Source organism: Molossus molossus, unplaced genomic scaffold (genome assembly GCF_014108415.1).
Source record: "Molossus molossus isolate mMolMol1 unplaced genomic scaffold, mMolMol1.p scaffold_m16_p_15, whole genome shotgun sequence".
NCBI classification, from domain to species: domain Eukaryota; kingdom Metazoa; phylum Chordata; class Mammalia; order Chiroptera; family Molossidae; genus Molossus; species Molossus molossus.
This window is the reverse complement of record NW_023425350.1, coordinates 75,195,811-75,316,630: the sequence shown is the minus strand read 5'-3', so window position 1 is coordinate 75,316,630 and position 120,820 is coordinate 75,195,811. Positions and strand designations below refer to the sequence as shown.

At 49.3% G+C, this 120,820-nt stretch overlaps 5 protein-coding genes, 1 non-coding gene and 1 pseudogene across 8 annotated transcripts; 2 read left to right on the top strand and 5 right to left on the bottom strand.

Annotated features, from left to right (window-relative positions):
* Positions 1-12,601: 12,601 nt before the first annotated feature.
* On the bottom strand, positions 12,602-40,668 carry LOC118630599 (ral guanine nucleotide dissociation stimulator-like). The gene is made up of 8 exons (XM_036262454.1): positions 40,617-40,668; positions 38,581-38,666; positions 32,975-33,085; positions 32,245-32,355; positions 30,299-30,492; positions 29,602-29,709; positions 13,167-13,357; positions 12,602-13,032 (listed from the first exon to the last, which is right to left on the bottom strand). Exons 1-8 carry the CDS (start codon positions 40,666-40,668, stop codon positions 12,602-12,604), a joined length of 1,284 nt encoding a protein of 427 aa, XP_036118347.1.
* Positions 17,802-18,153, bottom strand: LOC118630961 (annotated as a pseudogene).
* On the bottom strand, positions 27,096-27,200 carry LOC118631275. The gene has a single exon (XR_004959765.1). It is a non-coding gene; the product is annotated as a U6 spliceosomal RNA (small nuclear RNA).
* Positions 40,669-42,906: 2,238 nt separating the features above from the next.
* Positions 42,907-54,422, bottom strand: TMEM127 (transmembrane protein 127). 3 transcript variants are annotated; one of them, XR_004959699.1, is made up of 5 exons: positions 54,305-54,422; positions 53,603-53,920; positions 46,061-46,225; positions 43,983-45,355; positions 42,907-43,686 (listed from the first exon to the last, which is right to left on the bottom strand). XR_004959699.1 is itself a non-coding variant. In XM_036263076.1 (4 exons), the coding sequence occupies exons 2-4, from the start codon at positions 53,844-53,846 to the stop codon at positions 45,048-45,050; spliced, it is 717 nt and encodes a 238-aa protein (XP_036118969.1). In that variant the 5' UTR covers positions 53,847-53,920; positions 54,305-54,422; the 3' UTR covers positions 42,907-45,047. The 3 variants fall into 3 exon arrangements, 1 of the variants encoding a protein (XP_036118969.1); XR_004959700.1 differs by having other exon boundaries at positions 44,962-45,355; XM_036263076.1 differs by having other exon boundaries at positions 42,907-45,355.
* A 248-nt stretch (positions 54,423-54,670) lies between these two features.
* CIAO1 (cytosolic iron-sulfur assembly component 1) lies at positions 54,671-58,857 on the top strand. Its single transcript, XM_036263256.1, has 7 exons — positions 54,671-54,912; positions 55,631-55,779; positions 55,920-56,031; positions 56,139-56,227; positions 56,461-56,662; positions 57,485-57,572; positions 58,423-58,857. Exons 1-7 carry the CDS (start codon positions 54,774-54,776, stop codon positions 58,661-58,663), a joined length of 1,020 nt encoding a protein of 339 aa, XP_036119149.1. The 5' UTR covers positions 54,671-54,773; the 3' UTR covers positions 58,664-58,857.
* Positions 58,858-61,601: 2,744 nt separating this feature from the next.
* On the bottom strand, positions 61,602-89,478 carry SNRNP200 (small nuclear ribonucleoprotein U5 subunit 200). Its single transcript, XM_036262326.1, has 45 exons — positions 89,359-89,478; positions 88,779-88,942; positions 87,345-87,516; positions 86,140-86,332; positions 85,641-85,696; positions 84,032-84,130; positions 83,554-83,706; positions 83,351-83,450; positions 82,722-82,858; positions 82,133-82,216; positions 81,866-82,039; positions 81,446-81,583; positions 81,063-81,218; positions 80,332-80,502; positions 78,420-78,613; positions 78,079-78,202; positions 76,155-76,304; positions 75,802-75,912; positions 74,801-74,932; positions 74,445-74,633; positions 73,915-74,112; positions 73,267-73,419; positions 73,083-73,163; positions 72,723-72,806; positions 72,012-72,118; positions 71,554-71,672; positions 71,115-71,269; positions 70,833-71,022; positions 70,491-70,664; positions 69,459-69,619; positions 68,928-69,155; positions 68,155-68,346; positions 67,892-68,070; positions 67,550-67,701; positions 66,469-66,577; positions 65,553-65,661; positions 64,904-65,093; positions 64,650-64,814; positions 64,326-64,447; positions 63,963-64,106; positions 63,689-63,865; positions 63,268-63,428; positions 63,106-63,187; positions 62,113-62,205; positions 61,602-62,027 (listed from the first exon to the last, which is right to left on the bottom strand). The coding sequence occupies exons 1-45, from the start codon at positions 89,401-89,403 to the stop codon at positions 61,884-61,886; spliced, it is 6,411 nt and encodes a 2,136-aa protein (XP_036118219.1). The 5' UTR covers positions 89,404-89,478; the 3' UTR covers positions 61,602-61,883.
* Positions 89,479-111,491: 22,013 nt separating this feature from the next.
* ITPRIPL1 (ITPRIP like 1) lies at positions 111,492-114,526 on the top strand. Its single transcript, XM_036263071.1, has 3 exons — positions 111,492-111,726; positions 111,880-111,970; positions 112,805-114,526. Exon 3 carries the CDS (start codon positions 112,819-112,821, stop codon positions 114,475-114,477), a length of 1,659 nt encoding a protein of 552 aa, XP_036118964.1. The 5' UTR covers positions 111,492-111,726; positions 111,880-111,970; positions 112,805-112,818; the 3' UTR covers positions 114,478-114,526.
* Positions 114,527-120,820: the final 6,294 nt, after the last annotated feature.

The following is a 120,820-nucleotide window of genomic DNA, read 5'->3' as shown; positions in this document are numbered from 1 at the left end:
ATCAGAAGTTGGACCATGCATTGCCTCTGCGCAACCCTGCAGTGCCCGACGCCCCCACGGTGGCCCACAGGGATCTCTGCATGATCAGTCCCTCCACTCCTACTCACTGGTCTGCTCACTCACTCCTTTGTTTTGCTGCTCACTGATTCCTGAGCTCACCAGGAATGGTGCTGAGAACATTTGCACGTGCAGTCCCCTGCCTGGCATGCTCTTCCCCCAAGTACCTGCAGGACTATCTTCCTCGCCTCCTTTAGGTTTTCATCTGTTGTCACATTCTCCAGGAGGCCTACCTGACTATTTCAAAATGACAAAGCCAACCAACCCTGCTCTCTAGCACCCCTGAGCTCTGTTTTCCTTCTCTATCGACCTCTTCATAATACTTACTGCCTTTCATGTGCTGTAGAAGTTACTGACTCATTTATATACAGTTTCTTGACTGTTCCCACTATCACATAAGCTACTCGAGGCAGGGAATTGAGTCTCGGTTGTATACTGGTGAGTCCTAAGTGCCTGGAACAGGGGATGGTTCAGTAAATGTTTGGAGCTGGGTGGGTGGCTGAACTGACTCTTGAAAGGTAAGTAGGATAACCGGAAGAAGACCACATTTCCCTGGATCTGTTTTCTCATTTGTAAAATAAGAGGTTTGCTGTGATCTCATCCCTCTAAGACATTTTGAAAAGCCAGTCTTGGCAGCCTGAGGTTGTATACAGTAAGTCCTGAGTGTCGTCAATAGGTTCTGCGACTTTAAACAAAACAACCTATAATGTAACCAAGTTTACCACGGGGTAATTTATATAAACAAGAGTTAAGTTCCTGCGGCATCTCCTCAATGTTATGACTAAACGATGTTATTTGAGAACCTGCTGTACTTGGGCCACTGATGTGATTACAAATTTGAATCTTGCCTGAAATTCTTGCTTCATCTCTAAATGGCCCTCAGGCTAAAAATAAGCCAGATCATGTACACTGGAGCCTTGAGTGTGGGAATACCTTGCATGCATAAAGTTGGCAGAGACCATAGAAATGCCCTTATTTTAGCAGGAGGAAACTCTGGCCAGAGGGAAGAACAGAGCTGCTGGGGGAGGAGGCAGGAGTGTAAGATTTAAAATCCTTCTTAAAGAGTCCGTGTACCCAGCTTGAGACTTTGGATTTTTCCCCAGATTTTGTATTGTTTCAGTGGAACATTTTAGTAGACTTGATGGTCAACCAATTTTTGAGGTGATGTTTAAATTCGGATTATCAGGCTGAATTACAAGAGTGTCTTTTGAGTGATACATTAGTTAACTGCCACTGTTGAGTTTGCTGTTTGAGCGAATGTTACCATTTACAACATTAGACTTTTACTGGGTGTAAATTTATTCCAAGTATGTAAATGGGATTGGTTTCTTCTTCAACCCCAGGATCGTAAGCAACAGAGCGGTCATTTTACACCCTACTACCCCGTAAAAAGTGTCGCTTTGCCATGATTCAAATGGAGCGTTCAACTCAGTAGTCCTTGAATTTTGGCTTGGAGGAACCCTAGCTGGGCTTGTGCCCACCCTGTGTCTGGGAGCCTATTTGCCCGAGGCTTTGTTTCCCGGCCCCTTCCCCTGCCCTTCCCCTGCCCTGTGGGATGTGGGCAGAGAAGGCCCGGTGCAGTTGAGTGTGTGCTGAACCCACTTGCCTGCCCCATGGTACACTCAGAGCCTGGCATTAGGGAAGTGTGCAGTAGAGGAAATGTGTCTGCTTGTGTGATCCAAGTGCCAATCACTTTCTCCCAGTGTGTGGGCAAGAATGCGGGGGATGCCGTGGGGAAAGCTGAGCCTTGATCCTTCTCTTAGACAGGCTCCAGAACACACGTCTTCAAGTCTCCTCTCCAGTCCGTAATTCTGGGGACACGCAGAGCAGAATGGCCCCTTCGGGCCCCTCAGGAAAACCCTCCGGGTCAGACAGCAGCCAGGCTCCTGTTCTATAATTCACTCGTTATTTCAACAAGTACAGGGTTCCCCCTCTATCCAAAAGTAGAGGTTCCTGTGGAACCTTTTGTAAGCTGACATAGGAAAAGTAAAGAAGCAATTACCACTGATGTCTGTGGAAAATTTTTTGCGCATTCCCAGACCCCAAATTCAACACAAGCACAATGTCTTTACTTTGTTCATCAAAACTTTAGTTACGTCGAGTTGTATGTAAAGTGTAACCCTACGAGCTCTCTCGGGCGTCTCTGATACCCCACGACACAGCTTGTTAACCGATGCACGGAACCGATGAGGCCAGGCCCACCCCAGACGCGGCTCGGAGCTCTGGGCTGGATGTGAGGTGCTGAGTGGCTCGGGGGAAGGAGCTCGGGGCCACCCTCACTGCTGGGTGCCCGTCTCTTTCGGGGCTGAACGCTATTTTTGTCTTTTTTGGTAAAAATGAAAATCTTCCTGAGATTCTTTTCACTTAGCAAAAGTAAATACCAATGTAGCCCTTTCATCAACTTTCATCGTTCTAATTATCTTACAGGAACTATCTGTTATTCAGTTAGACCCCGGCAACGGATGCAGTGTCGCCGTCCCTCCCACGGCGTCCTGTTAGCTGCCACCTGTGGGCGCGCGAGTCCTGTCCACCATCATGGTGTTCCGCTCAGCCCGGGCTCGTGTTTGCTGGTCTTCCCAGGTTCCCCACCGTCCTGAGGCGGCTGCCCTGGTAAAGCACGAGAAGGGCCTGTGAAGACTGAGCTGAAGTGCCACCTGGGTGGCCACACCTTGCAGTGTCGGGGCAGTGTCCCCAGGAGGCGGCGTGGGCTCTAAATCTGTGTCCATTAGATAGTGCTCCTTGCCCCATAACCAGGAGTCACGAGTCCATCAGTCAAGTGTGAACATGGGTGTGACCCCACCCACCACGACCACTGTCGCCTAGTGATTTACTAGCATAATTTATGCTTCGTGTTCATATGAACATGGTCGGTGGGTCTTCATTCCAAGGGGAGAAAAGCTTCCACCAGGAAACACATTGATTTCCCTGGACTGAAAATTAAGACAGCCACCCAGCTGCTCAGGCTCCGCGTAACTCTGAATCAACAAGCAGACAAGTTAGATTCTTCTGGCTGGGTGAGCGTGCTGATTACAGGGGGACCGGACCGCTGCTCCACAGTGACGATGCAGGAGATTCCTTAGGGCTTTCTCAGTATTGCCCTGCCCTGTGCTGAAAGTCATTTGAAAAGTATAAGAAACAAATCCAGCCCTGGCCAGTGTGGCCAGTGATTAGAGCATTGGCCCATAGGTCATGGGTTCGATTCCCAGTCAAGGGCATGTACGTGGGTTGCAGTTCTATCCCCGGCCCTGGTTGGGGTACATGCAGGGGGCAACCAGTTGATGTGTCTCTCTCACATCTCTGTTCCTCTCCCTCTCCCTCCCTCCCTCCCTCCCTCCCTCCCTCCACTTTCTCTAAAAATCAATGAAAAAAAATATCCTCAGGTGAAGATTTAAGGAAGGAAGGAAGGAAGGGAGGGAGGGAGGGAGGGAGGGAGGGAGGGAGGAAGGAAGGAAGGAAGGAAGGAAGGAAGGAAGGAAGGAAGGAAGGAAGGAAGGAAGGAAGGGGCCAATGCAGGCATGACTTCCGCTGGCCCTGACCCTTCAGGAACGAGGCCTGAGGATGGGACGCCCTGCCTGCCCTTAGTGCACTTGCAAATGGCCTTCCTGCGGCCTTGCCTTTCCACATCCACGGTTTGACCCCCTCTTTGCTTTCCCCCACTTAGTGCTGAGGCGATTCCTGACATTAAACTGGAAAACAACAAGTTCCAAATATTTAGTCTAAAGAAACCTCAACAAGAGGAACAGGAAATGTTCCTCTTTCTCCAAACTGTAGCAAGGCAGCCACTGTCCCGGGGGCAAGAAGTGTCCTTGCCAAGTGCTAGTTTTAGAGAGACCCAGCTTCAGTGGTGGCTATGCCTGGGAAAGACCTTCAACCTCTCAGTCCCAGTAATTCCGGGGGGCCATCTGTTCCTGGCCCGAGGTTCACAACGCAAATGAACCTGTCCTCTGAGGAAGGGGGTTTTGGGGTGTTCTTCGGTAGCCAGGGAGGGGGCCCGGTGCTTCTCCCGTCTCCCACACACAATAGGCTGATGACGCTGCAAGATTTCACAATTCAAAAAGGAATGTGAGTCTGTACCTCACTGAAAGGAGGGTGGGAAGTGAAAGAACCAAACCGCAAGGCCCAGGCTGTAATAAAATCAGGACTTTATAGAAATATTGAGCCCTGGATGGTTTTGCTCAGTGATTAGAGCATTAGTCCGCAGACCAAAGACTCCCGGGTTCGGTTCCCACTAAGGGCACGTACCTCGGTTGCAGGTTGCCCCGGCCCCAGTTGGGGTTGTGTGGGTGGCAGCCAGTAGATGTGTCTCTCTAGCCTCGATGTTTCTCTCTCTCTCTTCCTCCCTCTCTCTCTCCTGCTCTATCTGAGGATAAATGCAAGAAAGTCCTTGGGTGAGGATAAAAAAAAATATATATATATATAGAATCTGGATTTACTATTGTCAACCAATGATCAACTCAACACCAAAAGGAATCCTCAGTCTGGAGCATAATAAAAATTGAAACTTTATTCCATGCAAATAGTTCAATTATGAACAGCACAGCTGTGGAGCTGTGGAGCTGCCCAGTGGTGTTTCAACTTTATTATGAGGCAGCACCGTAGGTTGTGAGGCAGCCTTGGGGCAGGCCCCTCTCTGGCCAAACAGGTCTGCTCTGTTCTGCTCCACTTCGGCCTCAGCTAATCTGCCCCACTCTGCCCCAGTGAGACATCTTCTGTGTTTCAGCTCCAGCAGGACAATTACAACATCCAGTCTCAGGTGGAACGGGGACATGCACTCTCTGAGTGAGGACACCAGGTTTATATAAACAGAAATCCCCGCCCCTGGTCCCTGATTGGACTGTCCTTATGCAAATGAGGACTCCAAATTATTGATTGATTTAAAAAGCACTCCTCTGATTGGTCAGCGAAGATGCTGATGTGGGGGGGAATATGGCTGCACAGCTCTGATTGGGCAGGGAAACCCTCAGTTTTATGGTTGAAATACTATTTCAGGAACTCCTTTATAAGGACTGGCTCAGATGACAGACACAGTGCAGGGAAACAGTTCAGTTCATTGCAGGCTTCCCCCTGAATTGTGGTTTGCAAGAGAGACTCCACCTTAGAACTGGCTGCTAGGCTCTGCTTTTAAATTTCAGCCCAGTTAGCCACCAGGAGCACTTTTCTGTAGGTATCTTCTTTCTCAGGGTCCACACTGCATTCATTCAATCAGAACCTGTCAACAGACAGCACTGATGATCAATCAGGTCACTTTGTCCTGTGTGGGTGCCAGAGTCGCTTGATGGCAGGACAGTAACCAGTAGGGCAACCAGAGCCATTTGCTCACAAGGGCACCTGCCAAACTAAAAAAAAAAAAAATCAGTCTTTTATAAAAGCAGTGAAAACAACTTTAACCTTGGGGAAGGTTAAAGAACAACATAAGAGAAATTGGAAGTAATTGACAAAAGGTATTTGGCATCCGGAGTAAAGATTTTAATCATTAGAAATGACAAACATGAAGGGGACGCGGTGGTTTGATGGATCATTTCTATCTTTCATAACCATTACTCAAGTTATTGTAGGCGGTTGCAAACCCTTGCTTATACAGAACATTATAGCTTGACAATGAAATATATTGAACAAATTAGAAAAACAATAAGCAAAACAATTTGCAACTCAGAACTTAAAATAGCTCTGAGCCCATTTGGGAGACAATTGAAAATGTCAGAAAATGTACATCCTGACCAGCCGTTGACACTGGATACAATGCTGGAACGCCCCCTAAGGGATTTGGCAAAGTTAAGGAGTTTGGTTGTTTCTGATTTTACCTGGGAAGAAGTATTTATCCAGGCACAGCAGGAGGTACTGGCTTTGCACACACTCCTCCCCGGGCTGTGGCACAATCAAGGGTGACCGTTGTGGAGACGACTCGTGCTAAGGGGCCGAGCGAGGTGTGCTGGGCTCGAATGGCCCCGACGGTGACACGAGCAATTTGACGGGCAGTTCTAGTTGGGTTCCACATCACTGTGTCCGGCTGAGCAGCACCAAGGACACACCATGGAAACACAATTCTGAGACTGCAAGTACCCTCATCTGAAAAACCTGCTGGCAAGTCTCAGGCCGCGAGAGTTGTCTTCACAAACAGAGGGACCCTCCCCTTCAGGGTAGTACTCTCCTATTGACAGTGCCTTCCTTTGTCTCTGAGAACTTGGAGGGGTGGGTGTTATCATTTTGAGGTAAATATTAAAGAGGATGCAAGTGACCCAAAAGGCCTTGCCAGCCAGCCTCCAGCTATCTGGACAATCAAACACCCAAGGCTGATTTCCAGGTGCACAGGCAAAAATACAACCTGCCGGGCTGGGAAGAGCTTGTTCATCTGTGGACTCAACAAGAAGGGAGGTGCGCATGCTCCAGCCAGGCCTCGGTCTGTTTTGAACATCTCTCCGGTAGTCCTTCCTGGTACGTCTGAACATCGTGGGGAGAACATTTAGGTTCTCGACAGTGTGAGCGGTTTCCACTCACGATGGCCTTACGAAGGGGGTTCCCCAGCAGCCAGAGTTGAAATGGGTGCGACCAGATTTAAGGCGTTTGCTAATTCAGCTGTGGGAGATGGTTGGGTCCCAGCTGGGGAGATTGTGGCTGTGGCATAGGACGGGTTAGGTAGGCACAGGGGAAAGGGAAAACCGTTTTTTTTTGAAATTTAACTCAACTAGTTTCAGAAGGGGGAAGTTTGGTGCAATTAATAGTAAAGTTAGGGACCGTTGAGAAATTGCTAACAGAAAAACTATGGGATCATCAGTGTTACCAGAGGTAGAGGCAGGTATCAAATGGCAATCCAGCATTTAGACAGATTCCCTGAGGAGGCTAAGGTTTGAAAGCATTGTATCATCATACCATCATGCCAAGGTTTCCTGTTCATAGGGTTAAAAACATCAGGAATCAGGAAGTACTGAGTGGTAGAGGATTAATGATGTGGAATAACTAGAACATACAATCTAAGGTAGGGAAGGTGAATGGCTTGTTGCAAGAGAATTAAGATTACTAAGATACCCAAGAAAATGACAACTATGAAATAAATGTAACATTATGTATAGCAGGAGTTGACTTCCCTGGCTCAGTCCTGGATTCTGGGAAAAGCCATCTGCTTTGAGTGCCCTCTGCTTTTGGTCTAAGCTGTTCTCTGCTCTGGATAACTTTCATTTGAGGTCTCCCATAGGCTGGGGTGTTCAATACAGTGAATAAGGTGCAAGTGTGGAAGTTTTTTTAAATGAAAAGCAAATTCATGTACCAGTACCTGTTAACATTGTGACTCAGGGAGAAGTTAACAATACCCAGCATGGTCCCTTGTGGAGATATCCTTTGTGAACAGACAGTTCGTCTGGATCATGGGCCACGATGTTTGCTGTCTGTCTCCGGGGGACATGCTGTGGGAAGAGTTCTCTATGAGCTTGCGTTAATTTCAAGATCACTTCTAAGGTCTTTGCAATAAATTAGAAGGTCTCCTTAATAATGCAGGTTCAGACATTCTCTGATCTAGTCTCATAGGTCTTCCAGTAATAATTTTATGAGGGAAAATTGATGTTTACCAAAGGGAATAGATACTAGATTAAGCAATACCAAGGGAAGGGCTTCAGGCCAAGGCAGATGAAAAGATTCAAGAAGTTCTACCAGTTGAATTTTAACTACCTTGTCATTTTGTTCTTTAAAACCAGACAACTAGAAATGATAAATACAATGGAAATGCTGCAATATCAGCCAAGTTTTGCACACTCTGGGATTTTCCAAGCAGGAAAAACCCTTTCTAGAAGCAGTTTAGTAACTGTGGCACTGTAGCCCTTCGACATGAAATGCTTCCACCCAGTGAGAATGCATACAGAGAATACACACAGATTAATACATTTTTATCCTTGAGGGGACCAATTGTATTGAATCCTACTTTGCAAACCTCAATCAGGCCTAATTAGTGTCATCCTATCTTATTAGTTTCATTTCTCCCTTTTCTAAAGAGAGATTCCCTTATTTTAGTTATTTGTTTAATCATTCACTCAAAAACTTCACAAGCAAAGATAAAGAAGTAAATGGTTAGAAGCAAAATTTAGCTCTTTAAATATGATAGTTTGGTTCACCTAAGCAATAAAAACCTGATGATGGAGAGAGAACATGTAAAATCTTTATTTTCTGTTTATAATTTCCTATTAAGAACATATCAATAGCCCAGCCAGTGTGGCTCAGTGGTTGAATGTCGACCCCTGCAGCAAGAGGTCACCAGTTCAATTCCCAATCAGAGCACGTGCCCAGATTGTGGGCCCAGTCCCCAGTGGGGGGCATGCAGGAGGCAGCCAGTCAATGTTCTCTTTCATTGATGTTTCTATCTCCTTTTTCCTTTCTCTGTCCCTGAAATCAATAAAGAAAAAATATATTTAAAAAAAAAGAATATATCAATAGTATACACTTTTGTCCTTTTAACAGAGAGAAACCCAACTTCCAATACTATATCAGTGTACTTTTGAAATCAACTTCAATTCATTCTAACCGCAGTTTGACCATACATAAGATTTCCTTTTCAATATTCCTTTTCCATGAATCTTCTACAACATACAGACTTTCTGCAACTTCCATGAACTTTTCAGCATTTGCCCTTTTTCCTTTCTTATTCTAGATCAATCATTTACTGTAGGACAAAATTACTTCTTCCTTCAATAAAAATGTATTTCCATTCCTCATGCCTTCTTTTACCAAACACAATCTTACTCTCTATAATTCCAATCCCATAACATCCTAGTCAGGCTTTATCACAAGGCTCTGGATCTTAATCAGAGGCGTCTTGCACCTTCTAGCCTTGTACAATGACACACTAAGGTCTCCAAAGTTATTACCCGGTTTCCCTTCTGGTCTACTAGCTCCAAAGCTAGAGAGCAGTGGACAACTGCGTGTCCTTAATTAAACCAACATCCTTAAGCTAGTTTTTAGTTACTAAAGATTAATCCTAAATCATATGCACTTAAAATACAATTGTGGCCCTGGCCAGTTTGGCTCAACAGTTAGAGCGTCAGCCTGCAGTCCAGAGAGACCAGGGTTCGGTTCCCACTAAGGGCATGTACCTCGGTTGCAGTTTGTCCCGGCCCTGGTTGGGTTGTGCGGAAGGCAGCCATTCAATGTGTCCCTTCCACGTCGATGTTTCTCTCTCTCTCTTCCTCTCTCTCCCTCCCACTCTACCTGAACAAAAAATGGAAAAATGTCCTTGGGTGAGGATATAAAATAAAACACACAATATGTTAGATTCTGTTATTTCTCCAGTTTGTTCTACACCAAATGAATTTGGCCCTTTTACAATCTAAATTTGAATTTACAAATCAATTTTGGCAATACTATTGTGACAGACACCTCTCACAGACACCAGAGAGGTGTTACTGAACAGCCCCTGAGTCAGAGGGAGCAGCTTCCTCAACCGCGATCCTTGTCTTCTCATATAAAGGAATTTAAATGAGAGGCTATAGATTATATTTGCATTGTGTTCAGTGAATCTATTAAAACATTAAAGCAAGTGAATTTACTTTAAAAATTTAAGCATGCACATTTATTAACAAAGCAAGGCAAGCAAACCTATCCATCTGGTTTATGAAGCACAGATGGGCTCCCAGCTAGTCTGAAGAGCTAGAGGGGTGGGGGTTTCTGCCTTATATACCTGCTGTCTGTAAGTGTTTTTTTGTTTGTTTTTTTTCCCCTCTGCTAGATATCCTGGTACAGATTAACTCTAAAAGTCTCCCCTTATCTTTGTTATGACTTTCCCACACTTTATGGGAAGTACCTGGCAATTAGATCCCAACTGCTGGCTTTCTGTTTATACTCTTCTCTTCCCTCCTCCCTGCTGTTTTAACAACTCCCGGATGATTTGCACTAAGTAGTCTCTGATTCCTCCTCCCTTCCCCCTCTTCCCTTCACCCTCCTCTCCTGCATTATTCTGTGAGAAGAGGTTTTAAGCCTTTGTTCTCAAGACAAGGTCTTGCTACAAGCTGCCTGTAAGCTTTTTGGCTTTGTTTAATTTTCCTGCCTCAGTTTCCCTATTCCACTTGTCCCAGAATTTTCCTAGTTTTTCATTATCCTACAACACTATCTAGCAATAGAAATATACCATATGTATAACAGACAGACATAGACACACATAAACACACAGACAGCACAATTATACGAAATGCAAAAGAAAAATGATGGATCTGGCAGATGGACCAGGTTGAGGTTTTTCTCAGATGGTCCAAGATTTTGCATGCTGTATGAATTCTTTTAAAGATGTTTTTAAAATCTGCCCTGGCCAGTTTTACTCAGCGGTTAGAGCGTTGACCTGTGGCCCAGAGAGACCCAGGTTCCGTTCCTGCTAAGGGCACCTACCTCGGTTGCAGTTTGTCCCCGGCCCTAGTTGGGGTCGTGGCCATTCAACCTGTCCCTTTCACGTCGATGTCTCTCTCTCTCTCTCTCTCTCTCTCTCTCTCTCTCTCTCTCTCCCTCTCTCTCCCTCTCTCTCCCTCCCACTCTATCTGAACAAAAACTGGAAAAGTGTCCTTGGGTGAGGATAAAAAAAAGATGTTTTTAAAATCAAAGACTGCATTCTATTGTTGCTGAGAGGTTTGAGGTTCTCTCCTTTAAAGTTTCTCCTTAAGAAACTTTTTGTGTTTTTGTGTTTGTGCTTACCAACAAACACAGACATCAACTAGAAGGCAAGTTGGAAATCTCAGGAAGTAAAAGCCTGAGTTTTAAAAGGCGCAGATTTTCCTGGAGCAGAAGATTGAACGATGGCTCCAGCCAGAGGGGAAGCCAGAGCCTCGGGTCGCTGCTCCCATCTGGAGACAAAGAAGATGCAGACGAAAAGAAAGGTGCAGAGGGCGGGCAGCTGCAGCAGGCGAGGGGATGCTGGTCAGTGAGGGACCTTCCGAGGATTTTTTTTAATACCTGGTTTTAATGTTGCAAGGGCAAGGGTCAGAGGAAAAGTTTTCCAAGGATCCCTCTTTTGTTCCTGTTTCACTAGCACCAGTTTCCTCTTTAATTTATCAAGGCATTTACCCAATTTTAGAATTACTTTTTCTTAGGGAGGCAATAGTAGACCTTTGATTTTATTTAGAGCTCTCAAGTTACCACTTGAAAAATAAAAGGCTCCCATTGTTTCTGGGAGGTACACTATTTTTTTTTGTTCTGATTGAACATGCAAATAAACCAGCTTTGGGGTTTCAAAGGAGCCCCATCTTGGCCAACAAAGCTTGAGATCATCTCGTGTGACTTCTGTCCAGAGGCTTAACCAACTGCAATTGTCAGAACCATAATTATGGTTCATATAATCAACCAAAGCCTGTGACAGTGGCTGATTAGCATGTGAACTTTTAGGGCATGGCTTACCCATTTTGCACTCCTGAAATTGCCCTTTCCATACCTGTTAGAGGCGTGTCCTCACAAACTTTAAGGACAAGGCCCAGTCCCAACCTGCAGGATAGCTTTGTTCGTACCAAATCTAACTGGAGCACACGCTCCCTGGTCCCAAATGCAGCAGAGAAAAGCCCTCGCTGGGTGATGCCCTCCTGGTGCCGAACACAACCGAGGGGTATCCCTGCTCGGCAGCACATCCGCCCCACAGGGAGGGGCGCTCCTGGTCTAAACTTATGAACCCAGGTCACCCAATGAGGGGTCCTTCCTAGGCTGAATAAAGTCTCTGAGGCCTCAGCCACTGGTGAGGGAGGGCTTGGCTCTGCGGGCACTTACCTGAGACCCTCGGTGCCACGGGGCAGACAAGGCGCCAGGTGCATTGGCTTCAGGATGGTGTCAGGAGATCAGATCGTCACCTCAGAGCCGCACATTGGGTGCCCCGGACTGTCAACCATGATCACTGGTGCCAATTCAACGCCAACAGGAATCCCCAGGTGGGGTGCGGTGGAGGAAGACACTTTGTCCAGCACGCACAGCTCTGCCCGCGGTAGGCAGACATGTCCGGTCTTTCATCTTCGGTGTTTCAGCTCCACCGGGAAAACGCCATCGTCCGGGGAAAGGACAGTGCTCTCAGAGCCAGAGGGAGGCTGACTTATATAGACCAGGATAACTCCCTGGAGGAGGCGCTGTCAATGCCCGCCTTGTCCATAAAGCCTTGTCCTACCCCTGACATGTTTGCAACTGCAGACTCCAAATCCTACTTATGACAAGGAAACATTGCCCCTCCCGTGGACAAATCGGCCTTGGGAAGAGCTGGGGGGGGGTGTTTTCCCCTTGCTCCTGTCTTTCGGTGCACACCCAAAGACTCCCAATGTTCGCCTCCTTCTAGAGCAGAAGCAGCTGCCTCCTGCGCCTGATGGCGCCCCAGGGCCCTGGCTGCGCGCAGTGAGCTCCCCTCCCACCTACCGGGCCAGGACCCGCCCAGCTTTCTGTCTGATCTGCCTCCTGGAATCTGCAGCCACTCTGAGCAGCTGATGCTGCGCGTGTCCACCCCCACTGTCCACAGGTGGGCCGCGAGGCTTGGGGGTTGAGAAAGTTACCCAGGACCCACGGGAGGTCAGGGGGGGAGCTGCAATTTGGATCCAGATCACGGGAGTTCGGATCAGAAAAGGCAGGTCGGGGCAGCTGAGGGCAGAGGGAAGGCCTGCCCCCCACTCTCCCCGAGAGCCCCACTGCTCACCGCGTCCATCACTGTCAGCTGCTCGGCCACCAGTCTTGGAGGGAAGCTCAGGATGTTACGCTTCTCCTCCTTTATCAGGTGCTTAGTGGTCCCAGCCGGGGGGTGGTCCAGTGCTGGGCATGGAGCTGGCTCTGTTGTTGGCATTCGGATCAGAGCTGGTGGTGCAGGAGGCTCCTGCTGGAGAGCCGGCCCTGGGGTGGAGGTTGAGGCGGGTGCTGGCCCCAGGTCCCCAGGGGCTGAGGGAGGTGACACTGGCTCCATCACTGGCACAGCGGGACCGGGCACGGGCCCCTGGGCAGGCCCCTCCTCGGGCTCTGGAGCGCGCTGGGGCTCTGGGGGAGCCTCTGGAGCAGCTGAAGAGACAGTTCACACACAGGCCTGGCTTTCCCGTGCCCCCCCAGAGACGGAAAGATGCCACTGCCCCCAGGGGATCTGCGGCCCCTGAGCCACCCACCCCGCCCGTCTTCCCAGACTGCAGGCCCCTCACCTTCCAGCTCTGCCTCCGTGGGCTCCAGATGCTCCAGCTCCACCCAGAGGCTGAGCACGTGGCCCAGCGGGTGTGAGGCAGGGAGGTGGCCCTGCACGAGGGCCTGCTTCAGGGTGAACCAGGGGAGAAGCAGGGGCTGGCCGACATATTGTATCTGGTCCGGCCAGGCTCCCATCACAGAAGCTACGGCCCTGGGGGAGGCAGGAGGGCAGCGGGGTCAGAGTCCTGGTCTTTCCTCCCGCACGGCCCTCCCATGGCACCCTGCTTCAGACGGGGCCCATATGCCTGCCCGGCCCATCCAGGGGTCAGCCCCATGCCATCCCCTGCCCCTGGGGCTGTCCTGGGAGTCGCAGGCCTGGTGACCGAGCAGGCTAACACGGAGTCTGTGTGAGTCTCCTCTTCCCCCCAACAGCTGTCCTGGAGGCCTGTGCACTGCCCATCCAGCCCTCTGAGCACTGGGCACCTGGACTGAGGACTGAGACAGGGTGTGAGCAGCCTGCTCCCCACGTCCTGTTCTGGGCCTGGCGATGGTGGTCAGGGGAGTGGGTGCAGAGAAAGCAGGCAGAGCAGGATGGTCTGTGGTGGGGATGGGACTCCTGGGGACAGCTCACCCAGCCTCCCCTCTGGTTATAAGAGGCCAGGGAGCCCACCCACAGTGCTCTCTGACCCTGTCCTCCTGGAGTGGAAGCCACCAGACCTCAGCCCTCCCTTGGGAATCAGCAGACGTGTAAGATTAGGGTTCTGCCAGCCCCTGTCCACCCACAGCCCTCATCCTGTTGACACAGGAGACCCTCCTCCTTCTGGACCCAAAGACCACTCACTTTTTCAATTGGTCCTGGGGTGTGTCACCCTGGTCGTTATATGGCTGCATATTTCCAGATGTAGAGAACACTTGGATGGCATCAGATTTGATGGAAGGTGGGCAGCACCTGGGAATGACGTCTAGTGTGACAGTCTGACTCACTGACTAGAACTGAGGCCCAGGCACTGTGTCTGCTTCATTCCCTGAGTCAGACTAAGTGTCTCCAAAGTGCCTGCTGGCAGTAGGAGCTCAATGCACATTGTCCAGTCAATGAGCTCCAACCAGAACCATCCGGACGTCTGAGTGGGCCTGGGGCCCCTGCTGTCCCCAGACATCCCTAATCTGGCCACACCAAGGACCAGGACAAGGACCAGCCAGGTGGAATCTCAAACTGCTTGACAGACATTTTCCCATGTGCTTTTCCAAACTCAGATGCCGCAGGCTCCTCTAGGAATCCAGGCCTCCCATGACGGCTGCTCTCAGAAAGCCAGGCCCGGGGCAGAGGAGAGGCCACAGCCTGTGATGACAGAGAGACGTGGGGCACGTTGTTATTATAATCGATTCTCAATGTGGAAAGAACCTGGTGTTCCTGGAATGAATCTCACTTAGTTTTATGTAGAATTCTGTGTACTTATTCTGGATTTTATTGGCTGATATTTTTCATGGATTTTTCTCTGTGTTCACAAAGGATATTGGTTAATGATAGTCTCATGTGATGGCCTTTTCAGTCTATGATTTCAGATTCTATTTTTTAAAATATTTTGACCACTCTAAGTCCTCCAAATTTCCATATTTTAGGCTCAGCTTACAATTTAAAAAAATTTTTTTTCAGAAGGAAATCTCAGGCCCAGAAGGCTACTCTGATCCTTTCTACCCGATATTTGGGGGGGGGGGGGGGGGGGCGGGGATTACCAATTGCACATAAACTCTTTCAGAAAACAGAGTGGGGGGAAGTAATACTTTCTACCTCGTTCTTTGAGAACAATAACCTGAAATCACAGAAACAAACTGGAGGACTTACACTACCTGACTTCGAGGTTTCCAATAAAGCTAAAGTGCTGGAGAGTGTGGGGCCGGCATAAAGATCAATGGAACAGAATTGGAGCTGCAAAACCAAACCTTCACTCTTCTGGTCAATGGAGGTTAAATAAAGGTGCCAAGGTAACTCAACGGGAAGAAATTGTCAGGTTTTTTGTTGTTGTCATTAATCCTCACCTGAGGATATGCTTTTCTCATTGATTTTTAGAGAGAGTAGAAGAGATGGAGGGAGGAGGGGAGAGAGAAAGAGGGAAACATCAATGTGAGAGAAATACAAGCATTGGTTGCCTCCTGCACACACCCTAACCAGGGCCGGGGATGAAACCTGCAACCCAAGTATGTGCCCTAGACCGGAATCAAACCCAATACCCTTCTTGTGCTGACTAACACTCTGACCACTGAGAAACAGCTGCCAGGACATGTGCTCTTTTATCTTTTTCTTTTTAAAGTGAAATATAGCTGACACATAGCATTGTATAGGTTTAAGATGTACATTGTGGATTTGATACATTTATGTATTGTAGTACTGTTACCATTGTAGCATTAGCTAACTGCTCGACTGCTCACATGATCATTATTTCTTTTCTGAGTTGAGAACAGTGAAGGTCTAGTCTCAGCATCTTTGAAGTCCATAGCACAGTGTTGTTGCCTGTGATCTCTATGCTGTGCATTAGATCTTCAGGGCTTGTTTTCCTACCAGTTGCAAGTTTTTTGAGGTTACAGACTTGCAAGTAGTAGATAAGGCCTATGTGTCTTGTTCTTCATGAGTTTTGCTTATCAAATAATATTTCTAGCCCTGGACAGTTTGGCTCACTGTCAGCCTACAGTCACAGGTTTGATTCCAGTCAAGGGCATGTACCTCAGTTGCGGTTCATCCCCCACCCTGGTCAGGTCGTGCAGGAGGCAACAAATCGATGTGTGTCTCTCACAAAGATGTTTCTCTCTCTCTCCATTTCTCTCTCTCTCCCTCCCATTCTATCTGATGATAAATAGAAAAATATCCTCAGGTGAGGATTAAAAAATAAATAGCCCTGGCCGGTTTGGCTCAGCAGTTAGAGCACCAGCCCGCAGTCCAGAGAGACTGGGGTTTGGTTTCCGCTTAGGGCACATACCTCAGTTGCAGTTTGTCCCCAGCCCCGGTTGGGGTCATGTGGGTAGCAATCAGTCAATGTGTCTCTCTCACATCGATGTTTCTCTCTCTCTTCCTCCCCCTCTCCCTCCCGCTCTGTCTGAAGATAAATGCAAAAATATCCTCTGGTGAGGATAAAATAATAAAATTAAATTAATAAAATTATAATATTTCCAGCCCAGCCCGTGTGGCTCAGTGGTTGAGCATCAACCCATACACCAAGAGGTCACCAGTTCAATTCCCAGCCAGGGCACATGTCCAGGTTGTGGGCCTGGTCCCCAGTGGGGGGCATGCAGGAGGCAGCCAATCAGTGTTCTCTTTCATCAATGTTTCTATCTCTTTCTCCCTCTCCCCTCTCTCTCTAAAAATCAATAAAGAAAAAATATTTTTAAATAATATTTCTAATTTACTTCTACATTCTTTTCCTAAACATTCATATTTTGATGTTTTATTTGTGAGAAAGACACGTAAAAGAATAATTTAGTTGACTCTCAACACAGCATCTGCTTTCTGTTGACATAGAACTTTTCTTAATTTCTTTGGTATTTGATTCTCCTTCTTGCCCCAAGTGGCTTTGATGGTGTTAAAGCTTTAGTGGAAGAGTGTTCTTCCAGTACCAGATGCAGGCATGTGTGTGTGTGTGCATGTGTGTGTGTGCGCATGTGTACGTGTGTGTGCATGTGCATGTGTGCGTGCGTGCGTGTGTGTGTGTGTGTGTGTGTGTGTGTTAGGGTGTCTCTGACTGGGGATGGGAAACAGCTATTGAATGATGCACTTCAGGTTATGTCAATAGTGAAAGATTTCTTATCTGTTAAATTGTCGCCACATTTCTTTGCAACATATTAAATGTTTAACACATCTTGGGGCTGAACTGTTAAAGTATGGTGTGAGTTAAAAGCTAAAAAATTTATGTACTGTTATTTTTGGGTGGGGGGAGGAAAGTGCATATATTCAGGTCAAAAATAAAATATCTCCAGCCCCCACCCATCCACCCTCTACCATGTACTTGTTTTCAGTCACCACACCCACCAGGCCTTCTAGGGGTAACAACTATTCTGTTTTATGGCCATTTTTGTTTGCCTTTATTTATAACTCAACCAGCTGTGTGTGTGTGTGTGTGTGTGTGTGTGTGTGTGTATTTAAGTATAGTCAGTATACAATATTATATTAGTTCCAGGTGTACAACATAGTGATTGTACATTTGTATATATTACTATGTGGTCATCGCACTACCTGTCATTGGTCACCACCTGTCATTGTGCAACTTGTCACGCTGGTAGTGACTCTATTTCCCCTCACTTTTTTTTACCTATTTCTTCACCACCACCCGCGCTGGCAACCATCAGTTTGGTCTTTGTTTCTATGAGTAATTTTGTTTTGTTTCATTTATGCTGCAGTGAACACAGCATAAATGTTTTGAATTAGTGTTTTTGTTTTCTTTACATAAACACCCAGAAGTGTAATTGCTGGGTCCGATGGCGGTACTACTTTTAGCTTTTTGAGGACTCTCCTGCTGCTTTATATAGTGGCTGCACTAACTAGCAGTCCCACCAACAGTGCCTGAGGGTTCCCTTTCCCACATCCTTCTCAACACTTGTCATTTGTGGACTTTTTCTTTTTTTTTTTTTTTTACATAAAAAGGGTTTTATTTGTAGGCAATGAGACTCTAATCAAACAAGCCAAATCCCATGTTGTCTCCGACTGGTCGGACTCCTCCTTCTTCTCGTCTTTCTCCTCCTCTGCTGCAGCTGGGGCAGAACCAGCAGCAGGAGCTGCAGGCCCCGGGCGGCTGAGACGGCCGCAGCCCCGCCGGCCGGAACTCTGGCCAGCTCGCCCCTACGCTGAGCGATGACATCTTCGATGTTTTTCCCATTGAGCTCACTGATGACCTTGTTGAGCTGGTCGTGGTCCGCCTGGATGCCCACGCTGTCCAGGATCTTCTTGATGTCCTTGGCGCTGGGGGAGGCGTTGCCCCCGAGGGCGGCCAGCAGGTAGGAGGCAACGGAGCGCATCTCGCATCTCGGCGGCGGCAGAGACACCTGGCGCGTGCGACCTCGGCGGCGTCAGGCAGGGAAAGCTGTTGACTTTTTCATAAAACCATCCTGACAGATGTGAGGTGGTAACTCACTGTGGTTTCGATTTGCATTTTCCTGATGATGAGTGATGTTGGACATCTTTTCTATTGTGTGCTGTCCATCTGTCTGTCTTCTTTTTTAAAAAAAAATATGTTTTTAATGATTTTTTAGAGAGAGAGGAAGAGACACAGAGATAGAAACATCGATGTGAGGGAGAAACATCGATCAGCCGCCTCCTGCCCGGCCCCTACTGGGGATCGAGCCTGCAATCCAGCGTGTGCCTTGACCCGGAATGGAACTGGGACCTCTCAGTCCACTGAGCCACACCCGCCGGGCCATCTGTGTGTCTTCTTTAAAGAAATGTCTATGTCCTCTGCCCATTTTTTATCTGATTGTTTATTTCTTTTTGTTGTTGTTGTTATTGAATTGTATGAGTTTCTTATCTATTTTGGATATCTACCTCTTGTTGGATGTATCATTTGCAAATGTCTTCTCTCATGCAGTAGGTTGTCTTTTTGTTTCCTTGATGGTTTTCTTTGCTGTGCAGAAGCCTTTTAGTTTGATGAATGCACATCCATTTACTTTTGCTCCTGTTTTCCTCCCTCGAAGTGACGTCTCCAAAGATATTCCTCATTCTGATGTCAACTCGTCTGCTTCCTACCTTTTCTTCCAGTTGTAAGGTTTTGGGCCTTATTTAACTCTTTCATCCATTTTGAGTTTAATTTTGTATATGGTGGAAGAGTGTGGTCCTGTTTCTTTTTCTTTTCTTTGCATGTATCTGTCCAGTTTTACCATTACCACTAGTTGAAGGAACTATAATTTGTTTATTGTATATTCTTGCCTTAAATTAATTGGCCATATAAGCAAGGGTTTATTTCTGCACTCTCTATTCTGCTCCATTGGTCAAAGTGTCTGATAAATATTAGCTGCTGCTGTTGTTGTTGTTGTTGCAATCTAGCTACCATATGTGTAACAGGATGATAACAATACGACTTTTTCTATTGACTGTTAGAAGCAAGGCCTCAGAGCCCAGATCAAAGGATGTTAACTAATGACCTACCTACACGTCCTAAGCCAGGTGCCAGATCATAGAGAGAGATGTTGCTAAGGAACAGCTCCAATACTTCTCTCCTCAGGGGAATGTAAGGGTGTCTCATAAACTCTGATTATGGAGTGAAGATCTGTGAGATTGTTGTTAATACGCCATGAGCTGCTTTCCTCTCCCCTAAATCCACTGAGGCATTTTTGAAAAAAATATCACGGAGAGGGCTTGATATATGTCTACCGGATATTGGGGGATGATATCCCTGCCTCGTGTCCCCAAAATTTAAAAAAGAGAAGTTACACCCTGGCCGGTTTGGCTCAGCAGTTAGAGCGGCGGCCCACAGACCAAAGAGTCACGGGCTCGATTCTGGTCAAGGGCACGCACCTTGGTTGTGGTTCCTCCCAGGCCCGGTCAGGGTCGTGTGAGAGGCAGCCAGTCGGTGTGTCTCTCTCACATCGATGTTTCTCTCTCTCTCTCTCTCTCTCTCCCTCTCTCTCTCTCTATCTCCCCCTCCCTCCCTCCCACTCTGTCTGAAGACAAATAGAAAAATATCCTCGGGTGAGGATTTAAAAAAATAAAAAGAGCCCTGGCCAGTTTGGCTCAGCGGTTAGAGCGTCAGCCTGCGGTCCGGAGAGACCCGGGTTCGGTTCCCGCTAAGGGCACGTACTTCGGTTGCAGTTTGTCCCTGGCCCTGGTTGGTCGTGCGGGTGGCAGCCACTCGATGTGTCCCTTCACGTCGATGTTTCTCTCTCTCTCTCCCTCCCACTCTATCTGTACAAAAAATGGAAAAATATCCTCGGGTGAGGATAAAAATAAATAAATAAATAAAAAGAAGTCCGGAACCCAAAGGAGGTAAAGCTGCCAGAGCTGCTGCTGTCCGGGGAGATGAGCTGCTGCTGTCCGGGGAGATGAGCTGCAGGGGAGGAGCCTCTTGTCCCAGGACGGCAGGTCAAGGGCATGTCGCGTGGGCTGGGTGGGACCGGACAGAAGGTGCCAGGCTTGGGCTGTCTACATGTCACACAGTCCAAGAGGGGTGTGGACTGCCGGGCCACGGGGTGAGGAACGAAGCAGAGAGGTACTGTCTCCAAAGAGGGAAAAGCAGGAGTGTCTCCCTGCAGTGATTCCAGCAGGTGGGGCAGGGGGGTCTCTGAAGGACCCACCAAGTGCCACATAAAATAAATAAAATCTGTGTTTGGACGTGTGCCACACCCAGAAGGCACCAGTGCCATGTCACAACTGTCACAGTTCACGGGGGCCATTTCTGTCCCTCTTTTCCCCCAGTTTCTCTGCCTTAGAGGATGGGACACAGCACTGAGTCTGGGGAGGGGAGGGGGGAAGAGGGGAGGGGAACGGATGGGAAAGGAGGGAAGGGGAGGGGAGGGAAGGGAAGGGAGGGAGGGGAGGGGAGGGCAGGATGGTGAAAAGCCCCGGCCCCTCTGCGGCCTGAGCCAGCGCTGAGCGGGGACAGGGCTGAGCTCTGAATGGGTCGAGAGGCACAGCTTAGCATGGAACTGGTCTGGATTGCTCTGAATGCCTGGTCATCGTACCTGGGAATGAGCACAGAGCTGTGGGGCCCCCCAGGATAACCCAGGGTAGGGTGGGAGATTTGACGTGCATCACAGGAAAGAGTGCTGGTTAAAAGAGAAAATAGTTCTTTGCCTCCCCCTTGCAGAGTCCAATTCACTCACCAAATCAGTAACAGGCACAAACAAAAGTATTAAGACAAAGTGTCTGGGTCAGCAGGTTTCCCCGCTCAGGTAAAACAACCCATATTATGTGTATGTTTCATACAAAGTGCTTTCACGTGTATTACCTTTGCTTCCAAAGTTTCCACCTGACAAAGCACAGCACTTTCTGTCTATTTCTCATCCATGGATGTTGGTCTCTCAACTGTTTTCACACCCACACTGCTGCATTTAAAGCTCCAAAATGCCCTGGCCAGTGTGGCTTGGGTTGGGATGTTGTCCTGAGTACCGGAGGGTTGTGGGTTTGATTCTGATTCGGGGCACATACAGGAGGCAACTAAACAGTTGATGTTTCTCTCTCCCTTCCTCTCTCTGTCTCAAATCAATATCTCTCTGAAAACATATCCTCAGGTGAGGATTAAAAATAATAATGAAGGCTGTGGGGGGTGGGAATGGGGAGGAGGGGGTCAATGGGGGGAAGGGAGGACATCTGTAATACTTTAAACAATAAAGATAAATTAATAAAAAAATAATTAAAAGCTACAAAACCTGGGTACATGGACATGTAGTTCATCCTGAGATTGAGAAGAATAAGGATGCTCCTCAGAGTACGCGCTGCTAAACCGTCACTGTCCTAGGAAATGCAGTGCCCACGACAGCTGTGGAGTTACAGGACAGGTCCGACCCACTGAAACACGGTTTGGGTTTGCGGCCAGTCGGTCCATGGCTGCTCCCATGACTAAAGATTTGTCCTTAGGGAAAACACGTATTTGATTGGGTGGTCAGATGCTGTTGTTGACACCAACTAGTCCCTCAGAACCAAATCCCAAGAACCTTCATTTCTTGACTGTGGTTTTGCAAGGAACCATTGATTTGACTACCTATGTTTAGCATATAGAAAGTTTTAAAACTGCAAACACCCACATACTTACCACCACCCAGCTAAGAAATAGAGGCTGTCCTTCAAAAGCCCTGGCTGCCCCAGCACAGCCTCCTCTCCCCTGCCAGCCACTCTTTTCAGTACCACGCGTGACAGTCTTTCGCTGCTGCTGTTGCCGCGGCTGTGTGGCTTGGCCGCATGAGGAAGCTGTCGCGAGTGAGTGGGACGCCCTGCTGAGGAAGCACTGTCTCCCTGTCCCCCTTTCCCTTCCTCCCTCGTGTGTGCTTGCTCGGTGGGCTCAGAGCGTCAGTGTCGCTACACGATGCGTGCTCAGGATCCATGACATTGCAGAACCTGCCTGTCAGTAGTTTCCAAGCAACCGAACTGTCTCACGCTCCGGTTTCAGCAGACACGGGAGCCAGCCGGCCACTGCCGCACCCTGACCCCAGCCTCGGGCGGCACTGCCGCGCCCCGCCCCCAGCCCCGGGCGCCCACTGCCGCACCCCGCCCCCAGCCTCGGGCGGCCACTGCCGCGCCCCGCCCCCAGCCCCGGGCGCCCACTGCCGCGCCCCGCCCCCAGCCTCGGGCCTCACTCACCGTGGTCCTGCTTCCGCTGTCTTTTCCTACGTTTTATTTGTAAGGTGCTGTAGATAACCTGAATATATTATGCACATATCCTGCCCAATGGGTAGAACAAACATTGTTAATACTGTGATATAATGTATAGATACCAATTTTAAAAGAAAGGGCATAGAATTTGTGCCCTTTTGTAAATTCAACGACCAGAAATTTGCAAATGGATGCATCCAGATAAAAGTCTATGTAGTTTATTTTTCTATTAAATATCACTATTGCCCTGGCCGGTTTGGCTCAGCAGTTAGAGCATCAGCTTGCGGTCTGGAGAGACCCGGGTTCAGTTCCCACTAAGGGCACGTACCTCGGTTGCAGTTGTCCCCGGCCCTGGTTGGGTCATGCAGGTGGCAGCCACTCGATGTGTCCCTTTCACGTCAATGTTTCTCTCTCTCTCTCTTTCTCTCTCTCTCTCTCTCCTTCCCACTCTATCTGAACAACAACAAAAATGGAAAAATGTCCTCGGGTGAGGATAAAAAAAAGAAAAAAAAAAGAATTAAATATCAATTTTATAACACAAGGGAAAGGAGTGTGAACAAGCAAGCCACAGTTTGTCACCAGCATATGTATAGCAATTGAGAGTTGCATCTTTCCTGTGAAAACACTTTAAAAAAATAAGTTTAGCCCTGGCCGGTTTGGCTCAGCATCTGCCCATGGACCAAAGAGTTCCAGGTTTGATTCTGGCCGAGGACACCTACCTCAATTGTGGTTCGTCCCCAGCCCTGGTCGGGGTCGTGCAGGAGGCAGCCAGTCGATGTGTCTCTCTCACATCAATGTTTCTCTCTCTCTCTCCACCCCCAACCCTCTCCCTCCCTTCCACTCTATCTAAAGATAAATGGAAAAAATATCCTTGGATGGGGATTAAAACATAATATTAAGTTTTTAAAATTCCATAGCCACTACAAGCTCCCCCTCCCATTCTATCGGAACAAAAAATGGAAAAATGTCCTAGGGTGAGGATAAAAAAAAAAGTAATTTGCCCTGCAGCAGAGGACTGTTCAGTACAGAGGCTTTTATGACCATCTGTGTTCTGCGTCTCCCTCTACCTTTTTCTTTCACAAATTGAAGCTGTAGAGCTAATGAAATAACAGTAGACTTTGTAGGGAAAGAATACCTCAGGAAAACTGAATCCACTAATAAGTCCTCATTCTTCGAAAAAATGTCATTGTGGGTTATGGGTCATGATTATCATAGATTAGCTATCAGCCTGCTGAGTGAAGAATCTTATATCCATTCCTTTTGGTGTCTTATGGTGATCTTGACCCAAAAAACAAATTAGTCCAGCCACCGGCCAGGGATTACACTTGCAGTGCGTGCCATGTCACGGTCTCTTACACAGCGTCTGCTTCCAGATCAGTTTTTAGTGTCTGACTGTGACCTCTGCATGTATCCGCAAATATTCTCATATTACAAAAAGAAAAGCCCACAAGAACGTGTTTACTAAACCAATGTTGATCATGGGTGTGAGCATCATTTCCAGGGTAGCCTGTCACTAGAAAATATTAATTTCAATAAATTCCATGGTCACCTGGTCGGTGTTGCTCAGTGACTAGAGTGTTGGCCTGTGGTCCAGAGAGACCCGGGTTCAGTTCCCGCTAAGGGCATGTACCTCAGTTGCAGTTTGTCCCCGGCCCTGGTTCGGTTGTGCGGGTGGCAGTCACTCGATGTGTCCTTTTCACGTTGATGTTTCTCTCTCCCACTCTATCTGAACAAAAAATGAAAAAAATGTCCTCGGGTGAGAATAAAAAAGAAAATTCCATGGTCGTCTGGCCGGTGTGGCTCAGTGGTTGAGTGTCGACCCATGCACCAAGAGGTCACCGGTTCAATTCCCGGTCAGAGCACATGCCCAGGTTGTGGGCCAAATCCCCAGTGGGGGGCATGCAAGAAGCGGCCGATCAATGTTCTCTCTCATTGATGTTTCTATCTCTCTTTCTCCCTCTCCCCTCCCTCTCTCTAAAATAAATAAAGATTAAAAAAATAATAAAAAAATAAATTTCATGGTTTATATTTGCAAGAAAAAAAATATTATGTCTATCATGTCTTTGATTTCCCTCAGATGTGTGCATCTCTAAGCAATAAAGCACCGTTAAATTATGAACGTGTTCCAACTCCATATCAATGATGTCATACGCTGGCTTTCTCTCTGCATCTTGCGTTGTCTGCTCAACTTTGCTCTGACGTTCATCTCCAGTGTGCATGGCTGTATCTGACTCTTTCCCACTGAGATACATTCTTCTTTGCAGAATTACATTTTATGACGTTTTATTCTCCTGTGCAGAGGCATTTGGATTACTTGAAGTGTTTTGTTATTACAAAGAATTGTGCTGCGAGCATTTCTGTACATGAAATCTTTGGCAGCTACGTAGGGGTCGCTTGGGATATAACTAGGAGAAAAATTGCTTTGCAGGATGATGCTCTGTTTCAGGCATCAGCACAAGGGACCAGTTTCATTGCTCAATATCCTTGTGCATCTTGGTAGGGGGGAACTCTTTGTTGTCTTGGTTTTAGTTTTTCATTTCCTGATTATTAGTGATGTTAAGCATCTTTACATATGTTTTCAACCCCTTTTATGTGAAGTGCTTGTTGATAGGTCCATTTTTCTTCTGGATTTCTGCTTCTCTCCTGCTTGATTTTCAGGAGTGTTTTCTAAAGGCCGGACTACCGTCCTCTAGCTCTGTGCTCAGAAAGAGCTTCCCTCCCCGTCTCCAGTGCCCTTTCACAGGAAAGTTTTACATTTTAGTTGGGTGAGATTTATCAGTCGTTTGGGGTTTTGTTTAAATAATTCTTACATTATTATGAGAACATTATGCTATATTCTCTTCCAAATGTTTGATGTTTTAGCTTCAAACATGTAATCCTTGACACGCATGGCACCGATTTTCCCTGCAGTGAGACTCGGGTCCGATTTCACTCTCCCCTCGTGTCTTATGAACAGCACCCACGCTCATTGATGCGTACGCCTCTGCTCCAGTAATCTGCAATGCCACCGCTATTTTCTAAGTTTCTAGACATGAGTGAGTTTGTTTCTGGTGCCTGCTATGAGCCACTGATCTATTTTCTTACCTCTGAGCTGACCCCACACCCTTTTCCTCATCACTTTAGTGAATCTTTATATTTGGCAAGTTCTCTCACTTTGTTCTCTAGGGTCTCTTATTCTGAGAAAAGACACTGCACATTTTGCTACTTTATTATAACTGCTACAACTAACGTGGCAAGTTCCACGAAGAGTCCTGTGTCTCATGGATTTCAACATTGACGTTCCTGAGAAAATGATTCTAATTTGAAGTGATCAAGGTTAGCATTGCGAGTCCTAAGCCACATTGCCATTGTGGCCTCTTGGTAGGATGTGTTCTCTCCCATCTGTCAACCTCTAGTATTGCCTGTTCCAAACCACTCTCTACCTGCAGCCTGAAGAATCTCTGAAAATGTAAATATAATCATGTCTTTTGAAAACGTACAATGGTTTCCTGTGGCCTTCAGAAACAAGTCCAAAATCCTTAGCCCCTCCAGGCCCTCCATGATTGGACCTTAGCTTCCTTTTCAGACGTGTCTCTCCCTCACCCCTTTCCTCTGGTCACACTTTGCGATGTCATTAGCATCACACCCTCCCACCCCAGCTCACAGCTGTGTAGCCTTGTGTCCCAAAGTTCCCTTTGGAATAGCTGGAAGACTGTTGATGCTTCAAGCATCTCCCATCTTTCCTCTGTCCTCCTCTCTGCTCTCACACTTACACTTTTTTTTTTTTTTCAATATCATGAAATGATACCATCTTGCCCATCATGAGGAGTTTTGAGGAACTCATTCAGTGTGGAAGCTGAGGATTGTAAACAACAGAATACTGATGAAACATGGCTTTAACGATAGGTATTTGTTTTTCTCACAAAAGAACAAATTCACAGGAAGGTGGATCCAGGATTGAATTCAGCTGCTCAATGATGTCAGGGCAAGTTTCTTTCTTTTCACTATTCCCTCATGGTCACAAGGTGGCTGCCAGCAACAAGAAGGTGGCAACAGCTCCCAGCACGAGAAAGAGGAAAAAAGTCTTCTCTTCATTATTGTGCATTTTATCAGGGAGGAAAATATTGTCTCAGAAATCAACTATGAGACTATCTTTCATGAGCCCTTGGTCAGAACTGTCCCAACTGCAAGGGACATGGGGCAGTTGAGTGTCAAACTGCTACTATAGGAGGCTGCCTCTGCCCAGGAGGAGGAGCTGAGGGACTGGCCTTGAAAAGTGCTGATCATGACCTTCCTGCTTCTACTGTGAACACTAATGGTCCTGACCTTTCTTCTGTATGGATTTGTGGAGGCAAGGTACCCTAAATTCAAGGCTATTTCAAATCTATTTGCTAGTACCTAGAACTATTCTGTCCAATATGGTCACCAATGGCCACATACAACTTTTTAAAATTAAATTTACACTAATTAAAATTCAGTATAATTTAAAATTCACTTAGATGTTTAAGTGTCTCTTTTTTGAAACCCGGGGAGTGTTGGCTGGTTTATAGACCAGCTCACTTTCATTCAAGCAAATGTGGAATGAGAGAAAGGACATGTGTCCCCTCAGAGCAAGACTGTTAACCTGCGGGTGACCACCTCCGGCGGACTCGGCCGCATCTGCACGGGTCCTCATATTTATTTCATTTTAAATATGGAACCTTCACGAATTTGCATATCATCCTGGCACAAGGGCCATGCTGACCTTCTCTGTGCCGTTCCGATCCTAGTCCATGTGCTGCCAAGTGAGCACTGCCCAGGTTGGTTTGACTGCATGTGACATTCTGGGCCCAACGAGGAAGAAAAATGATTAAGTGTCTAGTAGAGGTTGTTCTTTTGAATCATTTTAGCTGCAACCAAAGCAATGCTCTTTCTACCCCTAGTGACTTTACATGTTGTTCGTAGCTGCTCTAGTGGTTATTGCTGCTCAAATAGCGAATCAAACTGAACACTGAGGGTAGTTTTTGGTTTTCATAAAACCATTTTAATGAGACCATTTCAAGATATAAAACAGCATTTAGAAAAGTTTAGAAAGATATTATTGAAAATGGTGAGATTATTAAACTTAAAAGACTTTATTTATTTATTTATTTATTTATTTATTTATTTAATCCTCACCCGAGGACACCTTTCCATTTTTCGTTCAGACAGAGTGGGAGAGACAGAGAGAACCATCAAAGTGAAAGGGACACATCGAGTGGCTGCCACCCGCACAACCCAACCAGGGCCGGGGACAAACTGCAACCGAGGTACATGCTCTTAGTGGGAACCGAACCCGGGTCTCTCTGGACCGCAGGCCGACACTCTAACTGCTCAGCCAAACCAGCCAGGGCTAAACTTAAAAGACTCTTAAAGTGTAATATATAAAAATTATTGCAATTTTTTGCCCTGGCTGGTGTGGCTCAGTTGGTTGAGTGTCGTCTTGAGTACCTAAAGGTCACCAGTTTGATTCCCAGGCAGGGCACATGCCCCGGTTGTGGGCTGGATCCCTGGCAGGGGAGGGCAGGAGGCAGCCAGTCCATGTTTTATTCTCTCTTTTCCTCTCTTTTCCTCTCTCTCTAAAATATATATACACAGTCTTAACATGTCTTATAATGAATATATGATTCTTTTACAAAAACCAGAAACTATACTAAGACAAAAGAGAAGAAACCATCACCTCTAGTAGCCCACTTGCTGGAGTTCACTAGTGTTAACATTTTGGTGTATATGTTTCCACATCTTACTTCTCCATTTATCCATTTACATTTGTTTAATTATCAGAGAAATTAAATCTGTTTTAGAAGTTGTTAAAAGTGTACTGCAGAGTGAGCACGCTTCTACATCTAGCGTGTACATGTGTACAATGGATTATGTGCATGTACTGAGTAGGTATTGTCCACACATATTTTTAATAAACTTTATTTCTATTTGTTACAGAGTATATAATTTAATGAAATATACTTATATAAACAGCCTGGTATTGTAGGAAATTACAGTTTGTTGCTATCATAAATATATTGCTGGGTGCAGTCCTCTTATTTATTTAGGATAATTGCTCAGGACTCTTAAGACAGCGAGACTCAGGGCTCGGGAAGCAGAGAGCAGCCGCCTCCACAGCGGCTCCAGGTACCGCCTCAGGCCAGGCCAGGCCGGGGCGGGGCCTCTCGCTGGATCCTGCGCGCTCCCCGGAGCAGGCCGCTCCTCGGGCTCTGGAGCAGGTGGAGAGACAGGGTCAGGCACATGCCTGGCTTCCCAGGGCCTTTCCAGAGACAGGAGAGATGCCACTGCCCTTAGGTGACCCCGCCCCTGAGCCTCCCCTTGCCCAGGTCATCTTCCCAGACTGCAGGCCCCTCACCTGCTGGCTTTGCCTCAGGGGGTTCTAGATGCTCCAGCTTGACACAGAGGACGTGGGCAGAGCCCACCTGGTGTGAGGCAAGAACGCTGACTTGCACCAAGGCCTGCTGCACCTCGCACCCGGGGAAGCGTAGTGGCGGGCCGATACCCTGCACCTGGTCCGGCCAGGCTCCCATCACAGAAGCTATGGCCCTGGGGGAGGCAGGAGGGCAGCAGAGTCAGAGTCCTGGTCTCTCCTCCCGCACGGCCCTCCCATGGCACCCTGGTTTGGGAGCGGGCCTCTGTGCCTGCCTGGCCCATCCAGGGGTCAGCCCCATCCCCGGCCCCTGGGGCTGTCCTGGGAGTCACAGGCCTGGTGACCGAGCAGGCTAACACAGAGTCTGTGTGAGTCTCCTCTTCCCCCCGAGAGCTGTCCTGGAGGCCTGTGCACTGCCCACCCAGCCCTCTGAGCACTGGGCACCTGGACTGAGGACTGAGACAGGGTGTGAGCAGCCTGCTCCCCACGTCCTGTTCTGGGCCTGGCGATGGTGGTCAGGGGAGTGGGTGCAGAGAAAGCAGGCAGCCCAGGACGGTCTGTGGTGGGGATGGGACTCCTGGGGACAGCTCACCCAGCCTCCCCTCTGGTTATAAGAGGCCAGGGAGCCCACCCACAGTGCTCTCTGACCCTGTCCTCCTGGAGTGGAAGCCACCAAACCTCAGCCCTCCCTTGGGAATCAGCAGACGTGTAAGATTAGGGTTCTGCCAGCCCCTGTCCACCCGCAGCCCTCATCCTGTTGTCACAGGAAACCCTCCTCCTTCTGGACCCAAAGACCACTCACTTTTTCAATTGGTCCTGGGGTGTGTCACCCTGGTCGTTATATGGCTGCATATTTCCAGATGTAGAGAACACCTGGATGGCATCAGATCTGATGGAAGGTGGGCAGCACCTGTAAATGACATCTAGTGTGACAGTCTGACTCGCTGACTAGAACTGAGGCCCAGGCTCTGTGTCTGCTTCGTTCCCTGAGTCAGGCTAAGTGTCTCCAAAGTGCCTGCTGTCAGTAGGAGCTCAATGCACATTGTCCAGTCAATGAGCTCCAACCAGAACCATCCGGACGTCTGAGTGGGCCTGGGGCCCCTGCTGTCCCCAGACATCCCTAATCTGGCCACACCAAGGACCAGGACAAGGACCAGCCAGGTGGAATCTCAAACTGCTTGACAGACATTTTCCCATGTGCTTTTCCAAACTCAGATGCCGCAGGCTGCCGATGGGGGAGTCAGGGCACTTCTCACGGGGAGAGAGAAATAAGTGCCAAGAACGGCCGCACATGCTCAGCAGCCCTCTCTGCAGAGCCAGGCAGAAGGTCAGACCTGCCATGGCTTGTCCCCACAGTAGTCCCTGCAAGAACCCTAGCAGGCTTATCCTCTATCCCCTGCTTTTCAGAGGAGCAAGCCGAGGCTCAGCGAGATGTGGTGCCATTTTCAGGACACAGGGCTAGCAGTGGACTGAGTCACCACCAGGGGGCGTGTGCTCACCTAGTTAACAGCTGGTCCAGGAACAGCTGGGCTCTGCAGAAGGCCGGGTGGATGGACATGAAGGTGGGGATGTGGGGAATTTTTCCACGTGGGAAAGCTGGTACCATGGACACCACCATCTTCTCCAGTGTGCCTTCCTGGAGGGCACACATCCTGCAGGCCTCACGGAGGTTAAGAGTTACCTGGGCAGCACACTGGGTGGGACAAGGAGGGACATCCAGTTGGCGACATCACCATGAACCCAGGAGGATGGAGGTCTGGAGGTCACCCTGGAACTGCCAGCCCGCAGGACATGTGCGAGAGGAGGGACAGGGGTGCCCATGCCCAGTGAGGTTCTAGGTTCTAAAAAAACATTGAAGTTTGGTGGATGGGGGATTGTTTATATAATTATGACCTAGGTGTGTTTTTAGCTGAGGAACATCAGACCTCCTGTATTAATAGTTTGTATGGAGGACATGGTCCCAATGAGTCCTCAGCACATCACCACTATAGAGATGTGAGCACAGAGGCTTAGGATGTCAGATGGCTGCTCAAGGTCATACAGGTCAGAACTGAGAACTGTCCTGCATGATGCTCCCTCTCAGCTACCTGAGACTCGTCTGTCCTGACATGGAGGGAGAGGGTCTGGGAACCTTGTCCCTCCCTGGTTTAGAGAGAGTATACAGAATTAACACACCTAGGAAAACCAATGACTTCAAAAAAGACACTTATTTCTCCTCCTTTTACATTAAAGTGAGTTTTGAGACTCTCATTATGGAGATCCCAGATTTTACGAAGGGGCCGATGCCTGGAGACTCCAGGCTGGAGAAAGCCGACCACGAGGCCGGGATCTGAGCAGGTGACACGGGAAGGAGCAAATCCACGTGGCTGGTGAAAAGCTGATAGTCAGTCCAGGTACCCCAGAGGCAATCGCCAATCAAGGAACACTGACTGCCTTGGGCAGCTTGACGTCAGATTGGTAAACATTTCAATGAGTGAGAAACCCCCAGGCCGGGGGGGAGCAAGGCAGCAGCCACCACCAGAAAGTGCTGTTGGCGACCTCACTGCCACAGCCTCTGGATGTGGATCCGCCTGCAGCTGTGAGGACAGCCATGTGCACGTCCTCCCCTGCACTGGGCGTCCATCTCTGAGGGACGGTATATACTGTGGTGTGGATTGTGTCACCCTATTTCCATGACTTTGGAACCCTGGAACTTCAGTGTGTGATTGAATTTGAGTGTTAGTCTTTAAGCAAGTAACTAAGGTCATGGAATTCAGTGGTGTGGGTGTTAATCCAATATAATCGGTGTCCTTTGAAGAGGAGGGGTGGACTCATGGAAGTGCAGAGGGGAGTCCCTGTGACACAGATAGAAGACGGCCGCCAGCCACGAGCCCAGGAGACAGCCCTCGGGAGGAACCAGCCCTGCTGACACCCTCCCCTCCCCCTTCTACCCTCTGTGTTCACACAGCCAGTGCGGGCCCACGTCACGGCAGCCCGAGCAAACTCCCACAGTCCCTTCGGACACACTCGGTGTTCCCGGCCGCCCTGCTGACATGGCACCTGGACTGCACCAGGGCCAAGGTCCGGCGGCACTGAGAGGGGCATCGCTGTGGCAGACGCCCTCCGTGTTGGAGGAGGTCTGCAAGGACAGGGGAGCTGCCTCCACAGGACCCCTGGGCCTGCAGTGCACCAACAAAACAGCAACATGCAAATGTGCTCCTGGTCTGCTGGGAAGGAAACAACTGTTTTCTCTATTGTTCCTGCAAGTACGTAAGGAGTGGCTTTCTACCCTCCTGTAGCCGGTGGGGGAATGGAGGTCCAGGTTCCTTGGTGCACGGGACTGTGGACACTCCAGTGGGAAGCCCTGGAGGTCCCCCGGGGAGTCCCCAGATTTGAGTCTGGGTTCTTGACCCTCTCTGGCATCTTGGGGGTTTGGGTGTGGAGACTGCCCTGGGCCAGCTCTCACCTCAGACTGGCACTGGCCGGCGTCGTTGGCCCGGTGCACCTGCACCCTGACCCGGTAGGTGGTGTAGTCGGGCCCGCGGGCCAGCACCTCAAGGATGTCCTCGCTGGAGCTCTGCAAAGACCAAGCCGGGTACTGAGGCAGGAGGATCGGGAAGCTTCCACCCCACCTGTGGTCCTGGGAAGTGGCAGACCTAGCAAACTGACACAGTCTGTGAGGACACAGTGAGGCTGATCCCAGCAGCACCCCTTGAACTAGCAGCAGAACCGAAATCATGTCAAGGTCAGCAGCACTGAAAGGCTGAGTCACTGAGGAAAACGACATCCTTCCTGGGCTGATATGGAGATGAACAAGGCCACACTCCAGACCTGGCCCGCCTCCTACTTGCTCTGTGAGATGACAAGTTGCAGAGACATGTATCCAATCCCTAATCCCTCCCATTTCCCTTTGCTACGAAACACCGTCAAGTGTGAGGGTGTGTAAGGCTTGGACACGGTCTGCAGGGACAGTCCAGCCGACTGCCCCACAGAATACCCGAGGCAGCTAGTTAAACAATGAAAACCAGCAAAACGCAAAGACAACATTTTTTTCTCTTCAATTCCAACAAATACGTAAAGACTGTATTTCTACCCTCCAGGAACCTGGTCAGGAGGATTGGAGGGACAGACTTCTTTGGGAGCGGGCCTGTGAAACCTTTAAGGCCCTTAGGGTCCTGGGTGTGGGCCAACCCTACCTCAGACCGGCTCTGGACGGGCTTCCTGGCCTGGTGCCCTCCTGTCTGGTACCGGTTGAAGGCGTAAGTGAACCCGTCAGCCAGCTCCTGCACGGTCTCTGGGGCGGGCCTCTGCAAAGACAGGCCCGGGAGGGTCAGGGGCCTGCATGGCCATTCCCCCGGGGGGAGATGCCCACTACAGATTCTTCCCCGAGGATCGGGCACAGAGGGGCTTCTGCAGACCTCCAGGTAGGAGGGAACAAGGTGACACCTTGACCCCAATTAACAAGTGGGCAGATGGACTGGGCCCCAGCACTCGCCTTCCCTTCCTGCCAGCCGGGACCTGGGCCATGAACATGACAGACCCGCCAGGCTTCCGACACCTAACAACCTGCTCCTGCCCAGGACGAGCGCCCCTCATCCCACGCTCTCCCGCACCACCCCCGACAACCATACATACCCAGGAGGAGGGGTAAGAGGGGTGGGGCTGCCGGGGTGGGACCCCAGTAGGGACCTGGCCTGGATGGGCCTGTCCTGGGCTGCCCTCGGGTAACTGAGGCTGCCTCGTGCCAGAGGACGAGGGCTGTCGGCGGTGGCGCCTGCGCCAGTTTCTACAGCAAGAGAAACATCCCTCACTCCGGGTTTTCTTTAGCCCAGAGCCTCGGGAGCTCGGGAAGCAACAGAGAAACATCCTAGTCTCCTGACTGTCTCCAGTCAACTGAACTGGATGGGAGGTTGTCTCTAGAATGAGGGTGCGTGGTTACCACTTCTAATTTCAGTTGGGGATCTGTCACCAAGGAAGTGAGGTCACTCCTTCAAGGTTCCGTGACCAGGGCCCCTTCCTCCAATCAGAGCCACTTAAAGCCCCCTCTGGGCTGTTGGCCACTCGGCCTTCTCCCCCAGGTCATCTCCACACCTGTACACCATAACCTACCTCAGCCTCCCCACAGCTCCTGGGACTGTCCCAGGTCCCCCGCGTGGAGAACGCTGAGTTCACACCTCCCTTTTCTTATCAGTTCTGTGCCCTGGGGAAGCCTTTGTTTCTCTAGGAGCCTCCCCAGTCTCCCCACCTGCACAGTGAGGATGATGCTAGACCCATTTCCTAAGGACATCATCAGGTGTGGAGGACATAAGCCTCTAACACCTGTGGGCAGGTGTCCCATGAATCTGATGCACAAACGTAGAGGTGGAAGGGTGACAAGAATGAGTGGACGCAGCACGAAACCCCAATCTAAACAGGCCTGGGGGCCAGCGTGGGGTCTTGGGGAAGTCACTGCCCACCTTGACCTCATTTTAGGTCTGCAACTCTAAGAGAATGAAAAATACAGGAAATTCAGATATTGTCATTCACTGGCCTAAAACCTTCCAGTGGTCTCTTGTTAAACCAGGAATCAGACCAAGTGCCTCATGCGGGCCATGTGGTGGGGCCTTCACAAAGGCTCTAGTGACCCGCCTCCTGGTGGGAACACCCTTGTGTGTCCGCCGAGTGCCTAGTAACTGCTTCTGAACAGCTGAGACTCAGCCCAGGTGAGGGCTGTCAGGGCTGTCACTTCTCTCGTCCTCTCATTCTTGAGTCCCCTCCTTTCTCAGCCTCTATTTCATTTTCTGTGCGCGTGTCTGACTCTGTCTCTGTCATATCTCTGGACCGGGCAGAGCTGCGCCCATGCTCTGCGCCGCCCTATGCAGATGCCCCACAGGAGAGCCGAGGGGGTGCCCAGCCAACAGGCAGGAACGCGGGCTCTCGGGCCCCACTGCGTCCTGACGGAAACCAGGCGAGTGACCTCGAGGGGAAACCTGTCCGTCGAGCCTCAGCTGAAACACATCTCCTGCTTCATGGAGACCTTGAGGCAGAGGCACCAGCCAAACCTGCCCGGATGCTGGTCCACAGAAATTCTATGGTGTTCATGTCTGTACTTACAGGTGCAAGGTTAGAGAGCAGTGTTGTTTGTGCCTCCGGTTCCCCATCGGACACTCGGCAATAATAAAAAATACCCTCCCTGAGGTTATGGAGAGTGTTGAAGAATTAATGTTTGACCCTAGCCGGTTTGGCTCAGTGGTTAGAGCGATGGCCTGCGGTCCAGAGAGGCCCGGGTTCAGTTCCCGCTAAGGGCATGTACCTCGGTTGCAGTTTGTCCCCGGCCCTGGTTGGGTCGTGTGGGTGGCGACCACTCGATGTGTCCCTTTCATGTCAGTGTTACTCTCTCTCTCTCTCTTCTTCCCACTCTATCTGAACAAAATATGGAAAAATGTCCTCGGGTGAGGATAAAAAAAAAAAAAAAAGAATTAATGTTTGAAAAATGGTGGGGACACCTGGCACATCACAAGGGCGGTGTGTACACATTTTAAATCAGTCTGAAGGTTCTCCCAGCGTCTGTAAGCGCCTGAGGGTGGGGACTAGCCCTGACCGAAGGTAGGAGGCCCTCCATACACACGATGAAGGAGGAGTGAGTGACACTTAGGAAGGCCTTGCAAACGTCCCCTCCTGCCCTGGCCTCACATCACCCATGTGAAGGGCTGGGGCAGCCCATAGGTCTGTGCGAGCCTGTCATGGTTTGAGGCCAGAACTTCTCAGGATCCTGGGGACTTCTAGAGAGTTGGGGCTTCCTGGGTGGGAGTGGAGGTGATGGTCAGGGTCAGCCAAGCCTTCACGGGGGGGGGGGGCAGGAGCACTGAGCTGAGGACAGAACCTGCCCCAGCCCCGGACCTGGGAGCCAAGAAGGGGAGCAGACCCTGCCCAGGAGGCTCGGAGGGAACAGCAGAGGCCAGGAGGAGACTCTCGGGTCCATTTCACCAGCTGTTCCTGCCGCGGAGAAGGCCCTGGGCTGAGATAGTTGAATGAGTCCTGTGAGTCTAGTAATCAACTTTTGTTTACAATTATACAAACAGGTGTCAAATATTTGAACCAGTGGACCTTGTTGCTGACTGAAGGCTGCAGGGCTGTCTGTGGGCCCGGATGAGGGCCTCACCTCCCAGGCGCAGCTGGAGGTCTGTTCCTGGTTCCCAGAGCAGGTGGTGATCTGCCCGGTGACATCTGCCTCCCTCGGGAGAAAACCTCAGCCTCCAAGGGCGGGGCCAATGGGGCGGTGGGGAGGCAGCTGCCAGCCCCTCCCCCCTCCCCAGCGTAAAACTACCTGCTCCCACAGTATCGTTCTGTCACCTGCTCCCACCAAATGCATGGACCCTGAGGAGAGACACTAAGCTAAGGAAAGGGAACCCATCACCAAAGGACAAATAGGGATGACCCCACTCACGTGCCGTCCCTGGTGTCGTCCTATTCAGAGATGGAAGCAGAAGGGTGGCTGCCAGGGGAAGGGAGGAGGGGATGGGAGTTCGTGTTCACCTTTGCAAGACGGAGAGTCCTGGAGGAGGGTGGGGACGGTGCACAGCGTGTGAGTACTCATACCAGTGAACTGGAGACCTAGAAATGGTTAAGGTGGTCTGTTTTGTGTTAAGTGTATTTTATCACAGTTATTTTCTTTAATTGAAACTAATGACCTGGGGCTGCCCAGAGTTGCAGTCACACTGACACCCATGTGGAAGGACATGTCCTGGGCAACCCTGGGGACAGGAGCTCGGGCAGCAAGGCCTCATCCACTGCCCTCCAAGGGCACAGAAACCTCCCTGGGGTGGCTTCAGGGGCCTGGGTGGGCTGCACTGAGCCTGGGTCTGCATCCGTGGACAGGGCAGGGGGAGGAAGTCCATGAAGGCCCGGCTCAGGGACAGTTCTCCTGGGTGTTAGAGTGTGACCTGGAGAAAGCCCCCAGGAATCAAAGATGCTGCCCTAGATCTCAGGAGAACACACCTCTCCTCCGTGGTTCAATGGAGTGTGACGCTGGGGTCCCCGCCGAAGACCTTTAGGGAAATGTCACAGTGAGTGCCTGCTGTCCTGGGACCCTGCTCCCCTTGCTGACTTCCGGGCATGGATCAGAAAATGGGAAGCTGTGGGACAGAGGCGACCCAGTCAGATTGTCCAAATGATCACCCAATGGCCACTTCTCTCGAGCTTCTAAGTCCACGAATACCTCGTGCCCACCTGCTCCTCACACCCCAAATGGTGGCTCCTGGTAAGATACCCTAAGACCCACCCTGGTCATCCTGACCCCATGGAGCCCCGTCCATGAACACCTCTGAGGACAGCGGGATAGCCATGTCCAAGGGATGGGCAGACATGGCCATATGCTTCCCTCACAGACTGCAGTGCCCATTTGCTGGGGCCTCTGGCCCTCTCCCTGTGGGCTAAGTAGTAAGTGGCCATGCTGGGGAGCCCCTCAGGGCAAGGAGCTACCTGTGGCCTCTCTGAGCTGACAGCGGCCTCCAACCCACAGCCAGCAAGAAACCCAGCCCTGTCCTGGCTGGTTTGGCTCAGCGGTTAGAGCATCGGCCTGTAGACCAGAGAGTTGTGGGTTCGGTTCCTGCTAGGGGCACATACCTCGGTTGCAGTTTGTCCCCGGCCCTGGCTGGGGTCATGTGGATGGCAGCCACTCGATGTGTCTCTCGCGCATCCATGTTTCTCTCTTTCTCTCTTCTCCCCTCTCTCCCTCCTGCTCTGATGCTAAATACAAAAATGTCCTCGGGTGAGGATAAAAAAAAAACAAACCCTCCCCCCCCCACCGCCCTCAGCCTACAATGGCAGGACCCGGATCCTGCCCACAACTGGAGTGAGATCGGAGTGTCTCCCTCCCTCCGGCACCCTCAGAGGAGGCCACAATCTCAGCCGAAGCCCAGGTTTGGTGAGGCCCGAATCAGGAACTGCGTACGCCGTGCCTGCTCCCGACTGTGAAGCTGTCAGATAGTCTCAAATGTGACTGTCACCAGGTCACTGGCACTATTGCTCCACAGCAAGAATTGACTAAGCCGCGTCTTTAGAAGTCAGGGCCCGTCTTCAGGTGACCGGCACAGAAGTAACTTCCTATCGGGGAGGATTGCCGGGTCACAGCACAGTGTCCTGGACGTGACAGTGACACGTTGCCATGTTGGGACACAGGAACCCTCATGGTGGGCTTGTCTGGCAAGGGGGCCCTGTCTGCCCTTGTTCCTGTGTGTAGGAAACGCGTTGGGAAGAGTGTCTGCCTCCGGAGCAGAGGGTGAGCTTGTTCTGGGCCCTGGAGGACGGAGATGCCGTCTCCCTGTGAGCCAAGGGCCGCGTCCTTACTGCCTTATTACAGAGGTGGGTCCCTAGCTCACTGCGCCTTCTCTGGGACGCCGCCGCCGGTGTGCACGCAGACGTCACCTGACCACTGCACGTCACCCTGTGGAACCGGGCTCAGGGATCTGGCACAGAAGTGGGGATCCTTCACTGCTGTGTGTAAGTAGATTCTCCTTTCTTGCTGACTGGAATGGGGCAGGAAGAAAGGGGCAAGCAAAGGAGGGGATGGAAAATCATGATTCCCCAGGCCAGGGCCAGTGTCGTCATGAGAGTGGGCAAACCTGACCTCAAGGCCCTGGTCAAATACGGGGCATGCAGAACTTCCACGGGAAGGCAGAGCTGGCTGGAGCCCACAGGCCTATCATCACAGCAAGGAGGGCCGAGGGAGAGGCTACAGGCGGCTCATCTGTTTCATAGGCTCATGCCAGCGAGAACCTCTATTTGATGTATTTTCATCCTTGGACTTACACATCCCTATCACCATTAGTGGCACCACCTCTGAATCCAATACTGCAAACGTGGCCATCCTCCTCCTGGCCACAGGACGAAGCTCCAAGTTCTGGGCCACTGTTCAGGGAAAGGGGCCTGACCTCAGTTGTGCAAAAGAGGCTCATCCAGCCCTTAAACAAGAGCTTAGTGTAAGCCTGGGGCTGCTGGTGACCATCTTCACCACGTCTGGGGAGGGACTCCTGAGCCCACAAGCAGAGGAGACAGAGAGATCACCTCTTTACATCCTTGTGTGAGTCCCTGGACCAAGCCAAGACACCTTCCCAGCTGTGGGAACCAGTAAATCCACTTAATTAAGGTACTTCTGTGTTAAGAGCTCTATATCTTGAGACTGATGGGCCCTCGCAGGCTGGGTGCATCCATGTCATCACCCCCCGGGCCCTCGCAGGCTGGGTGCATCCATGTCATCACCCCCCAGGCCCTCACAGGCTGGGTGCATCCATGTCATCACCCCCCAGGCCCTCGCAGGCTGGGTGCATCCATGTCATCACCCCCCGGCCCTCACAGGCTGGGTGCATCCATGTCATCACCCCCCGAATCCTCGCAGGCTGGGTGCATCCATGTCATCACCCCCCGGCCCTCACAGGCTGGGTGCATCCATGTCATCACCCCACGGGCCCTCACAGGCTGGGTGCATCCATGTCATCACCCCCCGGCCCTCACAGGCTGGGTGCACCCATGTCATCACCCCCCGGATCCTCGCAGGCTGGGTGCATGCATGTCATCACCCCCCGGCCCTCGCAGGCTGGGTGCACCCATGTCATCACCCCCCGGATCCTCGCAGGCTGGGTGCATGCATGTCATCACCCCCCGGCCCTCGCAGGCTGGGTGCATCCATGTCATCACCCCCCGGCCCTCACAGGCTGGGTGCATCCATGTCATCACCCCCCAGGCCCTCACAGGCTGGGTGCATCCATGTCATCACCCCCCGAATCCTCGCAGGCTGGGTGCATCCATGTCATCACCCCCCGGCCCTCACAGGCTGGGTGCATCCATGTCATCACCCCCCAGGCCCTCGCAGGCTGGGTGCATCCATGTCATCACCCCCCAGGCCCTCACAGGCTGGGTGCATCCATGTCATCACCCCCCCTGGACCCTCACAGGCTGGGGTGCCATCCATGTCATCACCCCCCGGGGCCCTCAGCAAGCGCGGGGCCTCCATGTCACTCACCCCCCGGGGTCCTCGGCAGGCTGGGTGCATCCATGTCATCACCCCCCGGGCCCTCACAGGCTGGGTGCATCCATGTCATCACCCCCCAGGCCCTCACAGGCTGGGTGCATCCATGTCATTACCCCCCAGGCCCTCACAGGCTGGGTGCATCCCATGTCATCACCCCCCCGGGCCCCTACAGGCCTGGGTGCATCCATGTCATTACCCCCCAGGCCCTCGTCAGGCTGGGTGCATCCATGTCATCACCCCCAGGAGGGCCCTCGCAGGCTGGGTGCATCCATGTCATCACCCCCCGGGCCCTCACAGGCTGGGTGCATCCATGTCATCACCCCCCAGGCCCTCGCAGGCTGGGTGCATCCATGTCATCACCCCCCAGGCCCTCGCAGGCTGGGTGCATCCATGTCATCACCCCCCCGGCCCTCACAGGCTGGGTGCATCCATGTCATCACCCCCCGGGACCTCACAGGCTGGGTGCATCCATGTCATCACCCCCCGGGACCTCGCAGGCTGGGTGCATCTATGTCATCACCCCCCGGGTCCTCACAGGCTGGGTGCATCCATGTCATCACCCCCCAGGCCCTCACTGGCTGGGTGCATGCATGTCATCACCCCCCGAATCCTCGCAGGCTGGGTGCATCCATGTCATCACCCCCCGGGCCCTCACTGGCTGGGTGCATCTATGTCATCACCCCCTGGGCCCTCACAGCCTGGGTGCATCCATGTCATCACCCTCCTCCAGGGGCTGTCACCATGGCTCAAAACAGCTCTCAGCATTCCCAAGCCAGCCCTCTTTCTGCGTTCACACCGATTACATCATTCTCTCATGAAAGTCTACCCACTCTTCAAGGCGATGCGACAGCTCTCCTCCTTCATGAAGCCTTCCAGGACCATCGTCCCAAGGCGCCTCAAGGGCCACGTGTCAGGTTTCTGCCTTGTCAAGGCTCCTCCCCCAACAGCTGGACTGGAAGGCCCCACAGGGCAAGGACTGCGTTAATATCTACCTCCTTCTGATGAGCGAACATTGCATGACTCAGTCCTAATGAACTTATAATGTAAAACACAAGAAAGTCAGCTGACAAGTGTGTGTGAGCACCAGTGAACATGTGCAAATGTCCCTCACCACTCTGCAAAGTGCAGAGGCAAACGGGTGGGAAGGAATGAATATGGAGCACCCTCCCCCTTAGCAAAACAAAACCTACCCCCCACCCCAAGGTTATTCCAGAAGGAAACTCCACCAACCGCAGTGGCACTAGAAATCTGGGTGAGAAAAGCATAGGTAAGGTCAAACCAAGGAGGTGGGGGCACTGGGCCACAGGGTGTAGCCAGACTTTGCCAAGAAGTGGTCCTTTGCAGGGCTAGCTGCCACTCCGCTAGAGCCAGCAGGGCGGGAGGCTGCCTGCCAGGCGTGCCCTCGGGCCCCATTCTGAGCCCTCCGGCCCCCAGCAAGGTGGGACAGATGTCTCTGAAAGTTCTTTCACCACCACTGTTGAGACACACAGTTGGGCTCAAGGGCCTCTATCTTTCCTGCGGCCCTTCACCTCTGCTGGGGTCTCCTCATGCTGAGCCTCACACAGCCTGCAGCTCTGCCCCCAGCCTCCATCTGTGACAGGTCGGCAGGAACTGGGACTCCTAGGTTCCCACTCCAACACCTGCTGAGACAACGGGCCCTGGGGCCCACTATGACTGAGCTCTTCACCTCGGGCCTGGTTCCAGGACTCCACACCACTTCCCATCCCTGCCCCTTTCCACACCCTCAGCCTCTTCCATTAACACAAGTCCCCTCCTCACAGTCACCTCATTAGAGAAAACCTTCCTCTGCTCTCACCGCATCTTGGCCACCAGCTGTGCCTCACTCCTGCTGGCCCCTCCCAGGAACTGCCCCACCCACTCGACTCTCACACTGAGCCCCGCTCCAACCGCCATCATGAAACCTTTGGTACCAGGTCGGAGCCCACGAGCACAGCCCCTCTTGGAATCCTTTCCCAGCTGCCCACTGGACCACTCACAGCCCTTCCGTGGACAAGTCCATCCCCAGGACTGAGACTATAAAGCCCTTGGAGACAGGGCCCTGAGGATCATGTTTCTCTCGTGGTGTCTCACACGCTTTGGACAAAGGACAAGTCACCTTTGATACATGTCTGAAATGAAATGAGAGAGAACACATTCCTAGCCCCAAGAAAGATATGTGCTCTTCCCAAGAATAAAAATAGAATAAAATAAAAATGTTGTCGCCCTGGTCGGTTTGGCTCAGTGGTTAGAGTTGGCCTGTGGTCCGGAGAGACCCGGGTTCAGTTCCCGCTAAGGGCATGTACCTCAGTTGCAATTTGTCCCTGGCCCTGGTTGGGTCGTGCGGGTAACAGCCACTCGATGAGTTCCTTTCACATCAATGTCTCTCTCTCCTTCCCTCCCTCCCACTCTGTTTGAACAAAATATGGAAAAATGTCCTCGGGTGAGGATAAAAAAAAAAAAAGTTAAAACCACCAAAACAGGCTTTCCTCAGCAGGAGCCCTAAGATCTCTTACTGCGATGCACATGTTGGCTGAATGAAGTATGTCAGCTGAACGAAGAAAGGGATGAATGGACAAATGACGGATGAAGGAATGGATGGATGAATGATGGATGAAGGGATGGACGGATGAATGGACGGATGAATGAATGGAACGAGGCAGCCACCAGAGGAACCAACACTGAAGGATCTCCTACAAGTTACAGCCTGGACCGCTGGCACTCACATCTCTCCCAGGAAGGAAGGAACCACTCCCTCTGGTTTCCAAAAGTCCAGTTTCTTTGGCAAGTCCTAGCTCTGGGGTCTATTTTCCCCACACAGGACAAGAGCGCTCCTCTGCAGCTCACCCAGAACGCAGACAGGAGGCTCTGCAGCCAAGCACCGGGGCTCCCAGGGGGCCTCACTGTGGGAGGTGTCAAATCGGTGGCTGTGCCCTGCAGAGGAGGCACTGCATTCCCTCTGACGTTTTATTTGTTCATCTGCACCCAAGGGTATTTTTCTGTTGATTTTGTTGTTGTTTAAGAGTGGAAGGGAGGAAAAGAGTGAAAGACACATTGATTGGTTGCCTCCCACACGACCCTGGGGATAGAACCTACAACCCAGGTACGTGCCCTTGACTGGAATCTAAACCCATGACCCTTAGTGCACAGGCAACAAACACTCTAACCACTGAGCCAAACCGCCCAGGGCTCCCTCTGACTTTTAAAATTACACTTGCTCAATTTCTCCTGCTTCTCCAAGAGAAAGGGAACAACCCAACTCAGGGAAATTGTGCTAGAAAAATGACAGGGAGCCAATGGCATTTTCATTCTTAGTTGTGGTTTCTGTTCATTTGTTTTGTTTTTGCTTTTTATTTTTTTCCTAGAAAAAAAGAAACCCACCAGGGAATTTATATGAGTGTCAGGATAGCAGGGGGAAGAGAAGGGCCAGGGCATGGACAACTGATAAAAAGTGGGTTCCGAATCACATGGAACAGTCCACAGGGTCATGTCTGGGGCCCAGGAGATGACCGGTCATTTTGGCATGCGTGTCTGGTGCCTGGTCTCCTGATCTGCCCCTCAGACACCCGTGGTCAGTGAGAGCTGGCCGCGCCCCAGACATCTGCCGAAGACAAATGCGGACTTGACAAAGACAAGACCACACAGCCCCTGGTTCGGGGCGCAGGTACCACACGGCAGTCTTGCTCGCCTCACAGGAAGTCTGGGCATGAGTCACTATGGGACACTTGGGCATCACAGTGAACGCCAGGCAGCCACTCATTCATGGGCAGACATGGTCTTCACTGCCCACACAGGGGTCTGTCCAGACATCCCCAGGTGGTCTGGCCAGAGGATGAGGCACATAACAGTTCCTTCCTACCACAGTTCAACAGTGGTGTCCATTCTCCAGTCTTGTTCTGTCACCTGTAGGAAGAGATTGGGATCCATCTGTTTTTCAGCTCTGCACTGGACACTGATTCCAAAGAAGGATGGCCATCTGGATCCACAACGAAGGTCTCTCAAGTTTCTCCCACTTTTATGCCAATCTCAGAAAATTCAGCCAGACCCAGAGACACGTGTGGCCAACAGGAAAGCCAGAGTAATGGCTGGGCAAGATAGAGCCCGTGGGTAGGACACTGCAAGACCAGAGGACATTCAAGAAGGGGAGAGGGCATGCAGCAAGATGTTGCCCCAAGTCACAGGTGAGGGGCAGCACTAACCCTGAAGGACACAGCCAGGTCTGCCATCTGACACCTCACGCAACGGGCTGTGGTTCCTGTGTGGAGCATGGTGGGTCTCCTGCCCTGCTGTGACCCGCTCCTGCACGGAGGCCAGGTTACATCTCAGCGCCAGTCCTGAGGAGCACCACGCTGGCCAGCCAGCCAGGCCACAGTCCTCCGCCCCTCTGCTGATGGGGCTCTGCATTCCACAGGAAGGCCACTGGGGGGTGGGGGGTGGGGGGGGGCTGCGTTCTACTGGGAGAGGTTCAAGGAGAAAAGACTATGAGCTGGAAGGAGCTGTGGCCCCAAACACTGCAGAGCCCAGAGAATAGAATAAAAATAGAAAAAATGACAACAGTCTTGTCGCTAGTTTAAAACAGATTATTGGTGCTGTTGCTTGGTTCCCCCTTCACCCTGATACTCTCTGGGCACCAGGAGGCCTCAGGCCCACACCCTGTGCTCTCTCCATGCCGGGGATCCAGCCACCAAGCCAGGGCAGGGCGGGGAGAAGCCTTGCTCTGCTTCCAATGGCAATGCCTTCTCCCCGTCAAACAGCACAGAGGACGGGAAGTCCAAAGACTAAAGTGCAGAGAATCCCGCAGAGCGGGCGGCCTGGCACTGTGCACTCTGAGAAGAAATGGGAGCAGCTGTGGAACAAAGCTGACCTAGGAAGGAAGCCTGCAGGGCACAGTCCCCTTTCCCTTGGGCCCTGGTGACACCTCTATCTGAGACTGTCCACTATCAGCAGCTTCCCCAGGAAAGTTCTGGTCTGAAAAATGTGGCCCATGAAGGGAGAAAACATGTATGACCGTCCCTGGTTGGTAATGACTAGCGATCTTAGGGACAGGAAGGTGGCGAGAGGGGAAACAGTGCATGATATAAAATCCGTGACCCAGGTTTCAAGAGCAGGGATACATGAACAACCCAAAAGGCAGAGTCTCTCCTGGGAAAGGTTTGGTGAAGACGCTCAGGATCCTACCAGTGAGGCCTGCTGAAGAAGGCGCTCCTCTGGGTGTGGGAGGAGCTTCAGATTGGGAGCAGGGAGGCGGAAAGCCACGGCCGGCATTAGGGTGTGTAGGCCGGGGGAGGCTGGAATTGATTGATGACCTCGTACTCCGAGGGGTAGGGCTCGGTCTCCTCCATCTCAGACAGCAGCTCCAGTGCCTGCTCTTCCTCCTCTGTGGGGTAGTGGCGCAGGAGGTTGGCTGCTGTGGCCAGGATTGAGGCTCCACCGGCTCCTGCCACCAGGTAGAAACTAACGGCAAAGGTGACATACACCTGAGAACCATGGTACTTCTTATGTTGCTGCTGCTGGGCCAGGATGAGTTCGGAAGCCCAGTAGGAAAAGCCGATGACGGTAGCACACTGCAGGACTAGGGGACATGGGGACAGCACAGAAAGGGGGTTAGCAGGAACCAAATGCAGCCTCGCTACCCAAACCCCAATATCAGAGAACCTGTGTGGCCCCAGATCCTGCAAGAGGGCGCTCTCTAGGCCATGGGGTTCTTAGGCTAAGCCTGGGGACAGATGCCTGACCCCAACTGGACCAGATCCTCTCCATCTTAAGAATCCAGAATTGGAATATGAGGGCTGCTGGAAGTCACTGAGTGCTTGAGAGGAACAGACAAGATCATGCAGTTTGGGAGCTGGAGTTGGCACCACCACAAATCAACACCCAGCCCAGTCATGGCAGAGGCTAGACTGTGGGGAAGTGAAAATGGGAGGAAAGAATCAAATGAGACCATGAACTCCAGGGGAGTCACAGTAAAATACTCTGCTCCCTTCCTTGCTTCTTCCAGGTCCTTCGAGCCCAGCTGAGCTTCAAACCCAGTTCCTGGAGAGCCATGAGATTTCCTGGGGAATTCTATCAACAGTCCCTCCCAACAGCTGGGCCAGGTGTACAAGCGAATAACAAAGCAAGCTCCTGGCACGCGTCAGTGCTCCAGGAAAGGCTAGAGTTGAAATGAGCATCTGGACTGCTGTCTGTTCAGAGAAACCCTGCCACCCCCACCTGCAACTCAACAGCGTGCCCCCACCCTGGGGCAGTTTCTCCCCCACTGGAGCAGACCTGGACTTACCCGTGAGAATGTGGGCAAAGGCATAGCGACGGGTGATCTTCAGGGCTGGATGCTTGGGTCCAAAGACATCCAGAAGGAACGCGGAGAGACTACAAAGGATGCCCAGGAAGCAGAAGGCGGCAATGACCCGCAGGAGCAGCACCGTCTGGGGGTTCATGCAGAAATCTGTAGGGAGAACCATGTCTTCAGGACCCAATCAGCACCCTAGAGGAGGAAGTCCCCACCTGGGAGGGTTTTGTCCCCCTCAGTCACAGTCCTGGAGTGCCAGGGGAGTCCTAGAGAAAGTGGTCCTAACTCTTGCTCCCAGCTGGCCCACAGAGGAGGTGGAACAGCACCCGCATTAGCAGACAACCCTGGTCACTGCTTCCATGCACTCAACTCCTTCCCTTCCAACAAAACCAGTCCAGGTGCAGGCCTCCACTTCGCTGTACTGGCCACAATCTTCTAACCATCTTTATGTATGTATGTATGTATGTATTTCCTCACCTGAGGACACTTTTGTACTTATCCTCAGATAGAGCGGAAGGGAGAGAGAGAAACATCGATGTGAGAGAGACACGTCGAGTGGCTGCCACCCTCACGACCCCAACTGGGACCAGGGACAAACTGCAACTAGGTACGTGCCCTTAGCAGGAACCGAACCCGGGCCTCTCCAGTCTGCCAGCCAATGCTCTAACCACTAAGCCAAACTGGCCAGGGCATTTTCTAATCATCTTTAAAGACCCCGACAATGAATCTGACATGTCAACCCAGTCTGCTAAAGCACGCTCTGGGCTGCAGGAAGAGCCCACTCACTACTGTGCTGAGATGGCCAGAGAGGCAAGGCCAGAGGCGATCAATGCCAATTCTCTATCCAGACACTTATTCATCATCTTTTGTGTTCAAAAAGAGTTTAAAGCCATTTAGAAAAATGTATCCTTACAAGAGAGTACTAACAGAGTTAGGAAAGATGGTAGATTGGACCTTCACATTTATTTTTGGTTGTTCCCTGAATCCTACTAAAATAAAACAAAACATTTTTTAATACACAAACCCACACCAAGGGGAGGGGGGCAAAACTCAATTCTGGAAACTGGAAAGTAAAGGGACTTGGAACTGCCTTAGCAGACTGGGTGAGCTGAAGTGTCAGCCAGAAGTGGGAAAACAAAGACACAACTAGTTTACAACTAGATTACACCACAAAAGGCTGAGAAACCGACAGCACCAAACACTGTAAAATGAGTGCAAAGCCATTAAGGGTACACACTCCCCCACGGTGAGGAGTGAACCAAGGACAAGGAAGATGCTGAAAAGGAGACCTGACATTCAGAGTCCCCAGGGTCATGGTGAAGGGAGAGCCCAGGACAACTGCACACCAGACACATAGAGCAACCGAGATGTCCTAGGACTGCCACACCATTCTTACTGCTTTTACATTTCGTCTAGACAACACCGTCAGATCCTTCGATATCTATGCAAAGTGCCACAGCTCCCAGAAACACAGAGACAGAATAAAGGCCGATCTAAAAAGAAGCCATTTCAAGTTTCAATAAGAAGTAGGAAATGTGCCTTAACTTCCCTCCCACCTCTATACCAGCCACTGGCAAGCTCTTTTTCACTCGGGTCCTGGACCATCCAGTGATTGAGGAAAATATGTAAAGGGGGCAGGACTTAGACTATAGGTTCCTTTCCTGAGTCTAGACCGCAGGCTAAGAGGTTGGGAGACAGTGGTCGTCACTCTTCGGTGTACACCAGTCACCACGGCACTGGCTGAAAGCATGTTCCCAGATCCCAGAAAGTCTGAGCTCTAAGTCTGCAGTAGGGCCTAGGAATCTGGATCTTAACAAGCAGCCCAGGTAATTCCTGCAGGTGACCCAAGCCTTACACTCCAAAAAACACAAATCCTGGGCCTAGAAGGGGGACTGAGAAGAAAAGTCCAAGAACCTTGGGAGGGGACCTGAACCCAACAAAGCAGACTCAAACCAACAGACACTGGCAACATGGGGTCTTGGGTAGAGGGTCCGGCATCCAGACCACAGAACCAGATCAGGTACCAGGAGACCCTGGGCCTTTGTGACAGCACGCATTCCCTGCCTCAGGCTCAGAATTCTCCAGACAGATGGTGGCTGAGCCCACACCAGACTCATGCGGGACCTGGCTCTAGGTCATCCACTAAGCTGCCCTCAGAGCTTCTGTCACTCTCATCAGCTGACCATCTGTTTGGGGCCCAATCTTGCAGCCTAGTGTCCACTTGCCACCAGGAGGCTCGCCTGTGTGATGCCTCTGCCAGCAACCAGGCCCAACCTCCATTTTGTCCAGTCCTACGTAGCCTGAGACCGTACTGTGGGCCTGCAGGAGGCTCTGCTGAAGGAAGAGCTCTGGTCTCCTGGTTTTGCTCTGAATATTGTTAAAAGTTCTCTGAGATGGTTCTTCTTGGCCCACATGGCATGAGGCAGGGATGGGGCAGGATGAAAGTGTTCTTCCAGTGCTTCCAAGGATAACCGGAGCAGCAGGGTGCTAGGGTGCACAGCATGCTCCGCACTGGCCTGGCGCTTGGGGTGGGCTTTAATTATGGTTCTTAAAAATCCACTAAGTTTTAATTGAACAAGTCTTAACCGCAAAAAAAGTATTATTCAGTGGCTTCAAAGCTACTTTCTTAGTCTGCATAGTGAGTACAAGATATTCATTTCACTATCATTCTTAAAAACATACACCTGTTACATACACTCCTATGTGTCTCATGTTTCTTATTTTAATAACAAGGAAGAGTCGCACACAACCCACAGCTTCAGAAAGAACACCCTCCCTGCCACGTGTCGAACTGCCCCTCCTGACAGACAAACATTGTTGGCAGTTTCTTTTGTCCCCTCCAGGAACAGTCTGTGCACAATGACAGGCCAAATGTTATTTTAGCTAAGCCTCACTCTGGGGATCCATCATGCAGTTCAGATGAGGGACTAGAGGCTCCAGGATGTTAAGTGACTTCCTTCAGGTCCCATACGCAGAGCTAGACTCCAAACCAGAGTTAGACTCCAAACGTAGGGCAGGTTCCCTTGCACTGCAATGCTCAGAATCACCAAGCGCCAGAGCTAGCCATTTATCTGTCCCTGACGGAGACAACCCATCAAACCTAAAGCGTTGCAGGTGAATGGTTAGTATAAACGCTCTCAGAGCCACCCTCAGAGCCAGTAGGCGCCAAGTGCAGAACCGCTGGAAGCACAAATCCCTTCTAGGCAAAAAAGGGTTCGGACCATTAAGCAATGAGAAGTGCTCACACTAGGAATTATTGAGCAAAACCTGGTTGGTATGGTCTAAGTTTCTGCAGCCTTCAGAGTCTGATCTGGAAAGCAGTGGGGAAACTAGAAAGGCACTGGTCTTGGCACCAAGTCCTAGACCTGCCACAGACTATGAGTTACCTTGAGTAAGTCACTTAACTGCTCTTGGCCTCTGCTCTCTCACTGTCAAATGAAGGCAGTCCCATCTACAGGGGCGCAGGGAGAGAGAATGTTCAGCAGCCTGCAAGGTAACTGGCCCGCTCCCTCTGCACGGGGCCACAGCAGGGTCAGCCCTGGCGAGCCCTTCCTGTTCACAGCCAGTGTGGGCCAGAGAAAGAGCCCACTAAAGCCAGACTAAGGATGTGCCCCACCAGAAGGAGGATGCAGTACAGACAAGGGGCTTTTGATCCAAATTCAAACAGGTTTTGTTTCAATGGGACTGCCTTTCTCCACTCCAAAGCTGTGAGTAAACCCTCAGGCTTAGTGGGGAAGCCAAATGGGACGCTCCTTGGAGTGATGCTAATAGGTATCCCAGGAGCCTGCCCCACAGCCCAGGCTGCCTTTCATCAGAGGGGCTCAGTGCACAGAGAACACAGGCAGAGTATCCTGGACACACTGAGAACGGAGCTAAGGGTCAGGATCTCAGTGCTCTTGCTCTCCTACCCTGCCAGACTGCAGTATGGTGGGGAGAGCCTCGGATATGTGCTCCCTTGAGAGGGCTACTGGAGAAAAACAGAATTCCCAAATGTTGTGTAGGCACTGTTTTATTTGTGGTAGGAAAAGGCACATGAGGCAAGGTCCTCATTTTCAATTCAAACCAGTGGTGCAGACCACTACCCTCTGGCAAGACAGCACATCCTATCTTCCAGTGGCGCTGTGGCCTGCTTATTTTGCTTGACTGTCCCCTCCCATCACCAGGGAAGAAGGAAGCTGCTGTGTAATAGGATCCCAAAGCACTGACTTTGCCCAAGGTCACTGGTGAGTCATGGGGCAGGATTTGTTTTGAAGGCCTGGCTCTTCCTGTCTACCCGCCCACTGCTCTCAGCCCCTCCCAACCCAAACAGGCTGCAGGCAGGAAGACTGAAGCGGCCTCTGGCCAGTTCCTTTTCTGTCCCACTCCCCTCTCTTTCCCTCACTGGAGCCCCTGAGTGAGAGGCACTGCCCCACCACCCTGGCCCCGGCCTTCCCAGCACTCATCCGCCCCACCTGCACAGCCTCTTCTCACTGTGACTGAGCTTCCGGACAGGCTTCTGCCACAGGATTCCACCAGGGCCCCTAGCGCCTGGCTGGCCCATCACCACAGATACCAACAGTCCTAGCCAAGCTGCTTCAGAGCACAGGAAGCAGAAGTGCCAGCTGCGTCAGTCACCGCCCCTCAGACATTCTGGTCCTATGGTTGGCCCCTGAACTTCCAGGGGCTTGTTGTCAATCATGATTCAGCTGACTTCAAATCCCAGACTTCCTCGTTTTCCAAAGGTGCTTCCCAGGGCTGCTGTCAGTGCTGCCCTTCGAAGGCCACACTTGAGAGGCAGAGAGGGGGTTGGTGTGTAGAAGGAACGAGTATCTGGGGCCCCTCTGCTTGGGGCCACTAGAGGTCTGAGCACATCTCTGGACCTGAGCCCTGACTGCAGAGCACAGTGAGAAGCAGGCATTCCTGGGGAATGGCAGAATTCAGGACGGACATATGGACATCCAAGCCAGCCAGCATTTGCTAAAGCAGGTGACAGTGGGAGGGTGAGTGGCTTTGCCTCCAAATCACCAACTTGAGCTGGAACACTGAGGTGAGGAGGCTGGGCTTGTGATAAAAACTCAACTGGAATGGGGAAGTAACAAGCCTTGGACAGCTTTGACAAAAGGAAAAAAGCTGAAGTACACTAAGGTATGAGGTAAGAGTGGAGGCCTTGCTGCTTAGATCAGCTGTGTGGCCTTGAGCAAGTCACCTGACCTCCCTGAGCCTAAGAGTGCTGTGAAGTGGTGGTGATGACAGTACCTACCAAATGAAGGTGCTGTTCAGGCAGGAGGTGTGCTGAGCACAAAGCCTGGCATCCAGGCAGGGCCTGGGCCAAGAAATTACTCTCCAAAGCCTGCTGGCCCGGCCCACTCCCTGTCACCTGCGGAGACCTGATACAGTTTGCTCTCCTCTGGAAGCATCTATAGGCTTTCATGCTAGGGCATCTGTTAGGCCCTGAGGATCAATATAATCATACAGGCCAACATGTCTAAAGGCCCAATGGGTACCAAAAACCAACCACTACAGAGAACAGGAAGAAGTGAAGCAATCAGGGACATCCTGATGCCTCGCCACCTTCTGTGACAGCTCATGAGGTATCACTGTCAGTTCTCTTATGAATTGACACCAAGTATTCCCAGCGTGCAACGGCCAAGGAGATGGCCACAGGTCAAAACTGTCCATGGGTTAAGATTCCTAAACTGTGAGCAAACATCAAGGTTATGGCAGGATACTTTATGTACATAAAAATACACATGTGAACAAAGAAGAACCTGCACCAAAAATTTATTTCTATTTTTTACATGGCTTTGATAAGAACGCATACCAAAGCAGAATAACCCTAAGATCATTCCCTATGACAAGTGAGCCAAAACAAAGGATAGAAGATATAAAACAGACAGCAACATTTTATACGAAGTCAACGGATGAGGCAGACACAGCTATGCCATCCCCAGCTGTGTGGCCCTGGAGAGATGTGACTTCACTTCTCTGAGACACAGCTTCCTGGACCTCTGAAATAAGGACCTGGGATCACATCGCCTCTCCCCACATCGCACGAATTTCATAAGCCTTGCTAGCAATGATCTGAAAGGGAGAAGCATCAGGAACTCCTTCCCAGTTTGTAGGTGACACCAAGCTCTTGAAACACTGAAACACCAGGGGACCAAGTGCAAAGGTCTGGATGAAGTGGTGGGAAGGTGGCAACTGTGCTTCCAGGAAGGCAAGTGAGGGCAACGTGCTGAGGAAAAAACCATCCAGACTCAATTCCAGCTTGATGGCTTTTCTGACATCAGCTACACGCCAGAGAAAAAGCTGCACGAGGCCTCTACTGTGTGTGTAACTTTTGTCTTAATGAGTTAACCCAGCGAAGGCTATCATCAGGGAAGAACCTAGAAACCAGCCAGAAGCCCCATCCTGTTCTCTAAATCATTCCAAACCCTCAAAAACTCCAGAGATGCAAAACAGTAAGAGAACTCACACAGAAAGACAACATTAGGCCACAAGGATACAGCTTTTCAACCTAGACCTGCAGATGTGGTATAAGATCCAAGGCACAGAGAACGTGACCTTTTCACCAAACCCCAGTGTCTGAGTCCTTAAAGCGGCGGCATCAAGATATCTAACAGGAAGGCCTTCTGAAACATCATGCAGCAAACACCTGGAACGCATTACAACTAGAAAGTAGCATAGGGAGAAAATACAAAGACCTTCAAGAATGGTTCAAAAGACCATGGGGATGATGAACTGTGCTGGTACCAAGGGCTTTGTTGGGTCCACTGACCATTTTCCAGGTAAAAGCCAGGCAGTACAATCCTGCGCTCTCACTACACAGCTTGTACCCTCATTGCTAGAGACAGGGCTGGGCAGGAGCAGCTATGGGGCTCCCTAGGACAGCAGCCACTGCAACCCCCTCCCCTCCTGTCCAGAAAGGAGACTAGTCCCTAGTCCCTTTCCCTGTTCCTCTGCCCACCAGGCTGGGAAAAGTGATGAGCAAAGAAAACTCGCCTCAGTTGGGCACAGGCACATAGTTTTAAGAGCCAAATTCCAACTGTTTTACTGAGGCTGGAAACTGACTCCTGGTTATCTAAATTGCTACAGACTCCCCTTTTCTATAATAAAAATCCAACTACTATAGAATTTGACAGTATTTAAAAATCTAGTCATATTAAAAGTTCTTTTTCTCCATCAATCAGCTGTCCCAAAGAAACCTTTCTACATCCCAGAGGTTCAGTGGAAGGGGACAGCTAATTGTAATGCCTAGCACCCTTATCTTTTCTAATACGGTGCCCTTCCTCCGGCAGAATCCTAAAATAGCAACAGTCTAGATTAGCAGGGCAAGAGAAGTAGGTGCTTGACTGAATAACATCTAATTAATGAGGGGGCGGACCCCAAACAGAGCCACCTGGTGGGCAAGAACACCAGACCGCAATGGGATCGTTTCCTTCAACCAAGTGCAGGCCCTGGTGATCTCAGCTCCAGCCTTGCACCACATTGTTCCCCGCCGCCGAGGAGCCCCGGACGTCCAGGAAGAGGAGGAACGGCGCACGGAGGCCTTACCTTTCAGCAGGTCCGGGTGCACGTAACCAAGTACGTCGGAGACCCCCAGCTCCTGGCGGGAACAGGTGCCACCGTGGATGTGCAACCAGGCAGGCTCAGCGAGGGCAGTGCACAGCGCCGTGATGGACAAGGCGCCGGGCAGGGCCGAGGCCAGGCTACGCTCCGGCTGCTTGGGCAGAGCGCTGCCTCCCGGGCTCCTCCGCCGGCGCCCGCCGGGCAGCCCTGCGCCTCCGGGGGCGTACATGCCCGGGGCCGCCCGCCGTCGCTCCGCGGTCGCTGATGCTCACCGCGGACTTCCGCGGGGCGCGCAGAGTCCGCCTGTTCCAGGGAGGAGGCAGGTGAGGAAGGAGCAGCGCTGCCAGGGCCGACACCGGGGGCGGGGCGGGGCGGGACGGGGGGCCCAGAGGAGACGGGAGGACTGCGGGGATTCAGGGGGCGGGGACGGTGACTGGGTCCCTGGAATGGAGGCGCAGAATGAGAACCCGGAGACCGCTGGGCTGCGCAAACCCGGGTGCGGGTAGGGGACGAGGTATGGGCTCCTGGTGGGAGAGAGACCCAGACCCGGGGTCTCAGCCAAAGAGTGCCGCGGGGAGGAGGCCCAGGCTGGGCCGCGGGGACGAGGACCCGGGATCCGGGAACGGCGCTCGGGGGTGCGACCTCTGCCCAGAAAAGATTCACCCCACACCGCTCGCTGCTCCTCACCAGTCAGCAGGCCTCAGGGGTGGCGCCGCTCCGTCCCGTCAAGGGCTCTTCAGCTGCCCCGGGCCGAGCGATCCCAGGCCCTGAACCCCACTACGCCCGGACCGACCCGGACCGACCCGGACCGCCCGGGTCCGACCCACTTCCGCTTCCTTTTCTTCTACCTCCGCCTCCTCCGGCTCCCCGCCCCGTCCCCGCGTGCGTCACAGGCCGGCGCACCGCCGTCTCCCTGCGTGGGCTCACGGGACTGGTAGTTCGAGACGCTCCCGCGACACTTTACGCCGTGGTGGGAGGTCGACTCCAACTCCCAGGGGGCAGCGCGGCCGCATTAGCCAGCACTGTATTTCCCAAGTCGACCGGGGTTCTCGGGCGGAAGTGGCGAGGTCGGCGGCCGAGTGGCGGTCGTGGGAATCTGCGTGGTGGGACCTGCCGGGGGTCCTTTGCACATCTCCTCGCACTGCTTCGGGTCGCCATGAAGGACGCGCTGGTGCTACTGGGCCGTGTCCCGGCACACCCGGACTCGCGCTGTTGGTTCCTGGCCTGGAACCCCGCGGGAACCCTGCTGGCCTCCTGCGGGGGCGACCGCAGAGTCCGCATCTGGGGCACCGAGGGTAAGGCCCGGCCTGGGCGCGACCCCTGCCGCCGGGGGTTCCGTCTGCGTGCAGTGGATGCCGGGTTAGGGGTGCTCCCAGGGAGGGGGGAAAGCCACCTCGGGGTGGACGTGAGCCACTCCGAGAAAGACTTTTCGGACAAGTACTAGAAGCAGAAATGTCAGGACACAGCGTGGAACTGTGGAGAAAATTGTGATACTTGCTGAGGTAGGAAAACGGTAAGAGAGGGGCAGTGGAAAGGAGCCTTTGCAGTGGTTCTCAACCTGTGGGTCGCGACCCCCTTGGGGGTCCAATGCCCCTTCACAGGGGTCGCCTAAGACATAACAGTACAACTACAGTTATGAAGTAGTAACGAAAGTAATTTTATGGTTGGGGGTTACCACAACATGAAGAACTGTATTAAAGGGTCGCAGCATTAGGAAGGTTGAGCACTGCTGCTTTAGAGTAATTTGCCACGATGATGAAGTTTAAGTTTTATTCCAAGGACATTGGGGGGGGGGGGTTATTAACTGTTTTTAATTAGGAAGGTGACTCAGATGATGCCTTCAGAGGAAGTAGGGTCAATTACTTCCTCCTAAAAGCATGTTGTCAAATATGCCCTTGAGCTTGGCCCCCAGCTTGGCCCCAGCAATAGCCCCATTTATCAGATGGCATTGTTTGTGTTTCATTGTCCTCTTGTGCACCCAAGCCCCAGTGCTGGCCTGTCCTTTGCTTTTAGGTGACAACTGGATCTGCAAGTCTGTCCTTTCTGAAGGCCACCAGCGCACTGTACGGAAGGTGGCCTGGTCTCCCTGTGGCAATTACCTGGCCTCAGCCAGCTTTGATGCTACCACTTGCATTTGGAAGAAGAATCAGGATGATTTTGAGGTAACCAGACTGGATGGGACCAGAATCGTTGCCCATTTGCTCCCCAGGGCTGGTTCAGGAACTTCAGCCAACCTGGGTCAGTGGGCTGGCCGGGGGGGTCTTAGCTGCCATTGATTCTTATTACTCTTCCCTTCTCGTAGTGTGTGACCACTCTGGAAGGCCATGAAAATGAGGTCAAGTCAGTGGCCTGGGCCCCATCTGGCAACCTCCTTGCTACCTGTAGCCGAGATAAGAGTGTGTGGGTCTGGGAAGGTGAGTGTAGGTCCCTCTAGGTACAGTTGGGACCTAGCAGACAGACAACCTGCTATGTGACCCTGACAGGGTCAGTTCATGGGCTCCTTTCTGTTTTCTCCCCACAGTTGATGAAGAAGATGAGTATGAATGTGTTAGTGTCCTCAATTCCCATACACAGGATGTCAAGCATGTGGTCTGGCACCCAAGCCAGGAAGTAAGCGTCTGGCAAAGTATCAGTGGGAAGGAATTCTGGTATGGAGGGTTGTCCCCAACTCCCCTCTGCTCTTCAGCCTCAGCCTGGCCTTCATAGAGATCACTGTCTGTGGCCAAAATATATTAATCCCCATTATAAAGACGTTCCCTGGGACTGTCCTGTCCTAACAGGGAGAGGTATTGGAACCACAGGCACTTCCTGGGCCATAAGTGCAGTTTTCCCCATGTCCCCAGCTGTTAGCCTCTGCCAGCTATGATGACACAGTGAAGCTCTACCGGGAGGAAGAGGATGACTGGGTATGCTGTGCTACCCTGGAGGGCCATGAATCCACCGTGTGGAGCTTGGCCTTTGACCCCAGTGGCCAGCGTCTGGCATCTTGCAGTGATGACCGTACCGTGCGCATCTGGCGCCAGTATCTACCAGGCAATGAGCAAGGTGAGGGGCCAGACATAGAGCTAAGAAGGGCCTTCTCCCACAGGTTGACAGTCTAGTTGGGCTGAGACACAGATAAAGCACAGCAGACTGGAGTAGAAGGGGAGATGTGCCATAGAGGGCGCCAGAGAGTGCTGGAAGAACCAGGAAGGCTGTGTAGAAGAGGCCATTTCGTTAGAATTTGAAAGGATGTGTGGGATTTTAACACAAGAGAACTTGGTGAAAACAGACCAGCATGAGCTAAGGCATTAAAGATGGGAAAGCCCAGATTAGGCCAGGAGCAGTGATTCCATCAGGACTCAGCGGTTCTCCACCTTCCTAATGCCGTGACCCTTTAATGCAGTTCCTCACATTGTGCTGACCCCCAACCGTAAAATTATTTTTGTTGCTACTTCATAACTGTAATTTTGCTACTGTTATGTCTTAGGCGACCCCTGTGAAAGGGTTGTTTGACCTCCAAAGGGTTGCGACCCACAGGTTGAGAACCGCTGCTCTAGGTGAAGCACAGGGTATATAAAGTGGGTTGGGCTGGCTGGTGGGTGGCCTTCAAAGGCAGGCTAACTAGTCAGACAGTAATCTGCAGCAAAAGTTTTTTTTTAAAGGAACAGGACATTTCCTTCTCAGAATTCTGCTGCAAAAATACCAGTTTGGCCACAATATGTAAGGCAGATCGGTGACGATGGGGACAGGGGAATGAAGATGAGGATTTGTGACTGAGAGTGGGGGTTAGCAAGGGCAAGTTAGATCTCTGCAGTGAGGCATTTAGACCCCTGAGGTGCCCGGGGCACAGACATGTCTTGGACTCAGAGAAAGTCTGTCGTGCAGGGGTGGCATGCAGCAGCTCTGACCCCAGCTGGAAATGTATCTGCACTTTGTCAGGCTTCCACTCCAGGACCATTTACGACATCGCTTGGTAAGACCTTCATGTCCTTTACCCATCTCCACTCCACCCCTCACTTTGGAGACATCTTAGAAGTCAGACCGTGTGCTGCTCTTGGCCCCCTTTGAGAGTGCACAGGAATAGAGAGCAGCACCTTCTTGCTTCAGAACAGGCCAGACTGTCAACCATGCTGTCCTAGAGCTGGCTGGCCCAGGTTCACAGGAATCCAGAACAGACTGGGACCCAGGCCTGCACCTGTGTTAAGCTCCCAGGCTGTGAGGGCAGCACCGTCCTTTGGTGGGGATCACACAGCATTGTCCCGTCCAGAAATATTAACTGGATTTATGGTGGGGTTTTATGGTTTGGTAACACTGACTCCACCCTTGTGGAGTCTAGAAAAACCATACCGTTCACATAGGAGAGTTGGTCAAGGGGCAGTTCTGGACCTAAGAATTTATTCCTAGGAAATAATCCTAAATAATAAAGGAAGTTGATGTACCTCTAAGCTTTATTTATATTAACAAACATTTAGGAATAACGAAAACAAACAAGTGTGGTAAAATTCAATGGTCTGTTGTAAAAAAAGATTAAGCAAACTTCATGACAGAAATTATTTATGCTGAGTGACAAAATAGTAATTCAGAATCTTATGTATTCCTCTAGAGTAAATATCTTGGGGCAAACTGGAATGGCAGAATGCTTAGGGGGTGGTGTTTGTGGCTGCATATTAGTTAGGGGAGCTTTTCAGTAAGAGACATTAGCTGAAGCCTGAAGTTTGGGAAGGAAACCAGCCAGGGACTGTAGAATCAGTGTCTTACACTAACTTGCTGGGATGAGGAGGGAGGAGCCACCAGCATACCCACTGACGCACGTGTTCCTCCAGGTGTTCGCTGACAGGGGCCCTGGCTACAGCGTGTGGGGACGATGCCATCCGAGTGTTTGAGGAGGACCCCGGCTCAGATCCTCAGCAGCCCACCTTCTCCCTGACGGCCCACTTGCCTCAGGCCCACTCCCAGGACGTCAACTGTGTGGCCTGGAACCCCAAGGAGCAGGGGCTCCTGGCCTCCTGCAGTGATGATGGGGAGGTGGCCTTCTGGAAGTATCAGCGGCCTGAAGGCCTCTGAGCCACCTCGACTTTGGACAGAATCATAGTTCCCCCCAAAATGTCATAAGACTTTCTAGCCAGAGGACCAGAAGGAGCAGCCTGACCTTCGTTTCCCTTGGCTCTCTCCCGGTCAGACCTGGATAGATGTGCAGGGCCACAGAACCACTCACCTTTCCCCTTGTTGCCATGGGCACTTGGTGAAGAACTGCGGAAGAGCAGCATCTCATAATTATGCCAGAGTTTGCTTCCCTTTAGGGCACAGTGTTCAAGTTTGGGGAGTGAATGTGCTACTTATAATCACGATGTTTATATGTAGGAGGGATGTATCTCAGACCTTGCTGAAATTCTAAGCCTTGTAGAAATAATCCATCTGAGTCCTAAGACCTATTTATATTACTAGGACATTCACAGTTTAAGACATTTTCATGATGAGTCCTTTTCTGAAAGGTCCTGCCTTCCTGATTTCTGACGAAGTCCTTGCATTTAGGACATCTGATCAGTATTGAAGGAGAGTTTTAAATGTAGGCTAGTTTAGAGTAAGACACCTCTGCTTTCCCTTAGAAACCCTGGTGTATCTTCTTTGCCTGTGGGGAATGCCAAAAAATAAATAGGGAAGGGCGTGAACCCTGAAGGGAGTTGTTACTGACCATAGGCCATACATTCTCAATGGGGCTGAAACTTGGTTCTTTGGTGGGGGACAGAAAATCTTAAGAGACAATAATTTGTGGCCCCCTAAGGGACCACAGTATGCAATACACAGTGTATGTGATGCTAAATTTTCATAGTGAGGGCAAGTAGGAAAAAGATGTCTGATACAGCTCCTTGGGGAGGGGTTATAATGGAAAAAGGTGGCCAGTTCTGCCATCTCACTCAAGTTGTCTTCTGTTGCTTCCATATGAATTTTAACTTGAGGACTGTTCCCAAAGCTACAGCCTTCATTAATTTTTTACACCACAGAAATCATGACTTAGACTGAAGAGACAGCAGGGGCAGTACCAACCTGAGCTTCTGGGGGTCACGTCTGAGAGGTCAGCTGTTGCCATGCTGGCAGGAACCATGGCACTGGCACCAACTGGTAGTTGTAGTTTTCACTGCCTTGCTCTCACAGCGGAAGTATTTTCAAGAACAAATACAAATCGTGTAAAATTTTGACCCTTGGGAACGCTGCCATATTCAGTGACGGTGGCAGCATGCAAGAAAGCACGCGAGGTGGGATTTCTTGAGGGAAAGCAGTTGTGTGGCTGAGCTGCAAACTAAGTGAGCTGTGTATCATTTTTACTTGAAAGAAGTAGGAAATTATGGTATTGAAACTTGGCTGCTTGGCAGGTGATTTCTAGGAAGTGAATGAACCTTTCACTTCAAGGGTGACTGATAGATAGGATTGTCAGTGATCAAGCTTTCAAGCAAAAATGTTGGAAAACTTGTATAGCCATCATGAACCTGACATCTTCTCAGTAGACTCTTCTGAGATGAGATGGGTGATAACTGCAAATGTGGTTTGTATGATGAGATGTGTCAACATTTGGAAGATCTGCAGGATTCAGTGAATCAGCATTTTCCAGATGATCAATGCATGATGTTACAGAATCATTTGTGGGAAAGAGGTTAGAGACGGTGGGTCTAAATGTAACAGTACAGGAAGCTCATCAGTAGGTTTTAGGTTCCACATTGCACTTTTGGAGTCTCTCTATAGCGTTGAATAGCCAGTTTCCTGAAACAGCTATAAAAGCTCCCTTTCCAACTGCTAAATCTATCTGTATTAAGTCAGCTTAACTAATATACACATATAATTGTAAAAGCAATTACAAAAATCCCTGTTTTTGCCCTGGCCAGTCTGGCTCGGTGGTTAGAGCGTCGGCCTGCGGTCCAGAGACCTGGGTTCAGTTCCCGCTAAGGGCATGTACCTTGGTTGCAGTCTGTCCCCAGCCCTGGTTGGGTCGTGCGGGTGGCAACCACTCAATGTGTCCCTTTCATGTCGACATTTCTCTCTCCCCCTCCCATTCTATCTGAACAAAAAATGAAAAAATGTCCTCGGGTGAGGATAAAACAAAACAAAAATCCCTGTTTTTATTAAATCCGACAGGAATGAGAATTGTAAAAATGTCACAGGCCACTCCTCCCTGGATTTGCTTTGGAAGTATTTTTTTATAAAAAGTCAATTAAATCATTGTTATTTTTAGTGCATTTTCTTTTTTTAATGTTTTTATTGATTTTAGAGAAACATTGGTGTGAGAAACATTGATCTGGTACCTCCCTCACACTCTCCTACCAGGGACTGAACCCACAACCTGGGCATGTGCCCTGACTGGAAATCAAACTGGTGACCCTTTGGTGCATAGGATGATACCCAACGGAGCCACACTGGCCAGGGCTGTTTTTATTTTTAATATAGTAAATATCAGTGGATAGCCTCTTGGGGGCTTTTTATAGTGTAAAGAAAGGGTTCTTAAGCTCAAATCATTTGAAAACTGATGGCCTAAGGAAATTACCCTTGAGAATCATCTTCCAGTTGTATGCAGTCCTTCCTAAAGAACAGAAGGCAAGAATTTGAGAGGAAAACTTGCAGATCTTGATCCAGTATCGGAGTCCCATACCTCGGCCACACCCAACTGGCACATTTCAGCCCCTCCTGGGGGGCTGCAGGGGGTGGGGTGAGGGTGCAGACTGCAGATCCTGAGAAACTTCTAGCCTGTGATCTGTCCCTGCAGCTCAGTGTTAGTTCCTGCAGTGGTGAAACCTGGGTAACAAGGTGGGGGACCAGTTCTACTGACTAAAGAGAAGCTACCTAACCCCTCCTCCACACTGGTTGAAATCACTGCCCAAAGAACAGCCTGTCCTGCCGATGTTTCCTTCTAAGCAAGTTAGTAGTCTAAAAAAATAAATCTTTTTGGCCATAGGCCTTAGGTTAGAAAAAAGGAAACTTAATTTGGAATCACCAGAAAGACAAATGATTTTTCCAACTTACTTTATTAAAGTATCTGACTCTAATGAAAAAACTCCCAAGAACATGCCTAAAAATGCTGTCCAGTTTATGCTTGACAGCTACAGGACACCTGCAAACGCGATCCAAAGTTTGGATGGCAAGGTAATGCAGGAAAGGGAGTGGGGGAGGGCAGGGACAGCACCTGCAGTGGCTGGCGTTCTCCCTGCCAACAGACCAGTCCCAGCTGCGATCCTGTACAAGTGCACGTTCCTGACTCAGGTTCAACTCCTCTACGCAAAGGCAAAGGCCTCTACACTCAATCCGAGTCACTGTCTGTCTCAGCTTCTTTCACATCCACACTGAATTTGTATTCCTGGTCACATCCCATGTAAGCATCACTCATGAAGTACAGAGTATAGTTGTGGGCACCAGTGGCTGGGGCCACGAAGTCAAGCTTCACCTAGAGAGAGGAGGCAAGAATCAGGGTGAGCAGAACACAGGGAGAGGGCCATCTCAGGACAAATGCTGGGCCAGTGGACACTCACCTTGGCCTTCTGCTGCAGGGTCAGCCTCTTGATGGAGATGAGGCTATTGGACTTGGCATCTCCAATCACCACCCACCAGCCCTCTTCACGTTTCTGCAGTGACCAAAAGCCAAGAATTTCAGCACATAAAACTTAACAGCCATAAAGTAGAAAACATAAACCAGACAGCTTTCTAAAGTTTCCTCCTGAAATACAGTTTGATAAAACTAAGACTTTGAAACTGTTACAAGGTATCTTAAGTGAACTCAATTTTTAGGTCCAGCTTATTTCCTTATCCCAAAGTAACTTCTCTTCACTACTGGCCACTGCATCCCAGATCTCACTATTACAGACCTAGACTCTGTGGCTGGTAACTTTGAGTTCTTCAGACACCCTTTTTAAGGTACACATGGCAGATTAAAATGTAAACATGGAGAGGAGCCTGCTCGCAGAGAGGACCCGAAGTGGGCCTTGCCTCTTATCAAGATACTTCTGCTGGCCACTCCATGTGAGAACGCCCAAGAATTCCAGTTCCCAGCAGTATCTCAGAGTGTATTACACTTGCTTCTAAGGTTAGATTTAGTGTATCTGCTTTCACCCTTCAGTGATTCTCCCATGTGAGGGATCAGATTTTCCTGTTCCCTGCATGGTAAGAACCATGCAATGTGGCAGCACAGTAAGTGGCAGTGAGAAAGGAGAGAAGAAACACCTAGAAAAGCCCAACTGTTCTGGAGCCATTTAATTTAAGGTTAAAGACAAATGTTCTTTAATAGTCACAGCTTGACAAGACTGTTCAGCTGGTATTTTTAACAATGACCAGTCATCTAAACTGTTTTAAGGAAAAAGAAACAAAAAACACCAGTGGCCACAAGACTAATTCGTAGTCTATGACTGTGACTTTGTTATTGCTTTAAATCTCCCTCTCCACTGACAGTGCACCCTTGTCCTTGGACTCTAGGACAAGGACAGAAGGCCTCCAATAGACACCTGGAAAAGCCAGCTACCAGGGCATACCTGTGGGAAGAGAGGTGCAATCACAGGGCCTGTGACTTCTTCCTCTCGCTCCAGCTGCACCAGCACCACAACGGGCCCACCACTGGAGAGAGAAGCAGGGCAGCACATCAGCACTGGGGCGGAGTCATAGCGCGCCCGCGGGACCCAGGGGCTCTGGCTCACCTGCGGATGCCATCCTTATCCACCACTTCATAAGACAGCTCAATGTTAGGGTAGCGGTTACAGAAGCGGGCCACATCTGCCATCTGGCCGTCAGACAGCTGAAGCAGCGCATTTCGCTCTTCATCCTCCATCTCCATGATGTCGAACACACTCTCCACTCCCTGCAGTGGCATTCAGAGGTCAGGGGAGGAGAGAACACATGCTAACGACAAATGAAACGTGTTCTTAGTGGCTGCTAAAGACGTGGCTTCAGATAGAAAACAGCCCGTATTTGTCAGGCTCTCTAGCACCTCGATGTGTAACACCTTCAGAGGAACCAGACTACTAGAGAGCTCCCCTCCTGTGACTCATGCCCCACAGCCCCCACCCCAAGTCCAGGACACTCAGCTCTCAGGCTTAGCCAGGTCTGAACCCAGCTCACCTTGTCTGTGCAACGTTTGATGTGCTCTGAGGTGAAGTGTGGCAGCTGTTTCAGGTATGAGTCCTTGGACCACATGGCTTGGGTGACCATCTGGGCCAGTTCCATGGCTGCCAGAGCAGGACTGAGCCACCCATTGCTGGAGAGGACGTCCACACAGGCCTGGATGAGCCGGATCGCCTGCGTGGGGCAGAAGCACAAGAGCAGGAGGGGTGGAAACTGCTACCTCACAGGCCCCTGGGGGCCCCCCAGCCACGCCCACTCACCCACACTCTACCTTGCTAAGGATCTCCTCGGTATCTGACTGCAGCTCAGCACTCAGCTGCATTCGGGACAGGTGAGCCTGCAGGAGCAGGTTGGTCTTGACGTGTGGGTCATTGAACTTAGGGTTGTTCAACTTGTGGGGGACCTTCTGAGCCAACTGGAAAGCGCAAGAAAAATAGCTGGTGAGGAACAGGTGACCCAGCCTGAGACCAGCTCTCAGGCCCAAGGCACCATCCATCCCAGGCTCACAACCCTTTAAAACTCAGAAGGGGGTGGCGGTGGACATAGTTGATGGGGCGTGCTGGGGTTTTGCTGTGGTGACAGGTCTGTGTGCTCTGGGCACACCGGCCATCTCCTGAAGCCAAGGCATCCTTACTTGCCGCAGGAGGTTGTCCTCATGATGCCGGATGGGAATGTTCTCATACTCAGCCGCATTGGAGATGATCTCAATGAGCCCCCGCACCTTGGTCTTGGCATTCAGGGACATGCTGAAGAGCTCTGACAGCACAAGATTTGGGAGGAGTCAAAAGCAGCACAAAGGCGCAGGGAGAAGAGTTAACTGCCTGGGCACCTTTGCCCTACCCTGCACATCCCTCTAACAGACACGGGCACTGGAAGCCCGTCATCTCCTCCTGGGTAGCTGCACCCCTTCAGAGCAGGGCTCCCTGCAGACAGACAGCAGCCCCTGCCAGCCCCTCACCAATGGTGGTGTAGTTGATGTAATAGTAGGCGGCAATCATGCCCAGGTTCAGAGGCGCCACGTCCATCTCATCCTCTATGCTGATGCACTTGGACTGCTCCAGGTCACTCAGGGTCTGCTCCACCAGCTCCGACAAGTGGTCAGACAGGTGACGGTGGGAGATGCCTGCGAAGGAGAGTGGTTAGTGAGTCAGGGAGATGGCCAGCGAGAGCTGTGAAAACCACAAAGGACAGGGTGCTCCAAGGTCCGCTGACCCTGCAGGTTGTAGTAGTTGGGGTTCTGTGTCATGCGGCGGTACAGAAAGGTCCAGGTGAGGTAGTCCACGGCATCCTGCTTGTTCTCGATGGTCTTGGTGACGGTCTCAGCATTGAAGTGGTCATGCATGCAGTGGTCCAAGTGAGACTCCACGGGCAAGGGCTCATATAAGAACTTCTTGAAGAAATCCTGTGGAGTGGGGGTGGGAGTACTAGTCAGTGACAGCATGGTCACAGAAGGGCCAAGGGCAGATGCACAGGAGGTGGCCTTGTGTGACAGACACAGCTAACACAGAAGTGGAGGAAAGCAGCTGCTAACAAGTGAGCTGGGTCTGCACCTGGCCAGCTGGGTGTGTACACCTGTTCCCCCTGGCATTACTGGTTACTGTCTCTGTGGGAACAGGGACACATGGAGTCATGCAGGCTGAGCAGCACAGGAGGAAGATGGAACCAGCCAGAGGACGGAGACCTCAGCACATGGATGCAACAGCAACAAAAACAAAAGGCTACAAAATTCCCTGTGGCTGAAAGATTCATTACAGAGCAATGTGGAAAAGAAAAGCAGTTGACAGAAAGAATGTAAACACTCACTGAAACCTCTAAGAAAAGATGAAAGCCTGTATCCCGAGGCCAAGAGGCCAGGACTGACCTTTTTGGAGCCCTGGCACATGATGACGCAGCGCCCCTCATCATCCTGCAGAGGTCTGTTGGCATGCCCCACCATCTGAAGCACATCGTAGATGGGGTAGTCCACGTACCTGGTGACAGAGGGGAAGGCAGAGTGCATCAGCACAGGGACCACACTCAGGAGGCTGTGCCTCCCTCGTGTCAGAATGAGATGCGAGCGTGGGGCGACATGGATGCGTCACAGCAAACGCTGGGCTCAGTTCTTGTGCTGAGGCCCAGGTATTACTTGCTTATCGTTGCATCATTGCAATTTTCAAGGTTAAGAGTGGTGACTTTGTTACTCAGGATCTTTGATTCAAAACTATAAACCCATCTAATGGCAAAAGCAAAGTAACTCCCTAATCAAAGATCACACGTGTCAGTCAAGCTGCCTAAACCCAATAGCTGTGTATTTCATAAGTTACCAAGTCACCTGACTTAAATCCAAACCTAACAATAAGTTCAAACATTAAAAATAATACTCATTTGAAACAAAAGTAATCTGTATTTTGGGAAAAATTATTATTGAGAATGAAATTACTTGAGCTTTTTCTGAGAAAAAACAATTCTTCTACTTCTTGTCACCCCAAGAGTGTGTGACCTGGACCAAGTCATTTTCCTGATCTACAAAACAACGGGCTAACTACGTAATCCCTGAGGCTCCTTCTGGCTCATATCCCCTGGTTCTCCATTTACTGAAACACAGGAGGACAACTATAAAGCCAATGTGAGCCTAGGTCTTGAGACTGAAAACTCTCCCAAACCCGGCTGAGCTGGAACCTCGGCTGGCTGTTGATTGCCCGAACACCTATCTTCCATCACAGCTAGTCTCTACATTTGCAGGTGTTATGTCCCTTTTAGGAAAGGCTCCCCTTAGCACAGAGCGCAGCTGGACTCACGCGTGGATCTTGCCATTGTAGTACTGGGTGTCCATGATGATCACCAGGTGGGCAGCCACACTCATGCCCCAGCAGAGACTCCGAGAAGCTACCACCACCTGGATGGCCCCTGAGCAGCAGAGGGGAGAAGACGGCTGAGTGCAAGGCTCCCTGGCTGAGGCAGGTTTACTGCCTCTGGTCAGGCAGGGGTTTCTCTTAATTCAGAACCCAGAGCAAAGCTTTCTGGGAACAAGGTCTGATATGATGACGAGAACAAACACAGTACTGTAAGAAGTGGCTCCATGCCAGTGTTGCCTGTTTGGGGGACTCTCCTAGAGACAATAAGGTAATCCTGGAACAAAATTCCCAGCCCGCCAGGCCGGTGTGGCTCAGTGGTTGAGCACCGACCCACGCACCAAGAGGTCACCGGTTCGATTCCCGGTTAGGGTACATGCCCAGGATGTGGGCCTGATCCCCAGTGGGGGGCATGCAGGAGGCGGCCAATCAATGTTCACGCTCATTGATGTTTCTCTCTTTAAAAATCAATAAAGAAAAAAAAAAAATTCCCAACCCAAGGAAAGCTAGGCTTAGACACCTGCCTGACAGACTGGTCCTGATCGCTGGAAAGTGCCAACTCAATCATGGCCTGGCTCAGTCTGCAGTGGCAAAGTTGAGCTCTCTGAGTGTGCCCAAACCAGACAGACTCAAGGGTCAAATACTGACAGGAAGAGATTCTGGCAGGACCACTGCCATTGCAGCTCCACCACTGCCAAAATGTAATACCATTTACACATCACTGAGGACTAACGACCGCGGCAAGTCTGATGTCCATGGAAAACCAGGCACAGAGGCTGAAGGTGCTGGGCTAGAAAACCAGGTTCTGAAACAATGCAGCCTTGCAGGTCCACTTGCTTTCTCTCTAGCAAGTAGGGATGACATTTGTCCCACCAACATGATGAGATTACTGGGAGACTCAAATGAGGTAACAGGAGTGAGCACTTTGAAAAGAGTGTGCTGCAGAGAACCAGCAGTACACCTGAAGCTGAAAGCATACCACCTGCTTCCCTGGATACCATGATCTCACTGTGCCACAGGCTCTTACCTGAGCTAAAGAGCTGTTCCACCAGGCGGCGCTCCATGGGGCTGAGCCCCTCGTGCAGGTAGCCCACCCCATTCAACAGCGTTTCCTTGAGCGTGCTGTCACTCAGCTTCTCCAGGTATGGGATGAGATCCTTCTCAGTGCAGTGTAAGAACCTGGGGGCACAGGCACTGACTCAGCTGCAAATGCCTCCAACTGTGCAGTGGTCCAGCCCCTGGCCAGGGGTGGGGCCTAACCCCGCCCTCATAAACATACCACCCTTCAGGGTGGGCCACCCTCACTGGATCCAGCTCCCCTCAGCCAGGCCAGACAGGAAGAAGTGGGCGGAGCCTAGCCGCTCCCCACCTCTGCCGCTGGATGTCCGCTGCACAGGTGGTAAGGATGTCGATGGCAGTGAGGCGGGTCTGCTTTCGAGATGGCACAAAAACGATGACAGGCTTCTTGGGAGAATGCTTGGTGATGGCATGGTACACAGGCTTGGCCATGGACAGCAGGCGAGTCTGTGTGTGGCTGATGTTGAAGCCCTGGGGGTCACGGAAAAGAGACAGAGGTTACAAGACCCAGTAGTCTGGACAGGAGACCACGAGAAAGGGAAGAGCGGGTCCTACCTGGATGTGCAGCTCCAAGGGCACGGGGCGCACATTCGGGTGGAAGTTGAAAGTGGAGGTGGCACTGCACCCCAGCCAGTGGGCCACGTCCTTAGCATTGGAGAGCGAGGAGCTAAGTGCCACAATGCGAATGGGCCGCTCAATCTGGGAAGAGATGTAGCGCATCCGAGAGCAGATCACTTCCAAGACAGGCTGAGAGAGAGGGACACAGGGGGGGGGGGGGGTCACCATAGGCCCAGGTGCTACCCGGGGCCCTAAGCTACCCTTCATGTACAGCCCAACATGCCTGAAATGATCTCCCAGCACCTCCTCTGACTGGGGCTCCCACCTCTTCCACAGCAGCCAATCCCCACTAAGATTGCCACAGAAACTCATCATTTTTTTTTTTGGTTAACCCTCACCTGAGGATATTTTTCCATTTTTTAAAAAGTGGAAGGGAGAAAAAGGGAGGGGGAGGGAGAGGGAGAGAGGAGAGACAGAGACACATGGATTGGTTGCCTCCCGCACAGCCCTAACCGGGGCTGGGAATCGAACCTGCAACCCAGGCATGTGCCCTTGACCAGAATCAAACCTGCAACCCTTTGGCCTGCGGGCCAACAGTAACTGCTCAGCCAAACCAGGCAGGGCGCATCATCCCTTTGGAATAAGGTGACAAGTAAAGTCCTCCTGGGAAAATGACCTAGTTCCTGGCCTCAGACTCAAACATGAGGCCCAATGCCATGGTCACTTGACTAGTCACAGCCCCCCTTCTGGGCTGCAAGGTCAGGCCATACCCCATTCTCGCCCCCGATGAGGTGGACCTCGTCCACCACGAAGAGGTTGATGTTCTGAACATTCTTGCGCTGCTTCCAGCGCCGGGAGAGGATGTCCCACTTCTCAGGGGTACTGATGATGATGTTGCCTTTGCCCAGAAGCTTTAGATCCGTGCTGGTCTCGCCCGTCAGGAGCACCACCTTCTTGCTGAGCCTGTCCTGGAATTTCTCGTACCAGTCCATGTACACCTGGCAGGCAGAAGAGGGAGGGCGGAAAGTGTCAGGCCAGGCTGGGCAACGCTTCCTTTATACGAGAAAAAGCTGAGAAGCCAAAGGGAAGAGCCGTTGCTCTATAGTTCTTGAGCTCCTTTATAACCCACACCAATCTTTAAGCAATGGGATGCTTTTCGTGAGGTCACAAACTGAAGGAATGAGGAGGAAAACCACAGTCCTGCCCCAAATGACCCTGCAAATTTTAGGGCTTAAAGAAGCTTGACCTGAACTCGGAAATAGCCTCTGGGAAGGCAGAGGTGACAGTGCCCCACTGCTCACCTGCTCTGCCAGCGCCTCCATGGGGGTGATGTAGACACAGCGCCCCTCCGAGCTCTGCAGCAGCATGCGCAGGATGGCAAACTCCGCACAGATGGTCTTCCCACTGCCGGTGGGCGCCCCCACAAACACGTTGTCATCACTGTTGTACACCGTGTTAAACACTGCAAACCAACGGGTGGCAGCATGAGACCGAGGAGGAGACTCAGTGTTCATCACAGAGACAGCAGGAGCAACCTGGCTGTCTGCGCAGGGGCCAGCACTGATGGGTGACAGGATGCCGGCCCCTCTGGGCAGTTGGGCTGCCCATCTGTCCCCTCATGGGTCTCCCTCCCACAAAGAAGGAAGGAGTGACCAAGATCAAGAGTTTCAGTCCCATGGAGACTTGTAGGACAACGACAGAAGCAAAGCAGGCCAGGTCTCCATCTCGCTTCTTAGCTGGTCTCCTCAGGGACCAAGATGCAGAGCAAAAGGGCCCTGGCTGCCTTTTTCTGCCCCAACCTCTCATGTTTCCTAGCAACAGTCTAACGTGATAAGAAGGGACCAGCCTAACCCTGGCATCGAGACTGGGTGAACGCCCAAGTCCTGTTTGTTAGCTTGTTCAACTGGGTGCCTCTGCCTCATCTGTCAAATTAGACACTGATAGTGACATCTCCCATAGTTAAGTCACTCACAGCGTTGGTGGAAGAAATGAAAGAGGAAACATCCATGAGGCACTCAGAACACAGGCATGCTCTGTGGACGCAGCTGTTATCCAAAGTGATGAAAGGGACACTCTGCCCAATACTTGAGAGTCAGGGGCAGGCAGCCTCCCGAGTCAGAAATAGCAATGCACTATGACTGATAAGACCCTGCCCCACCAACCCTCCTCAGTGAGACATGCCAAGCAAAGCAGATCTAACCCCACCAAGGACTAGAGAGCTCCGTCAGTGATGGGCCGCCATGCCTCCGAGACCCGAGCACCCTACTGCCCTTCTGGCCCAGAAAACATCTCTCTTGGCGGTACAAGGCCTCCAGGGAAACTAACACACCTACCTTGGGTCTGGATGGGGTTGAAGAAAGGAAATTTATCTTGGTAAAGGCTCTCAAAGGCGCTGTTTCTCAAGGCAGACACGGGCAAGGGCTGCAAGTCCAGAAGCTCAGTGGGAGGTGGGTACTTCTCCGGCAGGATCAGGTGTCGGAAGGAGACAGGAAGCTGGGTCTCACAAGCTGCCAGAGGAGAAAGCGTCGACAGTCCTCTTTACCTAGCGGCCCCAGGTCCCCTCCATGCACACCGGAACCCCAAGGCAGCAGATGCACTGTTCTCCCCACCGCACTCATCCTTCGTTACCCTGGGAGGACCCGTCCCTTGGGGGGCTGTGCAGAGGCAACACTCACAGAGCCAGCGGTCAGACACCACTCGGATGAAGTACTGCGGGGGCAGCGGTTCAAAGACAGGCACGAAGAATGTAATGAGGTGTTCATCCTGGGCATACTTGGCCTTGAGTAGAAAGTACTCATGGTGCAGTATCACCTCACTGTCCACATCCTCCACCAGAATCCAGAAAGCCTCAGATGAACCATGTACCTGCAAGAACAGAAGGAATGTGAGCCAGCACCTCCAACCCCACTGCCCTGGGATCATGCGGAAGCCAGTCCCTCCGGCCAGCAACAGCTTGCCTTTTCATCCCACTGGAAGTCTGGTGTGATGGTCAGCTCCACTTTCAGGGTGGAACGTGTGATGGGTTGCAGGTGTACTGACAGCTCCAACTTGGGGAACAGGTGGACGTACTTGTGGATGGTCTTGCCCATCTTCGGCATGCGAATGAGCTCCCCTGTGAGGACACACGAGGGCACAGGAGCTGCAGCCCAGCCTGCCAAACGTGTCTGTGCATGGGGCCACGGGGGAAGCGCGGATTCTCTCCAGTGTGGCAGGCTCTCCCCTGCACTCTCAGGGGAGCCCAAAGGAGTCAAAGGCCAAGATGAGGGACTGGCCCACTGCCTGAGTGGGCCACAAGAGGTGGCCAGGACATTAGGCACAAGGCCTAGGGACTGGAGAGTATGAAGGCTCAGAAACACCTGGACTGTAAACCCAGACAGATGGTAGCTTCCCACACACCTATCTCATTATGATTCAGGTCGTACAGACGCTCAAAGGGGAAGTTTTTCTTCTCAATCTTCTTTACTACTTCCTCAGGGAGTTTCCGGAACTGACGCAGGGGACACATGGACTGCCACCTACCCGGGAAGAAAACAAAGCATTTAGTTCCTTGTGCAGGGCCTGTAACAAACTGCCCTCATCGTGGCTTCCAACAGATCAGCCGTGACCGCACAAGACACAGCTGTCACACAGACATTCGGACAGTGCCAGCTGCGGGCCCGAGAGCCACCCTCACCATGGCCCTGTGCCCTCTCCCCAGCTCCACCCCTCAGGGCCTTGTCTCTTCTCAACTCCCCCCAGGTGCATGTCCCATCCCATGCATCAGGACCGGAGGGCAGGTGCACTCTAGACCTTTCCCACCACCCTCAGCTGGGGACCCCAATTGATGACCAACTGCCAGCGCCCTGGGCCCTTACATGCGTTTATCAATCATCTTGCAGAGGTTAAGGGTCTTGTCTGTAAGCTGCGCCCACCCTCGGTTCAGGACAATTTCGAAGATGGCCCGCATCAACCGGCCTGCCGACTGGTGAAAAACGAAGCATTCCCTGTTACGTCCCCAATGTCCCCAGACTAACAAAGCCACTTGGCACAGTTTAACTGCCTCACTCTGAGGCAATCAGCCTCACCCTCACCCTCTGTCATTACCCTCTCCCCCTGCACGCAGAAGGTGCCTGCGCAACACAGACTAATTAGAAAAGGCAGTTTGAGCTCACCACACGTTTTAACCCGAAGCTCACTGCATGATTTTAAAGCTTTGGGCTCATTGAGTATTTAGGGCTCTAGCAAGAGTAAGGGTGCTAGTGACTTGCTCTTAGAGGTAAAAACAAAGCACAGTTAATAAAGCCTTTGGCCAGTTCTGAATTATTCAGAGCCCAGCAGAGGGAAGCCGATGCAGTGTGCTGTCGCTCCCCCTCGGCACTCTCCCTGAGGTCGTACCTCCCCACACGCTCAATAGCAGTATAAAGAGTGGCTGTTTGATACACCCACGCAGGAACCAGTAAAGCCAACGAGAGATCTCAGCACTCCTCTCCCTTGCTGGTGCTCGGCCCACGTTCTCCAGGAGGCACATAGCACAGGGGAGCGAGCTGTTCAGGCCCCTTCTCCCAGCAGCACAACTCTGCCCTCACCTGTGTGACATACACCATGTCGGCCATCAGTGCAAAGCCCTCCAATTTCAGCTGCGAGATGAAGGCTTGGAGAAGTACATTGATCTGGAAAAAGCAAGGTCAGCCAGAAAGTGGCCGATCATTGAACAGTTCAAGGAAAGAAATCACACTTCTGCTCTGGGCATCCATGCCAGACACCATCTTCTACAGCTCTTGACTTAGACATAAGTCACTGTTGCTCCACATGAAAAGAACACATGAGAAGGATGGATGCTGGGAGGATGGAGCAGGCTACCAAGCACAAGCCCCAACCCAAGGCCCATCTCTCAGAAGATTCTGAAAAGCACCTAGCCTCACCCCGAGCAGAGGTGCTGGTCTCACCTTCGCACTGGGTTCCTCGATGCTCTCCTTGACGGGAATGGGCACCCTCTCCAGCAGCTTCTGCAGCTCCAGCTTCTCTTCCTGCCACAAGAAAACAGGTCAAGGAAAAGCCAGGTGGCAGAGAACCTACTCAGCGACTTGGCATTGAGTACCCGGTACCTGTCCCAACATGCCGTAGACTCACCTCTCTCACGGTGATGTTCTTGAACTCTGAAGACAACGAGAAGACTCTGAAAAGCTCTATCTCGCTCAGAGTGGGCTTCAGCAGCTGGTTGTAGGTCTGCACTGTGTCATTGGTGATATAGTAGTGACTGGCTATACGGCCCAGCTCTGTCACCTATGAAGAAGGAAGACACAATCCAATGCTGAGCATTAACAGGCTGCGACCTCGCACTACAAACAGGTGCCCACTGTGTGAATGCATCAGTGCAAGTGCCTGGCCCAAGCACATGAAGGAAGATGGCATAATAATCAGACCTATAGTGAACTGAGGCCCACAGAAAAGACGGATAAGCCCTGGCCAGTTTGGCCCAGCGGTTGGAGTATCAGCCTGCGGACCAGAGTCCCAGGTTTGGTTCCTGCTAGAGGCACGTACCAAAAAAAAGAAAACACATATAAATTAGCCACCGCCACTCAAGATACAGAAAGAAGGCGCTGGTAGCTTGACTCTACCATTTTAGGAGTTCCTAAAAGGCACAGTGCAACCCCACCTGTTCTCTACTGCTCCAAGCAATGGGCATGAGGTGGGCTCAAATAAGAGAGCAACCTAAAAATATCTGCTAAGACGATGACTCTGGCTGAGACCTCTGCTTCCATCCCTCAGCCCACTCACCTGGAAGTTGCCGGTCTTCTTGTCATACTTGACCAGGTTGTTCTTATCCAGCATCAAGGCAGCAGTATGAACCAGATCCAGTCGGCGCTGGTCCAGCAGGGGGTCTCCCTTGAGGTCGTCGTGAGAGATGCCGTAGAGGGTTGGGGATCGGAGCATTCGGATATACAGGTAGGCATAGCCAAGCCAGTTCACTGCATCCTACAGGAGACAGTGTGTGGGTCTCGGCATGGAGAACTAGTGTCCAATTGAAAAGCTCCCGCAGAATATTAGAAATCAGTTCCCAACTATAACAATGTGTATTACATGTCTTCTGAGGGTTTATGTTTCATTATGGAAAAGAGGGTGGTCCTTTCTAGATCTTGTCACAGGGAAATTATCATCCACAGACCCAAGCAGCTTGAGAGACTGTTCATACTGAAGCTGGAGGACCCTGGGTGCTGGTGGCCTACAGCACCACACAGACCATCCCACTCCTGGTACCCTGGCCTCTCTGAGAAGGCAAGAGGTGCCAAGGGCAGCACCCTCCCTACCTTTGCATTCTGGACATTCCCCAGCACAATTTCCGCATTGAGCATGTCAGGCAGCTTTGACACCATCTGGCTCTCAATAGGAAGCTGTTGGTTGAGCAGGGACAGGTAGTACTGAAGCTCCCCGTGAGATGTAATGAGTATGCCTTCACCCTTGGTGTCATACTGAGGTCTTCCAGCACGTCCCAGCATCTACAACAGACAACAAACCAAGAGGACTTTGGCCACAGGGTTGCTGGGTGGAACTCCAGGCTTCTCCTTTATAGACCCTCGCCTTCCATCTGCCATATTTTCAGCATCCTTGCATTCTATACACAAGGTACGCTTCCCCACCAAGAGTACACTCAAAGGATCTGTACCTGCAGGATGTCCAGGGCCCCCAGTTCTGTCCAGCGCCCCTTCTCCGGACTATACACCTGAGTGCCTTTGATAATGACTGTATGTGCAGGAAGATTCACACCCCAAGCCAGAGTTGCTGTGGAAACTAAAACCTACAGAAGCAAAGCAAAGTAATAAGGAAAACAGATGTTACCACCAGAGGTCAATATTTCCAACTTCTCTAGGCAACCAGCCCGAGCTTCAGCAGGACTGAGGTGGGTCCCATCTTGTCAGTGTGAGGCCAGAATAAAGAGGGAAGAAGTCCTTGGGTACCTCATCTAGTCAAGAATTGACCTTTGCCTGGCCAGTGAGGCTCAGTGGTTGAGCGTTGCCCCATGGACTGAGGGGGTCCCTGTTCAATTCCCAGTCAGGGCACGTGCCCAGGTTGTGGGCTCGATCCCCAGTAGGGGGCATGCAAGAGGCAGCCAATAGATGGTGCTCTCACATCGATGTTTCTCTCTCTTCCTTCCTCTCTCTCTAAAAAAAAATCAATAAAAACATTAGCCCTGGCCAGTTTGGCTCAGCAGTTCAGCGTGGGCCTGCAGACCAGAGAGTCCCGGGTTCGGTTCCCACTAGTGGCACGTACCACAAAAAAAAAAAAAAAAAAATTTAAAAGAAAAAAAAAATGACCTTTCAATGTTCTAGAGATACCAAGAGGCAGAAGTGCAGACCTATAGCAATCAACTTAGGGCTACTAGACAATTAAACACACAGGCTCCCCGAGGGGAGGGAACGGAAGTCCCCGTGTGAGGCCTTGTTTGGCACTGTCCGGAGTCACCAACGTGCTATGCTTCTGGGCACTTCCCTGAACTCAATCACCTTCGCCCGAGAAGTACGTGAAGAGCTGGAAAGCTGGGACCACAGCTGTGCTACAACTCTCTGACCCGGGCTACCTGAGCCAGAAACAACCAAGGGGGCGCGAACGTATGGCACACCTTTGACATTTCAGGTCTCCTGAAGTCTGCGCTTTGGCCACCCTCACCTGAATGTGTTTATCAGCAAAAAGGTCCTCTACAAGTGTCCTGTCAACTCTGGTCATGCCCGCATGATGAATAGCAAAGCCATAGGGCAGGAGATCCTTCAGCTCCAGGTTCTGTGAACAGGGAAAAACAGGTGATGAGGTAAGCCTCCCTGTGGGAACTCTCCCATGGAAGAAACCAATCTCTTCACAGGAGACCCTTCCCTCTCCCTTCCCTGCTCCACACAACTGCATGCAGACGATCAACCTTAGCCAGTGCCCAACAGCAGCACCCAGTCTAGTCCTGAAGGACTGTCTGGTCAACCTCCACTGAGCCAGTTTCCGGTAGGAACGGGAGAACCAGCCTGTCTCCTCACCTTGCACTGCTCAGCCTCCGTCCGAAGGACTTCTGTGGAGGCAGAGCCTTCTCTCAGAAACAGACCCAGAGTGTCCTTCTCTAGGCACATGTCCCGGATGGCCCTGGCCGTCTTCCCAGTCTCCTTCCGGGAGTGTACAAACACCAGCACCTACGTAGAAACCAGGTTCGCTAGTCAAGAGACACGGCTCCCACAGCACCAGCAGCAAGAAGCTGAGGTCCTGAAGAGGAGCCATGGCAGGAATATACAGGCTCAGAAGCTTAAACAGGGCTGGGAAGACCCTGAGAGAATGAACCACCCAGTATGGTGAGAGAGTCCTGAACTGGGAAACCAAACTGCCTGCCAGCACCACCTCCCTGATAGCAAGTTTACACACAACGAGGATGCAAACTCAGAAATCTCAATTAAGAATTTGTGTTCGGGCTCAGTGGTTGAGCGTCAACCCATGCACCAAGAAGTCACGGGCTCAATTCCAGGTCAGGGCACATGTCCAGGTTGTGGGCCCGATCCCCAGCGGGGGACATGCAGGAAGTGACTGATCGATGTTCTCTCTCATCGATGTTTCTATCTCTCTCTCCCTCTCCTTTCCTCTCTAAAATCAATACAATAAAGTTAAAATTAAAAAAAAAAAAAAGAATTTGTCTTTGGGCACCTTGTAGCACTCTAAGCCACATGAAGAATGTGTCTGCAAAATAACAGCTAAAATATTTATGAAATAACAGGCACCACCCTTTCTAAAAGGACATTAAGAAATTAAGTCTCGGTATGAGATAAGCACCATTTCGCAGAAAAAAAAGTCCTCCAAGTATTTAGTGCCAAGAAGAAATTTGTCTTTTCATCCAAATTTATCTTGTTACCTAAATGCAATGCCTTCTTTTTTTCCATCCTCACCAGAGGACATTTTTGCATTTATCTTCAGATAGAGCAGGAGGGAGAGTGGGAGGAAGAGAGGGAAAGAAACATCGATGTGAGAAAGACACATTGACTAGCTGCCACTCACACAACCCCAACCGGGGCCGGGGATGAACCACAACCGAGGTATATACCCTTAGCGGGAACCGAACCGGGGACTCTCTGGTCCGCGGGCTGACGCTCTAACCGCTGAGCCAAACCGGCCAGGGCAATGCAACGCTTCTTATCAGACAAAAATAAATACAAAACCTGTTCCTTTACCTTACTTTTTGTCTTGGTTAACATGACCAAAGTCAGTTTTCAACTAAAAATTTTTATCAGCCGGGCTGATGTGGTTCAGTGGATTGAGCGTCGTCCCATGGACTGAGAGGTCCCAGTTCGATTCCCGGTCAGGGCACATGCCCAGGTTGCAGGCTCGATCCCCAATAGGGGGCAGCCAATGGATGGTTCTCTCTCACATCGATATTTGTCTCTCTCTCTCCCTCTCTCTCTAAAAAATCAAAACATTATTTTAAAAAACAAAAAATATCATACTAGTAAAATGCCCCCCTTCACTAGCTAACTTTCATATTTATTTTCACTGTGTTATATTTTGAGTGTAAGCCACCCAGATCTCTTATGGAATGACCTTGGATAATACAGATAGACAAACTGATTATCTGCACCTAGGGATTTATTTTCTGGGAGTTTTTAAATTACAAACTCGATTTCTTGAATGGTTTATAAGACTATTCAGGTTATCTATATCACCTAGGCTGAATTTTGTTAGTTGATAGTTTTTAAAGAAATGGCCCATTTCTTCCAGGTTGTAAAATTCATGTATAACATGTTATTCAGAGTATTCCTTCATTATCCTTTGAATAGCTACAGTTTCTGGAATATCCCATTTCATTCCTGATACTAATGATTCATGTTGTGCCTTCTCTCTTTATCTTTGTCAATCTTGTCTAATTACTGCTGTCAAGAATTCAAAAGAACAGAGTTCAAGAATGATAAGAAACCACACACAGACCTGATTTTTTCCTGCATGTTCCATGATCTTCTCATAGACGATTTCATTCATGATCTGGAAACGCTTGATTGCCTTTTTCTCTGTGATGCCAACATAAGTCTGCTCCAGAGGCACTGGGCGGAAGCTAGAAGTTCAACAGTTAGACAGATGAGGCTTGTGGCACAGAATAGTGAGGAATAAATGGTCCTTTTTACTACCCAGGAACAATATTCCTCTTTTTCAAGTTACACCACATCCAACCCAAAGGCCTTTCTAAAACCCAATCCAAAAGAGCTCCTTGGCAAAGGGGCAACACGACAGGAAGGTCACCTGGTTAAACTTCTCCCCACCTCTTCTCATACCTATTGTCAAAGTAGAAGAGGCCCTTGGCAGGATCAACACGCAAAAAGGTGGCCACATCTTCATAGTTGGGGAGGGTGGCACTAAGCCCGATGAGTCTGACATCCTCTTGGGTCATCTCAATGTTTCGGATGGCCCTGGCCACCAAAGCTTCCAAGACAGGACCTCTATCATCGTGGAGAAGATGGATCTCATCCTAAGAAAGAGCAGCAAATTACCTCTAGGACTACAGAAATGGAGCCCTCTTTCCTGAGAGTTGTCGAGTTTTGTAGGTACATACCTAATATGCCAAATAAAGATGACAAGAAAAGGGATCCCAGGCCAGATAAACCAAATTTACCAAGAAACCCCCAGAAAATAACATGCTCTGCCATGAGCTGCTTTGCAACAATGCTTTATGGCACGTGAATCTAATACTTCAGGCAACTGGTTCATAACTTCTCTCAAAGGTCTATTTCTTTACTGAAAACGAAGCAGTAGAGAACCTTATTAAAATGCACACTTGATCCTGGTCAGTATGGCTCAGAGGTACGAGCATCGTCTGCGGACCAAGAAGTCCCAGGTTCAATTCCAGCCAAGTGCATGTGCCTTGGTTGCGGTTCGCCCCCGGCCCCGGTTGGGGTTTTATGGGTGGCAGCCAGTCAGTGTGTCTCTCTCACACTGACGTTTCACTCTCTCTTCCTCCAGCTCTATCTGAAGATTAATGTAAAAAAAAAAAATCCTCAGGTAAGGATTAAAAAAATAATTTTAAAAAATGCACATTTGCCCAGCCGGTGTGGCTCAGTGGAGTGAGCGTTGTCCCATAGACTGAGAGGTCCAGGTTCGATTCCCAATTCCAGGTCAGGCAGGGCACGTGCCCAGGTTGCAGGCTCAATCCCCAGTAGGGGGCGTGCAGGAGGCAGCCAATCAATGTTTCTCTTTCACACTGATGTTTCTATCTCTCTCTAAACAATCAATAAAAATATATTTTAAAAAAATGCACACTGGCCCTGGCCAGTTTGGCTCAGCGGTTAGGGCATCAGCCCACAGACTGGAGAGACCCGGGTTCGGTTTCCGCTAAGGGCACATACCTTGGTTGTAGAATGTCCCTGGCCCCGGTTAGGGTCGTGTGGGTAGCAACCAGTCGATGTATCTCTTTCACATCGATGTTTCTCTCTCTCTTCCCCACATTCCCACTCTATCTGAAGATAAATGCAAAAAAATATCCTCAGGTGAGGATAAAAAAATAATGCATACTGCATTTTAGTAGCTGTGGGGCGGGGACCAGGACTCTGTATTTCTTCTAAGAATTTGAACAGCAAGGCTCAAAAGCAGGAGATGGCAAACTTTTTCTTAAAGGGCCAGATAGTCAATAATATAGGCTTGTGGGCCACAGTCCCTGTGACAAATATTCAATTCAGTCATGGCGGCACAAGAGCAGCTGTAAACAGTATCTAAACAATATGCATGGCTGTGTCCCAGTGAAACAAAATCCAGCAGCCACAGCTTGCTGGCCCCTTCTCTAGAACACCAAAAAACAACATGTGAGCTCTCCTTTCTGCTCCCAGACAATTCAACTACACTCAGACTCAGTCATTGGTCCCTGGGCACTTCTGCTACTATGGAACACAACATCCTGATTCCTCATTCAGTCCCTTTGAGAATGGACTACCGATTTATAAAGTCCTTTGACATTCTGGGAGGACACATTAGCTTTTTGTCGGTTTACATCTCTCTCAAATATTTCAGACATAAAAAACATATAAATGATGTGGCAATCATCGTGCACTTACTGGAAAATTTTCAGTGAGGTACAGGTTGTCATTTAATGGTAAACGAAATGCTGACAACAGAAGTCATTTCAAAGGCTAATGACTAAAGAAAAGTTCCTGGACCAAACTGGTCTCTGCGCCCCAACAAGTACCCCCTGCTCACCAGAATGATGAGCCGCACGAGCTGGGTGTAGGTGCGCTCCCCACCCTTGCGGGTAATGATGTCCCACTTCTCAGGGGTGCAGACAATGATCTGAGTGGCGCTGATCTCTTCCTTGCACAGCTGGTGGTCACCAGTCAGTTCCGCAACAGTAATGCCGTATGTGGCCAGGCGCTGGGTGGAGGAAAGGCACGTCAGGCAAGAATGCTTGCAGGGGGCCTTGGTTCCAAACTGTCTGAAGTCTGAGCACAGGGTATTGGAAGTAGGTATCAAACCCATCAGGGAAGCAGCAGGTGAATTACATCGGCCACATGAACAAATCCAAGTTTACACTCAGGCAAATGAAGCAGACAAAGGCTCTCCTGGAAGTGCCACACACGAGGGGGGATGGAAACGTGTAGATCACAGAACCTAGACTAATACCAGCAGGTCTGCTATCAACCCCAGCCACGTAAGGGCTTCATGACTCCTCCAACAGTGCCCAAGAGAAAAACTGGAGCAAACTGCTGAGAGGGTGACAGAAAGACGACAAACCCTTGCAAAGGCCAGGATGAATCAAGGACAATCCTTGGTTCAGAAACACTCTATACCTGGGTCAAGTACCACCTGTGAACTGGAAAAAACACCATCTGAAGCATTGCAGAGATGCTGATACAAGCAGTGAAGTACCAGGCCTGCCCCCAACCCTATGATAACTACAGCCATCCCCTCCTGGAGGAGAGCTCTACCCTTACCTTTCCAAAGCTGCCCACCATCTCCTGCACCAAAGAGCGCATGGGAGCGATGTAGATGATCTTGAAGTCGTCCACGTTGATAGTGCCATCCATGTTAATGTGCTTCCCAATCTCGCGGAGCATGCACATCAGGGCCACGTTGGTCTTCCCAGCACCCTGAAAGAGAGGTCAGGATGGGCCTGTTTACCTGGGAATGCTCACTGCCCTAACTCCTATGGGCTTACCACCAAAACAGACTAGAGCACATCCTGGAAATTTTATTCAACCATTTAACATCTCTTCCATCCAAGAACGAAGAATTGAGGGGTACAGGTGGAGATGAACCCTCTTGCCACCAAAAATACACACACATGCCACAAGCAAGCAGCCAGTGCAGTGCTTACAGTGGGCGCGCACAGCAGCAGGTTCTCGTCTGTCTCCAGGGCGGCCCGGTAGAGCTTACTCTGGATCCGGTTCAGCGTTTTGAAGCCCTCGAATCCAGCCTGGGCGTACTTGGGCAGCTTCTCCACTGGAAGCAGTTGCTGAAAGGAAGAAGGGCATTCGTCCTGTGCTGGCAGCACGCTGAGCAGACTGTGTTCTTGCAGGATCTCCAGGACTCCGTTTTCTGGCTAACTCCCTGTGTGCTCTCTACTGAAGGCCAGACCAGAGGGGTCAGTATTGTGCCCTGGGCTCAAAATCAAAACGGGAAAGCTGCTACTTCTGGAACAAACTGTCCACAAGACAAGGTCACACTGTGGCCAAAAGGTTGAAACCCAAATGGGAAGGGAGGCGAGCTGAGGAGAAAACCGAAGCACTGCACTCACTTCCTCGGAGCCGAAGGGCTTGGGCTTCAGGGCAGGCACGTGCACCTCTTCATAGCCCTTGCGCTGGCGACGGAAAGATCCATCCGGAAGCTGACAGCGTTTGTTGGCCATGAAGTGGCTCCCCTGGGTGAAAACCAGGTCTTCCAAGTCTAGAACCTGCCTCGGAGCCAATGCCTGAGAGCAGGAAAAACAGAAATACAAGCAAGTGAGGAGGCCAGCCAAACGAGCTTCCATCCACCACTGCCTTGGAAAGGGCCTAACACTGACCTCCCCGCCCTGGTCCAGATCCATGGTTTCCAGGTCAGTGTCCATCCGGGACTGCCGCACTCGCTCCCTCCGGGACCGCTCCTCCTGCAGTGGGGAAAGATAAGAAGGGTGACAATTTATCACCATTCCCGATCATGTCCTTCTCCGTCCCTCCTTAGCTGAGCTTGACTCAGTAAGTCCCCAAACAGAAAGATGGCCCTTTGTGTTCACAGGACCACCGAATGAAAGCAAGGAAACAGCTTTAAAGGAACATAACATGGGGGTTCAAATGCAGACGGTCAAAATTCAGCATCAAGGGCTCACGCTCTGTTCTGCAAACACATGTCCTTTCCTCTACTTTCAGAAGACACCACGAGGTACTATGCAAGCAAACAGGAAAGGGCCACAGCGCTGGTCTCTCCACCACACCAGTGTGAATCTGTCAATTCTAATCTATACCACTGACAAACCCCCAAATTTTAGAAAAATACTTTACTTCTTCACCTTCCAGTTAGTAGGCATTTAGCTTTATGCTACAACCTTCCAACTGATGTCTCTTTTCCAGAGCAAATACTCTAGCCCTGCAATCAGACAGAAAGGCAGCCCTCACCCGGATCAGATCCTCCTTCTCTGTTTCATGGAGCTGGTAGAGGAACTTGGACAGATCTGGATCAGATTCCATCTTTCCCATAATCCTTTCCTTTTCAGGTTCACTCTGTGCACTGGCCAGCAAGGTGCAATATAAAACTGTCAACAGCAAAAGGAGAAAAAGAAGGTGAGGAGGCAGTAAATAAAATCAATGTTCAGCCCTGGCCAGTTTGGCTCAGCAGTTAGAGCGTTGGCCTGCGGTCCAGAGAGACCAGGGTTCGGTTCCCGCTAAGGGCATGACCTTGGCTGCAGTTTGTCCCCGGCCCTGGTTGTGTTGTGTGGGTGGCAGCCACTCAATGTGTCCCTTTCACATCAATGTTTCTCTCTCTCTCCCTCTCTCTCTCTCTCTCTCTCTCTCTCTTCCTCTCTCTTTCTCCCTCCCTCCCACTCTATCTGAACAAAAAAAAAAAAAGGAAAAATGTCCTTGGGTGAGGATAAAAAGAAATAATAGTAAAATCAATGTTCAACCTTGGGGTGGAAAGGAAAATGTGGGGTGGAAAGGAAATGCAATCAAGCTGAAGCTATGAAAACAACATGGTCTCCAGCACACACGTGTACACACACGCTACAGAGGGGCCACTGTACACTCACTCATCATCCTGTGCTGCCGCAGCACTTTAATGAAATCGAAAGTGTTGAAGCCAAGGAGCAGCACCAGCTGGTTCTCACACTCCCGGTCATCACTGGCCGTCTGCAGAGAAGGTGACACCAGGATTAAGGACACAGACACCTGCTTCAAACACTGTCCCATCCCCTAAGATACACTAATTGCAAAAACATGACTTTGACCATACCTTTAAGATTTCCAACACTTCATCTGCCTTCTTCTGTGACACAATGGCATCATCATAGAAGCGACTGAGCTGCCGCTGTAGCCAAAATGCATCAATGTCCCGAGGGTGCAAATCCTTCTTCTTAGAACTCATCAGTTCACCAGAGGCTACAAGCTGCACAAAGACCAGGCACTGAGCTCACCATGTCTCTCTTTCTCATCATCCTGCAAGCGCTCTGCTCGCCACCCATAGCCCACCTTCTGTTGAGAACTTTCCAGAGGAATAAAAGTCTGCTATCCTAAATTCAGGAGCACACCAATCTCGTCAACACGTCTCATCAATCATGCCTTTGGGAAGGACTAAAATCGTAAGGAAATCAAGACACTAAATGTTTATTCTGGCCCACCCTACAAAAAGGAAGCTCAATAAATGATGTAACAGGCCCTCAGTACAGGAAAGAACCTGGCCTACAGCAGCAGGCAAGACAGACTATACTCACATTGGCCGAGAGGGTGCAGCGCACCACAGCCTCATCCCCTTCCATGTCGTCATCAGATGCCTCTTCTCGAACCTCTCCGTACACATCTTCATCGCCTTCCTGTGGAAAGATCCCCAACCCCAACCCATGACTTAGAGCTGATTCTGACATCACCACAGAACCTCTCCCGAGTCACTTAAGATTAGTTAGGGCGATGGTTTTGGGACCAGGGTAGCCTTCTCCAGAGTACATTCAACGGAATAGCCTCACCACCCCAAGTCCACGTGGCTTCAAAAGGTGCTTCCACCCTCTTTTCTGCCTCTCACCTGAGGCCACCACAAAAGCAACCAATTGGACCACACTCTCTCTCATATACACAATCAACACATGTAAAAAGAGCTCGCAGCTAGCAGGAGAGATGAACTATGCAGAAGCTCGTTTGGATCCAGAAGTGCAGACCACACTTGGCTTGCTCACCAGTCTTCACTCACACTGGCTCACACTACACTGTGGACTCGGCAAAGTTTCATATTTAAAGCAGGCACTTAGTAATAAGCATTTGTTAAATGAATGAGTTCTACGAGCAAAGCATTCTTTCAGGTTCTTGCTACTTAAAAGCTAAAATTCTATAAACTGTACTGCAGGAAGAGGCTTAGCAGTCAACTACTGCACTCATCTCATTTGACAGGTGGAGAAACTAAAGCAAAATGGCCTACCCAAGACATAAGACCAAAATTCAGACCTCCTGACTCCCAGCCTGGTGCTCTCTCCTGACTCTTCTGTGCTGCCCCTTGTTCCCATACTGGCATACGATACTCCAAGGCCAGCATTTGACCTCCAGGAGCCAAACTCACCATTGAGCATTCTAGGGCAACTTCACGAAAATTGTCAAGAGCCTATCCCCCCTTCATTCCTATTTAGTTATATTCAAGGAATTATGACAGGTAGTAAACTTCAGTAGCTGCTGCAACTATTACTTGAACAACTGTGTACAAAATATGCCCATACTGCCCTGGACAGTGTTTCCCAGTGGTTAGAGCACTGATCTGTACACCAAAGGGTCGCAGGTTCCATCCCCAGCCTCAGTCAGGGCACATACAGAAAGCAACCAATCAATGTGTTTCTCTCACATCAATGTCTCTCTCTCTGTCCCTCTCCCCGTTCCTCACTTCCACTATGTCTTAAAAAAAAAAAAAGGCAATGGAAAAAATATCCTCGGGTGAGGATTAACAACAACAAAAGAAAAGCCCATGTTCTTGGGCAAATGTAGTCTTTTGAAACTGGCAGAAGGAACCAGCATGGACCAGCGGGACGCGTTCACAGCATGGTCACAATGCAGTAAAACATGGTGGCACACACCTTCAGTGAAGGTGTGCACTGTGCTTATCTTTTTCTTTTTGCTGATGCACTTAATTTTAAATTATTGCATTAATTTATACTTATAAGTTTAATTTACTTTATAAAACCTGAAGAGAACAGTTATAATTTTTTAGCAAAATAATCCTTATGCCCAAGTTTGACACCCATATGACACCATAAAGTTTATCTGACTTCAGTTTGGGAACTTCCTTAAACTGGAACAATTTCAAAAAAACAAGAATAAACTAGATCCATTTGTTTTAACGCTCACCTCCTCATCAGACTCAAACTGCACGTTCACACCGTATGTCTCGTCAATGTTGTCATCTGAAACCATGAGGGATCATAGAAACCGTTAGTGACAAGAGGCCCTACAGAGCGCACTTTCTCCCCCACTGCCTGACTTGCCTTTGCTCGGGACAGATCTCAAGCCTAAGGACTCACAGACACTTAAGGACCACATAAGAAAGCCATCTGTGCCGCCACCAGTGAGGGCTCCTCCGACCTGCCAACCTTGGATATGACCCTGCTCTGCTTGCTCAACCACTGGAGAACCCAGGCTCTTCCCAAGTGTGCCCCAGGTTCTATACAGTAAGTGTCCAAAGTAAGAAACAGCTTCTGTTCTAGGAATTCTGGTATCCATCAATCATAACTCCTCAATAAACACCAAACAGGTTATGGGAACAGGCACATCAGGTGTTTCAATGACTGACCCCTTTAGGGGTCAACAAGCAACCAGTTAATATGATCAAAACATAAGAAGCTGTTACCCATATTCTGAATTTCCTTGTCTCCACCGTAGTCTGTGATCTTTTTGCCCAAGTTCACTAGCACATGGTATCTGGTATCATCTGTCTGCCCCAGCAACAGGTCAATCTCCTTTCTCCTTTCCTTGTCACGAAGCTTTTCATTCTTTAGGACAGCTAGAACTTCATCAGCTGCCCCACAAAGAATATCACGTGGCTGGTGGTAAAAAAAAAAAAAAAAAAAGCACCAAAAACATTTAGAACAATAAGGCCCTGGCCAGCATGCTCCGTGGTTAGAGTGTCAACCTGAGCACCAGAAGTCACAGGTCTGATTCCCAGTCAAGGGAATTCCCCAATTGGGGCACATGCAGGAAGCAACTAATTGATGTTTCTCCTCTCCACTTCCCTAAAAATCAATGGAAAAAATATCCTCGGGTGAAAATTAATAATAATAATAATAATAATAATTAAACAGTGAAAGGTAGAATATCACTGACCAGCTTTATGTGACAACTGGGTGTGAAAAATCATACCTCTCTGAAACCTGCATACCAGATTCCAATCATTGTCATTAATGTTAATAAAAAATGCCACCTGTCACACAATGGAAGGAAAGCCTGTTTTAAAAAGACCAAGCAGCCCTGGCCGGTTTGGCTCAGCGGTTGGAGCCTCGGCCTTCAGACCAGAGAGTTCAGGGTTTGGTTCCCGTGAGGGGCACGTACCAAAAAAAATAAATAAATAAAAAATAAAAAGACCAAGCAGCTGGTCTTAGGAAGCATTTCTCCAGATGGCAGAGGCACTCCGGTCTTCCTCTAGCCCACCACACTTTTGGTAATTCTGTCCTCACCTCCTCTAGTGCCCACTCCACCAGGGCCTCTCTGAGACTCAAAGGTCCTGAATCTAAACACACGCATACAGTGGTTAAGAGCGGATTCTGGACTACCCTGGCTCTGCAAATACAATCTTTGTGGCCTGGGAAAACTGTGTAACTATTCTTTGCCTCACATCTCTCTTCTAAAAAACTGATAATGAGTATTAATTGCACCTAATCATAGATGCATGAGGAATATAACATGAAGACACACAAAGTGCTATCCCACATAAATTAAGTGCTCAGGAACTACTTGCCACTTCTTCAAACTGGCTTGGCCCACAGAGGAACACATCCGCAGACAAGGTTCGACTCTCTCCCGCTCCAAAACTATGACTTCACCCTCTGGTTGCCTCACCTGGTCCCCAAGAGCAGCCTGGATGAAGCTGAGCAGCACTTCATAAGTCTCCCGGGTCTCTTTGGTTTTGGGCTTATAGATGATGCCCACCATCTCATCAATGCCCTCCGAGAGCAGAGTGTACCCCTTCATCTTGTTGATGTCGTGCCGGTCCTCATCACGCTTTCTTCGCCTAATGGACACAGTGTGATGGTGAACAGGCAGAACCTTCTCTTCCCAGAGGCAAGATGAAATCAAACCCACCCTCCTCTCCTTATCAGCTTCATGGAATACAGATAATATTTAAAAACATGAATCTGTACCTCAGTAAATCATTCCCATTTGGCCTTAGTCATTTGCAGGAGTTATTTCTTATTTATTTATCTATTTAGTTACTTATTTTTATTCTCATCGGAGGACATTTTTGCATTTATCTTCGGATAGAGTGGGAGGGAGAGAAGGAGGAAGAGAGAGAAACATCGATGTGAGAGAGACACATCGACTGGTTACCACCCACACGACCCCAATCAGGGCCGGGGACAAACCAAAACCGACGTACATGCCCTTGGTGGGAACCAAACCCAGGACTCTCTGGTCTGCAGGCTGACGTTCTAACCACTGAGCAAAACTGGCCAGGGCAGGAGTCATTTCTTTAGAGGAACACCGTAAATAAGAGAAAGGGAGCCCTCTGTCATTCTCTCACTAGATGCACAGGATCTTACAATGAGACATCCTCTCATTCATTTAAAAACACAACCCTTTTTATTTTGTATGACATTATACAACTGAATTTTGACTGATGTTTCAAGTACACTTTCATTTTCCAGCCAGAGAAACTGTAGTTCCAAAGGAATCTACTGCCATTGATTTCCAACAAATTATAGCAAACTGGAAAAGAAGTCATAATTTACAAAGTGGGAGACCAGTAATGCACTAACTCATTTCAAATGTAACTACTTTCATCAAAACTGGGCCTACAGCCCTGGCAAATTTGACTCAGTAATTGGGAGCATTGGCCAAAGGCTTAAGGGTCTCAGGTTTGATTCCTGGTCAGGGGCACATGCCTGGGTTGGAGGTTTGATCCCCAGCCCTAGTCAGGGTCATACAGGGTCATGAGAGACCAATCAATGTGTCTCTCTCACGCCAATGTTTCTCTCTTTTTCTCCCTTTCTCTCTGTCTCCCTCCCTCCCATTCTATCTGAAAATAAATGGAGAAATATCCTTGGGTGAGGATAAAAAATTTTTTTAAAAGTCTAAAAGTTGTTTTCTACTTCAGGTACACTTGTTAAGGCCAAAGAACCTTTTAACTTTCATGTTGTTTTTACTTCACTATGTTATTTTAATGCCACTCATGTCTCATCTTGCACCTGGCATTTCAGCAAAAACGCTGCTCCAAAGCTCAAGGGAAGGTGGTCTTTGCATCTAAAGAAAAGTCAGCCTCCCTTTGGCACTCACTTGGCTCTTCTTTCCTCCTGCATCTGTGGTTTGGTCCGTTGAGCCTTATCTCCCATGCGGGTGCCCTCCAGCTTGCCAACCAGGGACAGCACCTCGCCCGTGGGTTCATCCCGGCGGGTCCGGTCAATGAGAGAACGGTCGGCTTGGAGGACAAGATTGGAGTTCTGAAACAGATCACAGCATTACTGAAGCTCTGAGTGAGCGGGGCCGGCTCCCACCTCAAAAGGACACCAGCGGATGATAACAAAGGAAGGAAACACCGGAGCGACTAAGCGATGATCATCACTAGTCGGAACAAAAAGATGCGTTCCTGAAGAAAGAGCACCGCGTAATCGCGCGAGTAAAAAGCAAGCAAAGCCGCAGACCAGTGCGGCTCTCACACTGCCCATCAAACCCGCGCGGGGAGAGAGCCGGGCATGCGGGGGTGACGTCTGGCAGGGGCGGCCCGGCGCCCAGAGGGCAGGGCCCCGGATCTATCTCGGCCCCGCTTTCGCGGCTCTCCCGCAGGCCTCCCGAACAGGCGCCCTTCCCCAGCCCCCCGCTCCCCGCGGCCCGCAGTCCTCCCCGAGCCCACACGCACCGCCTTGTACTCGTACTGCAGGCTCCGGGCGGTCACGTCCGCCATGGCCGCGGGCGCGCGGGGGTCTCAGCGACCCGTTCCCCGAAAGCGCACGCTGCGAACGGCCGCCGCTCTGCGACGGGCCGGACTGACGTCGGAAAGACGAAGTGGAGGCAGCGAGAAACCTACTCCCTTCCGCTTCCGGGTCGCGCGCCGGAAGTGCAGGTGAGGCGTGTCTCTGGTGGGAGTGTGGCGTTGCCGCAGGATTTCTAGATGGTGATGGCGTATTCCGGCCCGGAGGGACACCCCCCCACCCCGGCTATGGGTCCGACCACCGCCTGGGATTGTGGCCTTGACTCCCAGACGTTTTTTGTTGTTGTTGTTAATTTTCTTTATTGATTTTAGAGAGAGAGGAAGGGAGAGAGAGAGAGAAACATCGATGAGAGAACATGGACTGGCCGCCTCCTGCATGCCCCCCACTGGGGATTTGGCCCACAACCTGGGCATGTGCCCTGATGGGGAATCGACCCCGCGACCTCTTGGTGCATGGGTCACAGTCAACCACTAGCCACACTGGCCTGGCATTGACTCCCAAGACTCTTAAATTCATAACAAAACTTAGGCCTGCCTACCCCCTGTCTAACCCAAGCACTTTTCTTTTTTTCTTTCATTTTGTATATGTTTTTCTTGGTTTTTTAGAGAGAGAGAAACATAGATGTGTGAGAGAAACATCAATGGGCTGCCTCCTGCACGCCCCCTATTGGGGATCCAGTCCACAACTGGGCATGTACCTCTGAATCAAACTGGGACCTCTCAGTCCAGGGGATGTTGCTCAATCCACTGAGCCACACTGGCTGACTAACCCAAGCACTTTCCTACCTGCTTCTGACTTGGGCAACCTTCAGCAGGCTGGGAGAGGTTTATTAGCCCCATTTCTGGCTGGAAACTGAAGAATCCAGCCAATGGGTGTGTGTGTGTGTGTGTGTGTGTGACTGATATCTTCCTTTGGATTTCTCTTCTTTAATTTAAGAATTGACATAAAACTCTGGACACACCACCACCATCTGCCCTACCTAAAACTCTAGGCCAGTTGGGGCCCTCAGTTAGCTCCCAAATGTTTGTCACATTCCAGGGCAGGGCTCTCTCCAGACCCTTAGTGAAGGCAGCTGCCCTCCTGGCAGGGATCAATTCCTTAAGGACAGTGAACTTAATTTCTTACCCTACCACAAAAACCCTGCCCTCCCATCCCCAGTCAACTAGTTCTCACCTGTGGAATGGCAACTAACAGCTAATTGGGTACCTCACTTAAAGCCTATTTACTTTTGAAAAATAAATGCATCCTCAATAGCAATCTACTGGATCCAATTTGACCTGTGGGATATTTTGTTTGGCTCACTATTGCTCCTTATTTAAAAATTGGTATAGTTTGCTACCACTATAACAACCAAGAAGCGGGGACTAGTTCACACAGAATCTGGATTTCCTGCATCTAGAGAGAAATCCACACTGGTCACATGAGACCCACATTCCTGCATAGCTACCTTCCAGTGCAAATCAGCATGTGCCAGCCTTGGAGGACACACGTGCTCCTCCCATTGCTTCGGTTTTCTCATACCTGGCTTCCTCACTCCTTGGTGTTAGCTGTCTGGCCCTATAGGCATCAAGTTTGCAGCCCTGATGAGATTTTTCTGCCTCTAACTAAGCCTTCCAAGGGACACTGATCCTTGTGGCAGCTCTGCTCCCTAGTGGCTGTGTGACCTTGAGGTAGCTGCCTGGTCTCTCTGGATGAGTATCATTTTGTCATCCTTAAAATTGAGGCAATAACTTTTCTTCATAGGACTGTTGTGATTACAAAGGGTACTGTGTTTAAAAGCACCAGCAGGCCCTGGCCGGTTTGGCTCAGTGGTTAGAGCATCGGCCTGCGGTCCAGAGAGACCCGGGTTTGGTTCCCGCTAAGGGCACGCACCTCGGTTGCAGTTTGTCCCCGGCCCTGGTTGGTCGTGTGGGTGGCAGCCACTCGATGTGTCCCTTCACATCGATGTTTCTCTCTCTCTCTCTCTCCCTCCCGCACCATCTGAACAAAAAATGGAAAAATGTCCTCGGGTGAGGATAAAAAAAAAAAAAAAAGCACCAGCAGGCCCTGGCTGGTTTGTCTAGGTGATTAGAGCATCAGCCTGCAGACTGAAGAGTAGCATGTTCGATTTCCGGTCAGGGGCACGTGCCTGGGTTGCAGGTTCAATCCTCAGCTCCAGTTGGAGTCCACTTGGGGTCCAGTTGGGGTCTTGTGGGAGGTAACCAGTCGATGTGTCTCTCTCATATCAATGTGTATGTGTGTGTGTGTGTGTGTGTGTGTGTGTGTGTGTGTGTCTCCCTCTTTCCCTCACTCCCTTACACTCTGTCTAAAAAACAATGGGAAAATCCTTGATGGAAAAATCCTTGCGTGATGATTAAAATAAATAAATAGCCCTAGCCAGTTTGGCTCAGCGGTTAGAGCATTGGCCTGTGGAACAAAGAGTCCTAGGTCACAGGTTCAATTCCGGCCAAGGGCATGTACCTCAACTGCGGTTCATTACTGGCCCCAGTTGGGGTCCTGTAGGTGGCAACCAATCGATGTGTCTCTCTCACATCAGTGTTTCTCTCTCTCCCTCCCTCCCATTCTATCTGAAAATAAATGTAAAAGTATCCTCGGATGAGGGTTAAAAAAATATTATATAAATAAAAGCACCAGCAAAGTGCCTGACTCAAGTGGGGGCTTACTAAAGGTTATTGAAATCTGAATCCTCAAGGTTGACTTTTATTCCAAGGTTATGCTGTGGCTCACCCACCTGACACAAAAGGGTCCGAAAAGTATTTCTGGCCCTGCCAGTGTGGCTCAGTGGATTGAGCGTTGTCCCATGGACTGAGAGATCCTGGTTCGATTCCCAGCCAGGGCACATGCTTAGGTTGTGGGCTCGATCTCCAGCAGCCGATTGATATTTCTCTCTCACATTCATGTTTCTCTCTCTCTCTACCTTCCTCTCTCTGAAAAATCAATAAAAACATATATATTTTTAAAAAAAAACGTATTTCTGAGATTCTACTCTGCATTTCTGTGGAGGTGGTTCTCATGTTCACAAGTGAGCCTGGGCCACAAGAAAATCCAAAGCAGGGGAAAAAGGAAAGTTCCCCCATCTTTCCTTTTCCTCTCTAAGCAGTCTCTACCAAATTTAACCCTCCATTCAGTAATTTAGATGGGTTTGGAAACTTCCATAGGACATGAGAACTGGAAAGAGCTTTAGAGAGACAGCAGTTCAGCTCCCACTTGAGGAGGCTGCAGCCGAGAGGACTCGCACAGAAACCGTGTACAGGAAGAAAACAATGACAGCCATGCTTCCTCAATCCAGGGAAGGGGCAGCGTTCATGTGAGAGGTGGAAGTTCTGTTGGGGGAATCAGTTCAAGTATATTTCGTGGGCCACCTTCTTTTTTTTTTATCCTCACTCGAGGACATTTTTCGATAGTTTGTTCTGATAGAGTGGAAGGGAGGGAGAGAGAGATACATCGACGTGAAAGGGACACATCGAGTAGTTGCCACCCACACGACCCCAACTGGGGTGGGGGACAAACTGCAACCGAGGTACGTGCCCCTAGCGGGAACCGAACCCAGGTCTCTCGGGACCGCAGGCTGACGCTCTAACCGCTGAGCCAAACCAGCCAGGGCTCTTCTTTTTTTTTTAACAGGAGAAAATCCATTTTTAATATGTGTGCATGAAGAATTCACATATGCCTGAAGATTCCAAAGACAGTGATTCAACATTGTGTATATAAGACATTTTGGACAACGGGAAAAAGAGGGGGATTGGGTATTAGATTTCAGAAGTGAGAGTGGGCAATTTACAGGTAGCTGAGAAGTCTTACTAGGTAACTCAGAAACATGGGACCCAAGGTATCTACCTGACAGGCTTGGCGCCTTCACTAGGGTGAAGATACTTACTGTGACTAAGCCAAGGGTCTCCCTGAAGCAGGTTTTTCTGTCTGAAGCCCTTGGGAGGGTCAAGAGTTCTTCTGAATCTTGTTTCTTAATAAAACACCTTAAAATCAATGTCCTAAAGGCAGCTTTAGAATGGCAAAACTTTGATTCCCTTCAAAGGCAAGGCCGGAGGTCAATGAGCCCAGAGAAGAGCAAGTCAGAAGACTCTGGAAAAACTTAAAGGTGGAATGCATTAAACACCAATTTTTTTTAGCATTTTGAGGGGAGACAAATGACTGGGAGAGAGCAGTCAGGATTAAATCAGTGACACTTGCAGAGGAAAATCTAGGCAAGTGAAAAATGACACAGAAAACAAATGTTACTCAGGAAAGTGATCATCATTTATTATACGACACAGATATGAATAGTATTTATTTGGTCAAAATAATTTAAACACTGAGTATCCATCTAATGATGATACAGGTATATGAGCCAGAAAACATGTGTGTGTGGTATGGGAGAGGTGGGAGCTAAATCTCCATTTTTCATGGGCCTTCTTAATGAAAGGGTGAGCAGGAGTCTTGGGGAAGGCAAGTCCAGGAGAGAACTGAATGAGAAAAGGAAGAGGAGCGGCAGCTGGAGCTTGGCATGTAGCGGAGAGAAAGGCAACTAGGAGACAAGAGAGCTCCAGAAGATGGTAACGGAACCACAAACAAAGAAAAATTTCCCTGCATAGAGACTAGTCGATGCACTTTTAGGCAGTGATATTTGAATTGTTTTTTTTTGTTTTTTTGTTTTTTCAATTTTTTGTACAGACAGAGTGGGAGGGAGAGAGAGGAAGAGAGAGAGAGGGAAACATCGATGTGAAAGGGACACATCGAGTGGCTGCCACCCGCATGACCAACCAGGGCCGGGGACAAACTGCAACTGAGGTACATGCCCTTAGCGGGAACCGAACCCGGGCCTCTCCGGACCGCAGGCGGACGCTCTAACCGCTGAGTCAAACCGGTCAGGGCTTGAATTGTTTTTATTTGCTACCCATATGAACTTTGCAGCGTTCTCCATTCATTTATTCAGATCCTGAGTGGGAGTTTGCCACATACTGTGTGTTCAGGGTACTCTAGGGGAGGAAGGAATGAAGGTGGTGTTCAGGCAAAGTTGAAATGAAGAGAGAAAGGGTAGGTCACAGAAGACAAGACCCAGAGATGACAGTGACTTTGAAATGACAACAAATAGGTCCAGGCCGCCTGTCACTACTTGAGCCAGTTAAGCAGAGACAAGGTTGACTCATATGGGAGCATTTATTCCAGTATTGCCGGCAATATGGGAGAGCAGTGGGTCATCCCATAAACTCTGCTCTGCCCCACCTCACTTGCCAGCTGCTTTTAAAGGGTAGAGATCCCTGGCTGGGTTTGCTCAGTGGTTAGAGCGTCGGCCTGCGGTCCAGAGAGACCAGGGTTTGGTTCCCGCTAAGGGCACATACCTCGGTTGCAGTTTGTCCCCCACCCCAGTTGTGGTCGTGTGGGTGGCAACCACTCGATGTGTCCCTTTCTCGTTGATGTTTCTCTCTCTCTCTCCCTCCCTCCCACTCTATCTGAACAATATCAAAAAATGACCTCGGGTGAGGAAAATAAATAAATAAATTAATTAATTAATTAATTAATTAATTAATGGTAGAGAAACAGCCCAGCCGGTGTGGCTCAGTGGATTGAGTGACGTCCCATAGGATGAGAGGTCCTGGTTTGATTCCCAGTCAGAGCACGTCTGGGTTGCGGGTTCCGGTGCTCTGATCATCAGGTCATTAATCTTTCCATGATGTCAGGTAGTCCCCCTTGTCCTCTGATTAGGAGAATGGACAGCATCCCTAAAGTGAACTCCTGGCCAGGGCAGATGGGCTTTACATTTTTTTTTTTTTGATAGAGTGGGAGGGACAGAGGAAGAGAGAGAAAGAGAAATATCGATGTGAAACGGACACATTGAGTGGCTGCCTCCCGCACGACCCCAACCAGGGCCGAGGTCAAACTGCAACCGAGGTACTTGCCCTTAGTGGGAACCGAACCCGGGACTCTCTGGGCTGCGGGCCAACGCTCTAACCGCTGAGCCAAACCAGCCAGGGCAGATGGGCTTTACTTTAATCAGAACAAAGCAATCACGATGAACATTGTAAAGGATTATTAATACTTCTTATAACTATGGCCAGCACCCCACTATGATTTTCTCTATTATTCTATTATTCTCTCCTACCCCTTTCAAATTCAGAGAAAGCAAGAATTTGGTACAAGAGGTAATGGAGGGAAAATGTCCCTGAGAATTTCCAGACTTCTGGTAGTGGAAGGATGCTGTTGTCCTCTTAACATTAGAATGAAGCTTGAGCCAATATATTGTAAGATTAAAAGAGAGATAAACATATAGGTCAATGGAATAGAATTGACAGTCCAGAAATAAACCCATACATTTATAGGCAAACGATTTATTTTTTATTGATCTTTAGAGTGAGAGGGAAAGAGAGAGAGAGAGAGAGAGAGAGAGAGAGAGAGAGAGAGAGAGAGAGATTGAGAAACATGGATTGGTTGTCTTCCATAAACACCCTGACAAGGGATCGAACACAAAATCTAGGCATGTGCCCTGACCGGGAATCAAATCCACAACCTTTTGGTGTACAAGATGACACTCTATCTAACTGAGCCACCCGGCCAGGCCTGGACAAATGATTTTTTACAAGGATACCAAGACAATGCAATGAGGAAAGAAGAGTTTTTTTACCAAATGGTGTTGGGACAACCCGATATTCACGTGTAAAAGGATAAATTTATATCCCTACTTCATACCATACACAAAAATAAACTCAAATTGGATAATAAGTCTAAATGTAAGAGCAAAGTGGTAACATACCTACGGAAAGACATAGGGATTAATCTTCATGACTAGGGTTAGACAATGGTTTCTTAGCCGTGACACCAAAAGCACAAACAACAAAAGAAAAATAAATGAGACCTCATTAAAATTTAAAATAGTTGTCTTTTAAAAAACACCATCAGGCCCTGGACAGTTTGGCTCAGCAGTTAGAGTGTTGGCCCGAGGACCAGAGAGTCCTGGGTTTGGTTCCCGCTAAGGGCACGTAGCTCAGTTGCAGTTTGTCCCAAGCCCCATGGGGATGTGTGGGTGGCGTCCAGTCGATGTGTCTCTCTCACATGATGTTTCTCTCTCTTCCTCCCTCTCTCCTTCCTGCTCTATCTGAAGATAAATGCAAACATATCCTCGGGTGAGGATAAAATAAATAAATAAATAAAAATAATTAAGTAAATAAAAAACTCCATCAGGCCCGGCTGGTGTGGCTCAGTGGATTGAGTGTCGTCCCATGGACTGAGAGATCTCAGTTCGATTCCCAGTCAGGGCACATGCCCAGGGTGTGGGCTTGATCCCCAGTAGGGGGCGTACAGAAGGCAGTTGGTCCTTGTTTTTCTCTCACATCAATGTTTCTATTTCTCTCTTACTTCCTCTCTCTCTAAAATAAATCAATAAAAACATTTAAAGCCCTGGCTGGTTTGATTCAGTGGTTCGAGCATTGGCCCACAGACCAGAGTCAAGGGTTCAATTCTGGTGAAGGGCACATACTTCAGTTGTGGTTCAATCCCCAGCCCTGGTTGGGGTCGTGTGAAAGGCAACCAATCAATGTGTCTCTCTCACATTGATGTTTTTCTCGCTCCCTCCCTCCTTCCCTCCCTTCCACTGTATCTTTTTTCTCTTTAATCCTCACCAGAGGATATTTTTCCATTTTTGTTCAGATAGAGTGGGAGGGAGAGAAAGAGAGAGAGAGAGAGAGAGAGAGAGAGAGAGAGAGAGAGAGAGAGAGAGAAACATTGATGAGAGAGGGACACATCAAGTGGTTGCCTTCCACACAACCCCAATCAGGGCCGGGGACGAATCACAACCGAGGTACATGCCCTTGACCAGAATTGAACCCACGACTCATTGGTCCACTGGGCAACACTCTAACCACCAAGCCAAACCAGCCAGGGCCCTTCCACTCTATCTAAAAATCAATGGAAAAATATCCTTGGGTGAGCATTAACAACAGCAAAAAAAAGGGCAAATCTATAGAGACAGAAAGTAGATGAGCAGATTAGCAGTTAGAGGGGTGATGTGGGGAGAGGAGGGATGGGATGTGACTACAAATGAAAACAAGTTTTCTTGTTGCGGTGATAAAAATGTTCTAAAATTAGACTCTGACAATTGATGTATAATTCTGAATGCAGATGAAAAATCACTGAACTGTACATTTTATTTTATTTTTTTATTCCTCACCTGAGGGTATTTTTCTATTTATCATTGGATAGAGTGGGAGGGAGGGAGAGAGAAAAACAGGAAGAAATGTCGATGTGATAGAGCTACCTCAACTGGTTGCCTCCGTGTCATATGACCCGACCAGAGCTGGGGACAAACCGCAACCAAGGTACTGCCCTTGACTAGAATTGATCCCGCAACTCATTGGTCCGTGGGCCAAAGCTCTAACCACTGAGCCAAATCGGCCAGGGAGGAAGTGTACATTTTAAATGGAAAAAATTGCCCTGGCCGGTTTGGTTCAGTGGATAGAGCGTCGGCCTGCGGACCAGAGAGTCCCAGGTTCGGTCCCCACTAAGGTCACGTACCTCGGTTGTAGTTTGTCCCCAGCCCCGGTTGGAGTTGTGTGGGTGGCATCCACTCGATGTATCTCTCTCACATCAATGTTTCTCTCTCTCTTCCTCCCTCTTTCCTTCCCGCTCTATCTGAAGATAAATGCAAACATGTCCTTGGGTAAAGATAAAAAAAATAAATAAATGGAAAAAATGTATGGTATAAAAATTATATCTCACCCTAGCTGGTTTAGTTCAGCAGTTAGAGCCTCGGTCGGAGGACCAAGGGGTCTCGGGTTTGATTCTCAGTCAAGGGCACCTGCCTCGGTTGCAGGTTTGATCCCTGGCCTGGTCCAAGGTCATTCAGGAGGCAACCAGTTGATGTGTCTCTCACATTGATGTTTCTCTATCTCTACCACTCTATCTTAAAAAACAACAACAACAACAAAAAAAACAACAACACTCCCTGGCCGGTTTGGCTCAGAGGTTAGAGCGTTGGCCTGCGGTCCAGAGAGACCCGGGTTCGGTTCCCGCTAAGGACATGCACCTCGGTTGCAGTTTGTCCCCAGCCCTGGTTGGGTCATGCAGGTGGCAGCCACTCGATGTGTCCCTTTCACGTAGATATTTCTCTCTCTCTCTCTTCCTCTCTCCCTCCCACTCTATCTGAACAAAAAATGAAAAAATGTCCTCAGATGAGGATTAAAAAAAAAAAAAAAATCAATGGAAACATATCCTTGGGTGGGGATTAACAACAATAACAAAAATTATATCTCAATAAAGTTGTTTAAATTTTTTTTAAATGCAGATTCTCCCCAGGAAGCTAAAGGACCTGGGAGCACCCCAACAGAGGGGGTGTTAGTTACCAAGTTGGGTTCAGATTTAGCTTTGCTCCAGTGTGCTCCGTTGTGCTGCCTCGCTGCAGATGTCTTTCCAGAGTCACTACTCCCTAGTCTCAGACCTGGACACATTTCTGGGCCTTGCATTTCTGTACTTGAAGATTTGTCACTTCGTTTAGTTACCTCTCAAATATTTATATGTGCACTAAACTCCGTGAGCACTTTTAGGGACTTAGAGAAAAACAAGATGAAGTTAGAACCCTTGAGAAGTTTCAGTCTTGCAGGAGGAATAAAACATACCAATAAGTACAGTAAAAAAGCAGAATGCAGTCAGTGCCACAGGGGGGCGTTGTGGGCGATGAGAGAAGTCACTTCTGACTTAGGAGCCAGAGTGAAGCTTTGCAGTTGTGATAAAACAGTTGGCTAGGATTTCAGTAGAGGCAGGGAGTGGGGGAGATTTCAGGGGGATACAGACCAAATTAAAGCATAAAGGTAGGAAGACAGACATGTCCCAAGGACTGTTAAGAGCTCAATTCAGCTGAGTGTGGAGCAATGAAAAGAATGGAATAATGGGATATAATTTAGAATCTCTTGAAAAAATGCTATTGTAAATAGTTTTTACTTTATCCTAGGAGACAGTAGGAAGCCATAGCGGGTTTTTGGCTTGGCGGGTTTTGTTTGCTTGCTTTTTGCGCTTTATAGCAGCTATTTGATCAGGGGGACCAACATTTAGATTAAGCAAAAACGTGCTATTCATCACGTGGCAAGCATTTGCAAAGTACCAGTTTAGTATACTTTATCTCATTGAACCCCCCGTAAAGCCCTAAGAGATATGTTGATTTCCCCCATTTTACCAATGAAGAAACCAAGGTCCAGAGAACATAACTGACTTGCCTGGCCTCTCCAGCCTGAAAGCCAGGCCATCTCCTTCCCGACTCTCAGTACAGGGGCTTCCTCACAGAGTGGGCACCAGGAAGGTAAGACAGATAGTGGGAGAGTGGGGGCAGGGGGGCCAGAGACAGGAAGGACTGCTGAGAGGCTCTTGCAGGAGGTGGAGCAAGAGGTGAGGTAAACCTGCTGGAGGTGCCATGAGCAGGAGTTAAGGATCATCAGAAATGAGGGTAAAGCCCTGGACAGTTTGGCTCAGCGGTTAGAGCGTTGGCCTGCGGTCAGAGAGACCCGGGTTCGGTTCCCATTAAGGGCATGTACCTCGGTTGCAGTTTGTTCTGGCCCTGGTTGTGTTGTGTGGGTGGCAACAACTCAGTGTGTCCCTTTCATGTAGATGTTTCTCTCTCTGTCTCTCTTCCTCTCTCTCCCTCCCACTCTATCTGAACAACAACAAAAAAAAGAAATGAGAGTCAAACTCAAAGGAACTTGGTCATTGTCTTGGCGTGTCCAAGAAGCTCTTAGGGTGCCTGAACTCTTGGGGCTGGGAAAGAGGAGGGCTGGGTCACTCAAAAGCCCCCTGGTAACTTGTGTAATGGATGGTAAAATGCCTCCTGACCTAAGATTGAACATACACCTTATAGGGTTAGAGTGAGGCTAAGTCAAGTGACTCTACTACATTGACTCCAGTAGACACAGTGTCACACAGAGTAGGGATTCAATAAATGGTAGTTCCCTCTCTATCTGCCTAGAACCAGTTCACCCATATGCACACTTAAAAAAAAAAAAAGTTTTATTTTTATTTATTTTATTTTATTTTTTTTATCCTCAGCCGAGGACATTTTCCCATTTTTTGTTCAGATAGAGTGGGAGGGAGAGAGAGGAAGAGAGAGAGAGAAACATCAATGTGAGAGAGACACATCGAGTGGCTGTCTCCCGCACAACCCTAACTGGGGCCAGGGACAAACTGCAACTGAGGTACGTGCCCTTAGCGGGAACTGAACCCGGGTCTCTCTGGACCTCAGGCCAACGCTCTAACCACCGAACCAAACTAGCCAGGGCGAAAAAATTGTTTAATTTTTAGAGAGAGAGGGAAGTTGAGCGAGAGAGAAACATTGATCTGTTGCCTCCTGCACACCCCCTACCGGGGATGGAGCCCACAACCCGGTCATGTGCAGGGGAGGATGCCCAACCAACAGAGCCACACCAGCCAGGATCATAATGCACATGTTATTCATTTATTCCCACCCTCATTTAGCAAAATTGTATTGTCTCCTACGTGCCAGTCACTGCACCAGTTTCCAGAGCTGCACCAGTAAAAAGGACAGATATTATATGCAGATATATGTAAGATTTAACTATGTAGCAACAAAATTGGTTTTCTAATTAATTCATCTGGTGTATGTTTCTAAACAAGCTTTGTTCCTTTCCAGGTCTTCTCCTTAGGAGACAATACCCCCCTTTTAACCAAGAGGAGTCCGATGTGGTGATTAGAAACACGAACCATTGTATCAGACTGCGTGGTTCAAATCCCAACTTTATACCTTACTGGCTGTGTAGTCTTTTTTTTTTCTTTTTTTACCTTCACCCGAGGACATTTCTCTATTTTTTGTTTAGATAGAGTGGGAGAGAGAGAGAGAAACATTGACGTGAAAGGGACACAGGGAGTGGTTGCCTCCCGCACAACCCAACCAGGAACAAACTGCAACTGAGGTACGTGCCTTTAGCGAGAACCAATCCCAGGTCTCTCTGGACCGTGGGCCAAGGCTCTAACCGCTGAGCCAAACCGGCCAGGGCTGGCTGTGTAATCTTAAGTAACTTCTTAGTGACTCTGTGCCTCAGGTGTGTTACCTGCATAATGAGTATAGTTTTACCATACTCCATGGGGCTCCTGGGCACCGATAACTAAGCCAGGAAATAGTATGAAGTATTGTCCAACAGAGCTGCATTTCTCAAAAAGCACTTATGGAGAACATCATTGCCAATGATACATCAGATAAGGGGTTAATTTCCAAAATATATAGAGTACTCATACAACTCAACAAAAGGAAGACAAAGAACCCAATTAAAAAATGGGCAGAGAAGCTGAATAGGTACCTTTCCAAACACGACATACAAATGGCCAAGAGACATATAAAGAAATGCTCAACATTACTAATCATCAGAGAGATGAAAATTAAAACAACAAGGTACCAGCTCACACCTGTCAGAATGGCAGCTATCAATAAATCATCAAACAACAAGTGTTGGCGAGGGTGTGGAGAAAAGGGGACTATAGTATACTGCTGGTAGGAATGCAAACTGGTGCAGCCACTATGGAAAACAATATGGTGTTATCTCAAAAAATTAAAAATTGAACTGCCATTTGACCAAGTGATCCCACTTCTAGGAATATACCCTAAGAAGCCTGAAACACCAATCAGAAAGAATATATGTACCTCCATGTTCTTAGCAGCACTATTTACAATAGCTAAGATCTGGAAACAGCCCAAGTGTCCATCAGTAGACAAATGGATAAAAAAGCAGTGGTACATATACACAATGGAGTACTATGCAGCTGTAAGAAAGATCTCTTATCCTTTGAGATGACATGGAAGGACCTGGAGAGTATTATCCTAAGTGAAACAAGCCAAGCAGAAAAAGACAAATACCACATGATCTCACTTATTTGTGGAATATAATGAACATAACAGTCTGAGGAATAGGGTAGACCCAGAGACATGGAAGTAGGGTACAGACTGACAACCTTCAGAAGAAGGGGTGGTGGGGGGAGGGAAGAGAGAAACCACAGAACTTATATGCATGTACGCATAACCAATGGACATGGGCAACAAAGCCAGAGACGGGCAGGGGGGAAGGGGAGGAGGGTGTCAATGGGGTAAAAAAGGAGAAACATCTGTAACAAAAATAAAAAAAATAAAAAAACACTTATGAAACACTTTGTGCCTGGAGGCAATTGTGACTCAAACCCAAGAACACTGCCTCGTTCTTCGTCATATCCTTCCTTTCTTATCCCAAATGATCTTACCGAACTTGATGGCCTTTCTGCCTAGCAAAGTCAGTTCTGAATGACTGTGGCTTTCCTGCAAACTCCAGCCCTCACACAGGAGATAAGTGTGCCAGCACTAGGTGTGTCCAGCAGCTGTAGGTAGAGCAGATGTGCCGCAATGCTGTGGCCCAGGGAAGCACTCCTAGACAAGTGTGTGGCCTCACTGGGTGGCTGGTGTGCAGGGACTAAGAACTCATTTTGGTTTGCAGGTTGCCATATGCTTGTTTAAAAGTGAAAAAATGTCATAACTGTATGTATATAAATGTAGACTCCTTGCAAAGGCAGTCACAGGTCAAGGTGAGGAATTTGATGATCAGTTCTATCTCAATTCTAACATTCACATTTTATTATCTCTGCTTTATCACATATCTATTCATCTATCCAACCCTCTATCTGTCCATCAATCCACCTTATGTTTTTTTCCAATTTTTATTAATTTATTTTTGTTACAGATGTTTCTCCTTTTCCCCCCTAGACACCCTCCTCATCCCCGACCCCCCCGCATTGTTTTCTATGTCCACTGGTCATGCATACATGTATATAAGTTCTTTGGTTCATCTCATCCATCCCCTCGTCCCCACTGCTCTGAGGTCCGTCAGTCTGAACCATACTCCTTTCTATGTCTCTGGGTCTGTTTTGTTCATTAGCCCACCCTGTTTCTCATATTCCACAAATAAGTGAGATCATGTGGTATTTGTCTTTCTCTGATTAGCTTATTTCACTTAGCATAATACTCTCGAGGGTCCCTCCATGTTATCTCAAAGGATAAGACATCTTTCTTTCTTACAGCTGCATAGTATTCCATTGTATACACCTTGTTTTTTGATGCATTTTAAAATAAATTAGACACCAGACCCTGGCCAGTTTGGCTCAGCGGTTGGAGCGTTGGCCTGTGGTACAGAGAGACCCAGGTTCGGTTCCCACTAAGGGCGCATACCTCGGTTGCAGTTTGTCCCCGGCCCTGGTTGGTCGTGCAGGTGGCAGCCACTCGATGTGTCCCTTCACGTCGATGTTTCTCTCTCTCTCTCTTCCTCTCTCTCCCTCCCGCTCTATCTGAACAAAAAATGGAAAAAATGCCCTCGGGTGAGGATAAAAATAAATAAATAAATAAATAAATAAATAAATTAGACACCAGTATACTTTCCCCTAAATACATTAGCATGAATGTCACTAACCATATTTCAATATTTGTTTACAATTCTGTTTGTCCTTTCGAAATAAAATTTACATATAATGAAATACACAAACCTTCAGTATAAAAATCTCAGAGCTTTGACAAACTCATATACTGTTTAAACTCAAAACCTACTGCCACAGAACACTATAGTTACCCCAAAGTTTCCTCCAGACTCTTCTTAATCTCTATACTCAGGGTTCTGATGTTTTTCTACCATAGATTAGTTTTGCCTGTTACAATATTTCAACTTTAAAATAAGAAGAGAGCCCTGGCCGGTTTGGCCCAGCGGTTAGAGCGTCAGCCTGTGGTTCTGAGAGACCCGGGTTTGGTTCCCGCTAAGGGCGAGTACCTCGGTTGCGGTTTGTCCCCGGCCCTGGTTGGGTCATGCAGGTGGCAGCCACTCAATGTGTCCCTTTCACGTTGATGTTTCTCTCTCTCTCTCTTCCTCTCTCTCCCTTGCACTCTATCTGAACGAAAAATGGAAAAAAATGTCCTCTGCTGAGGATAAAAAAAAAGAGAAAAAATGTATGTAATGTGCATATTGTTTTACCATATGCCAGGCATTGTTCCAGTACTTTATAAATATTAACCTATTCATTCTTCATGTCAATCTTTGGAGCCTAGTAGTAACTTTTGTCCGTTTTGCAGATGGAGAAACTGAGACATGAAGTGGCCGAATAGGTCGTCCAAGGCCTCACAGCTGAAGAAAGGGCGCTGGGCCGCCCGCACAGCTACTGTGAACCACTCCCCGGCCTCAGTGTGGACAGCTTTCGGAGCTGAGTAAACTCCAAAATGCCAGGAGCAGTTATCTTGGATGGTGAGGCCGTGATGATTTTTGTTCTGTTCTTTTCGTTTACCTGGACTCGTGTGATCGGTCACTTCCCGCGAAGAGGGTGAAAGCATCCACTGTCACGCGGGAACCATATCCATTAGCTGAGGAATCTCAACGTAGGTGCTGAAAGGCAGGAAGTGACTAGTTGTCCGCAGGTTTCTGGATAGGCTTAGACTTTCTCTAAAGTGCAACATGTTTGCTCTGTATTTAGAAATTAATGGAGTAATTTGAGGTTTTAATAAAGATAAAATGCATTTTTCTTTTTAAAAACTTTATTTTGAAGTAATTCCAATCTTATATGTATCCTTTATCCACATTAACTGATTATAAACGTTTTGCCACATGTTTTTACCATTCTCTATTTCTCTAATGTTTTCTTTTGAAATAGTTTAAAGTTGCATACATCATGCCCTCTATTCCTTAATATTTCTGTGTGCTTTTTTTTTTTTTTTTTTTTTTAGTTTTTATTGACTTTTTGGAGAGAGAGAGAGACAACCATTGATGTGAGAGAGAAACATCAATTGGCTGCCTTCTGCATGCCCCTCACCAGGGATCAAGCCTGCAACCTGGGCATGTGCCCCGAACTGAGACTTCTCAGTCCATGATATCCACTGAGCCACACTGGCCGGGCTGAATTTTTGAAGAATAGGGACATTTTCTTACCTAACAGTAAGACTATTTCCATATCCCAATTTTGATGGTTATCTCAATGTCTTTTATAATATTTTTAAATTGTCTTATGTCTTTACCATTTTTTATTGATTTCAGAGAGAGAGAGAGAGAGAGAGAGAGAGAGAGAGAGAGAGAGATCAAGTTGTTGTTCCACTTATTTATGCATTTATTGGTTGTTACTTGTATACGCCCCAACCGGAGATCGAACCTGCAACTTGTTGTATCAGGATGGTGCTTCAACCAACTGAGCTAACCGGCCAGGGCTTGTCTTATGTCTTTAGTCTCCTTACATATGGAGCTATTCCTACACTACTTTTTACATTTTTTTGGTCTTCCTTGACACTGTTATTTTGAAGGGTATACACCAATTATTTTGTAAAATGTAATTTGTGAGGAGATAGAATGCTTTCATGACCATGTATTTATTTGATAAATATGTTTATGCACTTCTGAATGTTTACTTTATTCAAAGGCTTAAATATTTACGAAATATATAATTGGCTAGAAATCGGTGTGAGAACTCTAAAAACCTTTGGCAGAAAATTCTAATGACACATAAGAAGAAAAAGTAAATAGACCAGAATATGCAAAGAAAAATCCATAATAATGAAGAATAGAACATTAAGGAGAGAGAAGAATGTTAGCAAGACGAGAGAAAAAAATGGGGGAAATGTGTATCTAGCACTGCAATCCCTGTCAAGAACTTTGATCCTGTCCTCATACCTCTCATTATCTTGGTCCAAATATACCTGTCAAGGCTATAAAAAATGCTCAAATAAATATTTGTACATAAACAAAATTCATCACAACAGGCTTTGGAGAGAATCTGCTTATATCTTTCGAGTACCTGTTTAATCATAAGCATCTATTTTGTTGCCCTACCCACAGTACAAATGCTACATCAGAGAAGAAAGAGGCTATTTGTTTTTCTAAGAAATATATGAGAAGTGAAGATGCTACTGAGATTTGGTGCATTCTGTGCACAGGTAGCAGCTCTCCTATAATAACCTCCTCCACAGAGCTCCCTGAGAGGATTGAGAACAATGCAGCAATTTTCTACTTTCCCTTTATGTTCAGAAGCATCAGCAATATACAAGTCTGTCTACACAGGCGAACTTCACAAATATTTGTTGCCAGAGCAAGATGTGTTTTTGAGCTTGTGATAACAAGAGATTTGCTCAATGAAAATCTTGCAGTTGTAAAAAAAATTATTTTTTTGAAATTATGGTTGAGAGAGATGGCTTGTCCTGTGTTTTTTGTTTTTTTAATATATCACAGTTATTTTGCCCAGTTACCCTGAACTCCCATCACTTGCACCAAACCCAAACATTTTATTTACTCATCTGAGTTTTGGCCATAGACCCAATTTCTGCATTCTCTTGGTCAGGATTCTGCATAGGTCCTAAGCTTGCTTCCTATAAGTTATTCCCAATTCCAAGCATCCTGTACAAAGATGGTACACTCCCTACCCAACCTCAAACACTCTCTGATTCTTTGTGGTTGGAACACCGTGTTATTTGTTCACTCAAAAACCTTACTTACCTGTTGCACAACAGGAATTGAGCTAGGTCCTATTTTGGTTTTTGCCCGCAAGAGTCCCAGATTTATATTAGAGAAACCAATAGACAGACACCCATTTACCAAGATGCAGTTTTCTGTGGTAAGTACTACATTTTGTATAGATGACAGATATCAAGCCCAGGAGGGGTGGGCGACTAATCCATGAGCCAGTTGCTCTAAATATATAATGATATTCTTGATATTTGCCTTTTAATATGTCATTACATTGCAGATTAATCGCTTCTAAATGAAGGTTATATAGAGGATGCTCAGTTGAAAACTTAAATGAATTTTGAAATATGGAACTGTCTCCCTAGCTGGTTGGCTCAGAGGTTAGCATACTGGCCTTTGGATCAAAGGGTTGCAGTTTCGATTCCTGGTTAAAGGGCATGTACTTACTTGGGTTGCAAGGTCAATCTCTGGCCTCAGGCGGGGTTGTGTGGGAGGCAACCACTCAATGTGTCTCTCTCACATCAATGTTTCTCTCTCTCTCTTCCTTCCTCCCTCCTTTCCACTGTATCTAAAAATCAATTAAAAAATATCCTGAGGCCTGAGGATTAACAACAACAGTTTTTTTAAAAAGAAATATGCAACTGTCCTTTCCACTTGGTGTCTAGTAAATTCTGCTGGAACTGTATACAGTTTGACCTCAGAAAATATGTCTGCAGCAAAATTTATGTGGGAACTTTCTGTTCTGTATTTTGACAGCATGAAAAGAGTATTAAGCAGCTTGATATTATTTGTGATTTAGAATTAGTTGTTAAAATGATAATATCACAGTATAAATTTCACACATAAATGCCATTTTGCCCTGTGATTTTAGGTTGAATTCAGTATCAAGTCTGCAACAGAAGTTAATTGCTAAAGTCATTCAGTGTTTGATAATAGTAGTTGAGGGCAGTTCTCATTTAGAAAAAATTTAATCTCAGCTCCAAGCTCAGAAAAATTGCAGTACTGTAAGACAATAAGACTTTACTACTGCCCTGGCCGGTCTGGCTCAGCGGTTTGTGCATTGGCCTGCAGACCAGAGAGTCCTGGGTTTGGTTCCCGCTAGGGGCATGTACCAAAAAAAAAAAAAAAAAGACTTTACTACTGCCAAGCCACCAAACTGATGTGTGGAAGGGTACATTTGGATATTTAGCTTCAATTTCTGATCAAAACTCACCAAACTGATGTTTTGTTCTCTTTTTTTAAAAATTTTAATTGATTTTTAGAGAGGAAAGGAGAGAGAAAGAAACATCAATCAGTTGCCTCCAGTATGCGCCCAACTGAGGATCGAACCACAACCTAGGTTTAGGTATGTGCACAGACCAATAATCGAACCCATTACGTTTTGATGTATGGGACAACACTCCAGTCAACTGAGCCACACTGGCCAGGCAAGGAAAACATTCTTTTTTTTTTTTTTATCCTTCCCGAGGACACCTTTCCATTTTTTGTTCAGATAGAGTGAGAGGGAGAGAGAGGAAGAAAGAGAGAGAGAGAAACATCGATGTGAAGGGACACATCTAGTGGCTGCCACTCGCATGACCAACCAGGGCCAGGGACAAACTGCAACCGAGGTACGTGCCCTTAGCGGGAACCGAACCCAGGTCTCTCTGGACCACAGACCGACGCTCCAACCGCTGAGCCAAACCGGCCAGGGCTTGTTCTCTTTTTTAATGAGAGAGAAAGAGAAAGAGAAAGAGGAACATCTATGTGAGAGAGTGACATCGATTGGTTGTTTCTGCGTATATGCCCTGACCCATAATGGAACCTGCCACCTTTTTTTTTTTTTTAAATCCTCCCCAGAAGATATTGTTCTATTTATCTTCAGATACAGTGGGCGGGACAGAGAGGGAAAGAAAGGGAAAGGGAGAGAGAAACATTGACGTGAGAGGGACACATCGACTTGTTGCCCACTGCACGACTCCCATCAGGGCGGGACAAACCACAGTTGAGGTACATGCCCTTGGCCAAAATGGAACCCATGACTCATTAGTCTGTGGGCCGACGCTCTACAGTTGAACCAAACTGGCCAGAGCTGAATCTGCCACCTTTTGATGTACGAGACAACGTTCTAACCAACTGAATCACCCAACCAGGGACAAACTGCTAATCCACAATGTATCTGTTGATGACTAATACAATGAATAACCATAGGCTTCAGTCACCTTACATTTTCACAGACCTTATAAATTTGTCCACCTCAACCTTTCATATTTTTATCAACATCGGTTGCAACACATGTACAGCTTTGTTGCAGGTTCCATTTAAGCTTGTGCTAAATTAGTGATTTCTCAACTTCTTTGATATAATCTTGCCTGGTTGTTTTATGCAGATTATTCAGAAGTCTAATTCTTCAGTAACTGCAAACTCTGCACCGGCTTCTGCAATAAACAGCAACAACTGAGCAGTATCAGTAACTTCTGCCAATTCATCAAGAGCCAAGGAAAACTATTCAAGAGCATTTGCCTTTAAAAAAATTGATTGTTGATGATTCTCTCAACACTCTCAAGTCTTTGAACAACTCTTTTTCTTTATTGATTTTAGAGAGATAGGAAGGGAGAAGAAGAGATAGAAACACTGATGAGAGAGAACATCGATTGACCACCTCCTTCATGCCCCCCACTGGGGATCGGGCCCACAACCTGGGGATGTGCCCTGACCAGGAATCCAACCAGTGACCTCTTGGTGCATGGGTCGATGCTCAACCATTGAGCCATACTGGCTGGGTTGAACAACTGTTCTCATATAAAGGTTAATATAGTCTTAAGAAATTTTTAGGTTTTGTGGACCAAGGCAGAATGGAGCAGATTACACAGGTACTTACTTTCTACGTCCTTTATTAGGTATTTTTAAATTATTTTAAATTTATTTTGGAGAAAAACTACCATGTTTCATTGCTTGATGAGGGTAAGTTCCACCACAGTGGTGTATCCACTGCTACAATTTACTCACACTCATTTGTGTACAATCACCAATTAACATGAGTGACAAGGTGTCCCAGTGACTTGATTTCCTATTAGTCCTATTGACCAAGCCAACAGTTATTTCACATCATGCTGAAGAAGAAAAATCACCAAAAAACAGGCTAACAAATGTCCACTCATTGAGGACTTTTTGTGATTGAAATGTTTAATAGTTCTCTAGCTTGGGGTCCTAATTCATTTCTGTACAGATCAGGCATTAACAAATGTCTTCTAACCCAACAATCACTTACTTTATTTATTTATTTATTTATTTATTTATTTATTTATTTATTTATTTATTTCCTCACCTGAGGACATTTTTGCATTTATCTTCAGATAGAGTGGGAGGAAGAGAGAGAGAGAGAAACGTGGACATGAGACAGATCGAGTGGTTGCCACCCACATGACCCCAACCAGGGCCAGGGACAAACTGCAACCGAGGTACATGCCCTTAGCAGAAGGAACCGGGACTCTCTGGTCCGGGCCGACACTCTAACCACTGAGCCAAACCAGCCAACAATCACTTTTAAAACAAACCTGTACTTGACCATGAACACACATCTTTAAACACTTTGCTTTAAACACCATTGGTTTGCACACTCTGAAATGAAACCTTTTCGTTCTGACACTGTCATATATATACATCTACAAATAATGGAGAATCTCATTATCACCGCTTGAATGCTTAGTAGCAGCCTGTGGCCTGTTCTTCGCATTGCAAGTTTATAAAGAGGAACTTTGGAACTTCAGTCAGGTCATCAGAAGACAATGTTCCCCCCTCCTTGATTAAGCCAATATTTTTGGAAGTACTTCAAAGTAGTTCGGGGTCCCCTCTGCATTGCCACTGGAGAAGCAGGCTTGAAACTTGTCCTTCAGCAGAACTTCAGTCACTATCAAGAGATCATCACCCCTTCCGTTTCTCCTTGGGTGGTCGGCACAGCACAGAGGCTGAGGCTCTTCCTGATACAGTGCAGATCCTTTCCAGGAAATCCATTCTGTTGGTGTTTCTTAACACTAACCCTAAGGCTTGTCTGGCCTCCACACTTTACAAAGTTCTCTCTTGTACACCACCTCATAAGCTACGGTAGGTTTGCTGTGTGGTCCGTCCATCAGGAGAGCCAGGAGCCGGAGAAACGCCTGCGTGGGGGTGGGGTGGGCTGGGAGTGATGCTGACAACACACCTCATCTGCACCATTTCGCTCAGGCTCGAAGTGGGAAGGACGTTCCCCGCCTCAGCTCCTGCCTAAGCCACCGTCACCCTCACACCTCAGTTCGCGTATTCTCCACTGAACCAAGCCGAGTGAAGCCGACGCCGGCCCCGCGGTGCCCCTGCCGCCACCCCAGCGGGGCTGAGCGGCTGCGGCGTGAGCGCCCCGCAGCTACGAGTCTGGGGCCGCAGCCTCCGGCGGTCTGCGCACAAGCCCTTGGGAGCCGGGCCCGCGACACAGGCTGCGTGCGCGCGCTGAGGGCCACCGCGGCCCCACGGTGCGCTCCGCAGCGCGCTCCGCCGCCGGGTGTGGTGGGAGAGGCTGGGCGGGGCCTGCGCGGCCGGCCGGGGCGGGGCGGGGCGGGGCCTGGAGGGGGCTGGCCTGGCCCTCGACGGCGCGGGGCGGGGCCTGGACGGCGGGAGTCGTTGTGCGGGGCTGGCGCCCTCAGAACCGCGCGAGCAGCTTGGAGTCTCAGCGGCGGCCGCGCACAGACCACCGGACACGCGGACGGACATGATGTGCTCCCGGGGAGAGGGAAATGGGGCCACTCCCGCGGGCAGATCCAGCGAGGAACCGGGAGCCACCACGCAGCCGGGAAGTAGGCGGGAGCGGTCAGGCCGCGCTGTCTCTTTAAGACCGTGTTCCCGCTGACACCGTCGGTGAGGAACCTAGCCCTAGGTCCCCCGAAAATCCCGGGGAGGATGGGCATTTGAGAGTTGAGATCTCTGGGCGTGGAATTTTGGAAAGTTATGAATGGGGAGGTGGCACCCTGCTCTGAGCCAAATCCCCAAGTACCTTGTACATTTTAACAGGGCTCTGGTGAGTCTGAGCAAGGCAAAGCTCCAAGGGGAGGAGAGGCCCCCCGTCTTCAGCGCCCACTCAGCTCGGTCCTTCATGATCTCGGTAAGCCCAGCCAGCTTGTGGATTAGTGGGGTGAATACAGGAAGCTTCAGGCCTCTGTGGTGGGTGGGTGGAGAGGCAGAGGAACCGACTACTGTTAGCTGTCAGGTGGATTTGTCCCCCGGGTTCTTTACAAGTTTCCTGGGCTGAGAGGTGCAGCTGTGCCTGCCTGTGGGCCAGGATGAGGCATCCAGCAACCCCCTTAGGACCTCAGAGAGCACAGCAGCCAGCAAGCAGTGGAGGGGTGGCTGGGCATTGTGCCTCCCTAGTGCCCATTGGGAGTTGGCCCACTAGGCACCAGGGAGAAGAGGCTGTTGTGTGATGACAGTGGGTGAGCAGAACTGAGGATTGTGAAGTCACAGTGTAAGTGGGATGCTACAGATGGGGCCTGGGGCTGACTGCCTGGCAAGAGGAAAGGTATTGCCCAGGCAGACCAGTGCTTCCTGCCTGGTGGAAGGGAACCTCTGGGATCAGCAAGGCACACCTGGTGCCCATGGTGGACTGGTGAGTTGGATGAGGCCGCAAGGATCCTCCTCCCCATCCTACCTACACAGGATTGAAAACAGTCCCATGTCCACAGTCTGGACGCCTAAATACCACCCAAGCCATGGGGAAGGAAAGCAGTAGTGACAGAGCGGCATATCCTGCTGCTCCCATTTCTCTCAAACCTCCTCCCAGGCAGACCACCCAGGCTCTGTCCAACCCCAGCTCTGTGAGCTTTCTGTTGGTCCTGGGTAGTTGGCTTCAGGATTTAGGGTTTCAGAGCTTTGGGGAATATGCACTGGGAGTGGATAAGTCCTGAAGATTACCACTGACTCCCACCCCCTACTTCTCCAGATGCAGAGGCCTCCATGGCTGTGATAAGCCTTCTATTCTTGGCAGTGATGTATGTTGTTCACCACCCCTTGATGGTCAGTGACCGGATGGATCTGGACACACTAGCCAGAAGTCGGCAGCTGGAGAAGCGCATGAGCGAGGAGATGCGTCAGTTAGAGATAGAGTTTGAAGAGAGAAAGCAAGTAGCTGAGCAGAAGCAGAAGGCAGAGAACTTCTGGAGAGGAGACATATCCAGTGACCATGTAGTGCTGGGAAGGAAAGACGTGGGGTGGTCATTCCCGGTTGAGGGCCAGGAGGGGCCGCTGAGCTGGATGCTGGGAAACCTGTGGAATGCTGGCCTCTTTTGCTTTTTTCTCATCTTTGAGCTTCTGCGACAAAACATGCAGCATGAGCCAGCCTTTGATTCCAGCAGTGATGAGGATGAGGAGGAAGTCCGGATGGTACCTGTCACCTCCTACAACTGGCTTACCCAGTTCCCTTCACAAGAGGCCCTGGAATCCTTTTATAGACACTATGTCCAGAATGTCATCCGCGACCTGCCCAGCACCTGCGAGTTTGTGGAGAGCTTTGTGGATGACCTCATTGAGGCCTGCCGGGCGCTCAGCCGCCAGGGGCTCAGCCACCGGGAGGCTCACCCACAGCTGGAGGACTGCCTGGGCATCGGGGCTGCCTTTGAGAAATGGGGAACCCTCCATGAGACCCAGAAATTTGATATACTGGTGCCCATTATTCCCCCCCAGGGCGCCATGTTTGTGCTGGAGATGAGGGACCCATCCCTAGGCCGCCGCTGTGGCAGTGTGCTGGTGGAGTCCGAATGTGTGTGCAAACGCGAGAAGCTTCTGGGTGATGTGCTGTGCCTGGTGCACCACCACAGGGACCACTCAGCCCTCTTGGGCAAGTGCAGCAGCTCCCTCAAAGCAACCCTCTGCACCGGCTCCCACCTGGATGTGTGCAAAACTGTACAGTGGTTCCGGAACATGGTGGGCAATGCCTGGGCCCTCGTGGCCCACAAATATGACTTTCAGCTCAGCTTCCCACCATCCACCACGTCCTGCAAGCTCAGGCTGGATTATCGCTCAGGCCGATTTCTCTCAATCCGCTTGATCCTGGGAGTGCAACGAGAAGACACATTGGTCTACCTGGTGAGTCGGGCCCCTGACCAGGAACAGCTCACTAGTGTGGACTGGCCCGAGTCCTTTGCAGCCTGTGAGCACTTGTTCCTGAAATTGGTAGGGCGTTTTGCTCCGGAGAACACCTGTCACCTCAAGTGCCTCCAGATCATTTTAAGTCTCCGGGACCTTCAGAGCTTACCCCAGGGAGCATCCCATCCCATCCTTACCTCTTACCATTTCAAAACAGCCCTCATGCACCTGTTGCTGTGGCTGCCCCTCACGGACTGGCAGCACAGCATGCTCTCCCAGCGGCTCCAGGACATCCTCTGGTTCTTGGGCCGTAGCCTCCAGCAAAGGTCCCTCCATCATTTCCTCATTGGTAACAACTTCCTGCCCCTGACCATCCCGATCCCTAAGAAATTTCGGAATGCTGAGCCCGTCAATCTCTTCCAACACCTGGTGCTAAACCCCGTGGCACATTCACAGGCACTGGAAGAGTTCCACAACCTTCTGACCCAGGTGAAATCTCTGCCTTGTGCCCCGTTGGCTGAGGCACATTAATATAAAGGCCATTAAAAAAGGGGAGAAGATATTTCTGATTCTTCAGGCTGAAAAAGAGTTTATTTTTCAGCTACATCAGTGGTATATGTGACCTTTACCTTGTGAGTAGGGGTTGAAATAGATTAAGACACTTTAAGGAATGCATGAAGTGGTCACAAAGAGGGGGTCCCAGTGGGTCATCTGAGTTTTTCTTCTCCTGACTTAATTTTCATCATGACCCGCAGAGAGAGCCCAGGGAAATAGATGTTATGGGAGAATCTTGCTGCTAAAGAGTTAGATCCAGAGGTGACCTGTGAAGTAGTGTTTCGTATCAACACTGGAAGTGAAAGAATCAGAAAATACCTCCATTCCAGCTCATTCTTTCTCATATTTTAGGAGCTAATTTTTCAGACTTTCACTATTTGAAGATACAACCAAGATGTTTATTTTCTGTTTTCTTAACTTAACCCAATCTTTATATGACAATATGGCTGTTTTTATGCATCTGAAACAATTCCATTTCTACCCAAATAATTTATTAACATTGATTCACAAATATTAAGTCAATAGTGACCTGGTCCATAATTAAGATAATGTATTTACTAAAATTAAATAGCCAACATCTGATGACCTCAGTGCCTGGAAGCAACATTATAAAACCCTTAAAGAAGATGATCTTTAGAGGACTCTGAGATGGACAATTGTTGTTTTTGAGGGGAGCCATGTGTTTGTTAAATGAAAGTTTTAGCTACCATGCATAGCTGTGCTTTTTCTGAGTCTGATAATGCCTTTGTATTCTCTTTTCAAAGATCAAAAAGGATCATTTGAACTATATTTGCAGTTTTGCAAAGCAAGGTCATAGCAATCAACCACTGGCAGAGCTGGACTGGAAGGGACTAGGAAGCAGTCCAACTTGAACAAAGTCGCAATGCTGGAAGTGTGATTGGTGTATTTTTCTGTTCTTTTAAACCCTGGGCATACGCCCTGCCTGGTTTGGCTCAACCGTTAGAGTGTCAACCCGAGGACCAAAGAGTCGCAAGTTCGATTCTGGTCAAGGGCATGTACCTCAGTTGCAGTTCGATCCCCAGCCCTGGTTGGGGTCGTGCAGGTGGCAACCAATCGATGTGTCTCACATTGACATTTCTCTCTCTCTCCCTCTCCTTCCCACTCTATCTGAAAATCAACGGAAAAATATCCTTGGGTGAGGATTAAAAAACAAAACAAAACAAAACACAAAACAAACCCTGGGCGTCCTGAAGAGGAGGGTTAAGAAATATGACAATAGTTGTGGGTGTGGTTGTTTTGGAAATCCAATGCTGTTCCTACCTTGCAAATCAGGAAGATAGGTGGAGAACCTGGCCCCACATTTAACTTGATCTAAGAGGGGTTAAGATGCCGGCCTTATGGTCTTTGGTTGTAGAATCCACACTCTCTTCCAAGCAAAAATAAATTACAAGTGTCCCAGAAGCCGATGCCAGTTAATATTTGGGGTTCCCACTGCTTAGTAGTCACTGTGCTCCCATGTTGTCTGCAGGTGTTTGCCAGGTACTGCTTTCAGGTTAAGATGCAATGATGGTTCCATGCTGGTGGGATGTTGGTGTTCTATAAACATCCATATGCTTTTTGTTTAGAAAATAATTTACTGGTGTTTCTTTCTAAATCAATAAAGAAGGCTATTTTCTGTATAAGTTGGAATCTATGCAAAAAAGTTCTAGAGGGCATAAGTCTGTCGGGAGGGAGAAGGCGGTATGATGTTGTAGCACTGTGCGGTTTCTAGCCTAATAAGAGGCAAGAAAGAAAACATGAAGTTATGAGCTGGCAGAAGACTACAAAGGGAACAGTCAGCACAGCTTGGGTGGGGCAGCAGGTGTAAGAAAGAGTATAGGAAAAACAAGTGGGAGGAATGGAGCTGTAGTGCTCTGGGAATACTCTTACAATGAAAGGGGAAACCTCCAGATATTTAGGAAGCTGAGCTTTCTTCTAAAACAATACCTGGCTGGCACCCAGGATAAAACAGCAGTTGTAGTAATGAAAATAGTGGCGTTCATTGAGCATTGCCAGTGAACTAAATGCACTGTTCTAAATGCTCACATCTGGTAACTTGCTTAACCCTCACACTAGCACCCCATGATGTTAGAGCTTTATCTTCTCCATTTTATTTCATTTACGCCAATGAAATAACAGGCACAGAAAGGGTACACAACCTCCCGAGGGTCACCTAGCTTGTAAGTGGCTGAGCCTGGTGGAAACTACTGGTCCCAGCAACCTTCCAGCACCATCTTGGGAATCAAACAACATGTAGGGCTTAAAGTTCTTTGAAAAGCAAAACGCACTGAATTAATTTTAAGCCAAAGGTTGGAATGTTGTTTGGAAATTCCAGAAGACAGAAATTGTTGATTCTTAGCCCAGTCTTTAGAAGGTCGGGAATTTCATATCACATACAAAATTAAAGGCATTTACTCAGAGGCCAAAATGAATGTAAAGCCATTTCAACTATGTGTCCTTGAGCCCGTGACAACATGGTCTTGAACTACATTATGATATAAGCCAGCTGCAAGTTGGAAGGTCAGGGCAAATCTGAAGCCAACAAATTGCTTGTTCAGGTAGCCAATCGATAACACTATTGTTCCTCACCTAAACTAAGGCTGTTTGCTTTCATTTGGGGGAAGTAAAACCTCAGTGAGGAGTGACAATGAGGAAGGCGAATGGCCTCAGCATTCCTTTTCTGCTGAGAAGGAATGGGGGAGGGACCCCACTACTTTTGTACATACAGGGTAATTGAGTTTTGCACACCATTGACACCACTGATAAATCATTCAGTCTTTTGGCACCCTCTGTACTCCTGGTCCCCCAAAACAAAAGATAGGCATTCAGAACAAGAGGTGGACGAGCTAGCTGCCTGTACTCAGAGAGCTGGGGGTAAAGCTGGCCCCTTTCTCCCAGCACATGGAGCCCCAAGAAGTCAACTCAGGAGGCTTCCTTATGGCCACAGAACAGCATCATGCCTCACCTAATGGGTCACCTAGTAGCCTTCCTTTGCAGGAGTTCCAAGCCAGTTCTTCAGAGGCACCTGATTCTGTGCCACCTACTACCCTCTCAACGCCCGCTTCCCTTAATTGGTGCAGACATGTAATCCAATGCTCACTCTCTTCCACCCTAGTGCATACTGACCCCATGTGCTCATGGGAGTTTAATCTATTATTAATTCCTCATAAGGCCCAGTGAAAGGGAGTATTCTCATCACTGTTCTATAAATGGGGAAGAAAATGAGGCCCAGAGAGGCTGAGATGCCCAATTCAGGATTTAAACTTGTCTTCGAGTATCACTCATTCAATACATATTTAAATGCTTGCTCTGTCCAGGGCTGGCACCAGGCCCTGGGAAAACAAAGGTGAGCAAGGACATGGCTTCATCCTTATGGAGTTGATGGTCTATAGAGGGGCTAAACATGACATAGTCACTCTAGTAGATATAAAATTACACAGGTGACAAGTTCTGCTAAAGCCTCCAGTACAGACACTTGAGTATATCAGGGAAGGCCTCCCTGAGGAAGTGATGTGACTTAATTGGGTGAAGATGGAGATGAAGAGACCCTATATGGAAGACATGACGTGCAGAGGCCCTGTGCTGGGAGTGGGCATGGTGATGGGGAGTCTGAAAGAAGGCCCACGTGACCAGAGTACAGGGAGCAAAGGGAGGCAAGGTGCAAGATGAGGCTGGAGAGGCTGCAGGGGCAGGACACTGAAAGGCCTTTAGATCACGTTAAAAGTTCCCAGAGAAGCCCTGGCCAGTTTTGCTCAGCGGTTGGAGCATCAGCCAGCAGACTGAAGGGTAGCAGATTCAATTCCCAGTCAAGGACGCATGCCTCGGTTCAGGTTTGATCCCCAGCCTAGGTGTGGGTTGTGTAGGAGGTGACCATTTGGTGTGTCTCTCTCACATCGATGTCTCTTTCTCTCTCTCCTCCTTCTTCTCTTCCATTCTATCTAAAAACCAATGGAGGAATGTCCTCAGGTAAGGATTAACAACAACAAAAGTTTGCAGAGCAGCCCTGGCTGGTGTGGCTCAGTTGGTTGAGCATCATCCCATGCACAAGAGGTTGCTGGTTGACTTCCTGGTTAGGGCACATGCCTGGGTTGCAGGGTCCATCCCCAGCAGGGTTGCAGGTGGCAGCACTTGATGTTTCTCTCTCTCTCCCTTTAAAAATAAAAAATATATATATTTTAAAGTTTCTAGAGCAGTGGAATGTTTGAATGTGCAGGGGCTAAAAAGAGGTTTTTTTTTTTAGATTTTTTTCCCTTAATTTTTAGAGAGAGGGGAAGGGAGAGGGAGAGATAGAAACATCGATGAGAGAGCACATCAATTGGCTGCCTTCTGCATGCCCCCCACTTGGGATTGGGCTCACAACCTGGACATGTGCCCCAACCAGGAATCAAAACCGCGACCTCTTGGTGCATGGATTGACGTTCAACCACTGAGTCACACCAGCCGGGTGAAAAAAAAGTTAATACTTTCCCTCCCACCAGTTCTTCTAGCTAGGCTAATAATCGAATGAACAAAGACAGATTAACAGGAGAAAAATGTTTAATACGTGTTCCTGGGGAATTCACACAAGTATGAAAAGTTCAAAGACAGTGAGGCAACATTCGGCATATGTGACATTTCTGGACAAAGGAGAAAGAGAGGATGAATGAGGTAATAGATTTCTGAAATGAGAATGCGATTTACAGGTAGTTGAGGAACAGCAGAACATACATGGCAGGAAATTTATTGCCAGGCAATTCAGAGACAATGGGACACGAGGTATCTAGCTAATAGGCCTGGAGCCTTCCTGACTATAAAGCTAGGGTGAAGGTTCTTAAGATGATTAAGCCAAGACTCCTTTCCTGAAGGTTTTTGTTTTTTTTATCCTCACCCAAGGACATTTTTCGATATTTTGTTCAGATAGAGTGGGAGGGAGAGAGAGAGAAAAACATCAATGTGAAAGGGACACATCGAGTGGTTGCCACCCACAGGACCCAACCAGGGCTGGGGACAAACTGCAACCGAGGTATGTGTCCTTAGCGGGAACTGAACCCGGGTCTCTCTAGACCACAGGCCAACGCTCTAACCGCTGAACCAAACCGGCCAGGTCTGAAGGTTTTTTTTATCTGAATCTCCTGGGCAGCAAAGGAGTGAAGGTCAAAGATTCTGAGTTTTGTTTCTTAATAAACAGCTTAAAATCAATATCCCAAAAAGGCAGCTTAAAGGTGGCAAAAATTTAGTTACCTTCAAATGGTTTTTGGACTTTGGGGGAAAAGTGACAGGTCAGATTTGTACTTAGCAATCACCACCCTGGGCCCAAACAGAAGGGGGTCAGAGCTGGTGTGGGGCTGCGGCAGACCAGCAAGGTGTTGTGGACAAGGACAGATGCATGATTGAAGAGATTTTTAGGAAGAGAACTCAACGGATTGTATGTGGAGTGAGAGAGGGAGGCATCCAGGACGGCTCCTGGTGGCTGGTTATCACTTGTAGAGATGAAGAATACTGTAAAAGTCTTTTCTTTCCTCTATCGCACACTGCCTTACGCTAAAGATTTGAAGGTGGTCACTGAGAGGACAAGTTCATGCAAAAAATAAATAGGCTTAAAAAGTGGTTTTCAACAAAGAGTAGTACTTTTTTGGTTGCCAAACTGACTGAGGGGCACTGATGGCATTTGGTGGGCAAATGGTGTCAGTGATGCTGAATAGTCCTACACAGAGGACAGGAGTCCCACACATCAGGAATTGTTTCATCATGAATGCCAACAGCACTCCTGAGAAGAAACACTATAAAATACCAGATGTGTATGATAAGAAATTATAGGATGTCCTAGGAACACTTGAGGAATTGCCTTGGCCTTTCTTCCCCTAGCACAATTCTTGGGATCAGGTGAAGCAGAACAAGGGGGTAGGTGACACATTGCATCTGCCTCACTTTCGAAACTAACCTTTTTTTTTTAAGGGGTTTGTGGGAAAGATCCAGGAAGCTTTTTGAAAGAATCTGAATAAAAATGATGGCCTTGCCCTGGCTGGTTTGGCTCAGTAATTAGAGCGTTGGCCCATGGACCAAAGAGTTGCAGGTTCGATTCCAGTCAAGGGCACGTACCTCTGTTGCAGTTCCTCCCAGGCCCTGGTTGGAGTTGTGCAGGAGGCAACCAGTCGATGTGTCTCTCTCACATAGATTTTTCTCTCTCTCTTCCATCCGAGTGAGGATTAAAAAAAAAAAAAAGATGAGCTTCATTTTTAAAAGGTACATAAACATTTTGCATCTGTCCTTCTCACCTGCAACGCTCATTGCGGGATCAGCTCCTTCTTGTTACCAGAAAGGGGACCTGGCCCTTGGCGGG

Bases quoted from the DNA above. Each gene is read 5' to 3' on its own strand.
- LOC118630599 (XM_036262454.1), bottom strand. From the start codon at position 40,668: ATGGTCCTGGAAGGCTTCATGAAGGAGGAGAGCTGTCGCATCGCCTTG. The intron at 30,493-32,244 runs GTGAGAGCTGGC...TGTCCCACCCAG, and splicing joins CCGGCCAGTGCCAGTCTGAG to TGTGCTGCCCAGGTAACTCT. The intron at 29,710-30,298 runs GTGAGCACACGC...TGTCATTTACAG, and splicing joins CTGGACCAGCTGTTAACTAG to GTGCTGCCCACCTTCCATCA.
- TMEM127 (XM_036263076.1), bottom strand. From the start codon at position 53,846: ATGTACGCCCCCGGAGGCGCAGGGCTGCCCGGCGGGCGCCGGCGGAGG. The intron at 46,226-53,602 runs GTAAGGCCTCCG...TTCTCCCTACAG, and splicing joins GCACCCGGACCTGCTGAAAG to ATTTCTGCATGAACCCCCAG. The intron at 45,356-46,060 runs GTAAGTCCAGGT...CATGTCCCCTAG, and splicing joins CTTTGCCCACATTCTCACGG to TCCTGCAGTGTGCTACCGTC.
- CIAO1 (XM_036263256.1), top strand. From the start codon at position 54,774: ATGAAGGACGCGCTGGTGCTACTGGGCCGTGTCCCGGCACACCCGGAC. The intron at 56,032-56,138 runs GTGAGTGTAGGT...TTCTCCCCACAG, and splicing joins GAGTGTGTGGGTCTGGGAAG to TTGATGAAGAAGATGAGTAT. The intron at 56,663-57,484 runs GTGAGGGGCCAG...TCTGTCGTGCAG, and splicing joins TCTACCAGGCAATGAGCAAG to GGGTGGCATGCAGCAGCTCT.
- SNRNP200 (XM_036262326.1), bottom strand. From the start codon at position 89,403: ATGGCGGACGTGACCGCCCGGAGCCTGCAGTACGAGTACAAGGCG. The intron at 70,665-70,832 runs GTGAGTGTTGCC...CTCCTCTGGCAG, and splicing joins GGTGTCTGACCGCTGGCTCT to CTTGTGAGACCCAGCTTCCT. The intron at 64,448-64,649 runs GTGAGGGGCTGG...TTGTGCTGTCAG, and splicing joins CATCAACTACACCACCATTG to AGCTCTTCAGCATGTCCCTG.
- ITPRIPL1 (XM_036263071.1), top strand. From the start codon at position 112,819: ATGGCTGTGATAAGCCTTCTATTCTTGGCAGTGATGTATGTTGTTCAC.